The sequence below is a fragment of the Glandiceps talaboti genome, chromosome 6, assembly GCF_964340395.1.
Source record: "Glandiceps talaboti chromosome 6, keGlaTala1.1, whole genome shotgun sequence".
Taxonomy (NCBI): domain Eukaryota; kingdom Metazoa; phylum Hemichordata; class Enteropneusta; family Spengelidae; genus Glandiceps; species Glandiceps talaboti.
Genome location: NC_135554.1, coordinates 19660052 through 19804230, shown reverse-complemented (window position 1 = coordinate 19804230; position 144179 = coordinate 19660052). Strand labels below are relative to the sequence as shown.

At 34.0% G+C, this 144179-nt stretch overlaps 1 protein-coding gene across 1 annotated transcript; it reads left to right on the top strand.

The window, feature by feature from the left end:
- Nucleotides 1-61465: 61465 nt before the first annotated feature.
- LOC144436332 (protein SSUH2 homolog) lies at nt 61466-141777 on the top strand. Its single transcript, XM_078125102.1, has 12 exons — nt 61466-61594; nt 123319-123528; nt 128642-128812; nt 130399-130468; nt 131159-131288; nt 131953-132013; nt 132697-132884; nt 133806-133903; nt 134777-134869; nt 137636-137738; nt 140469-140573; nt 141630-141777. The coding sequence occupies exons 2-12, from the start codon at nt 123366-123368 to the stop codon at nt 141774-141776; spliced, it is 1329 nt and encodes a 442-aa protein (XP_077981228.1). The 5' UTR covers nt 61466-61594; nt 123319-123365; the 3' UTR covers nt 141777.
- The last annotated feature ends 2402 nt before the right edge of the window (nt 141778-144179 follow it).

The following is a 144179-nucleotide window of genomic DNA, read 5'->3' as shown; positions in this document are numbered from 1 at the left end:
CAGTAGTTGTAGAATTCATAAAATGTCACATAATGGTGACTTCTGTCTTCTAAATTTCCTTAACAACGTTTCCGACGGTAGTCAATCAAGTCTCATCGTCTTGATCATGACAGCTCCTCTCCATCGTGTCAGAAGAGGCAATAGGACATGTTATTCAGCGCTAGATTTTCCATATATATATATATATATATATATATATATATATATATATATATATATATATATATATATATATATATATATATATATATATATATATATATATATATATATATATATATATAACTCGGTGAGTATGTGCTCTATACCGCAGTGGCAGAGCGTAATAGTTTTGGTAGTACTGGAACTCTTTCTTGGTTGTAACTCGGAGTTTCACGCATTGTGCGATTATCAGATATATATATCAGAGATATATATATATATCAGAGATATATATATATATACGGCACAGAGCGGGCTATATATATATATATATATATATATATATATATATATATATATATATATATATATATTATAGATTATCAGATATATATATATATATATATATATATATCAGATATATATATATATATATATATATATATATATATATCTCTGATATATATATATATCTCTGATATATATATTATATATATATATATATATATATATATATATATATATATATATATAATATTTTTAACAATTTGAATTGACAATAATTGAGAAAAACAGGAATTTATTTTGGAATTTTTAATTATTAAATTTTTAATTTTTTTTTTCAAGTAGAGAAATATTAATTTTAATAGTACACCAATGTCTCAATGTCTCATTTATACCGTGCGATGCTAGTTGAATAGGTAAATCAAGCCCGCTCTGTGCCGTAAAATGTTACCCGCCTTCCTCAAGTCTGTTCCACTAAAAAGTGACCCTTACCTAAAGAGCCAAAGTAGAATGTAACGTATGTATAACCTATCTGATACCTACTTTTACAAGTTCAACAGAACACCCTAAATATTGTCAGATTTCCTTAATTTGAGATCGGAACAACACCTTTATTTTGACTGGCTACATAAAGGCATCCTTCTGTAGTATAATCTATGTTCAACAAGTGCAAAAGTAGGGGTAAACACTGCAATAGAAATGTCAAGATCAGTGATTATGAATTAAAATATTCAAATGTCAAAATCGACAATTACTCTTATTTCTAATCCCTTTATTGAAATTTACATTTATAAAAAAATACTTGGCCAGTGTATGTCATGGGTTGTAACCTCACCTAATTTTTATAATATGGCCCTCCCCAAAGTGACCCCCGATTCCTCAGCCCTCCCCCCCCTGCAATTTCCGATGGCGCCCTTATGTACTAAGTCAGTAAACCGATAGTACAGCTAACGAGTCTAATAATAAATATCACCTTCACTTTTCTCTGTTATCTTTTTAGCTGTAAATTTGTCACTCATAGTTGCCTGTAATTTTGTAAAATCTCGCTAATTGGAAATATGTTCTTTGAAGATATATGTATACCTCTTGACAATTAGGCGATCTGCACCTGTGCTAGGTACAAAGCCTGACATCTGTACACACAAAAGGAACGTATCCTTGATTTTAGCAATAGCAGTAGGCGATGGTCTATCATCGCATCTTTCATTTTTTTTCCATCACGCTGTTATGCTGCAACTTGATTCAGTCTTTATCTAGAGTGGCGTCACGAATATTCTCCACCTTCCGTGGTCTTGTGTAAGTCACGAAACAAACAACCCTCAGGCATGGATGTAGCTGTCGTGGTTCACCTAATGACGCAGAAGCATGATGAGGTGAAATATAAATACGATTGAAAAAGATTGAAAGGTATTCGATGATGAGTCTTGAACGACACAAAGGTTCGTTTCATGTGCATCCTTGACATGTCAATCTTCGTAGTTGGACGTAACTCGTGCAGTATCCGTTCTAGCTCTATTTCTCTATTCTGAACATTAAATTAGTACTTGATTTGTGTAAAACCGAGTGTTTCCGTGTGTCATAATCGCTTCGTTAGGTGTAAGAGGTAAAACTTGCTATGACGTAGGGAGGTAAGAGAACAAACAGATTTGATGGCTGCGGGTGTTGGGGACGGTTGAATCTTAGGAGAGATTATTTTGGTCAAAATAATTCGTGCAGGCTCCTCCACATTGCTCATTATAATTTTGACCTCCTCCCAAAATGAACTCAAGAAATTTCGTGCCCCCCCCCCCCCATGCTACATGGCAATGGTGAAAACTAGAACAATTCTACTCTCAGTACCAAGTACCTGGCACTATGCTGTCCTCATTTTAACCCTATACAAGTATAAGTATACAGTGTACACTATACTGCCCAGAAACTGCAAGAAACTTCACAAATGTATGTACTAGGACAACCACAGCTCATGAGGTTAAATTCGGTTCAAAGTGTAACAAACCAAGAGCAAAACCAGATTTAAACTGAATGTCTCCCGTAAAGGAAACTTATTAGGCAAATAACTCATTAAACTAAAAAAAAAACTATGGTAACAGGCTTTGTTTTTGGACAAGTGTGCTTTCTTAGGTTCTGGCTTATGTGCCAAATTATATGGAATTTGAAGAGTGCATGGTAAATTAATTAACGCTGTAAGGTATATCAACACATTTTATAGGACAACTGTTTGTTGTTATGTTTAATGAATATACTAAATTATATTGAAATTGAAATATGCAGTCTTAAGATATTGCTTAATTAGTTGATTTCATTGATATGCAAATTTCCCTAATCAAAATGAACAGATCTCGCTCAAAAACTTATCAGGTCTAGCCATTACCCCAAACATTATAGGTACCAAATTTCATTATAATTGAGCCAGCCGTTTGTAAGAAAATGGTGACACACACACACACACACACACACACACACACACACACACACACACACACACACACACACACACACACACATACAGACGGGTGCCTGACAGACACACAGACAGACATCCCTCTTTTAATACCTCCCGTACCCTTACGGGAGGTAATAATGGAAAAAAAGCCCTTCGTAACCCAAACTTTTTTCGCGTAGCCCCACTAAATTCTCTCCTCCCCTCCCCCGGTAATTTCTGCTCGTCTCCTATAAAAGGAAAAGCACAGTTCTATGTCAGTTACCGAGGATTCAAAATCAATGATCTGAAACTAACCATTTCATCCAACAGCGGTGTACAGCGTGTCACTTAGTACAAGTGTGGTTATGATTGTAACTTAGTCCTCTTTAAGATTTTAAAATGCCCCTATGTTTGATAAGACAGTCTATGTAACTTTCGCTATCCCTATCATCTTGGTAAAATATAAAACACCACGTGAATCATGTATAAAGCTTTCCCTGCGAAGACAACATGAATGCACCACAATACAATTAATTTAGAGGAACCAGGTCGATGAATTGAAGAAAATACAGTCTACCAGGATCTTCTATTATCGTATCATAATTTTTTAATTTTCGATCGGGACCAACTTTTGTTATAGCTCTACGCTTGCCAGACAATTGTGTCTCAGTCCTAGCCTTAAAAGCCATTTACCAACATCAATCCCTGTCGAGAGTTGATTTCAAGGAAGGAGTGCATGGTATTGAATAAATAAGAATCGAATATTTTCTCTATCATCATCAAAGAATACATTCAAACTGTTTTGTGGGTTTAAGGCTCGTTGCCCACCGACCTTTGCCCCCCCCCCCGTCCTCCCCCGGCCCATTGTCCCCTTGTTATTTTGCCGGCGTCCCCCCCCACATCCCCTACATAATATATCAACCAGGTCCAAATCGTCAATTTGGATTGATCATGAATGTACATGAGTTACTATTACTAAAAGCGTCCATGGATTGATCTCGTAAGCATAGTAACTGTCGCATCATCAGTTCATTAAAAAATCATCTGTGATTCTTTGTTGTTATTGAATTTAATACTGTGAGCTCATTACTGTCGAACTTCAAACATTATCTATGAGGTGGTTAATAAATCTAAAAAATTAGGTGAAAATTGTCGGCAAAAATGATGTCGCCATTTTTACTCCAAGAGTTAACGCCTACGCATTCTTTTACTGTTGCAGACGTATCACCTTTCATGCTAATAAAACACCCTATTCTAATGTTTAGTTTTGCCTACATATCACCTTTCATGCCAATCATAACACTCTCTTCTCATCAAAGAAAATCGATTAGATAGAACGATAGGAATTTATCAGTCAACGCGTTATAAGGCGCAAACTTGATTTTGTTATGCGTTTTGTTTGGGCAAACGTCACCTCCGTCATGTAATAACACACCCAATTTATTATTATAGTCTTTTACACAATTTACGGTAAAGTGTCCATAAAATTATGGTAACGTATACAAACTAATGTCAAAGTCATTCGTTTACGAATACATGATTATATAACATTGAGTACTTTCAGCCTGTTCACGAGAAAGAAAAACTAATATATGACAGGTTAATCTAGGTGGAACAGCGGAACAGCAGATGGAAATTATACTAAAGTACTTCGATTCAACTGAGGGGTGAGGGGCAAAAGGCAAGGGAGCAAAATGATCAGGTGGCAACGGGCTGGGGAGGAAGGCCAGGGGTAACGGGACGGGGGGCAAAGGGAGGGGGCAACGGGCCTGCTCCCTTTTTTTGCTATAATTATACAAACACAAAGATGTACTGTGACATGTGTAATCACTTTTAGATAAGTTAGTAAGCTCTTTGAAGTCTTCAACTTTCTACTCTAGCTTTTAATAGTGTTAGACAATTTATAATGTCAAGATGTTCTGCATTGCCGTATCCAATCAATTGGTTTATCTGTATATCTCTCTATGTCTCCTCAATTATTTCGATGTTGGGCTGGAACATTCATGATGTGTGATGGTACCTCAAGCTGCAAGCGAGTATAGAAAGTCTCTTCAGCTGCCCAGCTGTGATATCATTTTAGAAAATATATTGAAAAAAAATCAGATAATTTTCAGTATTTTGGGTTTTTTGTGGATTAGGATACTTAATTTGTAGTTTGGAATAGTGTTGTCATTACCCTGCGATTTCAAATACGACGAGAAATAATGAAATATCTGTGTTTGTATCTGATTCAATGATCTTCGATGTAAGCATACATAGGCGTGTGTTTGTTTTCAGGAATTACCAACAACTGAAAATGCCAACAACGTGTTTTCAAGATTACCACAACATACAAATGTCAAATAAGAGTTAATCACTACAATAAGACATGTAAAAGAAAACCAGAATAAAAGTACAACTAGTTACTCATGGAATATTCTTCCAAAAGCGGAAAAAACTAACGAACTTTATATCTTTTACTGTGGGGGGCTAGTTTTAATAATACGTCATTGAAGTGCATTTATGAAGGATTCGTCGTAAAAGACAAGAACATGCTCAAAGGGACGAGTCATGTCACGAATCCAAATTTATGGACGCTGAGTTAATCAAACCTGACATGATCAGGAAGCGAAGCATTAGCAATCCCGGATAATTGAGTCATACTACTTCATGCCAGGAAGAGAAGGCACGTTGGACGTTATAAACACGAAATAATGAACTACAAGTAACACTGCTATATTTCACAAACTCATCTTCTACCTTATTATGCTTCAATGGTTTAAACCTTCCCAGTCAAACATATCATTTGCATAAACTAGATTTGCTCCAGATTCTGACAACTACGAATTTAGATATCTTTACAAGATACCGTCCATCGCTCAAATGATAGCATTATTAACCCAATGACATCCTTAAACTTTCAAACCTATAGCTTACAAACTCACGCGCACGCACGCACGTACACACACACACACGCGCGCGCGCGCGCGCACGCACACACACACACACACACACACACACACACACACACAGATTATGAGAGATTATGGAGCGTGAGACAACAATGTCATCATTTTGTGCTTACCTTTAAAGATGATGAAACTGGCTGACACTAACATTAGTTTCTTGTCCGTGAGCTGGTTTTAACTAGTATAGAAAGCAGGAAGTTCCTCATACATAAGTATGCGCAAATTCCATTTCCAGCAATGCTGTCAAATTGTACTGATAGCTAATTTAAGCTATATCTAAGGTAATTTGTTACACATCTGAAATACCTGTGAAACAGTTAACGTTCCATCTCACACAGTGCTCGTCAGCGATCCATTGAAGTCGTATTTGCTCTGATTTCACGATTGCACTGGGTGTGTTCAGGTTACAAATAGATTGTCTCATTCAAACACTGCAATATTGATTGGATTTTCTTACAGAACATTGTAGCCCAGAGCATGCATATCACCGTGATGCGTACATACATTACAAGCAAAGCATGTATGCACGGAATTGAAGGGCCATAAGCTTACACATGACTTTATATGTCAGTATTTGTCGATATTTTTGCAATTTTTCCCGCACCTACGCAAACGAAAAACCAAGCAATTAATTTACAGTTATGTTGTTTCCGGACTTTGATATAAAAAATACGACATTTAATTGAAGAAAAATGAGAAAAACTTAACACGTATTTATAGTTACGTGTAGACCGCCATTTTGACATAGCATCGTCTGAAATGCTGTTTGACTCATTTTTTCAATACTGCAGAATGACGGAAGTGTGCTGTCGTGACCAGAATATATATACCGTAATTTAAGATTTTGCTTTAATGGGATAAGCTTGACATGCGTGTATGATTGTTAGTATGAGCCAAGGCATTGATTTCACTTTCTAAAAAATTGACAATCGCTGTTTCAGTTTGTTAAAAACAGAGTAATTACGCTTTTGATTGAATATTTATAGTGGACGTATAACAGGATAGTTAGAAAAGAGTGGATAACTGAAGATCTTAAACCTTGAAATGGTTAATTAAGTATTTTTATGTTTTCGGGCCAAAGGGAAAACGTTTCTCAATGCAACAAGAGGAACGGAACTTCAAAGATCATAGAGCCTATCCTACAATTTCATTTCCGTCTCATGAATTACTTGCCGACCCTGTAAATTATCAAGAGGTATAGAAGTGCATAAGGCCAACAAACCGTTTTACTTTTACAATAATTGTATACGATTACTAACCTGTGGCACTCATATAGCAGAACATCATGATATGAAAGTAATAATATTAGTTGTATCACGATCCCCAAAGTACTTTATGACGTAGCAATTTTCATAATTGTGAAAGTTTAATTCACCTCTTAGCTGTATTCTCAGGATACTCAGTCCCCTATTGTCATCCTCCTCGTTTTTAGAGCTGTGGGTCAATTAGTAATATCATGTGTAATCCTCAAACAAAGTTGTTTACAAATGTCATGACATTTTAATCATGGCCAGTGCCCAGCATATGTTTGTCATCATTTTATTTTAGATATTGGAACATCTTGCCTCTAGTTATTAACTGCTCACCAGTTTATGCTCAACCCTGCAATGAATTATTCTATACACATTTGACGTTAAATGGATATGGGTCTGATCTGAACATTTTTCTGCGATATCTTTGTTTCATGTGAAGACTTACACATGCTATAATTGTAGATACTGAAATGGGGTGAATCCTCACTAGTAACAGTGAGATATGTAACATAGTGGTTAGGCAAAGCAAATGAAGGATACAATGATGCAGTTTTTGGGTGCCCACAAATAGAATCTCTGACCTGAGGATCATCGAAAAAAGTACACATAACATGTGTAAACTTCGAATGCCATATATATATTTTATACCCTTTTCAGGGAAAAAAGCAACCTAAATTTGATACAAGTAAGTGTGAATTTGTGAAAGTTAGACGGATAGGTTTAGTCAAGATGAGCCATGCCCCATTAACCTCAAAGCAAAGACATACTAATATATGAAGATTTGGATCAAGTAATTATGCCGGCAAATTACATGGTATTCGATGTACAGGCCAAGATACATGTATATTGGATTTAAACACACGATTTCAGGCAGCTAGGTATAAAATACATCAGGCAATTGGCTTAACTTTCTCATATTGGTTTTAAATGGTAATGAGAATGTGAAATTGACATTCATTGTAATCACTAAAACAAGTTTACTATATTTTTGCTATTTGTAGAAAAAAATGTGAAACAACGTACACAATTAAAATGCACTTTTCAGTCTTTATTCAAAAAGGATGCATGTGTACGCCTTCATATGGCAACGTTTTAAGGGATTTGAATAACTTTGATTTTCATAGAGAAATTGGTCCCTGAAGCACAGTGTATATTGGCATCACAATGCAAATGTTTTCAATTCATTGTCATTTCTTACAATTTTAGGAACAAACTACATGTATTTGTTGCTAAATTGGTCGGCTAGAAATGTCTTTAGATTCCCAATAAACTTATTCAACGACAAACGCAAAGGATAACAACATTAGACTTAAGACAAAAAATGAAGGCAAAGGAATAATTCTTCCGTACGTGATCGAACAGATTGATAACTAACACTACTTTTAAAAACATACCCTTTAACATTTCTTCTTTCGTTTGACTTCATATTCAATAACGTTAACTGTAACATCAAAGTAGTCTTCGTTAACTGAGGGTCTTATAGGTGCATGCACTTCTATTCCCAGCCATGATACAATTATGTTAGAATATTATTGCATTTGATTAACCGATCTTATAAAATCTTAACCGGTAGACCAAAGGTCCTTTAGTTATGCCGTTATCATGTTATGTCTTGAAGGGGCGTGACCTAGTTAAAACTTTCAATAAACGGTATTTGAAAATAGCTCTATCTCAAATGGGCGTAATAAAAAAACTGTTTGGTTCCGATTACGCTCAATTTTAGAATAGGTGGGGTAGGTAGATTTTTTATTTTATTATATTATTTTTTAATGTGTCAGTGTCTAGTTCAGGTTTTCCATTGTTTTCAATAAAATGGTCTCTATGTTATTTATTTCTTCCTATCAGATGTACAAGCATTACAGATTAGAAGAACAGTTTTATATTACCTTTTTAAGTTGGTATCAGTTTACGCATCCAATATTTCTCGTGAGACTTAACAATTTGTGCAATTTTATTATATTTTCTCGAACATGTAAAAAAAAAATTACGGTCGGCAGTGAAAAAACTAGGTGTGGTCGGGTAACCGGAACCGAACAATCGAGAAATTCGACTTGTTTTTATTCTCAGGCTTCAGAAAGTGACGCTTACAGTATTCGGAAATGTAAATTTTTCCAAAATATTAGTGAAAGATATATTAAGTTTACGAAGTAGAAAAATATGTTTAGTTTGGTAGAATACACTTACTCGTAATATCGAACACCGTGAACAGAATGGCATCACATGTGGATAAGCACATATTTGAAACTGTGTACGCGACAAATTCAAATCAAATCAAGCTTTAGGTCTGCACCCAAAATTCAGCGCGCTCAATTGCAAACGCGATAACGATTTCAACAGGTTTCTGTACTACTTATGGATAATCTCGACCACTGGTTAACATGTACAATGTCTAATTATTGGTAGTTTAACAATTTTCAGTGAATACACTGTGGTTGGTAAGAGAAGGTTTTGATTCTCAGGCTTCAGAAAGTGAGGCTTACAGTATTCGCAAGTGTAAGTTTTCTTCAAATATTAGTGAAAGATAAGTTGAATTAACGAGGTTAAAAAAATAACAGTTGTCATACAACCAAAAAAGGTGTTTCTGGAATAATATTTCATATTTGTTCCAAACTCAAAGCATAAAGAATTGACCTATTTCGACTAAATCACTAAACATTTATTTTGTTACTTACATTTTGTTCAGTAGACGTTTAACCTATAGTTTTAAATAACGTAGGGAAACGGACAAAGAGAAATTATAGTATTTGCGAAACGTTGTGAGTGTTGAAGGTCTTGTAACATACCGATACAAACAATTTGAAGAAGGTAATGGGCTATCTATCTGTTGTAAATTTGCACGTCGGTATCAAGTTACTTGAGGATAAGTCTTCTAATTTTGGGGAAAAGCTACCGTTCAATGATAAAACATGTATAATAGCCTAGAAACATATTTTGAAATGATGAGTGTACATCGAAGGTATAAAGTAAATATATCGATACTCACAAATGTCAGAAATACAATACAAGAGTCGATTTGTTTAATGTTTATGTAACCTACAGCCGACCATTGTCAGAGTTCAAAAGTAGTGAATGTAAGTATATAGTGTTGACAAATTGTCATTAATGAGTTACAGTTTAAGGAATGTGACATCAGCTGAAATCAATTACCATAGACCTGATCAGAGTCTGCAAAACTTCCAACACCTGCACAAGAAAACACTGGTGTCAAACTGTCATGCATGTACCCCGTTGTAATACAAAGTCATACAGTGAGCGTTCTCAAGAGCAACGCCCTCTTATTGAACATCATACCATTTGAACTTCGTTGATCAACCACTGTCGATACATCAAGAAGGATAATCATCAAGACGCATCTGTTCGCAAGAGCTTTCGAACTTTTACAATGATCTATTGTAACAGTTCCTGTTCAGCGCCATAGAACATTACGTCGTATTGGATGTTATACAAATTCTTTTCATTGATTGATTGATTGATAGGTTGGTTGGTTGGTTGGTTGGTTGGTTGGTTGGTTGGTTGATTGATTGATTGATTGATTGATTGATTGATTGATTGATTGATTGATTAAAGGCTGAAAGACATTCAATGGACACAGTTTGGTTAATTTTAACAATGGTAGTAAACTCTTGTGCCACACACACACACACACACACACACAGATAAATATATATATATATATATATATATATATATATATATATATATATACCCTCTATAAAAAATCTAAATCGCTGTTCGTCTGTGTGAAAGGAAACATTCAAAATGTGTGTTCTACGTGACTTTATCAGGCTGGACATCTATACAATCTCTACCTGCAAGCAAAACACGTGATTAGTATACGCAACATGAGTTAGATAAAGCAACCTTGAAACCTTGATACTAATCGGCTGTGCCTCCTAATGGTTAAGTACTTCGATTTGAACACAACTCTGGAGTTATTTTTTACTTTGGCGTCTATTACCATAGTCGGGTAACATTAAACCTAATTGAATGAATGTGAAGATAGTGACGTTCAAATGTGCATGGCCAGTGAAGTTTGTGCAAATAGCTTCATAGATATTTCCTTTCTTGTATATAAAAGCACTTTCGACACATTTACTACATCTACATATGCTACTTGATTGTTTAACGCCATACGAACGTTTGAATGCCTCAAATAGAGCTGCAACGTATTTTTTTAATGTTTATTTTGGTAGAATAACCTACTCGTAATATCGTACACCGTGAACAGAATGACATCACATGTGGATAAGCACATATTTGAAACTGTGTATGCGACAAATTCAAATCAAATCAAGTTGTAGGTCCGCACCCAAAAATCAGCGCGCTCAAATCGATAACAATTCCAACCGGTTTCTGTACTGCTTATGGATAATATCGACCACTGGTTAACATGTACAATGTCTAATTATTGCTATTTTAACAATTTTCAGTGAAAACACTGTGGTTGATAAAAAAAGGTTTTTATTCTCAGGCTTCAGAAAGTGAGGCTTACAGTATTCGCAAGTGTAAGTTTTCTTCAAATATTAGTGAAAGATGTGTTGAATTAACAACGTTAAAAAAAATAATAGTTGTCATACAAATAAAAACAGTATTTCTGGAATAATATTTCATATTTGTTCCAAAAGCATAAAGAATTGACCTATTTCGACTAAATCACTAAACATTTATTTTGTTACTTACATTTTGTTCAGTAGACGTTTAACCTATAGTTTTAAATAACGTAGGGAAACGGACAAAGAGAAATTATAGTATTATTTGCGAAACGTTGTCAGTGTTGAAGGTCTTGTAACATACAGATACAAACAATTTGAAGAAGGTAATTGGCTATTTATTTGTTGTAAATGTGTACATCGATATCAAGTTACTTGAGGATAAGTCTTCTAATTTGGGGGAAAAGCTACCGTTCAATGATAAAACAGGTATAATAGTCTAGAAACATATTTTGAAATGATGAGTGTACATCGAAGGTATAAAGCGAACTTATCGATACTCACAATTGAGTCAGAAATACGATGCAAGAGTCGATTTGTTCTAATGTTTATTGTTGAAAAATTGTCCTTAATGAGTTACAGTAAACTAAATGTGAAATCAGCTGAAATCAATTACCATAGACCCTCTCAGAGTCTGCAAACCTCTAACACATGCACAAGAAAACACTGGTGTCAAACTGTCAGTCAAGGAATAAATAACTAGTATCATACTAGATTAGTTTAATCGAGGTATTACATATTGACGTCCACATTATAGCAACAAGTTGAACCTGTAGCACCTTAATATAATAAATAGAGGAACCGACGCTGTTTTTGTAATTCCCATCAGAAAGCTTGTTTTGTCGAAAACTAATATGATGTCTACTTCATGCATGTACCCCATTGTAATACAAATTCATACGTTGAGCGTTCTCACGACCAACGCCCCCTTATGGAACAGTTTACCATTTGAACTTCGTTCATCACCCACTGTCCATAAATTCAAGAAGTTATCGAAACGCAACTGTTCGCAAGAGCTTTCTAACTTTTACAATGATCTATTGTTTCTGTTCAGCACCATAGAACATTACGTCCTATTGGATTTTATATAAATTCTTTTGATTGATTGATTGATTGATTGATTGATTGATTGATTGATTGATAGCCTATCAAAGACAGTGAAAACTTACACTCGCAATATTAAAGGCTGACATAGACATTCAATGAACATAGTTTGGTTAACTTTATCAGTGGCAGTAAACTCCTACTCTATATTATATACCCTCTATAGAAATCGAAATCGCTGGTCGAAACATTCAAAATGTGTGTTCTACGTGACATTATCAGGCTAGACATCTATACAATCTCTACCTGCAAGCAAAACACGTGATTAGTATACCCAACAGGAGTTAGATAAAGCAACCTTGAAACTAATCGGCTGTGCCTCCTAATGGTTAATTTATACTTCGATTTGAACACAACTCTGGAGTTACTATTTACTTTGGCGTCTATTACCATAGTCGGGTAACATTAAACCTAATTGAATGATGTGAAGATAGTGATGTGCACATGTGCATGGCCAGTGAAGTTTGTACAAATAGCTTTAAGCGTACGCGTCATATGTATTGTCCCTTATACTAGTACTTTCAACACTTTTACTACATCTAGATAAGCTACTCAATTGTGTAACGCAATACGAACGTCTAGATGTCTCAAATAAAGCTACAACGTTTTTTTGTTTTGTTTTTTTTTGTTTTTTTAAAGAACGTGTAGTTGGGTAGAATAACTTACTCGTAGTCGTACACCGTGAACAGAATGGCAACACCTGTGGATAATCACATATTTGTATGTGTATACACGATAATTCAAATCAAATTAATTGTTATGTCCGCACCCAAAAATCAGCGCGCTCAACGATTTCAACCGGTTTCTGTACTGCTAATGGATAATATAGACCACTGGTTAACATGTACAATGTCTAATTATTATTATTATTTTAACAATTTTCAGTGAATACGTTGTGGTTGTCTGATCGACAAAACGATACTATATTTATTACACGAGTACATATTTAACATGGCGACAGATTCAAAATTAAGCTTCGCTCAAGACTTAACTTGCCACTACAGTACCAACGGATAATATTTACCAATAATTAACAGACACAATGTCTTTTATATATAAACAACTGACCAATGTTTAGTAAATATATCTTTGGATATTTGATGACAAAATATCCCAGTTATAGCTAGTACATGTTTATGTTGATCATCTTCATAACATATCAATCTTTCGAGCGTTAAAAAACCCATTTGAAATTATAAATTCTGCTTTACATCCTGCAGACAACTGACAAATGCAGTCTTTTTTGAAAGGTTGATTTGTATTCATGGCAGACATACTAGACAACTATTCAGTTACTCAGAGACATATGTTCATGTCAAACATTTACTTTTCTTAGACATTCATCAAGAATCATGTTGTACATCACAGACAGGAGGGAGAATGCAGACAATTATAATATACATATCCGTAACAAATATGCTATGCTAGTCCTGTCATACATATAGTCAGCTCATTTTTGCCCTTTGTGTGTCTAGTACATGTAAGTAATCTGAACTGTCTTTCAAGGCAAGAGTCTCCACCGTCTTTAGAGAGTAAAGAAGCTCAGTGTTTATAGATTTGGTCTAGTTTTACGTCGATAAAACTTGACTACATATCATTCATGATTGTTCCAACAAACACAGTTGACAGTGATATAATTTATTTTGATATTGTTGGCGAATCTTTCTCCCGTTGCAACCCTGCTTGTACGCTGTGAAGGTAACACAGATGTCTTGGCTAAAGTGGCTTTATGTCGTGATTCTAATAATTATCCGATAATTCTAGCAACTTGTTCCTTCATTGGGACAAATATATGAAATTATACATACATATGAATAACTAAACACTTTCTTCCTTTCTCTAGAAACAATGCTATTTCTCATCGAGGCCGTTAATTTGGTTTTATAAGAAAAGAATAAGGGACATATCAGTAAGTTTCAAAGCTTAGTCATCGTGATTAATACATGGGTTTAGACTTCACTATTAAGTGAAAACATTGTGTCTAGTTTTATGAATGAAATCTATCTATACAATCAACTAGTTAACAAAGGCGATCCATTCATTTGCCTGTCCAAAACTGTATCTATCTTATTTTGTTTTTCTTTTTGTAATTCGACTTCAACCAAGCTTGGTTTCTATTTCACTAGTCAGTCTTGCAAAACAGGGCATTCTTCCGTTACCTATGAATTATGGGTGATACTAGCAACTTTGGCGTTCGAAGGCAGCTGTCTACTTGAACGGAAACAAACTGACACTGGGAAATCTGTCTTGCCCGGTAGTTACTTTTCCCTGTCTATAAAGGAGTTTAATAGAAAGAAAGACATTCCATCTACACGATTATTTCAGTTTCCAATGACAATGTATAGATAAATTGCTCCATGCCGCGTTCCTAAGAGCGGATGATGGTGTATTTACTTGTTCGTACATGAAAGGTTTGAAGTTATCAGACTTTCTTTCGATTAGGAATTATAACATGTCACTGCATTACATCCAAAGAAATCTCAATGTATTTCCCAAAGCCCTCTCTTTATACTATTACCCGCAATTCGAATGTATATGTCAAAGGGTCGATACTTACGTTCGTAGGGAAACAATTATATACCTATTTCATATGTTGGTGTTTCCATCATTTGTATGGGCGATGACAATGGCGACATCAGGTGCCAAATGTCATCTTTCCTGCAAAAGTCAATGTGTCCTCAATCTGCTAAACATAACTTAATGTCAGGTTTCATCATATACTGTGCCAGCTAGAAAAAAATTGTGTGCGTGATACACGTGTACAGCATTTGATAGCATGTTTTTGCATTCTATTTGGCATCAAGTGTTACTTGAGTATCACTTCTGGGCAGGGTAGTTTGGAATGTGAAAGCTCGCTTTCTGTGTTGTGCTATCGTCTTAGCCCACGTCTTTGAATTTTATATTTTAATTAAATGGATGCAATGAGGGTCCAAACATCAACATTTAATACTCTATATTGTATAGACTTAGTTTGGGTTATAGGGTATAAATATGTCTAATGCAGAATTAGGAGAGCTATTGACGATACGCAGCCGGGAACCATTTGTGTGTGCTTCTTTGACGCTTTAGTTTCGGAATTCTTCTGAATCCCTTCAACAGTCGCCTGATTCTTCATTTTTCACTGGAAAGAATTGTTTTAAATTAGTGTATTTTTCTTTCCGAGTTCGAACCAGTGTTTTACCAATGCCTTTTTAAATCTTTTATCTTGATTTGTGGACTATACTTAGTTGTGAAAACTTCTTTGTTTTGTAGGTGTCATTTCCTTTGTGCTTGGTTGATTTTACTACTGTCTTGTATTAAATATCTTCATGGCATTTTACTAATACTTTTAAAATTGGAATACACATTTATGATAATTTACACAAAAATCTTAGTGTTCTTTTATAAAGACCCTTTTAATACCTCACTCTTGGCATTAGTGCTAGTAATATTATACATGCAGTTTTCAACAAGTGAAATGTAAAAGTTGACTAGGAAATGTACACCTACACATAAACATATCATTCACTAAACTCCACTGTACCTCTCTTCTCATCATCCCCAGCCTAGTCTAGTGTTATCGCATCTCAAGATCTCTCTTTATGTCCAGCTCAATGAGGTCCTAAGATGAAAGTTCACATATAATCGAAGCTACTCCTACAATCGTGTATTTGTTAATCAATCATAGAATTCTACCTATAAGTTAGTGTTTACAGTGGAGGGGGGGAAAGAGACACAGTTACTTAATATTCAAATGTGGTACAATTATGTATATATTTGTCATCTCAGCTACCTATACATTATTTACATCATTCTAACAGTTTGGGGTTTATTCATTTGCATGAACAACTTTTGGTTCATGATTTCTCATCAAGCTAGAAGGGGTGAAGATGTTGTTCGATACTGCAGGCAACATCTAGCTTTCTCCATCCCAATTCTTAGAATCCTTACAGAATGATAACATATTAAACAATGCTCAATTTATTTTAGGCCATTGAATATTTCAACATTTTGTAAAGTGGTGGGTCTAAGTTACATCTGTTGATGGAAAAGTTTGACTTTTTAACCCTATTTCATGTCTAAGAGTTCTGAACAGGTTACACATAACTTAATGTACACAAAGTAAACAAACAATGGACCAGCAATATGGTAGATTTATATATCCTATAATCAATCATCAGGTTCTTAGTAAAGAAAATCATTCAACATTAAAATAAATGTTAGTCTAAAAGCTTATCTTTCTTATACATGTAACTTTCTTTGGAACGTAAAAACAAAATGGCAGTAATTCAGCTATAGGTAGGATTTTTTATATTTTTTACAACTCTTTTTAGGTCTCGTTCAGGTTATGTTTCTGTTGTTTATCTAGAGCCCTTCCATATGGTCTTTACATTATGGGTCACACAAGGCAATGACATCTTCAAATCTCACTGTTTCTCGCGTGACTTTCCACATTTTTTCTGATTTTTTTGAGAAAAAAATTTCGGACTACCTAAAAAGATTTTTAAGGAGGATCTAAAAAGGTTGGGTCGGGTCACCGGCACCACACAATTTTTTTATTTGCCCTAAAATGTATAGCTAGTGTTTTTCAGTGAAAAGTAACACGGTGACCTTGAAAATATAATAGTTAAAATGTACATTTTGTGTAGATCAGAACAAGCACATCTGCTTGAAAAGCTGAGGTAATGTATGGAGATATTTTATGTGCTATTTCAGGACATGTGAATGCAGAATCATAAAGATATAAAATTCATATGGATGATACGATTCCCATTGGACTGTTACATACACAACGTAGTTGACAAATTATTACTTGTGAGATATATGAAGCCAACTACAGGGAAATCATGATCATGATAACATTTGAGAAAGATTAAAAATCTCTTATTGGAATTTGTATACCCTTGTGATTATTTCAAAAACTGACTATTATGAATTCATTCACTTAGGACTACATTCTTTGACAAGCAGATACAACCACCCTAAAAATAATATTATAGCAATGTAAGATTATAACAAAAAATTACATTTTGTAAATTCATTTTCCCTATATCTATTTTTTTTACAGAAATCATTCACTGAACTACATTCTATTACAAGCAGTTACAAATGGTCACCCCCCAAAAAAGTAGTAACGAGACAAAACAAAATAAAAAATTGCATTTTGTAAATTTGTTTTTCAGGCTTACCTTTCATAAATCCCAGAGGAAAACTATAAATTAAAATAACTGATCATACCCTGGGGGATACGTACCCCTGCCTCAGTGGTCTGTGGGAAGTCTGTTTCTTATCTATTTAAATTGTTCTTGGGAACATAAAATGTGTATGATATGCAGTCTTTCGGCGACCCTTCTATATTTCTGCTGTATTTAGCCTTACATAATTATTTACAGTGCTGTTTTTTCTGAAAAACAAGGAGAATCCTCAATTTTTCTGATTTTAGGTGACAATAAACTTTAAAATACTACAAGCGACCTATCAACTACTGTTACAGTAGTACTCCACACACATCATCTGTGGGGCTTTAAAATTAAACGATTAATTCAGTTGTGATAAAAATGAACATAAAATGAATATTACTTTTATTAGTTTTACAATCATCCAGTGTAATACATATCATTTCAGGATCAACATGCTGCAAGTAATCACAATAAATCCAATATGGCAGTACAACAATGTCGCCACGGTAACACTTCACCATTTAACATATAACATTTATTTATTTTCTATAGCGTCCTTTCTATTATTGAAAAAATTCAAAAGCGCTAAGTTCAATAGAAATATATGACTGTATAAATGTCAAAATCAAAAACATCTGAGAACATTGAACTAAAGACTACATGTCGTTCACACAAGGTAATTAATGATAAGTTTATCATTAACAATAGCACAAAAAACACAGTCACAATATGTTATGCAGATCGATAATGCTTTCAGTTATAACCCCACACAATGTCAATAAAATTCAGATGTCATGTGTTTTAATATCTACTTAGTAACATGATCACCTCTAATATTGATTACCAGATTTCAAACTAAAGAATAAAACTGACTATTAACCTAAATCTGTTTTGTATGAACAATCAACTTCCTGTATCTTTTTATTTATTTATATTATGGAAAGAAAAACATCGGTTTGTTTATCACGCAAATTAACTCATTCAAAAGAGAAAATGATACTTTACAGTAATATCTGGTATTTGACAATAAAGCAAAATGATATGGCAGGTATTGCATATTTAAACTATCACCATTGAAGTATGCGTAGGTCAATTGTATCACTTTGATATGCAAATTAAGAAATTAATATGCATACCTGACCATTTCAGAGAACTTTAGAAATAGTGATATTGATGATTTATTACTACTGAAAAAGAACAAATTATTGGTAAGTGAATATGAACATTTGGTAAATGATCAATAATACTCTCAGTTGTAACCTCACACAATGTCAATAACATTCAGATGTCACGTGTTTTAATATCTACTTAGTAACATGATCACCTCTAATATTGATTACCAGATTTCAAACTAAAGAATAAAACTGACTATTAACCTAAATCTGTTTTGTATGAAAACTCAAACAATCATTCAACTTCCCTGTATCTCTTTATTTATATTATGGAAAGATTAACAGACTGGTGCATTTATCATGCAAATTATCTCATTCAAAAGAGAAAATGATACTTTACAGTATTATCTGGTATTTAATACTATGGGGAATAAAGCAAAATGATATATAATAATAGTGAACTCTGCGTACAATTTTTACAATCACCATCATGGTTGCATTTCCTACATTTGAGTTTAATAACATGCTGAACTGAAATATAGAAGACATGTTCATGATTCAATTTATGCAAATTAGGTCATTAATATGAATTTACAATAAAGTGATTTCAGAGAACTTTCAATTTACAGTGACATTGATGATCAGTTATCTAATAATATCAGTTTAACATTAAGATTATGACTATTTATTGAAGTAGTTGGGCTAGTAACACATGATTGTTTGTTGTGTCACGTGAGATTTCAAATGTTTGAAGCCAAGTTGCAGGCCATTAACTTGTGACATTTCTCGTTTTGTACGTGAAACCTCGTTTCATGAGTTTATCAGTAAAGAATATCAATTCTACTTCGTAGCTAAGGTCGCTTGCGGTTACTGCATGTTCGGCCATATCCTAAGGTTTCCCCTTTGAGACGCGATTTCCTGTCTAGGAATTGAAATATTGTCCGTTGTTTTGATGTGAACACGTAGATCAAGTATACCTTCCTTTCCATGTATAGGACCTTTTAAACATCGCTAGATACAGGAATGTAAGTTCATGTTTGGAGTTTTCAATTGAGAACTTGAATGTTGGGTTTAAGTTTTTCATAGTTGCAAACACTTTTTTGGTTCTTGTTCTGATCAATATTAGATTGACAGGATATCATCCCTGAATCTGAGTCATAGACCAATGTTCATGCTGTGTTCTGTGATTATTTTCATTTCCAGTTCGTGAAATGATATGTCTGCTATTTCCGGTGGCCATGGGGATCCCATCGCGCAACATACCTTAAACCTGTTTAAATTTGAATTCATTGTTAAACTTGAACGTGTTTTTTTTTAGGAAATAATGTAAGGATCGGAGTGCTATCATATGTATTCAGTTGGTGGAGTTTTTAGTGTTAATTCATTTTGTACTGTTTTTGTATTTATCGCTTCGTCATGTGGAGTGTTTGTATACGTCATTGATACTACACCAAATGTAATAAGAATTGCGTTGTCTGGAACGTTTCTTGTTTCAAGGTTTTTGTATGAGTTCTGTTGAGTCTCTAATGTATGTCGGCTGTCGTCGTCGTCGTCGTTGTTATTGTTGTTGTTGTTGTTGTTATTGTTGTTGTTGTTGTTGTTGTTGTTGTTGTTGTTGTTGTTGTTGGACGATTGGTTTTGATAAGATATTTTAGGAATTCTGATATGTGGTTTACGTTTGGAGGCGTTAGCTACCTGTGTGAATTTGTTAACATGTCAAAGTTTTAACATAACTGTTTTACAAATAGGAATGAGCCAATATTGTAAATTATAGTATTCTCCAATCAATCAATCAATCAATCAATCAATCAATCAATCAATCAATCAATCAATCAATCAATCAATCAATCAATCAATCGATCGATCGATCGATAAACCAACCAACCAACTAACAAACCAACCTACCAACCAACCAACCAACCAATAAACCAATAAACCAAAGTTGACAAAGAATTTCTATAACGGAAAAAATCCAAGATGAACTAATATTCTACTAACTAATATAACTAATATTCAAAGCTTCTTTGTGCAAAACTTTCCAGTGGAGTTTTCACCACCACAGGCAGGCCTCAATATCATGTGTCTGCATCAGATTTAGGGGCTAGAGGTCTTTTTGTCCATCGGTTTGTCGCTGTGTTTGTAGTTCTGAAGTACAACAACGTTGTTTTTTCTTGTTTTTCTAGACTAAAAAAATGCCACAGGGGATAATCTCCATTACTCGACAAATTGCGTTTATGTATTATTTTGTGTTGAAAGGTTGTTTGCAATAGACTGTACAGCTGTTTCCAATAGTGAATGTTATCAACTTTATCTGGGGTTTTATCTATCATCTGTCATGAAATGTTTGCCTTCAAGGTCAGCCAAATTTTTTGTTAAACAATCTTGAATGATAAGTTTAAATGCGTTTTTGTCAAGACATATTCTATTTATATTATTCTATCATTTTTTAGATTTTAAATCAGAAAATATGCTACGTTCGGAATTCTAATCAACCGGCTTTTATATGTAAAATATATTAATTTCCTGGGTAGTAGTTTGCAATAAACCTAGACGTTATTACCTATCTGCTATAAATACCCGCGATCCGGTTATTATTTTAAAAACTCCGCTCGTTAGAAAAATTGGATATTGTTGAGTTTCCATTATTTTATCGTGATTGAGGAAAATAACCTGGAAACTGATAATTCAATTTCCTCTTATTTATACCGTTGCTTGTCTAGGTTTTTTGTCTTGGTGAGTGCATGGAGTCGATTTAATCATGGAACTTGGAGAGAGCTCGTACAACGTATATCACTCCTGTCAATAGGGTAAATATCACTTGCATAACATTTCTTCATAGCCGATATATCATCCTAAGATGTCATTTTCATCACGGTTGGTATGTTGTAAAAATGTTTTCCAAATGTATCTGTCTTGCCAGAAACATTTGAGAAATTTCTTTATTTCTTCATCATACGCATGAAACCATTCCAGTCTCTTTATGTCGCCAATTCTGTAAATGTGGAGCGGGTTGACCCTGTTGTTTTCACGGTGAACATAGCTGTCATTGTACCATTCAGCGCTGAAACCAGACTCTGCCATAATCATGGGAAACCATAAAAACAAATTTGAATTTTGAAACCCCAGGTATTCTCCTCGCCCTTGTGGTAAGCTGAATAAAAGGGGTTACGTGTTCAGGAAAAGTACATACATACGTGTTTTGTTGAATAAAATAGTTTCAAAAGTACGTATACCCATGTAAGCTTACCTTTCTTACTTTTCTTTTTTTTAAATCACGCAGCAGTCACCCGATTCACACATGCGCGGATTGGGGTCACACACTACAGAAACAAAACCATTAACTTGAGAATATCAAACTAAGACTCTTTTGTCTGAGCCTAAATTTGGACTTTTACTTCTAGAGAACTCATGAATTCAATTAACGTGGTGCTTAGAATATAGATAGGTAAAAGCTTACATAGTGATCGCGTGTTTCAATCAAGCGTACTAGACACTATACAAAACACATTGCAGTAAAGTTGTCGTGCCTTTTCCAGATGAGATGATACATGTGAGCCTAGGCAAAATAGAAATATGTCTGCTTCCGATAATCCGACCGATCCTAGTTTAAGCCGCCGACCCTAAACAATTCTTAAACATTTAGAACAAAATGATAAGAAATTCTTTGTCTTCTTTGACCTTCATACACCTCTGTCTTCTTTCCCCAGTCATGTCTGTACGTATTTCATCAAATTATTACAGAAGGGATATTCTGACTGACATTTCGTTTGTTTTTGGGTCGAACTTAGCAATTTTTGTCAAAAAAACAAATACACTATCATTTGAACAGAAAAAATAAGATAAGGTAAGATAAAATAAAATCACGACCTACCTACCCAAGTTGTCTTTTATTACAGTGTCCAGTCATTACAATAGATTCAAAGGAAATATTGTAATGAGACTCTGTCTGATATTAAGGACCTCTCCTTTTAGCCAAATAAATACAGATTTGGAATAAAAGAGAACTTCGTCTCAATTTGCAAGAGGGCACTTTCTTGTTTTTCGGTATCCTTTTAGTGGAACGAAGATATAATTTGTACCTAGATACTCTCATATGAAGTGCATGACGACCTGATCTACATTCATAAAGTGTATGTTACAAATATAATATAATATGAAATGACAGTACCTTGAATTTGAACTTTAAAGAGTCAAACAGATTCACCACTGGCGATATTGTGGATTGGTGTTAGAAAATCACAACAAAGAGCAATACATATTGAATTTCGAAAGCGAAAATGATGACGTGACTCTTGGTTTACGTACTTGACCGGAAAAATTTCAATTTACCAGTGGTCTGTGTATGTATAAGCACTTTCTATATGTTGGCAGATTATCCGTCAATGGCTCTAGCTTTTTTATCTGATTCGGGAAATCTCGGGATCAAATTCTGTCACAGAGATTCTCTCTTAACGATAGTTAATTAGTGACAACTCAGCGGTTTTACTTCCATTAGTGCGAAAATCTTCAATAGCGCCACCAAACACCAAAATGGTGCTAGGTTATGTCAATAATCGATACATGAAGTAAAATGTAACAATCTCCATAAGCAGTGGTAATTTCACCATTTTGAAACATCATTTCTATTTTCAAATATTACCGATGAGATGATATTATCACCCAAGCGGCTGCTTACACAAATGAGAAGAAACGTTGGAATATATGTTTAACTGAGAACTATGCTACTGAACATAAAATCAGACTTAGTCTCCAAATGTCTCCACGAAAATAAATATTTCCTCTCCAATTATAGGAAGTAAGCCTCCGTAAGGAATAGTTTAGTTCGACCATTTTGTTACGCAATGAATACACAAACATTTACGTGTACATATCGATCTTTAAAATTTCAATTCACCATTCGTCTGATGATCGCTGGGGAAGTGGTGTGAAACTATATATGAAGCCTAGAATAGGTATCCACAATTCATGTCAGTATTCCTAGAATGTTTAGCTTTAGTCTACTAACATTCGTTTTAAGCCTGTCATTTCATTTTAATGCCATTTTCTATGATCGATACCTATGATGATTCTCGTTCCTTTTATTGATGGTAATGAAGTGCCTCCTAACGTCAACTTTATTTGACTTCCTTGTTTATAAAACTTTCCAAACTTCCTAAAAGCTTGCCCTAACGAGATTTTTTTTGCTCGAAACAACAATTTCTCAAATAACTATTCTTTAAACTAATTTTGGTCTCCAATGACGATATATAAATGTCATAGTCGTTTACCAAGAAATAATTGGAATCGAATTTCCGTCTTAATGTCTGTTATTGAAGATTACTGATAGCATCAGAATAAGTTTGTCCATGTGACTGTACCGTGTTCTAATATGGGAGAATGCTGGCGGTGATAGGAATAATCTTTTTGCAATCACTCGATCGGGATGTCGATTATATATGATTCAATGCTCCACGGAAATCTATTTAGCAGGGCTGAGCCTACAATATGTCCATGTTATGGAAATTTGCCAACTTTATGTTTTCTTATAAAATATTACCAATGCGTGTGAATAAGTATTACTTTACATATACATTCAAACTACTCTCGAGTGTTTTGCGGTATATCTAAATGTGTATGTCGTCAGTGAAACTGACTGATAGACTAGGAAGAGTGTATGTGTGACATGGCGACACAAGGGAAGAAACGAATAATGGCTTAAAAACTTGTTATACAAATTGAATTTAAAATTATTCCACCAGAAAAGAAATATATATGCACCATCTTTGAAAGCAAAAAAACCAGAACATTTCTGGTGGGGGCCATGGAAATAGTTCCCCAGGAAAATCTGATTATCATAGCTTACTTCCTTTGCGAAAGTGCGAAAATGATAATTAACATCGATCTGCTCGTATATTTTGCATACATGATTTTTTGTCAATTAGACATGTTCAGTGTGCTAACACCACGCTGCCAATTAATATTCAAGTTCCTTTGTTATTAGAAATTATCAATATTAGATTTCTTTATTATTCCTAGAAATGAGTTGCTTATTTAAACATCAAACAGAGGTTTTCTCACTTCTAATGGTAGGCGTCATACAAAAATGCGACACACAGTGATTCTTCCAATGCAATTTGAACTATACCGTGTCAAGAGTGTTAGCAAGGGGAAGAGCAAAATATATATTAATTCGAGACTATAACAGAATTTTGGCTAACACCATAATTGGAAAACTATATACTAGAGGCCACGTCGTTTAAATACCTATCGCAATCAATAATGTACGTGTTGGTGGATTCGCAATCAGCTGATCATTGGCAACCGATTGAATCAAGAGAGACTACATCGAATTTACAACAGTTCACGAAAACAAGACCGTTATATGTGAAGCCATTCCTGACATATAGGCAATTGCACTTCAAAATTAACAAACGAGGTCAAATTAAGTGGTGCTATATCAGAGTTGAGACGTCAACGGGAACAAGTGTTCCTTGCAGTCTAGGTTTCGAGAAATATCGTGGTAGTTTACAAACAACATTGAACGCCACAAGCAATAGCATGCAATTTACGTCACGACTGCTGGAATAAAGAGTATTAACTACTTAAGGACGAAACATCTGCAAATGGAAAGGAATGAATATGACCAAAGAACTTCTATTACTGTGGATAAGAATCAACTTTGGTAAATTCAAATCTTACCATTCAATCAGGCAAAAAAAATAATTTGAATTGCGTGTTTTTGATAACATGGTCCTCAGAAAATTGGGTAGGTAGGTCGGGATTATATTTTATTTCATTTTATTTTATTTATCTTTACCTATTTCATTGTTTTTATTTTTTAAAAGCATTGCTTCGACCCAAAACGAAATGCCCCTTCTGTGATAGCTTGATGAAATTCGCCAGAGATCACTGGGAAAACAAACATACATACATGAGATGTTTAAAAGATGTTTAGGGTCAGCGGCTTAAACTAGGGTCGGTCGGGGTATCGCGCTCGGGAGCGCTTAAGCACACAATTTGTTTTATTTTGCCTGATGGACACTTTGCGTATATTCTATATTGTCCTTTTCCGCTGGACCTTCGATATTTTCCATCCAGATTTTCTTTCTACTTAGGATTTGGTTTCGAAACAAATAAATCATCTCGCGGTGTACATTAAACGTTTCAATAAGTAATGCCCAATAGTGGTTATAATCTTGCTGTTGCAATTTACTCATTGTCAGTAATAAAGTGCCCCATCAGTGCAGTAGTCTATCGATGCTACACTTTAATTGACCAATTTGCTAAGTTCATAAAATGAACCAAGTATTAATATTAATACTATTAATACCATCAACTCCTGCAGTAATTATTGTAATTTTGACCCTGAAGACGCATATAATATGACTTAAACATGAAGGCTAGTGATTAACTTGCATACATTTCGTCAACGTAACTGTTCATCCATAAATGAATTATTACCCCGATATTAAAATAAGATACGCTCTTTCTTTATTTAGTTTACAGTTGCAATTATTATTGGATATCAGAAATTGCAGTTTATCCATAATCATGCGTTGTGTCCTGATAAAAATTGTTGCTATGGATTTAGTCTTGGTTGTTATGGTTTTTGACCTGATATGGAATGATCAATCTCCTGAACAGACACTTTAAGACACGCCTGGGAACATGTCACCAAATATGGCAAAGTATTTATAGTATCACTAATAAATAAGTTTTATTTAACCAGAAAAATCAATCAATCAATCCCAATCAATCGATCGATTAATCAATTACATACATGCTGTCCACTGTGGTATTTTCCAGTGTTTCTGGGGTGCTGTTTTGATTTGGTTACCCCTGGAACGGTATACTGCATAATAACTATTGTTTTGTTTGTAGTTTTCGACTTCGTATTTTTCAAATAAAATTTGTCTGTTTGACGTGTTTAGTTTCTGACGAGTATTGATCGATTTCAGGTAGGTTGTACCCTTTCATTTTTCTACAAAATCGGATTTGTTGTTACAAGTTGTAATGTATCTGGTGGTTTCACCTTTTATGAATCCTTTGAAAACTGAAATTACGTGGCACCATTTCCGATCTAGGAATTGAAACGTACCCGTTTGCTTCGTATGAGGTCCAATATATTTGATTCTGTAAATCTAGCGCCTTCGAAGAGAATGAGATCGAAATATGTGATTTCAGTTGTCGAGAATGTGTACGTGAATTTGCATGTTTCTTTGTTTGTTTAAATCAAATCAATTAATCATACATAGATACATACATACATACATACATACATACATACATACATACATACATACATACATACAATCAATATGACAATCAATCACATGATAGCTGCGCACTGTGGAACGAGAGGTAAGCAATTGATGTAATATCAACCATCGAACAATCTAATCGAAGTATTCTATTCCTACTACTACTTACCAAGAAGTGCAATAGCTATTTATTCTGCACACAATTAATTGAATTGGGTTAACGTCACTGCTATCGAGGGAAATGAGGAAGAAAATCAGTGCTCTTTTATAGATATTGGTCTGATAGTAAGTACTGCCTCTTGCAATCTCTCATGCTATATATGACGATACATCTTAAGCTATTAAGCTAATCTAAAGTAAATGGCTTGAGGAGCAAAGAGCAAACCCAACTCTAAGAGATCATCGTTGTGGTGCAGTTGTATAAGGCCAAATTTATTAAACGTAAGAGTGTCATGAATTTTACATGAAACTGCGTAAACATCACAGAGAAAGTCACGTGATTTTAATTAAGTTGAACGGATTCTTGTGTAAGAATTAAGTCTCTATAACTTCTTCGGGCTAATTTACAAGATTAGTGAGTAACGGTTCCTTTGGGACTTTTACAAGACTGCTGTATGCTAATTTCCCGTCCTTACCCGCGGTATTGGCTTCAACTTCGGTGAGACACCCGAATGAACCTCGAAAAAATTAGTGATAGCAAGGGTCAATTACACCTGTCATTTAAGTCTCGACAAAATGATCACCTTGTGGATCAAGTCTTAACGATAGATGTAGAAACCTTTTCGTATAGTATGGTAGGTAGAGAGTAGACTATTCCACGTACATACTTACCCTTACAATTTTCTCAAGTAGTGTTTCTAAGAACGTCGTGTTCAAATAAGTGAATTGCCTGTTTCTTTATCGACATGGATGGATAGGTCTACGGATGGTTGAATGGATTGATTGATTAGTCACTGGAAAATTGAATTAATGGCCATATGGACTGATAGATGGATAACTGTAATAAAGTTGGACATACATATATATATAGGCGTGAATGCTTTACATGATTTAAGGAATAAATGGTTGGCTATATATATGCATTGATGAACCGATAGAGTGATATACTAATATATATGCATATAGATTGATGAATAGTAGGATGTGTTAAATGATGGCAGTTTTTGGTGTTTAATATAAGTGCGTATCCAACTGATTGGTCTATAGATAATTATAAGTTATATCTACACATTAAAACGTCATTGAGACAAAATGTATAAATGATCTACTGGGGGAATTCTGAGCAGAATGTCCTGATAATTAGCAATAAAATTTAACTCTCATTTCTGATATCCGAAGGTTTTTGTCAGTGAGTAATGATGATTAGGAATGGATTCATGTCTAGAATAGATAGTGAAATGTACACTTGTACGTACGTGGTCTTACATTAACAATGAAACCTATAAAAGTTGTCAAATCATATCACGTTCCGAGGCTAATAGCTCATGAGCCAAATGGCGACAAGTACTTCAATGAAAGGTCCTACGATGAACATTCACATTGTTTCCACGGCGCTGCAAATTCAAAGCAGAATTATCAGTTTACAGTTCAGTTCAATGGCTGTACTTCCCAAAAATAAAGCTTCCAGAAAGTGTCGACATTCCAAAATGTATGCAAATTTCACAAGTTCCATAGGTTTATTGTTCATTGACCTGTTTTTGAAAGTATCGGTAGTCTTTGCTATGAGATACGGATTGTGTTCGCTATTTCGAGGTATCTGGTTCATGACAAGTTTGATTTTTTTTTTACATACCATGGTAATTACAATTTTCTTTTCACTGAGGCATCAACAATCAAGATTTATATCGTTTGGCAAAAACAGGCCTTGCTTAATTTAGCTGTAATGTGTACACGATTCGATAGATGTCGTAAAGCAGCACGAGTGGCAATGGGAATTATTTACACATCAGTTGTTAAAGACATGACATGTAAGCTAGTATCAGTAACCAACATTGATGTAGCATAGCACAGCTAACGGAATAATGTAGTTAGCAATTCATACTCAGGAAAAATTGCCAGTCGAGCTTGAGACTGTTTCTTCGCTGTGACTAATAGGCGCCTCTAGCCGAGTGCATAGGCACTGTAGGAATCTATAATAATATAAATCTCATTTCAGAACATGTGGGCATTTATCGGACTAGTATTGATTGCATGATTAAAGAATGGGGTATGTGCAGTTCTACAAAAATCTGTATATGTATCAACTTATCAAAATGTTTCAAAGACTTTATAAGGTATATACTGACTAGCCAAATCATTGTAGTTATATGAAGTCATGTACTTCAGGTAAGCAAAAAATACGACACTCTGATTTACAGCGATCACAAAACCCTCGGGATATTCAATATTTTCCACAACTCCTCACATGTTCAACGGGTATGAAACACTGTTTACTACAAGAGCTGCTAAAGAGAACTCGAGAATTCTCCGTCTACTTAAGCACACCTAGCGAGGTATTCGAGAGATCTGGAACAATAAAAAGTAATTTGTAATTCTGGTGAGTCGATTTTATGCGATCCTGAAGTTTGAAGTGGTCTATAATGGCGTATTTGTATGTATTTGTAATGGTAAACCAGGTGATGTACACTGTCCAACAAAGAAAGGCCAATGGCAATTAGTCACCACTTACTGTAAATTGTAGAAGTCTTTTATGTGACATTGTCATGTAATTGGTGTTATGAGCTCAATCTGATGTGAAGCAGGTGCATGGTCAGGTGTAATTTCATGGACTTCGAACAGACCGTTGCCTGCCTCGAAAAAGATTGCTATATTTAATCGTCTGAATGGACAAAGTTCTTTCAAACATTGCTACTGTAACAGTGTATCGCCTGGATCGATACCATTCTGATAAGATGTTTGTCCCGCTAGACGATGAAATAATAGTATTGGTAAGGATTTTGTCAAGCCAGACGATTTTAGCAATATTAGTCATATGTAAATATACTTTTTTGAGCCAGACGATGAAGTGAAGCAGTGTTAGTAAGATTTGGTGGTCTGATGTTGTATTTAGTTAAATAGTTCATATATTGTATATAAATCCAGTAGGCAACTTTAAGGTTGCCTCAAAAGGGAAAAATAACAGAAGAATTTGTCTTCAACAAAAACTCATTTGTATTAATGGCATACACTACTGCTCGCTATTAACAGGTAAACATCATAGACAAAGACACTGCAGATATTACATATAACCTGCAAAGTATAAATCAAGTCTACTAGTCATAGCAATATCGGATGATTGCAATTGTGTTTTACTAGACGAAAAATTCAAGTTTTTAATCTTATCACTAAGGCTTGAACTAGTCTCGCATGTTTCGCATCAACTAAGGTTAAGAATTTAATCATTTCATGTTTATAATTGAATTTCCAGATGTTTTCCCCCTGTGTGACATTCCCAATCCCTTTCCCAATCCCATACCTAGCTTTAGATAATTCAAATTCCCTCATGCTACCTTCTAAGCTTCATTTGATATAGCACAAGCAGTAACTATCGTCATAAATTGCTGATGTACGTACTTTTGGAATTGTTTCGGGATGTTTGCTAATATTCTACCCACAAAGAACTTCAGACCAATCTCTAGAGCAATCCAGGTTTAAGGAGTAATCCAGACGTTGGCCTTAATATAATGTAACGAAATGTATTTCCTACATTTTTAATATCTACTTTGGTTAAACGTAGGTGATATTTTTGAGGGTCTCTCAAATGAAGTTCAACATTTTATGCTGAGAAAGAAGACGCCAATTTACATTTGTACGTTTGCAACTTGGCGTTTGTTTAAGTTCCTCAATTCTGTACGTTATGTGGCAAAGTTTCAACTAGAGTTGTTTGAATTTGGAAGTTTGGAAAGAATTTAGGACGATAATGTATCACCCCTCCCCAATTTAAGTACTTATGGGAATGTCATGGGGATAGAAAATTATAGATCGATTATTTTGTTCATTAAAATCTTTAAAATTCAGACCATTTAAATGGAAATAGAATGACTATTTCCCTAGGGGAATAGTTCCATCAACTATTACATGGTCACGTGACCACCGCGAGTTCACAGCAGATCAAAATTGCAGCTTCTGACGATGTTGTCTGCCACCGCGAGTTCACAGCATGAGGTATATTACAAAACACATATTGCCTGGCCTATATTCGGGCTATAGCACCCGTTCATTACCCCCTCGTGACTGAGTTACCAGAATCTCATGCTATTTCCGTCAGCCTTCGGCCTCGGGAAATAGCATGTGATTCTGGTAACTCACAGTCCCTCGGGTGTAATGAACGGGTACTATAGGATAGCCCTCATGGCCAGGCAATATGTGTTCATTATAACACACGCGTTCATATAGCATTCCGTGATTGGCTTACATCGTACCACATGTCATGATGGAGTATGGACCCATACTATTAGTGACCTCAAGTTGCATATAGGGGAGCTATTCGCGTACTGGCAATAATCACGTAGCATGGAAGTCTTGTCGGTGATTTGATTGACTATAGAAATGATATGCGCTTGAGAATGTGATTTGTTATGAAACACTCATTGCCTGGCCTTATTCGGGCACTAATATGTCATATTACCCCCCCCCCCCCATGCTGTTATGTAGCAACTGTACGTTTTCCTCATATCAGTTTGTTACATAAAAACAGCAACGTGGTTATTGAAGTCTACTAGCCAGGCAATAAGTGTATAGTATATCACTTATGTAATTGTAGGAATAGGTAATATGTTTTTATAAAATTCCACCGTTTGCTCTCCCTAATCGATAGCAAATCTACTATTCATTAGCATTGGTTTGCATGTCAGTTTAAAGTTAGTATATTCTTTTGACAAACCTTTAACATGGAGAACAAAACAAATGTAGTGGATTTCTGGATATCAATAGTGTTTCTTTTCCTATATCTATATCGTTGCCATCCTTTCATTTGTTGAAAGTGGGTTATACAAAATGTACCTAACATCATTATTTTTTAAAACTCATTGGGAGATTATATCGATGTGATTCAGGTAAATACATGTAACTGATTTGAAATATTTTTTGTTGTTGTCAATTCTGTATCTTTAATTTACATAAGATTACCTCGATAGACCACTCTTCGAATACATAGGAGGCCAGTAGAGCACTGGCGCCATGGCTTCACACAAAAACTCATTTCACACTTCTTTCAAGGAAACTTGCATTACGTTTGATACACGACATTAATCTGAACATTTGTCATTCAACACCTGTTGAATGCGTTTGGGGAAGGCAGTTGTATCATTTTACACGATAAACCTGATACAAAGGTGTAATAAACCTCATGTTTGGATTGAAACATATGTATTTCCATAGCCTAAGGCCAGCAATGACGATGATAGGGAGTTTCATTGCAGGCCCATGATATGTGATAACAGTTCTTTCAGTTTGAGACCCTTCCGGGTTCCTTGAGCTAGCTTTAAAGGGTCAAATTAGCTGCAGAAGAGATATTGCTTAGCTCACCGCTGTTTGAACCGTTTGAAGCGCCACCATGATTTTGACGGTGACATATCATAAGCTACGGGTTTCTGAAGAGTCATTTCATGATTTTACGTAACTTTCAATTACTTGTAATTTCAAAAAACGTAAGTTGATTCTGTGCCTTTATTGGGTATCTTTGATATGGGCTATTCCGTCATGGAAGTCAGAAGAAATAATCTATTCAATGGTTGAACACTGAATACCAGCTGTTTCACACTGCATTTGTTATAGCAGGCAAGTATTTTACAACTGAACCAGCGGTAATCATTTTCATATTTATACCTTGCTTCAAGGGAAGGTTATGTTTTAGTGGTGTGTGGGTGTGTGTGTGTGTGTGTGTGTGTGTGTGTGTGTGTGTGTGTGCGTGCGTGTGTGCGTGTGTGCGTGTATGCGTGTGTGTCCATCCATCCATCTGTGTGTGTGCGTCTATCTGCCTGTGTCTTTGTTCCCTCAAAAAGGGCCAGCTCAATTCACACAAAATTTGGCACACATACTAATAAATTAAAGGCCATAAATGATTGATGATAACAGAGCACACGTCTTTTGTAAAGCTTGTTGATGTAGCTTTAATTAACCCTAATGAGTAATTTGCACAAGGCAAATAATTCCGAGGAATGCCAGGGAACCGGAAATTTGTTTTTGAACATGAACTTCTGTGTAAAGTGGCCATAAAACTTTTCTTATCAAATGATGGAATACAATACAATTCTCTGTACTTTCAACATGCTGTGCCAAGTGTTCTTAATCCAATTCAGTTGTTTACTTTCCCTGTTTGGGACAGGTTCCTTTTGTCCATGGTCTGATGGTTGCAGTTGTATTGTGTTTTTTGACATACTAATAACTTAAACAATAGCAACGACTCAAAGTTCATCTAAATCAATTAAAGAAAGTTTTGTAGTAGTATTATATTTCTGAACTACTTAGATGAACACAAACATTGTCAAAATATTTTGAATATGAAGATATATTACTTATATAAGATTTACAAAAAGAAGTAATCTTCAGAATAATATGGAATACTAAAAAACTGCCTTTGGATATGTAGTGTAATACTCTTTATGTCCTACACCATGCATAATTCAACACGTTTTGATATTTAAATATTGTGCCAGTGGTGTTGTAGCACAACTGTGGAGTTTGGGAAATGTATGATGGTGTAATTTCAGAGGGTTTGATTGGTAGGACATTATTCTGTCTTGGCAAATTCAGTCATATTCACCCCTGTTGTTGCAAAATGTAATATGGGTTATTTCTAAAGGCATGTCCATGTTATGTTCATGATTGATATGCTCATATTGAATGTTTGACTCATCATTGATATCTTAGCAAAGACATAGGTATGTATATGTTGCTGTGGTTTAAGTTGCTAGGCATATATGTGTGTGTGAATACTTTCAATGTTTATCCACTTGCCTACCCATCATTATTCATATCTTCGCAATATACACCATCATTTCACTATTGATATTGACAAGGTATTGTTGGTAAGCATATATATGTTCATTTTTCCAATGTTTCTCCAGTTGCCCAACCATCCCTGTTATCTTTGCAATATACAATATCATATGTTTGTTACTATGGGCGTGGTCTTGTTGATAGCTAGCATATATGCATTCACGTTTTGGATTTTCATCTACTGGCATATCCACCCTGTCATTATATTTGCAATAGTCACCATCATTTCACTGTTGGTATGTACACTGTCTTGTTGCTTCCCATACATGTGTCCATATTTTGGACGTTTATTTGCCCACCCATCCTTGCGACATAGATTATCATTTCACTGTTACATTTGGCGTGGCTTTGTCCTTAGGCATATATGTGTTTATATTTTAGATGTCCATTCACTTGCCTACCCAGTTGTTATCTTTGCAATATACACCACCATTTGAATGTTGCCCTGAGCTTGATCATGTTGCAAGGCATGTGTGCATTACATTTTCTGAATGTTTCTGCACTGTCTTGCTTGCCGAATGATATTATCTTTGAAAAATATCCTGGCATTTGGCTGTTGCTTAGGATGTGGTCATTGGTCCCAGGGACAGTTTTGTCAATATTGCTTGAAAAACATGTGTAGATTGATATCTCTAGAAACATTCTCTCCAAATTCAGTCCCACCAATTAATTTTCGAGATATAACTTTTGAACCAAAATTCATGTTAAGACCCGATTGCCAAATCACTTGTGGGATCATCATCTCCCGAATAGATCTTTGTCTACATGACCGAAAGGTCACGTTTTTAGATGTATTGCTGATGTTATCATCATTCAATGAACAATGCTTCATTTACACATCCTAGAAACAACCCACCAAACTTCAGACCAATATGCCCAATGATTTTTGAGCTTCATTTTGCTTCCACCAAAAATAACATTTTTGACCAAATAACGCAATGCCTACATGATGATTGAACCTCAGTTCAGTTATGCTTAAAATGGCACAACACAAAAGTGTGTGGTTACTATTCTCAAAGTGGATGCCTTCTTAATCGATTGATGAAAAAAGCGACGTCCTCTAATATATATATATATATATATATATATATATATATATATATATATATATATATATATATATATATATATATATATATATATATATATATATATATATATTGTGTCTGTGTGTGTCTGTGTGTGTGTGTGTGTGTTTGTGTGTGTGTGTGTGTGTGTGTGTATACTAATTGTAAAATTGGCAAAAGCATAGTTGTACTGAGGACATTTTCATATATATAAATCCATCCAACTTTTCATCCAGCCATACCACAATCGGAAACCGCTTTGCCTCTTTATGACTCCTCTGATTTGTGAGAATGAGCTATATGTACACAGATACAGACATACAGAGACAGACAAACAGATAGACAGACAGACAGACAGACAGACAGACCTACATGCATGCATACATACATACCTACCTACCTACCTACCTACCTACCTACCTACCTACGTACGTACATACATACATACATACATACATACATACATACATACATACATACATACATACATACATACAGACATACATACATACACACACACACATACATACATACATACATACATACATACATACATACATACATACACACATACATACATAGTATACATACATACATACATACATACATACATACATACATACATACATACATACATACATACATACATACATACACTCTAAATCTGGTTGCCTTCGTTTTCCTTCACCATGGTAAAGTGGAAGAAATAAAATCATTTGATACGAATGTGGACTACAATTGCTGCTATATATCCTTTACTGTGTTGATGTGTAGATGTACTGAATCTGTAATGAACGCAACTTCAGCAAAGTCACTCTGAGTCGTAAATCAGGTATTCTGACCCAACTCTGTGTGACTGTTGTATGATATTTGTCTCGTCGCCATCATTTCACTTCGATTCATTCATCGAAGCTCTACACAACTCAAAGCAATCACGATTTGTTCTCAATCGACCACTCAATTACTATGCCAAATTTGGCTCTTTTAAATCAATGCATGATACCAATGGCTATTTGCAACGATGCGACTGACTCATATTTCAATCTCCTTGAGGGAATTACTCATCAATGCTCGTATATAATTCATTCGCCCACACTCTGATATTAAATTCACGTCATCAAGGAGTTACTTGATCAGAAGGGGGTTATAGGCTGTGGAAAGTGGGTTGATAAAGACTCAAGCCAGACACATACTTACTTATATACCTACTTCGAAATTTGGTCAAAATGGCCGAATAAGGCCAGGGAAAATGTTCAACAGATGTCAAAACTCAAGGATGGCTCCCATTTAAGATAATAGCTTTATTAGCTTTTTAAAAGACTCTACCAACGTCATAGAAAAGCCACATCATATATATAATGAATTGAACCTCTTCTGGCGGTTTTTTTGATGGCCATACTAGAAGAGGTTTGTGTTACAACAGTTGACGTCTTTGATGAGATGGCCTTTTTTCGATTTTTAAAAAGCATGACTGTCACACTACTATTGTCATCATCATCAACAACAAAATCATCAAATTATGACATGGAGATTATAATCAAATGGAATATAAATATAAAGATTTGACGTTGAACACACCTCGGAGATAAACTCTTTAAACGTCTGCTGCTACTTTGTTCAGGAAAAATCCAACCTATTGTAAAATCAGGAATGACGGTGCAAACCTTTGAAATAGAGGTCAAAATTAAGCCGTTGTAGAACGCTGACAACTGTGTTAACTATATGAGAAGATAAAAAAATGTCGATTTGCTTGAAAACGAGATAGTGAGCCTCGCTTGCTGTCCGAAACCACTTAAAATGAATAGACTGGAAGGTAGTGTGTACAATGAATGGGAACCTTTCCTGACATGTGGATGTATACTGACCAAAATAAGTTGAAATCTAACAAAACGAAGTTGGTGTTAACAAAGCTTTCTCTTTAGTGGGTTTATTTTACATATACACATATGATCGCATTCAGAATGGTATATATAACTGTTCCAACAATGAATTTGTGGGTTTTTTCAGCAGTAGTATGACATAAATATGGCATATGTGAAATACTCCTGAAAGGAGTCGGTTTTGTTTGATAGTGATGTGAGTTGGGGTAGGGGATAGAGGGTGTGTAACTAAACTTGTGCAATTTGGTTGAACTTATGATAAACTTATTGTTCGTGTTAAAGTAGTGCGCTAGAAAAGATTTGCCAACCAGTCAAATCAATCAAAAACGATAAGTTGCTCACGACTGTCATCTCAAGTTTTATAGTTAATGTATTAAGTGTTATAGCACACTATCGGCTTTACATTGAGCAGCTTAAACTGACATTCAGTAGATCACTTCATCACGATTAGCAATCGCTTGAATTTGCAAATGCGATTGAATGGTTTCTTCTTTTATAGATTAAAAAGTGGTGCTTTAATAAAAAATATGGGCCAACTTAACCCTTTACACTGCATGAACATTTTTGCCTGAAAACATGCATGTTATCCAATTCAGACTTTTATATTTATTTTACCATACCGACCACGTCGTAGCCAGGCGGAGCTATACATTCTACTAGTAGTACTGTCTACATAAGTAGCGCATGCTTAGTGTAACATAGCATAAAATGGTCCAATGCCGGTTACCCACCTCAGTCATGTTTGCGAAAGAATTGTCACAAGAGGGCGCCCCAGATGAGGAAAAATGACAGCTAAAATGACATGTACAGTGCATGCGCAGTACGGGAAGCAATCAATAAATTGTGGGGAAAACAACTCTTGTCTGTTCGAAAAATGGTGTGATCTGAAACAAAGTTTGTCAAAAGTTCCACTTTTGAACAACGCTTCTGGTGGCCAAACTACAGAATCTTCCAAAGTCTGTCTTTATGGAAACGCTGAATATGGCATATTTAGTTGCATCACCAATGGTTAATATTGCAGACGTGTACAACTCATGGTATGGTACTGTCTCTATAAAATATTGCAATATGTAGTGCGCCTCCAGTGTTACAAGTGATATGCTGACAGCGATGCACCTTTGTACAGTAACCACTAGAGGGCGATCGACCGCTTACCTCAGGCTATAGGAGCAGTTCCATTATATAATAGTATATTACGGTTGAAGGGCCAGACTGATGAGGTTTGTAATACACTACAAAGTTATAAACTTGGCACTGGCAATGGGTGTACGTGCCCATCCACTTGTGTTTAGGAATAAAAAAATCGCCACTTTAATTAAAAATGTAACTTAATCAAACTACGAGGAGGTGTTCCATCCACAGTGTGTGCTTAAAAGCATCGAATTAATTAAAGGCGTAAAATAATAATAAACCACTGTGTGTTCATATAGTTATAGTTTATTGCAATAGGTCTACTGACCAATGAGCATACATTGCAAAAACAATTCAAAAACACATACGTTACGTAATTAAATAAATACATAAATGGAGAAGGTAGCAATATTAAAGCAATATTACATAAACAATTCATTTCTGATTTTAAATGCTTTGTATATAAAGAGGCCAAGTTGCCTAACAACACGCTCGTTGTCACAGGAAATTAAATCAATGAATTTGAAAAACGTTGGTTGCCTCCAGTAATACTGTTGAATGTACTTATGTCTACTAGCCTCGTATTTAGGACATACTAAAACAAAATGAAATTCATCTTCGATAACAGAACAACTAGAACACTGCCTTAGTTCCAGTGCCTTTCTAGGCCTGGTCCATCTACCTGACTCAATTTCAAGGTTATGAGAAGACACTCTTAATCTAGTCAGGGCTTGTCTGAAGCGATGTACTGTAATAATGTTAAGATAGGGTTTAAAACAAAAACTATCAAAGTGCTTGTAAAGTCTTGCTCTTGTTGAGTTACCTAGTCTACTGTTCCAATTCTGTGCAAAGTTATCGGACAAACGCTGCTTGACGAGTGCAAGGAACCTACCCCCGTCACCCACACCCTGCTGAAACCAGGCATACATTACCCCTAGCTCAGCAAAAAGATTCTTAACGGACAATGCCCAGCTGTGACGTCTGGGGTATTGCTGCAAATCAGAAATTAAAACATTGTATACTCTCTTAATGTATTTCTTTGAATCACTTTGTATAATCTTTAACCAAAACTTTACAATTCTATACAAACGTACAATGCGACAAGGCAATCTACCAAGCTCTCCATAAACAAAATCATTCTGAGTGCTCTGTTTAATACCAAGTAGTTTTTTTACAAAATACAAGGTGAACTCTTTCAATAGCATCAGCATGAGCAAAACCCCACACCTCAGCACAATAATTCAAAATTGGTGAAACTAAAGTATCAAATAAATATAATACATGACTGGGAGTAAGATTTTCAAATTTTTGCAGGTAAGTATTTAATTGAAATATTGCTTTCTGTGCTTGACCAGCTAAGGTCAACTGAGCTTCAGCAAAGGATCCCACAGGCGTGAAAACAATCCCAAGATACGTAAATTTATTTACAATAGAAAGTATTTCTTGGCCATACTTAAAACACAAGTTTCTCTCCAAAGAGCCACCCTTTCTGAAAATCATAATCTTGGACTTTGGACTTTGAAATATTTACTTTCAGACGCCACTTTTGACAAAAATTATGCAAAATATCAAGCCCTTTCTGAAGACCCGCTTTTGTTTCAGAAAAAATGGCAATATCATCGGCATAAAGTAACATAGACATTTTGAAATAACCAACATCAAGGCCCTCTCCACCTTTAAGAACAAATTCATCTTCGATATCATTAACAAAAATGGAGAAAAGGAATGGTACGGTGACAGACATTCACCTTGCCTAACTCCAGTAAAGACTCCTCACTCACTTCATTATGAAATTTAACACGGGATTTAGCTTCCTTATACATAGACATGATGATATTTAAGATTCTTCCCCGCACTCCGGATTTAATGAGTTTGTACCACAAATTATCTCTAACCACATAGTCAAATGCCTTAGTAAAATCAATAAAACCACACCAAAGTCTTTTACCACAATTAAGAAGGTGTGTAATCAGCCCATGAAGAACAAAATTGTTGTCAATGGTACCCATCCCCTGACGAAACCCTGCTTGTGCTTCAATGTACACAGAGCATGTTTCTGCCCACTCAGTCAATTTATTGTTTAATATTCTAGTAAACAGTTTACCTAATGTACTTAACAAGGTGATTCCACGATAGTTACCAACATCGTGAACATTTCCTTTCTTGAGCAGTGGTACAATATCTCCAATAGCCCAGAGTGCCGGGAAATACCCAATATCGAAAATAACATTAAATAAAGTATACAATACATTTAATAAAGTTGGTGAGCTATTCATTAAAAATTCATTAAGTATCTTGTCTGGGCCAGCACTTTTTCCATTGTTCAATTGACTTATTGCCTGTGTGATTTCATCTTTGGACACCTCACCATCAAGCTCACTGAACATAACCTGGAATTCATCACTCACATATCTCTCAAGAGTAAACTTAACATCAACATCCGCAGTGTAAAATGGGTCCCTGGGGTTGTTCACCTCACGAAAAAAGCCGGCGAACTCTGAAGTGTCAATTCTCGGTTTCACACTTTGTGCAGCCCCTCGAAGCAATTGCCAGTACTTTTTGGCATTTTGTGTACGCAAGGAAACCAAAATAAATGGTTGATCCTAGCCCTGCGTAGTGTATTTCTGTAATTCGAACGCGACTTAATCATATTTCGTCTATTAAAATCATTCTTGTCACCCCTGGAAATATTCAATGCCTCATAGAACTCTTTCTTTTTGTCTTTGCATGGTTGATCTAACCACGGAATGTTATTGATCCTATTATGTATCAGAATGGGAATATGATTACTTTTGAAATTAATATCTTTACGCATTGGTGATGCACACGACTCTATATGCTTTACTAGGACATTTAACTGTGTATCAACCATACTACTATCAACTCCTGTAACTGATAAATTGCCTATAATACTTAGAAGGGTCTCTTCAGACTCGTTCTTCCGAAGGTTCTGAATATAACTGTCGGCCAACAATGGACTCCACCTGTAGATATAATCTACCTTACTTACATCATGGGTGTCTGCTTCAAAAATTTCGCGTTTGGTTGTACTATTCAACAGAGAAGTCGAAAAATAAAATAAGGCAGTGATCAGAGACAATGTTAGGGTCAGCAACGCAGAATGAGTTAAGAGACTGTCAAAATATTTTTACTCGCCAACACATAGTCAACTGTACTCTGACCATTGTGTGTATAACATGTAAATTTACCTATACCATTGTCCTCACCACATCTACCGTTCAATATTCTAAGTGAACTTTGTTTACAGAATTCCAGTAAAAGTGTACCATTTGCATTTATCACACGGCTACACTCCACCAATCAGGGTCCAGGATTGCCGTAGATTATAAGCCATAACCCACTCTTCACTAGTGCATTATGACCATAATCCACGGCACGAGTCTTGCCTCTGATTGGTTGACAGGATATAGCCACCTGATATATGGTATGCAACAATACATTCATCAACATGAACATCAACATCAACAAATACACTTCTAGTCAAGACAAACAATCAGTTTTATTCAAGAGGATGCGTGACTGCAATTTGAAAACGCATTTATTGCTAGAAAGCATTAGAAGTCAAACGTAATTGTCATTTTTTCCCCGGATCGTTCCGAACACACTGAGTCAACTCCGTCAGGAACAATGATGTGTAACACGTTACTCTGAGTACTAGACGTACGTTCTGCTGTCTTTGGACAATATATAGCGGCCGGTTCTCTCGTGGGAGAGATCTTTAACTCCTTAGGTTTAGGAAGCTGGAGGGTGTTTGTAATATTTTGCAATACATCTTCCGATGGGCGTTTGTAGCTTCTCACGGCTGTCGAACGATGACCACTTCTTCCGGTTATTGACTGTTCATCGAACCCTTTTTCCTTCAGAATTGCGTTTAGTACCAGGTTTCCTAAGCGTCCTATTTAAAACAATATATTCAAAACCCTCTACAACTAATTCAGTCTGTTCCGATGTCCAAGTTTCAGTGAATAAAACTATATCGTGTGACTCGAAAATTTCTACAACCTCAGGTAACTTTAATTTGCTAAAACGTTTACTAACAAGGCCCTGTGCATTTAATAAGGCAATTCTAAGCGGTACCTCCTCCAGATCTTCCTATGGAACCAAAGTGTTGTTGCTTGACAACTGCGCTGAAACTTGGCTTGCAATGTCAACATACGACGACTCAGCCTCGGATAAACCAATTTCAGATGTACACGACTCCTCGCAGAAAATTCACTGGATTCGCGATCTTTCATAGGATCTTGTTGGGAGTACGATTTAAATGAATCTTCATCCGAACTATGTGAACTGTATGACCCATCGGAAGAATTGTCACCGCGGCGATCTTCGTGAATCGTAGTAAACTCGTGTGATGGGCCTGCAACACTAACGTGACTTGCGCTATCCGATGACACCTGTTGATCCATACCTCTGGCATTAACACTACGATCGTTGTTTGATACTGCTTGAGCACGCCGCCCACTAAGTACTTTATTCCAATCTGGAAAGCAATCTTGGGTAATTTTACCATTTACCAATAACTTGGCTGGATACGTAATTGAGACTCGGTTGACCTTGTTGTTCCTCGCTTCCTTGTAGATTGGCCACAGTGATTTCCGAGCCGCTACAATCTCAGCTGGGTAGTCACGATTAATGCCCAAATCTGAACCCTTCAATCGATATGCGTTTTTCATTATAATCTCGGTATCGTAGAAGTCTCTAAATGCGACAATAATTGGTCTCGGGAAGCGCTTATTACTATAACTTAGTCGATGGGCTCTCTCAATGTACATAGTATCACTTATACCAAGTTTCTCATTAATAAATGTACGAATCAATGAAGAACAGTCTTCTTCACGCGGATTCAGCAATACCCCTAAAAATCAGGTTATATTAGGGTCTGTCTGTCTGTCTGTCTGTCTGTCTGTCTGTCTGTTTGTCTGTCTGTTTGTCTGTCTGTCTGTCTCACCAATTTCTAAACAACGACTAACTCAATAGAACTGATTAGATTTTGGTAAACATCCCGCGAATATTAATTAGCAATTTACGTAATTAATGATTTTCGGTAATTAGGCTATGTCTCAAGAATGCGCGCTTCAAATTCAATATAATTTATTACACACATTTGCGATACCAAAGCGCATCTGTCCTGAAAATATTATTGCTGTTGGTCTTAGTTTTAATAAGTTATTGGCATATTTTCGTTATTTAGATGTGTGGGCCACAAAAAAGAAAAACATTGTTTCTGATCGGTATCATGCTTACCATAAAATATGTAAACTTTCTGATGCGTACTAGCGATGTTACCAGGGTTTGAATTTTGTTTATTATTTGCCATGGAAACGAGTGTACATATCCCGGGTATGTAGGAGATCGCGAAGGCCGGAAGTCCTATACTGAGAATAAGTAGTGGGCACTGATTTGAACAACTTTTTCGACAACTTAGTTTCACTGGGACTTAAAAAATCACAGATGTAGAGCTAAATAAAAATTCATGATGTTCAAATGATACCAATAAGCAATTCTAACATTTGTTCTTTGTGATATCATTTGGATTGATATCACAAAGTCCTTTCAGATTTCTTATAGTTTGGCACACCTTTTTGCCAATTGAGGGGTATATCATATACTAATACCTACTAAAGCCAAGGTTTTTGCATTCCAGCAATTATATATGTGTAGGAACAAAAAACTCAAAATTACCCTTACGGAAGGCATTCAGTTTAAAACTAGTTTTTCATAACTTGCTAGCAAACGAACGAACGAACGAACAAACAACCCGGGTTTAAAATTATTACATATTTCTGTCCGTTTAAAATAAGCAGTGCGCCACCAGCGTTGCATTATAAATTGTATGTGTTGTAGTTCTAGTATTAATTTGGTGACTGAATGTTTTATTTGGAATGCATCGCAAACAGAGTAAATCACTTAGTCGAGAAGATAAAACAAGTACGGTCTAGTAACGAATCATGTAACTACATGCATGATTTACGTCCCCAACTACAAATATTCCAGCGTGCATGCCAGATGGGAATGTGCCGTCGGCAATAAATCGTTCACTATAGAGATGTCTGTTCTCGTTTGACCTATGCAGTTTACAGAGTATTAAGCAATATGTTATGCCTACCACGTAAAAATGCATTACCATTTAAGTTAAGCACTATATCAACCTCCTTCAGTCAATGTATACGTTTCCATGATACTTTGTACTTGCCATTAGAATATGTATACCTAATCGTAGGTTGTCTGTGACGCTTGATTTATTTTACTTTCAAGAAAAACGGGGACGACCGTTTAGGTCACGTATATGTACACGACCTTCTTGCAAGAATGTGAAACTCTACCAAAAGGGATCGATTCTGTATCTATTGCTAAAAGTAGAACTGTTCTATCATGGTGTGGTGTTCAACATTACAGGGGGAGGGATTGTATTATAGTAACCCTGTTACTCTCGATAAAGGTTGACATAACTTTTATGATGAAGAATGTTAACGTATGTCTGGGGGTTATCGACCATAGTTTTGTTTACTATGCCAAATTATTGTGCCATTGGGAATGACAGGATTTGAACACAGAGCAAAAACACGGTTATCAAGATGAGTATAATGGTTCTGTTTTTTATTCTTCATTGAAGCCATACTTTTTTTTCTTTTCTTTTTTCTTTTTCTTTTTACATCTGTTCACAGTATTTCTGTTCTGCTCAGTGCTTTCCTAGCTTTCACATCTATCGCGCGCGCAGTTTGATCCACACTGATCGACAAGGTAGTCTAAGAATAGCCAACGTTATCGCAGAATGTTTGAAGTTCCACAATTTACACATATTTTCACGTGTTTCGTTCACTTACATTTGTTTGTTCCATTCAATTTTCCGGACACTAGTTATGCTTCAGTGATTGAATTTAACTACACAAACGTCGCTATTCTCTCAAAGGACAAACGAACGTAAAATATACAGAAAGTTACAGATTTTAGAAGTATTTCTCACAGCCCATACAATGTCTTTTTGTGTTCAAGAACTAGTCTCGCAAATTGCGACCCAAAACATATACAAAACTGAGCTGACAATAGGGAACTGGCAAACCCGCCATGTTGAATGTTTCATCATGGGAAATGTGATAATAAATACTAATCAAATAGTATTGTAAACAATAATGTTACATTGTTTTTAACCACAAATGATCAATTCATAGTTGCCCTGACCATTGTGGGAGGTTTATTTTATCGGTAGCTCCTGATTAGGTATTACAATAACCACAGATAATCCCATAGTCCTTTGCGGCTGAGCATGCTTAGTCTGGATAGCAAGTTCCCTATTCGATGGGAATATTTTAGCCAGGGTAGTTGGGTTAATGATGCCTTCACACAGACACACACACAGACACATTTCAACCGTAATACAAAGTGCAAAATTTCGGACACGCGGCATTTCGGCTCATAACCGTTAATGGGTACAGTTTTAAACTTTGAGAAGCCTCTGGCGTATGCAATATTAACGATACTCAAGAGGTAGTGATGTATCTTTAATATATCATAACTTATTGATGGCCCCTGTTATCCGTTATCTTGGGGATAATGCTAAACATCTTATAATCATGTGTAATAACTAACAAGCTTAAGGTTGTGGCATAATCCGAGCAACGGGAAATGTCAAGGAAGGAGTCGTGTAGTAGTCCTTTATACGGTTAAATATCTTTGAAGTTGGTGTTTTTTCTACTGAAGGCGTGTAAAACTGTATTTGGCCACTGTTTTTTATTGGCCAATGCTTGGTAGTTCGATCTGTGGTGATTTTTGTAATGTAGTGTGACTCGATAGAGTACTAAATAAACTTCTAGTGATCAGAAGTTTATTACTGAAAAAATAATGGCGATTTGGAACGTTTTGACTCGTAAGCTTATTTCGAACAGTGACGTAAGCACACGCAGTCGTGACTTAGAACGACTTCGCTTTATAATCCATATTTTCTGTTCATACACAACAACTTGGCTTGTCCATTGTATAATATAAGAAAATATTGAATAAACCACGTCTCATTTAGTGTAGTACTTATACTGTAGCTTATCCATGTTATAAAGAAAATTACTCTTACTCGAGTTACAAACTCTAACCCTTTAATTAGATAAACGAGACAGAATTCTGCTATGATTGATAACACTTCAACGTTGCCTCAACATACAGCTATTGTATTGTCAACATTTTGTTCACACAGCCCAGTTCGTCTCGGCTCAGCGCACCGTACTTGCATTCAAGCGCTGAATTGCAATCTTAATAGACTTTGAGCAACTGAACACTTCGTGTGTGTTTAGCCAAGTATAAAGTGAATTGGTGATAGAGTAAATGAAAACATTCCGTGACTGGTTGCAATTACGTTTCATTTATGGTCTGATGATGATTGAGATGTGCCTTGTAAGTGCCATAAATCTTCTCATTTAATCTTGTAATATTAGTAAATGAAAAGTCACAGAAGTAATATTCAAAGACAAATACGACTGAAGTTGGATAAAGAAAAATCGATAGCAAATAACTGAATTGTTCATAGTTTATATTCGTCACACAGCTGTCATACAACTTACATGTATACTGATAGTTTTTTGAGAACCTCATAATTGTACTGTAATAGTATGTGGTATCACTGGCGTGTCATACATGTATACTTAGTTATATACTTTATAGAACATTATAAACTAAACATCTACATCCAGCCCCGGAGACTTGTGTGAAACATGGAATGTAAATACAAAACTGGATATCGTCCAGTCAGTTGCAGACAACGCTCAAAAATTTGAATTGTCAAAGTCAAGATCAAGAAAACCAGAAATAATTATACAGGAAAAACAAAACTAAAGTGGATCGATAATGACTTGGAAGTAGGAGAAATCTATCTAAAAGAGATTTCAAAAGGAGAAACCAAGTTCCCATTTCATCCAGTTTTGAAAACACACAGAATGCGCCTTCACAGAAAATGAAGAAACCTTGTAAGAAAAATCAGTTTAAGAACAATTTACTTCAAAGATTAATTCATATGAAGACTAATAATCCTACAGGGTTTTGGGCGCCTAATCTCTGTAAGCAGAGCTCGAGGCACATAAGTAAATGGAAAAAAAATTACTGTATAGTAAGAGGAAAAGTGGATTCACAGACACTGGATACTAGGCAATTTGAGTAGGCTGAGATTAATGTTGAAAGAGATATGTCATGAGAGAACGGTGGAAGGATGTAAGAGACTTGGAGTGACGGAGATCGAAAGGAAGATCGTTCCATAATGTAGGGCCAAGTCTATTAAACAATTAAAGAAATTCAAATTTAAGTAGTCTTTATCAACCATCGTCAATTTCTTCTGTTGATTTAATTAAACATCTTCCATCATTATATAATATTGTGGACTGCAGTTCAGAGACTGGTGACGAAGTAAACAAATTACCTTAAAATGATCAGTTTCAATTGTACTCTTGATCTTGACAAGGGAAATCCGTTCTCAAGAAATTATTGGTGCCATCAAGGAAATTAACCTTGGAAAATCGCCAGGCCCTGACATGATAATTAATGAAATCATTAAGTGATACACGTCTACATCATTATTAATGTATTGTGAAAGTTTTCAATCAAATGTTATCAAGTTGTAATTTTCCAATACTTTGGAATACTAGTTACTTGTGCCACTTTTTTAAGTCAGGAGATATTGCTGATACAAATAATAACAGAGGAATATCCCTGTCAAGTTGCCTCTCGAAAATATTAATATCTATTCTCCATGACTGCAAAACCACCTTGATGATATCAATATTTCAGTAATCTCAGTTTGGATTTAGACCCACAACTGGTGATACATTCATTCTTAAATCATAATTGAAAAATAAGTATATTAATTATAGCTGGAACATTATCCTATCTTTAACTTTATGCCTGCTTTGTTAATCTCCGTAAAGCATTTGATAGTTTGCAGAAAAGACTTATTGTAAATTGTTGAAGGCAGAGATTACTGGAAAATCCCACCACGTAAAATAAAATCTATGCATATGACTAAATATGGTAAACACAAACCAAGTCTGCACTGAATCTTTCTTATCAACTGGTGGAATTGTTAAACATGAGTGTAACTTAAGCCAAAAAAAGGACTGTTTCTGGTCAGGACAGTTTCTCTAAAATGATGCGACGACGCTATTTGTTTTAAAATACTCAACAAACCTGTCACTCAGTCTACTATTTATGGCAGTTACTGTTCTTTTTATTTAGTACTTTAGAGCAAGTGTGTACATGTATGTGGGCAGACATCATTTGCTTGTTCATGATTGGATCTGTAATTGTCTAGTAGGAGGGTTATTTTTGTGTTTCCCCACGGATCTGCAGACTGCATGGGCTGGCTGGACAAACACACACACACACACACACACACACACACATACACACACACAAAGACCAACGCGGGGGTATTTAAGTGGTTAGCGCGCTGACAGAAACAATTCCCTTTCTTGGCATTATGTTCTCATCTTTTTTATATTTTATCAATCTGATCTATCAGATAATTTCTGTCACTCAGATCCAGTCAGTTTGGCCAATGTAAATATAAATTGTTTAGTTATTTGCAGATGACAATGTTATTATTTCAAATTTCATATTTTGGACTTCAAAATAGTCTTAACAGACCTAACTGTTACTGGGAGTAACGGAAACTTAATGTACATACAAGCAAAACCAAGATAATAATTTTTAACAAGCGGGGAAGAATGATTGATGAGAAGTTTTACCTTGATATATTTACAGCATACATTAAATATTGGGAATAATTTTTCATTCTAGTGGAAATTTGACATTAACAATTAACAATTAACAATCTTGTGACAAAAGCAATGCGTACACTAACGATCCTAAAACAAACTTTAAATTTAATTGGTTTTACAGTGTCTCCTTAAAATGCAATACAATGAAATAAAAGTTGTGTTTAACCCATAGGTATGTACGGTTCTGAGATATGGAGTGCCTTCAATTTCAAAATATATAAATAAAAAATGAATGAAATCACAGCTATGCATATATTGTTAAATGATTAATCCAAGTTTGGACAACTACATATCAAATTTTGCAAGCAAATACTTGGTGTGAAGAAACGTGTCACGAATTAAAATATTGCAGAAAGAGCAGAACTTGGTAGTTATCCAGTTATTTTAAATATCTTGGTACAAATGTTAAAAGTTTGGAATAGAATTAAAGGCAAAGAGTCAACCAGAGTACACCATGCTTTCATCACAGACGGAAATATGAAAGTTAATACATGGTCATCTTTCATTGAGAAATGATTAAATGTAACTGAAGTTGATGATGACAATCATTATATTTAAGTATTTCAAAACTAAAACTAAAATAAATCTACTTGAATAAACTTTGGCTACACATGCTTCAAAAGTTGGGTAATAAGAAATTACGTACATACAACAGATTTAAGCTGGCCTATGATTTTATCTAGAAATTAGTACATAATATTAATCAAAGGATTAGTATCACCAACTTCAGATTAAGATATAATGGCACACCCCCGGAGTAACGATTTTGCTATATCATGTACACAAACCAGTCTGTTGGCAGTGAAATCCGTGCTTTGATTGAATGTAAAAATAAATCAATAAATAAATAATGTACTTCAATATTTTGATGAGCGATATCATATGCAATGAAACCATGACTAGATTAATAAATATTGAGCTATTCAATACATTGTTTGGTACTAAGGATAGATATATTGCCAACAGACTGGGGACGTTTCTTATCAAAATACTTCAGTATAGTTGTCAGTATTTTTGTACTTAGATTCGACTTTCAAAACCAAACATACTTACAATAATAGGTCTGACTATAAAGATAAAAAATAGAGAAAATGTTGGACGACTTTGACCGTTTCGACTCGTGTTCCGAGCCCTACAGAACCAATCGTTGGACGCAAGTAAGTTGTTATGACGTAGAAGTGACGTAGACGAACTGAAAATAAATCCCGTATTTTCTGTTCGAACGCATACAATTTGGCTTGCGCATGGTGTACCCACAACAGAAACGTTTGAAATTCATTTTACTTTCTGTGTTTTAAAAGCAAGAGTGTTCCCTCAAATATTTACGAACATATTAGTAACAACAATACTTACCGATAACTCACTTAGTCAAGTGAGATATATGGCAACTGTAAACTCTTCCAGAGCAGCACAAATTAAAGTGCTTTGTGAGTATAAACTTCAAGATATAGAGTAAATACAAGCTTTGTTTTCGAGTTTGGTATTTCATGAAAACCTCGTATAGTAGTCGAGTTCAGACTTTTAGGAATCGTCTGAATGCTGAGATATATATAGAAGGGTAGATTAATTTACGAAGAACCAATTTTGCATCTTTCTGATTGCTCATTGAAGATAGCTAACACTTTTGTTGTAATAATAATAAAGAAGGTTTATAGAACACCTTATCTCAGCAAACCCGAGGCGCAAATAGCAGTAATTGGGTATAAATTTAATGCATTCCGTCAATCACTACTTCACATGAAAGAATTTGGAATTTATCCAATATGCATTTCGAGTGTGTGGTGCGGTTGCTTTGCATCTTCTGTTGCTTTAAATCAATGAGCGTTGTTGCTTCGGTTCAAACGTTTTCCATTTCAAATAATCACGTCAAAAATTTTATAACAGGATAAAGACAATCTGTTTGAGATAAGCAACAAAACTTGTTTGGATAAGTATAATGGAACTAAAGCTGAAATATTTTTACTTTCTAAATGATCTCAGACGCCACTTTGTCGCAATGTATTCTGGGCGCAACCATTCATACAAGGGGCGACATGTATTAAACATATAAAGTTCGACTGACGATCCTTCATGATTTTGGTCACTCTTATCACCAGGTAAGCAAATGTACGTGAAACCAGCAGTAAGATATGCCACAGTCAAGGAAGAAAGGAATATAGGATGTCAAAAGCTCTACCTCAAAATAAAGGTGTGAAAAAGAGATGAAAGTTAGTCTGCTGGTAGACGTGGCTTTGAATCGGGAGATCTACCTCTCGACTAGGTGGAAGTGTAAACCGGGAAAGCAACGGCTATAGAGCGTTAGTCAGCTAAAGTATTCTTGCTTTATGTGTTTAAAGTTCGTAATCTTGTGATGCAAACGTCTCTCTGGTATCTAAATTCTCATGGTCCTTATTGTCTTGTCTTGTCTTGTCTTGTCTTGTCTTGTCTTGTCGTGTCGTGTCGTGTCGTGTCGTGTCGTGTCGTGTTGTGTTGTGTTGTGTTGTGTTGTGTGGTGTGAGTGCGAGGTGGTATGTGTGCGTGCGTGCGTGCGTGCGTGTGTGTGTGTGTGTGTGTGTGTGAATGTCAGTTTATGTGTGATCTGCTAAGATAATGGTAGCTCACGTAAATGAAATGTAGCAGTGTCAGTCAAACTTGGGGGGCGACAGAATGTAGCAATGTTTCTAGTGATATTTTCATTTAGCAGCGCTAGAGGATTATTAATTTCAAGTCAGCTGACTTCTATTGTATACTGATGTATATCAGTTTCTCCTCTATCATAAGCTACCGTGGGATCATATACCAAATATTTAATCGTTCAACTCAGTCATTAGATTTCGGTAAAATCATACCCCATTGCGCCCCCCCCCCTATATATATATATATATATATATATATATATATATATATATATATATATATATATATATATATATATATATATATATATATATATATATATATATATATATATATATATATAACTCGGTGAGTATCAATCTGCTAAGACAGTGCTCTATACCGCAGTGGCAGAGCGCAATAGTTTTACGTAGTATGGTATGGTTTCCAAAAAAAAAAAATATATATATATATATATATATATATATATATATATATATATATATATATATATATATTCAAACATATACACTCTCAACAGAAGCAGTTCAATGGCAAAGACATGCAACAAAATAACGGTGTGAAAAGAGACATAAGTGTGAGCAGGGAAAGGAACAGTTAGCGTGTTAGACAAACATGGATCGGAATTAAATTGGATAATTTCATCATCAGGGTTTCCAAAAGTTCTGAATAGCCTTCGTAACGAGTGTTATCTGGAGGGTTATCACGTCTGTAAATGTTAGAACAACAGTAAGATATACAAAGTAAAGCTAGAGTTGCTGTACTTGAAAAGAGGTGTAAGTGGGGGACTCAACAGTGAGAGTGTTACAGAAACATGAAAACTCAGTGGACGGTCTAGATCTGAACAAAACATGACTCAAAAGGGTGTTCAAAAGTTTCGACTACCTTTTCAATAACAGCGCATTATCAAATGCGCAACTGTGAGAACATCAATAATAATAAATACATATGAAATCCAAGGTTTGAAAAGGTGTTGAAAACAGACATACATGAAAGGTCAAGAACATAAAGAAATTCTTGTCTTTTTGTTATAAATGTTTTATAAATGTTTAGGGTCGGATGTTTGGTCGGTCGTTATCGGTAACACACGGATGTTTAGTAGCCTTATTGCCGCAATAGGGAGTCAGGGGACACATGCATCGAAAGTGACTCCGGTAATAAAGTTATAGTGTGTATAATTAGTCAGACGGTGTTTTAAGATAAGTTTAAACAGTATGTTGCAATCGAGTTCCATTACATGAATTTCAAGTTGTATCTAAATTTGTGATAACACCTTTGCAAACAGAAATTGTGTGGTTCCGATTACGCTCAATTTTAGATAGGTTGGGTAGGTAGATTTGTTAATTTGTTGTTATTATTTTTTTGTTTCATATTTGAGTGTCTAACTCAGGTAGTTATGTTTTCCGTTGTTTTCCATAAGCTTATGGTCTATGTGTTTTTGGTCTCTTCCCATCAGAAGTACTATACATCCATTACAGATTGGAAGAACAGTTTTATATTGTCTTTTTAAGTTGATGTCAATTTCCACATCCACTATTTCTCACAAGACTTCATAATTTTCTCGATTTTATTATTTTTATTATTTTTTCTTGAATACGTAAGAAAAAGCTGGGGTCGGCAGTGAAAAACTAGGTAGCCGGAACCAAACAATTTTTTTAGGCCTCGGGAGATGCCATGAAGTTGAAGATAACTTTGATACATTACGTAGTAAGGTATTTTGAGTTCAAGTGGCCATATGGATGAGGATTGAGTATTTATTTTGGATTTTTAATTTATACCTATAAAACAATATTAAAAAATCAATGTGAAACAACATTGACCAAGCCTATGCTTGTAAGTCATTAGATTGCAAAAAGATTAAAAAAAATGTACACAATGTTTATTATTGTACTTACAGTAACAACTATCTTTACGCATTTATTCATCTTTTGCAATGTGTTCAGTTACAAACAAGGACTTGGCATATGTTGTTTCACATTGATTTTTTCAAGTAGGAACCCATGATAAAATTGTTAAAAATCCAAAATAAATTCCCAGTCCGCATCGATATGGCCACTTTAATATTCCAAACTTTCCCATGCACAACATTTAATAATTTTCACTATAGAAATAGACACACGACAGTCGTATTCTGCCGAAGGTATAAAGTTAAAAGGACGAACATATGCGTATGTGTAAAGATTCGTCCAGTTATGTCAGGTAGGTCCTTCTGGAGTTCAGGAATTGGTAATCCCTGCAGACGGAGTAAGTCTCAATTTGATTCTAACATATGAGGCTAGGGTAATTGCAGAATCAAGCTTAAGCCGACTTCCTCCTCTCGACTTTCTCCGACTGCAAGAGCAGGGCAACCCATTAATTGCCAATTGAAAAAAATGTGAATGGTCGATGTATCTTATAAATGTTGCACATAAATATATAATGAATAGCAAGTCCAGTCGTTCTCCTGTTTTGTTTTGTTTTAAAATATTAATTCACAATATTTTCAAAAGCACTGTCCGTCGAGCGACCTTCCACAGGAAATGCCCTCAGAATATCTCAAGAAACATTCGATGCTCCTGAAGGAACATGGCATGATCCCAGACACCACGACCTGATTATAGACTAAATAAAATCGATTCAATATGAGCAGCTTCCGATAGGCAACATTAACAGTAACGAATCCTGCAAATGCAACACACACATAAAACCGTCACACACGAATATAACTGTTCATATATTTGTTTTAAACCATCACGTTTATTCAGAGAAAACCTGGCATACAACCCCTTCATACCTTTTAGACCTGAAAGAAATTGTGAGCGCACCATGATTTTCTGTACACCATAACTTTCTATTTCGCGAGTTTCGCTAGAAAGGGAATTACTTTGATCTCTAGCGTAGTATTTTTCTTTTCCACTTTTATGCACCTTATCAATTACAATACAGGAAAACATGTCCATGCAGACATGAGACCATTTGTTTTTCAATGTACCAACGCGTGGTGTTCACACAAAAATAAATTGAAAACTGATGAAGAAAGATTAAAATATAATGACCGCGAGAAGATAATTTCCTAAGACATACCCTAAGGAAATCACGACACACGTACGCATGGGAAGTATTACATTACAAGAGGTGGCTCGGAACTCAGGATTAAGAAAAAGGGAAGAAACAAATATTGTATTTGCCCCTGCTATGTCTTCCTTGAGACTGGTTTCGTACATTGCCATTTAAACTGCCCGATATTCGTTGAAGATACTTCTGCTGTCATGGATTCAGACTCAATGTCTCTGGCGATATACAATAAACACAGACAAAAGACAAAATTCCTAATAACTTCGTTGCATGTATAGATGAATGGATGACAGATAATCTGTTTGATAGTACTCAAATCCCCGGATACTGACGAACAGATTTGAACGAATTAAGAATTTATAAGCTACACGTTATGTAAATTAGTTAGTTTACGTTACTAATTTGATCAGACAATCATCTTTATCAGAAAAGTATAATAATGACGTCACAATATTCAAATTAGATTAGGCAACCAGCTTTGTCAGCAAACCATGCTATTGACGGCACGATATTTTCGAATTACATTAGACAACCATTTTTATCAGCAAACTATGACAATGATGTCATAATGTTCAAATTAGATTAGATATTTAGAAGCAAATTTTAATCTACACAATATTAAATTAGACAACCATTATTTATTAGCAAACTGATAATGATATCACATTGACAATTGATTTGACATTAATCTTTATCAACAAACTATGATAATGACGTCACAATATTCAAATTAGATTTAGACAACCATTGCTATCAAAATAAAATATATGAATTGTGAACGCCTTATCTACTCATTAAATTCCTGTTTAGTTCAATTCCCGGTTTGAAAGACTTATCTTGACAGTAAGAAAAAAAATCGCATTTTTATTTTATCTTGTCTCCAACCATTTGATTGATACTTGGGTGACTGGGATACTATAAAAAGTGTAGATCAGATTACCATGGCAGCCTGAAGCTGATTTCATTTGGGAATATATATGAATATGTTAATGAAGGATCAAAGGCAACTATACATGTGTATTTGCATATAAGCAGTGTCTCTGAAAAACGAGGAAACAGATCCAAAACCCTTTTGACAATCGGTAAATTACTGCGGCTGCCACTGTAACCACAACCTGGCCTTTCCCCGCTATGGCCGTCTCGTGATCGCTCAGCAATACTATACTACTTGAGCACCAGTTAAGTGTTCAGTACTTTTTTCGCGCAAATTCCAATTTCAAGTACGGCAAGTTTTTTTTTTACAACAGTTACTGCAAAAAAATACACTACTTGTGCCATGCATGCAACACAATCTGTAAGCGAATGTCAGATCTCTTCTATGTGTTTCAATGTCGGCTGTAGATTCTATTAAGGCACTATACACGGACTGGTTTGTAATCTACTTCAGGCGGACGCCGTCTCGACCTGAAAGTACTGACAAACGTTTCGCTTCCTATAAATTCTGGTGATTTTGCGCAGAAAAATGGCATTCCTAAGCTTCTGAAACTCGTGTTAGAAAAAGAAACGACATATTACGTCTTTCATCCATAAAATTGCTCCAATTTTAATGAAATCATGTTGTCTTACCTGCGCAGTCCTGCCCACCCTCTGGGAAGTCTTGCTAGAGAGCTCTGAAACCGGCAGATAAAGTACACACGTCAACCACTTCGGACGTCCAACAACTCCCGAATAATTAATTTGAATGTTACGCGCTATTAAGCTTTACGCCCTCTAGTGGTGTGAACGTGTAAGATTTATAATCCGATTAACTTAAAACACGTCATATAGAAATTTCCGTTTTAGTGGCTGCTGGTGGTGTTAATCGTGTTAAGACTCTCAGAAGGTTGAGTAGGCTTGCATGTCATGAAACTTGATGTAAACCTTCCTGTTATAATAATATTACTGTCAACTACGTAAACATGCAAGAGTAGTATGGGACCACATTTGTACCCTGTTTTCTACTTTAAAATATATTGGAAAAAATAGTTTGATAGCGATATTAGTATTCACATGCATATTGTGTAGATGAACACGTGTTCTTATAAGTTGTATAAGAAATATAAGCTCCTGTCTAAAGGACAGGTAGACGCAGCTGTAAGTACGATAAAATATATACCTGTAAAAGACAGGTAGACTCCTTGATATTTATTGGGGAGTCCGTGCTACTGGTTAGTTTATGTAGTTTATAGGCGCCTATATTTCTCAGTGATTATTACCGACTTGACAATGTTCATCTACACTGTCACTGTCATAGTACGGTCTTGTATACCAAGCATGAGCCAGTTTCAACCCCCCCCCCCCCCCAAAAAAAAAAAAAAAAAAACAAAAAAAAAAAAAAAAAAAACATGGAACATATACTCTGGTCGTTCTTCCTCATTACAGCGCGCGTCTACGTCACTGGTTTTGCTTATCTTCGAAATGTGAATCAAAACGTTAAAAATTGCCATTGTTTTCCCCGATTTTCACTGATATTACTGACGCTGGTATAATTATGTTATTTTCCAATATTTTTTCTTCATTCAGCCGGAAAATACTGGTGACCTCACATGATATGGCGTAGTAGTCTGCAAGTCCTGGGTTCGATATTGATAATTTTAAAAGGCCAGCGAGTTTGTGTTTGTATTAAATCAATGCCTGTAACTTAGTATTTGGATCTAATTGGCTGACCAGAAGGCCACAGAATAGATGAGTGCACAACTGACAAACCTCAGGACCTAATAAGTCAACATCTCCAATCCACCACATTATCCCCAATATCTTGCCACGCTGTTCCCCTTTTACAATTGTAAGACCCGCTCGTCTCGTCACACCACAAGTAACAGTTAATTCGCTACGTCGTCTAGCGGCTATGATTTCACTGATATGTTATTATATTACTTTACAATGGTGTCAGTGGTGGGACGTGTTAGCAGTAGGATTTCGAACCGGTGGCAGCGGTGGGACCATACCAAAACCATAATGCGAAGTTAGATTTAAAAAATGAATCAAAGTAAAATGTAACCCTCACCTAATTTTAAATTGCTAAAATATGGCCCTCCTTTAGAATCGATTTGTAAAAAGTGACCCCCACCTAATTCCCCCCTCCCCCCCGCTTTCCCCTTTGTAATTCCTGAAGGCTCCACAATATTGAGAATCATTGTACATTTTTTTAGTTCACCAACATATCAACAAATTGAAAACTCTCACTTAATTGATACATACATACATACATACATACATACATACATACATAGATACATACATATTTGGTGTTATTTGCTTTTATGTCTTTAAAAAAGCGAACGTAATGTAAGAGAGCAGAATTCGAACAAATTGTGTTCAATGGCATAAAAGTTAATCATAGCTTAATCAATCACAGCACGTCTAAGATAATGATGGCGCCACCAACGGACATACGACAAGTATACAGCTTTAATACTGTCGTATAAAATGTCGGTGTTCCTTCTATTTCAGCTCATAGTAGTAATAAGTTCAATTTTGCGGGTGAAACTCGTCTATTGAAATGACAGACAGACAGACAGACAGACAGACAGACAGACAGACAGACAGACAGACAGACAGACAGACAGACAGACAGACAGACAGACAGACAGACAGACACATACGCACAAACACACTAGCTCATACTTTTAAATGAATTATTCTTACAGAACGTTCTCACCAGGTACTGTACAAATAGGAGCTCAGGTGAGAAAATGCTAGCGACGTGTGTGTGTGTGTGTGTGTGTGTGTGTGTGTGTGTGTGTGTGTGTGTGAAACTTATTGGCTACGTGATGAAGACTATAAATGATACAATATATGACTGAACAATTCTCTAGATTCGCGTGGACTTTTGCGAGGTATAGTATTCTGGGAATTTTGATGCATTTACTACGCACTATATCATTATGAGTATATCGACCCAGTATTGTTTATCAGCACATTACACTGACTGATAAGAAGTACCTAAAGCCAAGTTTTTTTATGACGTACAGGATGGCAGGGGACCACAAGGAATGGAGAAACAGGAAATGGCAAATACACAAGACGTCACAGGTGTAACTTGAGCTGTAAAAGTAAAAATAAAAAATGCAACACATCTATAATTCAACCTAAGATATTTTTAGAATATATACAAATTGAAATTACGGATGGCTGGTTGTGGCTAACAAATAAACTAGTCAGTGTTCAGATGTAAAATTTAAGTATTTTTGTCTTGTGTCGAAGCGCAGACTTGCTACTGCACATAGATACGTAAAGACAACACAGAAATCACATTTATTAAACTTTTGCCATTTTTTGAGTTAGAAACACGGACTTCGTCTATGTTGTTTCATGTTGATTTTTCAAGAAGAGAGCCGTGATAAAATAAATTAAAAATCCAAAATAAATACCCAATTCTCAATCCATATAGCCACTTCAGCATATGTTGCACTTGCAATCCAAGATCTAGAGTTCAGAATTTCTCCATACAAGACTCCAACAGTATATTTGCATATTTAATATTACATGTAAATTGGAGATCTCTCTCAGACAATGATCTTGCAGTGCAGTGTTCTCAAATTGCTTACATTCACATTGTCCTTTATATAACGACTTTATTTTCTGCAAAAATCGATCTAATATGCTAATTCTCTGCTAATTAATTTACATTTTAACGTAGACTACTCAGTCACCTGGTAGTATAACATGATAATTCACTACCAACTAGTGTACATACAAATTAAACACTTGCTGATTTACAGAAGGTACGTAAACATGTTTTGACCAGGGGTCAATCCTAAGTCAGTGTCCAGGTCAACATACTTTTACTAAAAAAGTCACCACTTATGAAATGCGACAAAAAGAGGGGAACATAGGGAGCCCTGTCCACAATTTAGATAAAGCATGATCAGAAACGAGTCGTGTAGACAGACGTATCACTTGGGCCATATATAGAATACCATTTTGCTATCAGACGCCATACGGATGATGTATTTTTGTGTTTGCGTATAATCAACTCTAACGTGTTTTGCCTACATATTTCTCCAGGATGATCGCAACAATGCCAGCAACATTACACACATATAGTTCTTGAGTTGTTTTTCTGCCAATAATGTGTGTTTATGTTCTCTATTCACCCACTCCGATCATAATGCAGGAAGACCGCACTGAGATTACGACTCTCTCCGTCTAAACTATAGAAAAATAATGACATATATTGTGATTAGTGTAGTGTAGTAAATTGAAATTTATAATGACACGCTTGTAATATTCAAACTGTAATTACAAAGGACTGCACATGCATATTATTACACAAACATTGAAGGATAGAGTGGTGGGGGGGGGGGGGCTGCTTTTTACTACCTTCGGATTTGAGAAAGGGTATCATTATTTTTCTCTCCCTCCCTCGAGCTCTCTCCTACGGTGGCTGACTATGACACAAAGGCGTGCTCTCTCAAAATGAGGGATTCCCGGCCCATCAATTAATACTCTCCCCTGCCGATGGCATCGCCTATTATACATTAGATGCACTGACTCGGAATGGTTCATACAGTCATGATACTTTTTAAAAATTGTTGAACTTTTGAACCCTATTCTGTACACACATTATTCGCTATTGTATGGTGGTTTTGTCTTGTATAGGCCAAATTTAGAGTCTCAAGGCTACTCCTTGAGTCGGGGTGTCTATCTTTCGAGATAAAGTATTGCATTCTGAAGCATATCACGAATCACAATGCAAGTGCCTGTTGCCTAGAGCTAAATTGCGCGCCAATCTCTGCAATATATCACCCGGGGAGTATCTTCCTGTATGTTCCATATACAATACACTCCGCCCTCACAGTTCTGCTTCGTATTAAAAAGTTCAAGACATTTTGAAAAAAAAACAATTCTTTTAAAATGTAACTGTCGTTGAGTGCAAGACTCATAATGGTGTGTATTTTTTAAAACAAAAACTACTGACATTTATATATTCAACTCTTGATTGTAAAGATGCCCAGTTACACTTGACATGTGTTCAGCCATTTTGAGGATTTTCTGCAAGGGTTTATGGGACATTTAACATCTAATAATGACGCTATTTTTACCCTAATCTCGCTGTCTTCTTAACTCTTTATACATGTATTTGTCAAGCCAAAGAAATGAGGGTATTCGCGTTAGGTCATTACGAGATATTTTCCCATAAACCCTTGCAGGAAATCCCTAAAATGATAGAACACATGTCAAGTGCAGTATGACTTCTTTACAAGATTTCAAAGATAAGTAAATTGCTAATAAGGTACTATTTTATCGTCCATAATCCAAAATCATATGTAAGTTGCAGTAGTATAAGTGTACTCAAAAAGGATAAACGTCTGCCTGGTCTTTTACTATGACCTTAGATTCAATTTATGATGAAGTGAGAAAATGTGACTTTTGTCGACTTGCTTGAGAATGAACTGTACTTCGTGGTTAATGGACCAAGGGAAAAAACCTCTTATTTGCAAAGAGATAAAACGTACTTCATACATTTATACGTTGTTTGTTATATAAAGCCCTTAGTACTAGCAGTTGATATAAATCATATTTGTTAAATTTTACGTGGTACACTGGTTAAACAGGACAATATAGTTTCTATCGTCTTTTCTGGAAAATGTGTTCGTATTAACAACTATATTAGGAAATGTTCATTTTTGTTCATAAGGACGAGAACAAGAAATAATGCCATCCTATTATTCATAGAAAAACGTTTTTCTCCCTATTGCTTGCATACACCATTCCCGTCGTTGGTGGCGCTGTTATTGTTCACGAAAAGACTGTATAAAGTGATGGGAACCTAGGGAGCAATTTATCTGATTCTATTCTGCTAGGCAGTCAAAAGGCTTATCCTCATGCATGCCTGATGTCAATGTTGATGAATACGTTGCCTCGATACAGAATCAGTGAAGCCAGAAGATGTAACACGCCTGTACATTTGCTGTGACACGGAACTTTGGTCATTTCTCTGTACTACCGTAAAAAGTAAGTGATTTCATTTAGTCATTTAAAATATTGATTGCAAGGTGTACGCGGCGTGGGTGAACATGGGAATGATATTGAATCAATCATTGAAATTAAATTAATCAATCGTTGACTCGATCAATCAAATCAATCAATGTTTGGATGATAATTGATCTGCCGTTTTGTGTATCATCGGTTCTCACTCCGAAGTTCGTATTTCACAGCTAATCCACGTGCCGATGTTGATGATCAGTTTCTAGAAAAACTACGTCGTGATCGTTCTCGGCCTACACATGGTATTTGATTGTTGCGTACGTTGTCGCGTATGGCTGTTTTGATGCAACGGGACAGTCGTGTCCCGGAGTCATGTTTGTTCCTAGATCTAACTCTCTTCCGTATATTAAAAGCTGAGTACTTCGCAGCTGAAGTGAAAGGGCGTCGTTCGTTCTTTTCTACAGTCAGCTAACAGTACTGGACACCACGAGGAATGGATGAAATACAATACATGAATTAGTCGCATATATGAACTTTTTTTTTCATTTATACAATAATGTTTTCATGTATTGAAGTCATTATTATTTTAAAATTGCAGTTGATGTCCTCTCTCCTCACATAACATAAGTTATGTCCCTTTTTAATTCTTTGAAAAAATGGAGATATAAGTTGAAAAGAAAGCACAACAAAGGCAAACCAAGATAGTAATAACAGTATTATCCTCAATACCATTTTAGCGTACAATGGCACAAGACAGTCTGTAACCGAGACAAAATTTCCAATGGGAGTCAGTTTACAAGACATGTAAACACAAAGTGAACAATATTGATTGCCCACAACAAATCAGGCACAACTCAAATGTACTTGAACTTTTTTGATGAGACAACCAAAAATATTATATATTAACTAAAAATTGTTAAAATACCAATAATTAGAAATTGCCCATGTCAATTATAGGCATATTTTATCTGTAAGGAATATTATTAAACAAAATTAAAATAGTGATTGAGTTGGGGTGTCCGACACTGATTTTAGGATATAGACCCAAAAATCAATTTGACTGATATTTTGTACCCTACTATGTCCCCGTACTACACAACTGCTCCACACTGTTTATTCATTGGTGATTCAATATTGTTCAGGGTGACTTACATAAGTAACTCGTTATTCTTAACAAAACAGTTTCACAAAACATTCCTGTCACAGCTAGTGCAGCTTTAACACTAGAGTGTGTCTGTTTTGTTGCGGGCTTATTTTAGGAAGTCAGTGGGGTTTTTTTCCAGTCAGTATGTCATAAACCTCAGGACACAGTTTACTGTACATCAATTATCATTATAAAGGCTTGTATTGATAACCACCTCAGAACAGTTACTGAGTATTAAGGGTCTTTAAAGCCCCATTTACTGCCTTAGTACCCCATGTAAAATTCATGTTGAATTCATGGTAAATTCACTATCATGTAAGAATAAACACAGTGCTGTAGGAGTTTGAGTCTAGCATTTATTTATTTATAATTAAATGGTTTATATACAAAAAAGTATATCAGAAATTTACAACATGAAGAAACTGAAATACTAAGTTTTCGATTGGAATTTATCTTTCCCTGTTTTCGGTGGTGTGGTTTTTTTCGCTAAAATGAAATCCATTTAAAATACTTGTTATTCATAGACAGGGATACCATCTATTCTTAAATCAGTGACAATTAGGTCCAGGTAATGCAGCCAATTTCTCTTTTCAGTGAAAATAAAATCCCTTGAAAATAAAATATTTGACAGTATGAGAACTAACTCTTACCTTGTGCTACATGATTCAACACTTTTCATAGTTTGAATAACTTGGGTAATTTAATACTTCAACTTATGAAATAAATATGACCATAAAAGATCAAAAAGTAAAAAATAAGTACATGTAAACACTTGCTATGATAGCATTGGGGTGTTGAAAAAAACACTGCAGCAACATTTTAGATCGTAAAAAATTAGCAATCACTTTAATAAAGTATTGCAGTATTGAAAAAAATAGACACTGAAGTAACATTTTACTGTTTAGATAGTAAAAATTGAGTAAACACTTTCTGTTAAGTGTAATGCAGTATTGAAAAAACACATTGAAACAGCATTTTACTTTTTAGATAGTAAAAAATTGGTAAATGCTTCCTGTTAGAGTATTAATTGCTACTATCGAAAAAAACACACTTAAGCAACATTTTACTGTTTAGATAGTAAAAATTTAGTAAACACTTTCTGTTAGTGTAATGCAGTATTGAAAAAACACACTGAAACAACATTTTACTGTTTAGATAGTAAAAATTTAGTAAACACTTTCTGTTAGAGTATTGCTACTATTGAAAAAAAAAACAGACACTGAGTCAACATTTGAGATCGTAAATATTTAGTGAATGCTTCCTGTTAATGTACATGTAATGCAGTATTGAAAACACAGACACTGAGAGTGAAACAAGTTAAATAGTGACGATGAGTATAGACTAGTGAGTTGTTGTTTGTTGATCGCTTCAGTCTGTCATGTTCTTCTATAACTCATTGCTTGTCTACAGGACACACTACACCTACACCATTCAGATGGCATACATGTGTTCAGTGTATGTTTAATTTATTAGAAGTCATGTGTGTATGAATACATTGTAGCATTTGACCTAGCACTGACTGTTTACTTACCTAAATGTGTTTTTAACGCATTAGCTCAATACGGGAGGAAAATAGTGTGAATATTGATGTCAATCTCCAGTTTAGAGAGGAAATTACATAGTAAGGCAAGCTATTCAAGTCAATAATAACCCCAGGTGTCATGCTTTTGTGTGGATGAATAGGCACAGTGTATGAGTGACAACGGTATCGCTGTGTCTGATAACAAGTCATACTGATAACGCATTTTACAACAAGTCACGCACAAAAAAATTTCATTTTGTTTCCGATATTTGTGTCGTAATTTCATATGTCTTACATGGTACTGTGTTTGAGTGACAAGTGTATCTGTACAAAATAAGTCATACTGATAACACATTCTATAAGTCACACAAATTTTTTTTTCTATTTTGTTAATATTTGCGTCGTAATTTTGTGGTGTCAAATCATACTGTGTTTGGGTGACAAGAATATCTCTGTCAGAAAATAAGTCATACTGATAACATGTTTTACAACAACTAACACAAAATAAACCTGATTTTATTGCCAACCATAAACATCAATAATAGCATGTTGTAGTTTTGTATCTTTCGCAAGGCGTTACAAATGTTTGCGTGAATGTCAGAAAATCAAGTCGTATTGGTAACACATTTTACAACAAGTCACACACAAAACCAATCTGATTTTGTTGCCAACGTTAACTTCATAATAGCTTTTTGTAGTTTTATACATCTCAAAAGGTGTTCTGTTGAAGAACAAGTGTATGTCAGTGTCAAAAAATCGCTTGTACTGATAACACATTTTGTCGCATACAAAACAAATTTGACTTTGTTGCCAGCGTTCACATCATGATAACTTTTTATAGTTGTATATACATCTCAAAAGGTGTTGTGTTTGAGTGACAAGTGTGCATGTGTTTGAAAATCAGTTGTCATGATCACTTTTTCCAACAAATGTCTGAGAAAACGAATCTTCGTTTGTACCAAGTTTGCCACTTAGAGTGATTGGCTCAGAGTGCATTGTAGGAACTGATAACATAACAAACATACTTTGTTTTGCACCCAAAAAAGTCGCTTTGCATTTGTGAAAAAACATTTATAGGCTTTACATTATTATCACCCTATGTTTTCCTTCATTCAGCCAGGAAAATACGAGTAACCTAAGGGGCCTTGTTGCTTCATGTCAAAGACAAGGAATATTGTAAAATGATTGAAGAATAAAGAAAATTTTACCTATGCTAGGTTGATTTAAGTAAAAGGATGATTGCACAATGTCACTCAAGCTGAATAAACGAACTGTGTTCATATTGGGGGAGGGGGGATGGCGTCAATACGATTGCTGAACTTCATTTTTGTACTTCTAACCAAATTTCAAAAACTTTCACACCTTCAATTGATAACAGGTTCTGTATTTACTACTAAGATATTGATAAGATGATTAAAATTTACTGATAATGTGATATATGTAGTGCTGGGTTTTGTATTTTAATGTGTTTACCTTCATGTTGCATCAATCTTTAGTGGTGATGGCTACAATTTTCATCATAGTTACATTGTTTTTTTCAGAGCTTTTTGTTCATTGTTCACTTCAGATATTTGTTTAGAATAGACAAATAAGTTGCATAATTATAAAAATGTTTTTTTAGAGCTTTTTGTTCATTGTTCACTTCAGATGTTTAATAGTTTAGAATAGACAAAATAATTTGCATAATTGTAAAAAAAAATGTTTTTTTCAGAGCTTTTTGTTCATTGTTCACTTCAGATGCTAGTTTAGAATAGACAAATAATTTGCATGATTGTAAAAAAATGTTTTTCAGAGCTTTTTGTTCATTGTTCACTTCAGATGCTAATTTAGAATAGACAAATAATTTGCATGATTGTATTGTTAAGTAAAGATGACTGACTTTTTAAAAAATAATATAAGGGAACCTTGTAAGTTTCTAAACCACTCTAGGCAATCCAGACTTGGGCCCCAAAAATGATAATTCACGACTGTTCAAAAATACTACAATCACTACAAAAACTACAAATTTCACATTGTTGATAAAAAGTGAAACCGTGTTCCACCCTCTAACTATTAGTGAATGTTATGTGCCACTGTTTATGAAACAAAAAAGTGTTCTTCAATTTCAATTCCATTGTATATTTTCCAAAATTATTATTTCAACAATAATTGTTTTTAGAGTTTTGACACATTTTTGATCCATTTGAACTCTACTTAGAACTCTCTTTGATCCATTTGAACTCTACAAATCATGAGGAATGGATAAGTGCAGAATTAATTCTGGTGTAGAGCTGCAGACTACACTAAACATGTGAATCATGTCTCTGTTCTCTGATATATTCCTGATAGTTAAAGGAATTTTGAAGAGAGAGAGTTTTCAAGTTGTCAAGTGGGGAAACATGCAGACTGTAAATTTGTCTGTGTGTGTTTGTTTTTATAAAATAGTCAAAATGTGTTAAATAATTACATGTACAGTGTGCTAGATCTTGAATGGCTTGGTCATATGCCTCATATGATCAATTTGCCAGTTGTCACACTCACAGTGTGTCACTTTAAAGCCCAATTGATCAAAAGTAAAGATCAGTAGAGCTATAGCTATGATAAGTGTCTGTCCATCTGTGTGTGTGTGTGTGTGTGTGTGTGTGTGTGACATACATTCACAAAACACTAACCCAGTAATGATTAAGTGTCTGTCTGATGTGTATGTGTGTATATGTTGTGATGATGTATGTGAATGGTAGTAAGTCTCAAAACCAGTGTATTTCTTAAGTAACAGAAGGGGGAAAGGGGTAAAAGTGGCAGTGTTTCCGATAGAATCTATTAACATTTGTTTGATAACTCAAATAAAATGACACGGGAACCCCAGTAGATGTTACCTACTTTTAATACTGCCCTTAGCAAATATCCTTAATGTGCAGCAGGCAAACAAACAGACAGACAGATAGACAGACAAACAAGCAGACACACAGACAGACACACAGACAGACAATGATACACAGTGATACCATCACTGTCTGTCTGTCTGTCTGTCTTTCTTTCTAGACTGTCTGTGAGACTGTATGAATAACATATACAGATGTCTGAATCTCAAAAACTGCTTTGTTTTGTTGAAAATGTTGGTACATCTATGTGAAATTGGTCAATGTTGTGACTGAACTTTTCTGCTAAAAGATTACATCATTTACCTGATTATGTTAATTAAAAATGTAAAGTTAAAAGTTCCTCATCTACTTGACATAGTATTACAATTAGTTATAAGTAGCTTTTCCACATTTTAAATCAAATATTCAAGAAATGCATTAAATGGGCTATCTCTGTAAAGTAACCCATAGACTTGGCTATCTGGCTTGGATCAGCGTACCAACTCGATATTGGTAAACAACATTGTCTACTACTAGTACTAGTTAATACCCATGTAGTCATGTGTCAGTGTTCTCAAAAACGACTTTTTCAAGACGGATAGCCAAGTGTCTGAGCTACTGATCATAAAATTTGAAACAGCACTTTTTATGAGATGATATTTGTCAGTATTAATACAGATATAAATCATATTGGCAGGATGTTATTGCGAATGTTATCCTCTGTGGTATTTATATGCATTAGGTCAAAACCCAAAACTGAAAATCGGTTGATCGAAAATAAGAGTGATGTGTAGAATTATATCCTCAGGGTCTTACAGTTCAGCAAAAGAATCCTGTGAATATGTAAAGATCTGTGATTTTGTGGACAGCAGTGTATGTAGGTGAATTCTCCAGAGTCACCAGGGTTTTCGACTTTAAGCATGTGTACAAAAGCAGTTGGGAATTTCCGAACAAGCTCTGTCATCAATGTACTTTTGCAGGAAATATAAAAAAATGGTTGTTTGCCAGGATTCTCAATGAAAACATGGTGTAGGGCAACGTGGACATTTACACAGCTTCTGCTAAGGCCCCCCAAAAAATTGTTTGGTTCCGATAACCTGACCCAACCTAGCTTTTTACTGTCAACCTAAACTTGTTTCAGATAATTCAAAAAAATTATCAAGAAATTGAAAGAATTTCTGAAGTCGCGTGAGAAATTATGAGATTTAAGTCTCTGTTGACCTCTGTAAATATAAAGAGAACATCTGAACAGATCCTCAAACAAGATAAATAATAAATAAATAAATAAATATTAAATAAATCCTACCTACCCATCCTATTTTGAAATTGGGAGTTATCAGAACCATGTAATTTTTGTGTGTGTTAATGCAACGAAAAAAAAATATTGTGTGCTTAAACCTGCACTAACTGCAACTGAACATTTTTTTTTCAAACTCAAATTTGTTGGATATGATGACTTTAATAATGATAATAATGATAATAATCTTTATTCGTCCAAATAAATTCAGAAATTTGTTGAATGGTCGCTACAAGAGCAGCGCCCAATATCATACACCCTGAACAGTTATGAATAAGTAGCTGTTGCACATAATATGGTAGAATAAATCTAATCATATTGATTTTTCGGTCCACGCTCAAAAATCAATGATCCAAATGCAGTCCTGATTTCAACCTGTTACTGTACTTCTTCTGGATACAATCAACCCCTAATTAACATGTACAATGTCTAATTATTGGTATTTTAACAATTTTCAGCATATATATTATATTGTTGGCTGTCTGATTGAAAAAGTAATATTCCAGTTATAGCAAGTGCAGGTTTATTCAAGAGGCCCGCGATTTGTAACAATGGTTAATTTTGCCGAAATTCCCATTCTTCCTATAGGAAACTGTGAAATGTTAGTGGCCAAAAATGCTGACGATTTGTCTTAATATCTCGTTGGATTTCACTGCGAACATGATGTATGACCTGCTAAGCTACCTTTCCAAAATAAACCTTGACCAAGAGTATACACCATCAGCATATACAATCTCTCACATTGAGTAGTAAAATTTATTGATGTATTTAAGTAACGTAGGATCTAGGAATTAGCAAAGTACCATTGAGCTTTTGAAATGCGTCTTTCTGCTCAGTCAAGTGATTAGAAGGATTAACATTCAGAAAGATGATATCTGCCCAACAAATTAAATATTGCGAGTAGGGATTACCAATTGATGTGGGTCAACATTTCCTAAATTATCCACTCTATGTAAGAATGAAATGGATGGCTTCATCAGCTTGTATGTAACTCATACGTCACTAAAAGAAGATTTGGGTCAGATTCATTTCAAATTTATGTGAAATATCTGGTAAAAACAAGTTTGTTTGTGAGATATTGCTGTAATGCCATCGAAAAAAAATGATGCAATAGTTTTGATTCAATTGAAGTATAAGACTGACAAACAGCTTAAGTGTCAGACAGACCATGTTTCGACCCTCATCAAACTTGGTGTTTACCAGACGTTATCAAGAAGCCATACGTAATCTGGAGCTCGAAGCTACAATAAATCAGCAAGTTGTTGATTAATTTGTGGCATGTTTTCTAATTTCTTCTTGTTTTGATTCTCAAAACTAGCCGACCGCTAACCGACAGTGTTTGCATTAGTTTGATTATTATTAGAACCTTTCTGTCGGATTCTTCAAAACACTCCATTCATCAACAAGACGGCATCCCCCTGGGTCAGTATTCACAAGCAATAACATGTACGGCCTATCACAGAAAATCCTGCACGTTTAAAAACTGGTTTAGAAGTAATTTCTGTGGCATCTGGCACAATTACAAACACTAAAAACACACGATTTGGTGTATTTTGCCTTATTATTGACCACTGCAAAAACCAATGGTGTACTAGATGCATCCTGTTGTGATGTCGAACAATCTAAAAATAATATTTTTGGTTTAAACAGGTTCAACATTTTTTGTCTGAGGTATAATATCTTCTTCCATATCGATTGTAGAGTTTGATGATTCTGTATCTCAATATGCTTTAGGGATGATTGCACAATGTCACACAAGCTCAACAAGCAAACTTTGTTCATGGGGGGGGGGGGGTCAATGCGATTGCAGAACTACATTTTAGCACTTCTAACCAAATTTCGACAGAAAACTTTCACTCCTTCAATGATAACAACTTTTGTATTTAATACTGAGATGTTGATAAGTTGATTAAAATGTACTTCTAATGTTAGATACGTGTACATGGTGCTGGGTTTCTGGTAGTATTTTAATGTGTTTGCAATCATGTTTGTACATTACATCAATCGTAGTGGTGTGACTGCTACAATTTTCATCATAATTTACATCATATATAAATGTTTGATGTCGCACTTGTGAACGGAGGGGGTTTTGACCTAAACGAATGATGTTGTTTGTTTGTTGAGCTTGTGCGACATTGTGCGACCGTCCCTTAGAAAAAACAAGGAAAGACAGTTTAGTTTACATATATGCAGTTCTCTGAAAATAACCAAACATTTCAAGTAGTGTGGCTTGAAAATGTCTTTCGGCAGACATGCATACATGTAGATAGACAAGCATGTATTTCAAGTTAAGTTAATATTTCATACTTTATTGTAAGTACATCTGATTGTCTCAATATTTTCATCCCCTGAAGCATCAATAGGATGATCTATTATACAGGTAGTTAAAACAGATGTCCTCACCTGTTATAACAACCCAAGTCATTTTGAGTACTACAAATCATACTTAAATCAACACGTTATGAATTCAAGATTTAGTTGAACAATCTGAATACTTAATACTAAAATAAATATGACTCTGTTCAAAATAGTCCATACACCAGAATTTTTATAGAATTTTTAACATGTGAAAATTAAAAATGGGAATTTGCCGTCTAGTCTGCTGTTTTTTAATCAATTAATTTTTGCCCAGACCAAACCTTTATTGGAGAAAGCTAATCCTTGTCATCAGTACCTGTCTACAAATTGTTGATGATGATACCATATGTGGCTTGATGTTGTATGAACAGTTGAGACCATAATTTTAATCATTTTTGAGAAATTACATGGTTTAGACATGGTTTGATTGCTAGATGATCATACATGCATGTATGCTTTGAACTACATTGTATAAAGTAGTCAAAAAGGATCATGAAAAAATAAATTCTGGTTTCACGGTTAAAACCGGTGACATCCAACCCCACATGAAGTATTTGCCAAGGAACGCTTGGACAAGCCAGACTACTGCCATCAACTAATCAAAAATGAAAGCAGATTGAAGTGAAAAATGTTAATTGAAATGAAAATATTCTGAACGATAGTAATTTTCATATTTGAAGATAGAAAAACTCAATGTGTATTTGGAGTGTGTTTACAGGTTAGCATGGGAAAATAAACAATATGTTATATGACATTTCAGTAATTACTTCAGTCAAATACTACTCTTGGTATACCATCTATGTTTTCCCCAAAGTTAAAGAAGAATTAAAAAATAAGTGCAACAGTCAGATTTTATTTAATTAAATAGAATTATATCACCAAGGTGTGTCATAAAAATAACTATCATCCGATTTCTCAGTCACCACCATAACTTCTGCTGCGTGCACTACACATAACTAAATGAGAGTATTAAGTCAACCTTCTTGTTCTATTTTGACCCTCTAGCATAATATGTTATTACAGGTACTGAGAATTAACAAATGATTTATTAGTAGTAACTTACGAAAGATGAGTTTCAAAAAAATGAATTATGACATACTGACGTCATCATTGAAAAAATGAATCTAACATCAGTAGGTTGTCGACAAAAGCAAATTTATGTGTTGTGTCGTGTCGATTGATTGATTTGAAATTTTGAACAAGCTGTTACCAAACTACATACAGTTCCATTTCCTTTATGATCTGGTAATGATATCATTATTGATTGTGTGTTATTTGAGCTATGAAATTGGATTGTGACTCACAGTACCCAATTTATTAATACAGCTGCAGTTACTAGAGATCATTGACTCATGATGGCACTGGTAAGCCATATTTGAGGTTGGAACAATTACTGTGAACATATTTAACTTGGCACATGAAAACTTTAGCTTGATGTCATTTTATGCTGTTATTTACGGCAAACTATATATTTGTTTCTCATCATAACCTCTTAAAACTGATGGATTGGTTTTTGCCATATTTCTCGGAAATTTCAATAGATTGGTGCAGTAGTCTTTGAGATATCATGTCCACAGACACAGACACCGACACACAGACACATACACACACACACACACACACACACACACACACATACATACATACATACATACATGGACAGATAGATACAGCCAGAGAGCCATTTCATTACCCTTCCTTTAATAAAGGCCCACTTTGAAAAAGGATGAAACATTAGGTGTGATAAACAGTTGTCTGACAAACCTATAAAAAACATTGGTCCAGAACGAAAGAATAATCATATGTCATCCTCATGGCTTCACTGATAAGATAACACTAATGCAAGAACGCGAGATTGAAACCTTGGCCTTTAGTAAAAGAGGGACACCCTTGGGCTAGTGTAAATATGATGTAGCATACTGCAGCAAGGCTCTGATAATAAATCGTAATATTCAAACATCAAATTTTAAAAAAAATATATAATAATCGCTGTAATAAAAAATATAAGAGTAGACAGTCCTGGGTAGGAAAAAGTGAAAAGGAACTTCAACTCGTAACTGTTCAATATACTTAAAAGAATGCCGGAAATCCACTAAAATGCCTACAGCGATGAAAGTAATAAATCAGTTAATGTCGCAAGTAGAATTGATTTATTTGAAAAGTTTTAAGAAAAGTTCAAACAACAGTAAATCTTCTGAAGTCAAGTAACTAATTTAACTGTATTCAAAGTTATTTACTTGGTGGGAAAATTCTCTAGTTCATTCAAGCAGACAACAAAAAGTATATTCTAAACTGAAAATTGTTAAAATATCAATAATTGGACATTGTAGATTATAGGTTTGATTTCATTCATGTGTGTAAGTAAGTACAGGAAGCGATTGAAATCGTGATCACACAGAGGGCACTGATTTTAGCATTAGAAAAATCAATTTGTTTTGATTTATTGTCCCCTAATGTGTACAGCACAACTATGTTTACCCAAAAGGATGCCTTAAGTCTGTCTTTTCAAAAACATGATTCCAAAGTTAAGTGTATCTAATACATGTAGGTAGATCACTTCATAGACGTGTGCTACGTGTGTCCAGTGCTTGTAATTGACAACACAAGTACGTCAGAAAGCCATGAGATATCATATACGTGTACTTCCATTAGTGTAATGTTTTTTGTGTCAAATTCACTTTCACCTAGCTATGACCGTCATCGTAATACTCTGACCTTTTAGTTGATGTAGTAGCTTTTGATATTAATCTTCATATTTTCAATTTCCATCAGAGGTTGATGTAAATTTGAACTTCATCATTACATTGATTTAGTCAATGCAAACCCAAATTTCTATGATGAAAGTACAATCTACATATGAAGTCTTACAGAATTGTCATGATTTAATAAAGAACATTCATTTTGCAAATGAAATTTTTTTTGGAAAATCACGATTTAATATCACTGAAACCTAACAACTCTAACTTTCAGGGGAAACATTAAGGCCTCCCATTTTACTTAATAATATGTTGATGTTGCATTCCCAAAGTGAAATTCCTAGTGGAATAATGTATGTGTGTGTAGGTGCATTTGTGTGCATGTATATGTGTGCATTTGTATGTGCATGTATGCATGCATATGTGTGTGTGTGTGTGTGTGTGTGTGTGTGTGTGTGTGTGGAGACATATTAAACTCAAAAACCACTGGGCCGGTTAGAGTGAAATTTGTTTGGGCTGTAACTACTTTTGGTTTCTCGTGGAGAAAATGTTAAAATCAAAATAATATCATACCACAAGTGTCTGATTTGGGTAAAAAAAATGTGACTTTTGGTAATAAAAATAGCCCATTGTCAGACCTGGTCTAGAATGGTATTATTATATTGATGCAATGAAACAATTATGATTAAAAACTTAATTGGGTAATTTACACCTATTTGTTTACGAGACAATATATTATATTAACGTATTGTCAGGTTTGTTTGATAACACATTTTTCAGCACAACTAAAAAAAGAACTATTATATCATGTTTGGTCGTACTATAAGAATGGTATAATTTGTCTGTCCATTTGTACTCGCAATAAGTTGGATGTAATAACAAACAATATGTTAAATTTGTTTCAATGCATTTTGTGAAATTGTATAATTTGAAAACAAAATGAAATATTTAGGTGTTGTATGTTAGCTGTACATTTAAAGTCCTTTTTGTTCTTGTTACGTTTTTTGGTTTTTTTGGGTGTGTTTTTTTGCATGTGTTGACAAGGGTTAGAGTACACCCATGCCATATCATAGCTTTAAAACACTGTTGTGAATTTGTGGAGTCCCCTCAAATCAATGCTGACAATTAGCACCAGTCTAGGATACATAGACAATATTATACATCATATCTAGCATGCCAAATTTATAATGTGGTGATAGTTTGTTTGACCAATGGAAATCAATTGAAAATTGTATCTGAAACAATTCACTTGGTTCAATCTAACTACCAACTTACCAAGCATAGAAATTAAATTCTAACCCAGTTTGAAATGTAATCGATCCGAAGTAAAGTATTAGGTGAAGGTCTACATGTCTACATTAAGTGAATTGTAGCATGTCAAGTTAGTTTATTGGCAATTGATAAAGTAATGACACTAATTACTTCTTCTCCTTTATCTGAGCCACTTATGTACCGGAATTTCCCCATAAGCATTACGGAATTCGTCCAAGGGATGTTAATATAATGGTACTTCGCAACAAGGCTACAGTCACATCATTAATCATGACTTGCATCTAGACAAGTTCATGGATAATAGAAAACTCTATCATGTCTATCATTCAGTGGGTTTATAGTAGGTGAAACTTTCTCGATAACCAAAGTTCTACTGTTCTCTCCAAAGCTTGCCATATGACAGTTTGCTTCAAGTCCTTTTTAAATATTTAAAGACATTTTGGGTTTCATGATCTTGTTTTCCAAGAAAATTGTCAGTCTTTTATTTCCCCATAGAATTTTAAAACACAATATTCATAGGGAACACCAACCTCTATTTCAGAAATCTGTACTGTGACTCCAGATTTATTTTGTTGCCATGGTTTTAATGGAGAATTGGTTGGAGTTTTCTTACATAAAATAACAGCAAAAGTTGAAATAGTTTATTTCTGCGGCACATTTTACATGAAGTCCTCAGTATCCAACTAATATTCTAGGACTAAGATGTCTACATGTGGAATGTTCAGATGGCCGAACATTCATTTGAAGTATAGAATTTCAGTTTTGTTTGCTTTTTCCTGCTTTTGGTTTTGAAATTTAAAAGAAATAAAAATTAAAAAGTAACACGTTATATAATAGTAGGTCAGTCATATACTATCAAAATGAGTTTACAATAATTCTTCACAGTCTCCTATAGAAATTGATAGATTAACACAGTTTGTAGAACGTATACACCCATTTTAGGTGATGTGCGAGACAAAACAGTTCTATGAAAATAGTAAGAGAGACTAAATAACATCATGCCCTCGTGACCATAAAGGTGATTCATCAAAAGTAGAATACTTTTATTCAGTATTTGTTGTATACAATACTTTAAAGGTTTTCCTGTATGTAATATTGAGATTCAATTTTATCATGACAGAACATTAGATCCGGAATGATATAAACATACATCATTTCATTCCCACTGTGCTTGTACATCTATTGTCCGTGAAAGTCTTTCTAATATATCCCTGTATTAAATAGTTATGATACATTCTTTGAAATATGATTTCTTTACCCTTCTCAAACTAAATGATGATGCACATAAATACACCCTAATCCTGCCATAGTCATTATCTTTTTCATGAACATGACCAGAAGAAGGAACATTGCTCCAGAAATAAACATATTTTCATAAACTTGGGGTTCTGGAGAGTAATTTATGAACTCACATGACATAAATTTAGCGTGACTATACCAAAAAATAACAAATTGAGTCTTTATTTCACTTTCATTGTGCTGAGAGTGTAATATCGTTACCTCATTGGACTTAGCAGACATACCGGTACATATGTATTAGATGAACACTGAATATTCAAGTTTGTTACCACAGCTTCAGATAAATAGAACAATGTAGGCGTATAATGAATGTGAAAAAAAAATCATAAAATGACTAGATCTTGAGAACCCAAAGTTTATTGAAATACATTTATTTCCTGGAATAGTATTCCTCTAAACTGTCAACTTAGATTTGAATATTAATGTATAACTATGGGCTGTGACACTCTGATCTATTCACACATATTTATTGAGTATTTTATATAATCTTTTGTAGTCTGTTTGATACACACTTGTACACTGATATTGTTTTGATGTGGTTATTCTCAAGTACCATACCAAAAGTAAAGAAATATTCCATTGACAACTGAAAAAAGCAATAATTAAAAACATATTTTTTCCATTTACAAGGACTGTCAGAAGAATTTAATTGATAATGTCTTCAGTGTACTGTATTGACCAAGCAGTTATTCACAGCTGTTACTTTTAGCAAGCTGATCAATTCTAAATGATACTATTGAAAAACTCAGAACACTGATATCAAATTGGCAAGTATAGAATATTGAAAGTTACATTTATTATAAGGTGTACATCCTCGCTGACAATCAGTAGTGTGTATATGAAAATGAAAAATGAAAAAATATGAAAAGTTTCAAGGGAGGACTCTATAATATAACTTTTTTGTATATAAAAATAACAGTGATAGACTTTCGAAAAACTCAGGAATATCGATAACAAAATACGTGAAGCAATTGTGGTGGGGATATTGCAATATAACTTTTGTGTGAAATAACACCACGATACTTTTGAAAAAATCTCCAGGAATATAGGTATCAAAATTATGTGAAGTGATTCTGGATACTGCAGTGTAACTCCTGAGTGAAATAACACCATGATGCTATAAAAAATCTCAGGGATATTGATATCGAAATTGCCAAGAATAGTCTGGGAAGTAACCTTTGTTGATAAATTATGTTGCTTGATTAAATCACAAATAAGGAGTCAGTCGAAAATGGCAAAATGGCTTCCATGACGTCCTTCTGGGCAGGATGTAGTAATGACATCTTAGTAAAAGAATACCGTCAAGTGTTAATCAAAAATCAGTTTCCTGCACCTGTACAATCAAGCAGACACAATCTGAAAGACAGTTTATTATCATATTAGCTCAGTAGCCAAGTAACGATATGATGAATACTAATCGATAATGAATGCATACTGATGAGGTCGTAGGTCAGGTGGCAATGGAGGTTACTTTACACTGAGATAGGTACATGCTTGTCAATCAATCTTGTTTGCTTCTTTGCAATTGACAGGCTAAATAATCCACTACTACAACAACAACAGACACAGAGTGTTAGCCTCAGTTCTATTTGTACAGCTGATTATGACAGTTTAGTTGATTTTTCATGTATGGGATTGAAATTCTGTCAGTTCACCAGACTGCTGTAATCTGTTTGCTTCGAGGGCATTCATTTATATTGTTCAGTATAAATCCAAGGTTGTATACAGTACACAGAATTCATTATTCTCAGTCATGAAATATAAAGTAAAGTTTATGATTGTCTTGAAGGAAAAAGAAAACAAAATAAAAAAAAGTGATTCATTTTTATTGAGAAGGCATTCAATATACAATTATTGTTCTCAACACTTGTTGGATGGGGGGGGGGGTGTTAAATCTGGATGGTACATTATATAATCTTATACATTTTCTGATATTTATATGTATTTTGTAAATTGTAATATGGGCTGCACTGTCAACAGCTGCTGGAATTTTAATTTCCTTGTTAATTAAAACAATATCTGATCATTCGAAACATTTAAGTATTCTTCAATGAAAGTACCTTGAAATCATATCAGTAAATTAGCTCTTTTCTCTTTTACTGACTGTGTAGTCACTGTATTTTTTTTAAAATTCAAATTTGCCTTTCATTCCAATTTATAATTTTTTTTATAAATGATGAAATTTTCACAACCTGAAAGGCAGTCGCTGACTTTTAAATGCAAGGTGAGGAAAAAAACATTAACTTTTCAAAATCTGGATTAGGGTTTCCATCTAAAAGAAATTGTTAATTTCCAGCTTTACTTCAAAACATCAAATCACCGTAGGGCTTAGTTCACTGTCTTGATATCTTTCACTAGCACTGTAATAAAACAATTTTTCAACTGTAGCATATTCTCTGATAGTAATTTATGTATTGAAGCTGTTACAAAGACAAACCAGATGGTGATGCAGTGAGGATATTACGTACCCTTTGGCTTTCTAATAACTTGTGTCCATATTAGACTAAATTGACAGCCATATTGGAATATGTTCAACGAGTATACAGCCAATGGCAATATTTTTCCAGATGAGTTAGTGTGAGTGGTCCATCGCGTTTTACAAATACAGAACTTTCATCCTTTGTGCTCTAGGCGCTGATTTGGTAATATAGAAGTGTTGTCAGCTTTACTATCAAAAATGAATTTGTTTGAATAAAGTCATGAAAGGTTTTCTCATAGCGCTAATGAAAGAACATGTATATTTATAAGAGTGATGAATGACATGTCATGTCTGCATTTTTAAAATTCACATCATGAGTAGTTTGTTCAAGGATGTCAGCTACTGTGTTAAAAGAATAATAGTTTTGAAATTAGATAAATTCAGACTGTTTTCTATGCATCCAGCTGTTCATTTTACCATTACAGTTCTGTAACACATTTTTGCTAAGTTTCCCACCAAAATACATGTAGTGGTTGATTGAATGCAATGAAAAATTATGTAATTGTTGTCACATTCCGTCATCTGTGGAGATTATCAAGAGCACTTTGTTAACAGATCAACTATAGCACTTGGTAAAATGTCATGAGTAGTTCTGAAATTCCAAATTCAAACCATTGTGCTATACATTGAATTGTACAGTAATTTTATAGCTCTGTAACACATATTTGCTAGGTTCTCCACCAAAATAGCCGTTGAATGTACCAAAACAGGATGCAAGTTTACCCATATTATAATGTGACGCTAGCAAATCAAATTTACCCATGTTATAATGTGACGCAAGCAAATAAAATTTACCCATGTTATAATGTGACAAAAGCAAATCAAATTTACCCATATTATAATGTGATGCAAGCAAATCAAATTTACCCATGTTATAATGTGACGCAAGCAAATCAAATTTACCCATATTATAATGTGATGCAAGCAAATCAAATTTACCATACTATAATGTGATGCAAGCAAATCAAATTTACCCATATTATAATGTGACGCAAGCAAATCAAATTTACCCATATTATAATGTGACGCAAGCAAATCAAATTTACACATATTATAATGTGACGCAAGCAAATCAAATTTACCCATGTTATAATGTGATGCAAGCAAATCAAATTTACCCATATTATAATGTGATGCAAGCAAATCAAATTTACCCATGTTATAATGTGACGCAAGCAAATCAAATTTACCCATATTATAATGTGATGCAAGCAAATCAAATTTACCCATATTATAATGTGACGCAAGCAAATCAAATTTACCCATGTTATAATGTGACGCAAGCAAATCAAATTTACCCATGTTATAATGTGATGCAAGCAAATCAAATTTACCCATATTATAATGTGACGCAAGCGATGCAAGTTTAACCATATTATAATGTGACGCAAGCAAATCAAATTTACCCATATTATAATGTGATGCAAGCAAATCAAATTTACCCATATTATAATGTGATGCAAGCAAATCAAATTTACCCATGTTATATGTGACACAAGCAAATCAAATTTACCCATGTTATAATGTGACGCAAGCAAATCAAATTTACCCATATTATAATGTGACGCAAGCAAATCAAATTTACCCATATTATAATGTGATGCAAGCAAATCAAATTTACCCATGTTATAATGTGATGCAAAAAAATCAAATTTAAAACATACAATCATGTAAATCCCAACATGTAGGCACATTCATTTCACCTGTATATATTGAAACAACTTTTATGTCATATATATTTAATAACATCCTTTAACATAAAGTCAGTGTGAAATAACATATGTGCAAAGTCCTTGTCTATATTTAAACAATAATGTACGCCCTCCCAGCCCATAATGGACGAAAGCAAACTTTGAACGACATAATGGGCGAGGCGACAGCCGAGCCCATTATGGAGTGCAAAGTTTGCTTGAGTCCATTATGGACTGGGAGGGCATACATTATTGTTATTATTTTATAGTTTTGCCAATTCCAGTGAATTTGTGGACCGAGAAACGCAAAACAACGTATAATATACACAGCGCTGAACATCGTCTGCCATGTTCGGCCCGGAAGCTGAATACTAATCATAGCGACACACGTACGTACACACACATATACACTTCAATGAACTGCTGTGAAGACAAACTTGTTTCATGAATGCGTTGTATTTTTAAACAGTGGAAATGACAATCATAAGTAACAACATACATTTCGAAAAAAATACCTATATAGTCGTATGAAGAAACAACAAATAAGCTTGTATTGTTATGCTCGTTCATGGGCCGCGATGCCCAATAACGGAGTACATTATCAGTAATAATGTACAGCGATGACGTCACAAAATTCACTGGAATTGGTAATGCTATAATATAATACTCAATAACATGTAAAAGATTAATAACTACGTAAAATCTTTGTTATTTTACGGACAATCACAAACTTTTAATACATTGTCAAGCTTTTTTGCAATGTATTGAGTTTCAAACACAGACTTTGTCATGACAAAATTGTTTTATAAATTAAAAATACAAAATAGATACCCAATCCTCGTCCATATGGCCTCTTTAATATTTTTCTACTTCGGCAAAATATTAAAGAAAGTTGACACTCTCCATGACTGGATTATTACAAGAAACTCACAATGTCATTGATGATGGCAAGATGGCAAATCCACCGGTGTGTATCTCTGTCTAGGTAATCATTGTTATTTGTCACTGAAATGCAAGACCTTTAATTAAATAAATACCCAATTCTCATCCATATGGCCACTTGAAGGGTTAATCAGGTCATGAAAAACATTTCAAAAAAAGCTGCCCTTATAACCTGCACAGAATAAATATGGTGTGAACATGTTGACTGATGAAGTTGATCCTACATCAAGGCAATCATATGCTGCAAATGTTTTGACGAAATTGTGACATTGAGCAAAAATGAATGAGCATTGGCGGCAGATAATCCATAAACCTTATATATAGGAGTTATAAAATCAAGGTCAAAATGCTGAAGAGCTTTCCACCAAGGGAAGGAAACTCAGATTAAATGATCTGTAAATCCTTTAGGGTGGGATCAATAACTAAATTCTTTTTGTTAGACCCCAGACCCCTTCTAACTTAATTGACCAAATTGATAATTGTTGGAGATGGCACAACACTCAAATCAGACCTAAAAAGAAATTGTTTGGTTCTGGTTACCCAAACCCACTTAGTATTTGCGGCCAATCCTAAACTTTTTTTTTACGTATTTGAGGAAAAAAAATCACGAAAATTGTGAAGTCTCAAAAGGAATAGTGGATGTGGAAAGTGATATCAACTTAAAAAGACAATTTAAAACTGTTTTTCCAATCTGTAATGTCTGTACATCTGATGAGAAGAAACCAATAACACAGAGACCATATGGAAAACAATGGAAAATATAACTACCTGAAATAGACACTCACATATGAAGAAAAAAAAATATGAAAAAAATAAAATGAAAAATCTATCTACTCAACCTATTCTAAAATTGAGCGTAATCGGAACCAGACAATTTTTTTTGTCATGCCTCAGTATGTAGTACTATGAATACAAAGCCAGTATGTACTAATGTAGAGAGGGAAATACTCTTGTATTGCCATGCATTTACTATGCTTTCCTCCATTTCTTGATTTGATGACATTTTTTTAGAAATATTTGCATTTAGGGTTACAAAACAGAGTCCATTAAAAATAAAATTGTTTTTTGTCAGATGAGAGCTACAATGATTCACCCCCCCCCCCCCAACTAAAAGAATTATTCTTATTATCCTGCATTGAACTATATTGATCTTGCCCATTGTTATAGGGTTTAAATGCCTCTTTTCCCAACTTGCAGTTTGTTTGTATACAGACAAATAGACCCCCCCCCCCTTCGCCAGGTAGAAACAATTAAAACTCCAATCGTTTTTATTGTTTAAAATATGTCCAATTTTATAAGGGGGCGGGGGGGGGTGGGGGGGGGTGGGGGGGGAGGTGGTCTACTGCATCGCATTAGTCCAGTTCTTATATTTGTCATTGAAATAAAAAAATTGACTGAATCAATCAAATTATGTTTTTAGCAAGAATCCATGCATTTGCCCAAAATGGATGAACTGAACTGTACAGTAACTGCTGCATCAAATTTGTCCAAAATGAATGATGGTTCTGAATAAGCATGCACCATTCAGGAATTTTGCATGGCTGTTAAATTAGTGCATGTACAATCATTGCTTCAGTTAGAACTTACTCTCAGTAGTAATCTATCTATATCATACATGATAGCTATATAAAACACATACTTCAGAAACATAACCCATGGCATATCCGTTGCCAGGGGGGATCCTTCCCAGATAGTCATCGTAACATCAAATCATCATTTAAGTGTGAATGCAGTACATCGTAACTTGTATATCACTCAATTCTTGTGTCTGAAACTCATTGAAATGTGCATTTTTTGTGTGTGACTTTGATGAAGTATTTTAAGTAAACCGTGAATTTTTATCTAGCTTCTTAATTACCTGATAAACTGTTGCTTAGCAACGAATACACTGATCTATATTAAAATCGTGATGTTTTTTGCTTGGTTTGATATTTCCAGTCGACAAAAATTTGAGCGGCCGTGATTTTGCGCATTTTAGTAAAAGGCAATTCAACCTTAATTTTTGTGACATTTCAGATGTTTACAAGTTTCTAGGACGCTAGGAGTGATCAAAAACATGTTTTGATCCGTATTTTAAGAAGAATCTGTAACATGAAACTAAAAAATTAATGTGAAAAAAATTTAATTTGAGTATGCCTTATTCAGTAAGTTAGTGAGTGGGAATTTAAAGGTATCATTTTCAGGGACAAGCAGCTTATTAGTGTTAGGTGTAGGTGTATGAAATGGTTGTAAACAAGTTGTTCAGTTACTCTCATGTAGGTGTTGTTACATGAAGGGTGATAAATGGATCATTTAATTCATTCACCAAGCTATCACATTACAATACAGGTAATTGCTGACGGAGAGAGAGAATGTACTGCACATTTACCGTGCTACACTATTTGAAAACATTTGCTGTGCATGTATTACCCGCACTGAGTTAATGTGCCATGTTAAGGTTACAAATACAATCAGATAAGTTCCTTAATTTTCAGTTTGGTGTTTTGCATTCAAAATTGTAACTATTGTTCCGTCAGAATTCTATTACAGTAAGTATAGACTACATGTAGTGTAGTATAGATGGGGACATTATATATATAATATACATACAAGTAGTTGTATCACAAATATTACTGCTTCTTACTTTAGGCTGCCATTACATGAAATTTTAAAATAAAAATGGTCATTTTTGCCTTAATTCCTTTCCATGTGTTTGACACATTTGGCGTTTTTAAACGTTTTAATATGCTGAACCATCAAAGACAATATTGTGAAATGATGCTCCGGCACATGAACATGAACAAACATAACTACAGCATTGAAGCGTGTGTGTAAGTTCGTCATTGATGGGGTCATTCCTTAGGTCAAATATGTGTGTTTTTGAATTGTTGCATTTTCGGTCATTTATATGTAACAACACAGTTTTTGAATCTTTCCATTTTTGCCCTTTTATATGCACTCAATTTTCCAAAAAAAATTATGGATTACTGTTTCCTACATAGTTGAGTCACAAAAATCACAATTTCCTATCTTTGCCATCCAGTTATGGCATAAAAGTCTGATTTCTCATTTTACCACCTAAGTGAGTCATAGAAATAAAAGATTCTCATTTGCCCGTAGCTGTCACAGAAATCAAAATTTCTCATTTGCCATCTAGTTGTGTCACAGAAATCAAAATTTCTCATTTGCCACCTAGTTGTGTCACAGAAATCAAAATTTCTCATTTGCCACCTAGTTGTGTCACAGAAATCAAAATTTCTCATTTGCCACCTAGTTGTGCCACAGAAATCAAAATTTCTCTTTTGCCACCTAGTTGTGCCACAGAAATCAACATTTCCCATTTGCCACCTAGTTGTGTCACAGAAATCAAAATTTCTCATTTGCCACCTAGTTGTGTCACAGAAATCAACATTTCTCATTTGCCACCTAGTTGTGCCACAGAAATCAACATTTCTCATTTGCCACCTAGTTGTGTCACAGAAATCAAATTTCTCATTTGCCACCTAGTTCTGTCACAGAAATCAAAATTTCTCATTTGCTACCTAGTTGTGCCACAGAAATCAAAATTTCTCTTTTGCCACCTAGTTGTGTCGCAAAAATCACAATTTCTCATTTTCTACCTACATGTAGTCATGTGACATAAATACCAATTTCTCACTTGTGATTGACAAGAAATTTATGTTCTTGGAGGTTAAGAAATGAGAATGAAGCAGACAAAAAATGACAAAATTCCTGTTTAAATACATGTACGTACATTTTCTTATGCAGAGCAAAAAGAGAAAAGAGAAAATTGATGAAAAATGTGAAGTTTGTATATAATGTTAGCTATGCACTACATAACAAAATGTCACTCACGTGATAGAACAGCAAGCAAAAAAAAAAAGTTGTTGACATTTAACCCAGACATTCATGTTCTTCTTAGAGATTTGACCCATAGCACCAGGTAAGTGATACTCAGTGTATATGTGGTGAGAATGCAAACAAGGTAACTGCATGTGGCTGATATATCTTGTATAATATCTAACTGGTTGTACAATACCACTGCATATAGGTATATACATAAATCAGCAGGTTCTGAAAACAATCAGAATCCCATTTACAATGATTTTTCAAACAATTTGCTCATTGTAAAATATATCAAGGTTGTATAGAAACAGGGTAATCCTTCTGTATTTACCGAATTACCTGTCTACTAGTACTACGCATTGACTACACTGGCTTGATATAATAATATATCAATGTTCTACATACACTTAGAAATCCAGATTCTTTGTTAATATTTGCTGAATTACATGTTGATGGTACTCAGTATACAGTGACTAGTCCAGTCTGTAAGTAAGCAGTTTCGATCAATTAATCATTTTTCACCCTACTGTAAATTTGTTGGACAGCGTTTTATCACAAGAGTTTCTTTCTACTGTAAATTTGCTGGACAGCGTTTGATCGCAAGACATTCATAGTTCGTACAAATGCTTTAAGTAAATCCAACTGTTTTGGAATGGAAATAAGTTCAAATTAATAAATTTGATATGAAAACAGTTATGTAGTTATGGCTATTCATTGGAATTTTATAATTAATCAATTCGTTGGAATTAATTAATTAATTAAAGGAAAATGTACAATGTATGTCGGTCCAGAAGATTATGGCATATTGGTAAACTTTGGGCTCTGGAAAGACATTTCTTGGTTTTACATGATACATTATGTGCGATTGCTTCAAAACACCAACTGAAGGTGAAACTTGTTCCCCATTCATTGTTCAGTGGAAGTCCTGGTCATAGAAATGCATTTCCGTATAGGAATCAGCAGACATGCATATATCACCTCCAGATATAATGTCACTTTTATATACCATATAACATTCTGAATTTCTGCATCATAAACTACATGTACTGAACTCTTAATGGCAACACAAGTACCTCACGTGAGGTATATTCCTATTTTTTGATGCGTCAGCAGAGAAATGTGACAATGAATTTCTGGTGACAAATCTATTACTTGTTTGACTTACGATAACTTATGTATTAGTAACTGTAATAATCTTAAATGTAGTCTAGTAAGGAAGTTATCCACCATAAATCATACAGACTGCGCCCATTAACATGCCAGTATTTTACAAGCACTTGAAATGGAAAATGAGGAATCAAAGAGTCTTAATCTCTAGACTTCCCTTTTCTATTTACTATAAGATTTGTCAAATATTTGGGTACCAATATTTGTAGAATTCTACATTTTCTTCAAGTGTAATATTCTAAAGGCTTGTGTATATTGAGTTACTCTAATGGTACTGACTTAGTCAATTGGGTAAATATGCACATGCTTAGAAATATTCAACTGAGGATATGTTTGTAAGTTGTAAATGTTCTGATCATTGTTAAAGCTGCACAAGCTGTAACTGAAGCACTATTTTTTGGGTCAGACAACCAAGAATATATACATTGCAAATTGTTAAAATACAAATTATCAGATGTTGTACATATTGCTTGGAGGTTACTTTTATCCACAAGTATTACTGTAACGCATTGAAATCATGATTGTGTTTGGGCTGCTGATTTTAGGGTGTGGACCTAAAAATCAATTTTGATGGGATTTATTGCTCCTTACTACCGGTATATGTGTACAGCTACATAACTATTATATGTTTATCCACTGATGATTCAATACTGTTCGGGGTATAAAATATGTCAGTTATATTTCACAAAATAGTTTTTAAAAAGCATTCCAGTTTCAGCTGAAATAGTTTAAGACTGTACACCATTAAATATAATCTGCCAAGAGAAGCAAAAGTCCACATTTAAAGTTTATACATTTTTGGGGGATACTTTGTGTGTGATATTTAAAGTGTATACCATTAACTATAATCTGCCAAGAGAAGCAAAAGTCCACCTTTAAAAGTTTATACATTTTTGGGGGATACTTTGTGTGTGATATTAAAAGTGTATACCATTAACTATAATCTGCCAAGAGAAGCAAAAGTCCACCTTTAAAAGTTTATACATTTTTGGGGGATACTTTGTGTGTGATATTTAAAGTGTATACCATTAACTATAATCTGCCAAGAGAAGCAAAAGTCCACCTTTAAAAGTTTATACATTTTTGGGGGATACTTTGTGTGTGATATTAAAAGTGTATACCATTAACTATAATCTGCCAAGAGAAGCAAAAGTCCACCTTTAAAAGTTTATACATTTTTGGGGGATACTTTGTGTGTGATATTAAAAGTGTATACCATTAACTATAATCTGCCAAGAGAAGCAAAAGTCCACCTTTAAAAGTTTATACATTTTTGGGGGATACTTTGTGTGTGATATTTAAAGTGTACACCATTAATTATAATCTGCCAAGAGAAGCAAAAGTCCACCTTTAATAACTAATACTTCAAAATTACTTCCTGCATGAAAATTTCCTATCAGAAAATTGGATATTGATGAAAACATGAACAGTTGTCTCGAACATTTCCTAGCTATTAAAGGTAAAAAAAATAATATTTTCCAGCGAAGCTTTAGCTTGTAATATTGTGGTTTCATTACTTACTGACTTTGATATGTATCATCCAAATTGATTTCCGGTTATCTGCAGACATTCTTTTATGCTCACAATATCAACGACATGAAAATTTGATTGAAAATTTCATTTGACAGAGAAAGGAGTCTCGATGTGAATCAGAAATACGTCTATACACTAGTTGTAATGTATCTATATATGATATACATGCTTAAAGATAACATATGCACCTGCATCTGTATGATTCAAAGAGAAAAAGAAAGAGAAAAAAAGTACATGTACGTCAGATACATCAATTCTAGCTATAAACATTATATTTTCAGTTTGGTTCATATTATAGGTATTTTTACATTCTCTCTACAAATATTTCCCTATTAAAGTCTTAAAAATTAAACCTGTTATTTGATACAAATAAAAAAACAGGGCTGGATAGATTGAATTATTTGTAAGTGGTGTTGTTCTGGGAGAGGATTTGCTGGGTGCAACAGATTGGGAGGTGTTATTGTAATTTCAATGTTGACCTGAAATGAAAGGCTAGAGATGGAAAAAACATCTGTCTCCTCTCAAGAGAGGATTAATGATTAACCATGGTAACTATACAAAGCTGTACAGGTTGATGGATTGCCACCATTGAGTCTGTTATGTGTGATTCACATTAAAGGACTTTTTTCATTGTGTTTTACTATACAAAATGTATGTGATGCAGTACCTGCTTTAACTACAATATATTTCTTAGGGTGGGCATAATATACATCAGTTCTGAAATTTCCTATGGTTTTGTCATTATTTTTTATTAGGCCAAATAAACAAACTAGTGTGTTTTCAATAACCCAACCTACCCTTTATGCAGCCGACCCTAAACATATTTTGCCTGCAAAAAGATACAACTATGACAATAGACTTTTATTGACCTGTAGAAATTCTTGCCAAAGTGTCTTTGGTTAACTTTTTTAGTTTAAAAAAAAAATCATATTCCAGAAAGAAACGATGTCATGTCAGCCTACGTGAAACAACATATACTAGATCCTTGTTTTTACAATATTTGTTGTTGTACGTAAATTAACAAAATTTTTACACACTTTTTAGCTTCTATGAATTTATTGAGTTACAAACATGGACTTGGTATGTGTTGTTTCACAGTTTTTTTCAATTTAATAGGAAAACATAGCAAAGTTGCTTTAAGAATTACAAATCCAAAATAAATACCCCATTTTTCATCCACATGGCCACTTTAAGTTTTTGTAGTGGTTTGCCATTATTTTGTCACATTTCTTCCTGTATGCACAATAATAACCTTTTTCCACATGTTTGAATTGTTTGTAATTTATTACGTTACAGATTTGTTGTGCCACATTGTTTTTTTCAAGAAAAACATTGTGAAGTTGTTTTTCTGAAATCTAAAGTGAATTATGCTCATACCACATCTATCAGGCCACTTTAAGCTCAAAATACAGGCCTTAATTCTTTAATAGTGTATAGTAATATGTTGCGCTAAATCCCAATGGACAGGCTTTGATATCGCTGTGTGGCGAAGGTGTGCAGAGCATATTGGAATCCACTTATTTCAGGTAAGAAGTATATACATAATGTATGTAGTTCTCATTCGGTATGATCGGATCAAGAGCAACATCTTTCACCCCAAGTCCGGTTGTCATTTGAAAGATAAGGATAGAATGATATCATATGGTTTAAATAATACTAAGAACAAGATGGCGTTTGACTATGTGGTTGCACCATTTTACATTGCTCAGCTGTACTACTATTTGTTCTATTTAATCACAAAGTAATAGGGTTTTACCCAAATTCACAGGGTTGCGTCTTTCGTGATGTAAAATTATCTGTTTTCTCCCAGTTATTTTTCTCCATTCAGCTTAACAATATGAGTGATATGCAAAGCCTTGTCAGAACTCATAGTGACAAAGATACCCATGTGAAAAGATTTAGGTAAAAGTCACTAACTGCTGGAGGTGTCGTTTATTTTTTTAAAAAGAAGGCATTCTGTATGTGTTCCAATAGATCAACTGTTTTTAAATAGTCAGCGTGTATGTGTCAATGCAACGGTCTTCATGTAACAGGGATGTGCACTGAATATTATTTGTCGAGGCAATCAGCAAGTTCATCGTTGCTTTCATATTTGATTGGCTTAGTGCTCAAGGATACAGTATACTTTAATGATCTCCGGTGAACTACAGAGGAGATCTTGTATTAAAAAAAAGATCAATGCCAAGTGGAGTGACCTTGTAGTTAATGAATAATACACAAAATGTATCTAGACCAAATGAATGTAATTGTGCGATTCTTATCATTCTCAACCCTACAGTGTTTTGAAACTTGTGTTGTGAGGCTTGAAGATAATGAAGTGACATGAATATGGCATGAACATTGGAAATTTTGAGAAAAAATATTACTCAAAAGAAAGATGTTATCAATCATATGTAGACCAAATGTAAAAATAATTGGGATTCTTTATAATTTTTAATCCTACAATGTGTTTAAGCTTGTATTGTGTAGCTTTAGAAAAATATTGAAATGACGTGGCATCAGAAATTTGAAAAAAAAAATTACACAAAAGAAAGATTTATCAATCATATCTAAATCCAGTGAATGTATTTGTGTGATTCTTATTATTCTCAACACTTACAACCTTTTTAAACTTGTGTTGCATAGCTTTAGCAAAAATAATGTAATGACGTGAATATGGCATGAACATTGGAAATTTGAAAAAAAAATACAAAAAAAGAGAGCTGTTATCACAAGAAATCATATCTCATCAAATATAAAAAAAATAATTGTGATTCTGGTAATTCTCAGTCCTACAAAGCTTTTTCTGTCAAAAACCTAATAAATGTGTAAAATTTTTGTTATTGTACATGTACGTACAATAATAAAATTTTTAACACATTTAGCTTTTTGCAATGTCTTGATTTAAATACAAACACAGACTTGGCATATGTAGTTTTACGTTGACTTTTCAAGTAGGATGCATGATAACAATTGTTTTACAAATCTAAAATCCAAAATAAATACCCAATCCTCATCCATATGGCCACTTTAATGTGTAAAATTTTCATTTTTTCAGAACCTCAATTTATTGACCCATATATAATGATGCTAGTATAATATATTTTTGGAAAAAAATTAAGCTCAAGATAATGTTACAACAAATGAGGTATATATGATTATGATAAATAGATAATTGATGGCGTATGAATGGATGCTAATGGCAAAATAAGTAAATAATCTTCACTTTGCGATAATATTCGAGGTGAAAAGATGTTTCAAAGTATATAATTATTATTAATCAAAATTGTCTGAAAGGGTAGAATTTCATTATTTTGCTATTTTTTAGTTTGGTATGACAAAAAGAGAGCACAGGTTTCTGTAAATTCTTTTTGTTTTTAATATTTCACTGATATTTCAGCTCCATACAAGATACCTTCTTTAGGGATCTAAGAATAAAAAAACACTAATGATGAAAAATATTATTATTAAAACTAGTACATAACGATGTAAAACTCAGGAAAAGGTCTTGGTAAAAACTTTGTAAAAAGAATTTACTAAATTTAAACAAGTAAAATATATGACAAAAAATATTTTGATATTTTTCTTTGGTAGTCCTAGTGGGCTACCAATTTCAGAAAATGGTAGCCCAAGGATGGCAGCAAATAGTCCCATATTCCTGAACAGAAAATAGAGTTCCTCTATTAGAAATATGTGTGTTATTAAAATACTTTTATGTCCATAAATCTTCTATCCTTGCATAATGAGTGGTATGGTAGCCTGAATGGGCTACCAGCTGTAAATAATGGCAGCCCCATGACAAGAATTAAGGTAGTTAATAGGCAGGTAATTTCACACCTTGTCAGTGATTAAACAGTTGTTTTGATCAAAAATGAATTTAAAATATCAAAGTTGATATAATTGTAATCAATAATATAGAAGAATATTTAGGTGAAAAATTTTCATAAAAAATTATTCAAAGTGTTTCCAGCAAAGATACTCAAAAGTTTTCGGAAAGTATATAACGTGTGTTTAGTGTGATCAGTTATGTCAGCTGAGTTGAAAATTGTTGCCATCACAAATGAAACCAAAATAGTAAAATCTGTCAGTATTGTATATACATGTAGAGAATTCTATTGCAGTATGATCTGTGATATATTTATAAAGGTCAAAGGTGACTTCATCAAAAATAGATTTAGAAAGTTAATCAATGTTATCAAATAACATAGAATTTTGTTATTTACTAGTGTGATCGGTCGTATGAATATGAAATGTAATGTGCATCAAAAATTGATTCAAAATATTCATCGAATTTGTTTAAACAGATTTGTTAGTTGATCGATGATATCAACATGAGAAACTGTTTTGCATCAAAAACAGATTGGAAATATTGAATTTATCAGTATAATGTATACCGACAGAATTTTGTTATAGTGTGATCAAATATATCATCAGACACTGAGATGAGAAGTTATTTTCATCAAAAATTGATTCAAAATATTTATCATGAGAAAACATACTAGATGTTATTTGTTAGTGTGATTGGTATTATCAAGAGAGGTGAACAGTTGTTTGCATCAAAAATTGATTAAAAAAATGCTTATCAACATTGTCAGTAGAGACAAAATTTGTTATTCACTAGTTTGATCGATGATATAAAGGTCAAAGGTTGTCATCAAAAATGAATTTGAATATTCATCAAATTTGTGAGAAAAGACAGAAGTTTGTTATTAATTAATGTGAGCAGTTAGCTACTATTGCACAATGTCGCGCAAGCTCAATAAACGAGCATTGTTTGTTTAGGACAAAAAAAACCCACCCCTAAAGCAACGTTCACAAGTACGACATCAACACATTTATATATGATGTAAACCATTATGAAAATTGTGGCGGTCACATCACTACGATTGATGTAATATAAAAACATGATGGTAACACATTAAAATACTACCAGAAACCCAGCACCATATCTCATATTAGAAGTAAATTTTAATCAACTTTATCTATCAATATCTCAGTAGTAAATACAGAACCTGTTATCATTGAAGGCGTGACAGTTTTCAAAATGTGGTTAGAAGTGTAATATGAAGTTCAGCAATTGCATTGATGCCAGATCCCCCCCCCCCCCCCAAACGAACGAAGTTTGTTTATTGAGCTTTTGTGACATTGTGCAATTGTCCCCTAATATCATCAGAAGAGAAAGTTACAGCCAAGAACGTTGGAACAGTTATTTTGACTCGAAAGTATTAAAGTTGTCGGAAAAGAAAAACATTTTCTTACTTTGTGTGATCAGCGATATCACTAAATGAGTTTTTCATCAAAATGTACTCACCAAAGTTTGTCAGAAAAGACGCAATTTTGTATAATAAAAAAAAGTCATTCCAAATATCAAGTTTGGACGACGGATTCTGTGTGATAGATTTTGTTACAGTATGATCGTGATATCATCAGAGGTGAAAAATTGTTTTCATTAAAAACAAATTTAAAATATTCATTGAAGTTGTAAGGAGTGACAGAATTTTTATTTACCAGTTTGATATATGATGTAAAGGTTAAAAGTAATTTTCATCAAAAATAGATTCAGAATATTAATCTAATTTGTGAGAAAAGACAGAAGTTTGTAAATTATTTGTATGGACGGTGATATTACCAGAGGTAGAAAGTTCACTTTCATTAAAAACAGATTCAAGATATCAAATATGTAAGTATTATATGTACTGGTAAAATATTGTTATAGTGTGGTCATGCAGAGATATTTATACCAGAAGTGAAGAGTAGTTTACATCAAAAATTGATTCAAAATATTCAACAAGATTGTCAGACAAGATGGTATATTTTAATACTAGACTTTGTCATATACAGGTGAAAAGTTATCATGAAAGATCGATTCCAAGAATTTACCAAAATTATTAGAAAATATCAAATTTGTTACTTTTAACAGTAATCAGGGATATCGTAATGTTGTCAGAGGATAGAATTTTTTACTTAGCTCTAACATGGTCAGTAAAATCATAAACCGTGGAAAAGTTGGAAAATGGAAAACGGGACTTAAAATACTGATCAAAGTTTTGAGAAAAGATGGAATTGTTTTCTATCTACTAGTATGATCAGTACACTACAGTCATAAAATGTGAAAGTTGTTTACTTGAAAAATTAGATTTAAAATATTAATCAAAATTTTTGAGAATGATAGAATTTTTTGTATGCACAGTGAGTAGTACTATGATCGGAAAAATCCTAAAACATGAAAAGTTGTTTATATGAAAAATGGGGCTTAAAATATTAATCAAAGTTTTGAGAAAAGACAGAATTTTTTTATATGCACAGCGAGTAGTAAATCATCCAAAGTGGAAAGTTGTGTACATTAAAAATGGGGTTTAAAATATTAATGAAAGTTTCAAGAATTTCTAGAATTGTGTTATTCACTTTGGTGACTTCATCCATTTGAAAATCATTTACATGGTAATGTATTACAATCTGATTATTTGATACCCAGAGCTATGTTGTATTTATGCAGGAAAGGATTGCATCCATACTTTGGCCATGACCTTGATCTACATACTAGGCATCAATTGCTGTAATTTGTCAGATTCATTTTATAGTGATGAAAGCTTCTAGTTGTAATTTTGTCGATGCTGCTGGCAAGCAACAAATCACAGGTTTTACTCCATTTCATAAGATTTATATTTTGGATGTACAGGGACAAGAACATATTGTTCTACGTGTGTGTGAGTTGTACATGAGTTTGCTATAAAGAACAAGATCTTTAAGTTCCCACCGTGATTGATTTAAATTTTATTCAATGTTTCTGACCTTCACGGAGGACCTTAATCAGAAAGCTAAAAATGAATAAAAAGGGTTATAAACACAGCTTGTAAACATAAACACCATCGCAAGCCAAAGTATCTTTTTTTACACTCTTGCATACCCGAGGCCAATGTTACTTTTGAGCTTCAAAGAGGTGTAGTACAGTTTACAGTGATGAAAATCTGCTATAAGGCCTAAAAAAAATTGTTTGATTCTGGTTACCTGACCCCATCTAGATTTTCTCACGGCCAAACCTACTTATTGTACTTATTCCAGAAAAGGATAATCACAAAAATTGTGAAGTCTCGTGAGAAATAGTGAATGCGGAAACTGACATCAATTTCAAAACACAACATAAAAGTGTTCTTCCAATCTGTAATGACTGTACATCTGATGAGAAGAAAACAATAACACAGACACCATATGGAAAACAACTGAAAACATAACTCTCTGAACTATAGACATTCACACATGAAAAAGAAATCTACCTGCCCCAATACCTACCCCACCTATTCTAAAATTGGGCGTCGGAACCACACAATTTTTATTATAGGCCAAATGCAGTCAATTATCTTGGCCCATTTATCTTTATGTCAAAAGTGAATGTTTTAATGACATTCACACACATAAATAATTACATCTTAGAGGTTAAAGGTTAATTAATGTCACTGCAAATTTAAAGATCATATTCAGAAAGTATTTTTGATAAACCTGTATTTTATTTTAACATGCAAAATAAAGTAAGCAAGTAAAGATTTTTAGGGCAACATGCATTTGCTGTTTCATGGAAAGACACCCTAACTTTATAATTTTCCTACAGTTTTTCAAGTTTTGATTGTACGCTTAATGCAAGGAAAATATCAGGGTTACTTTCTGTGTGTGATTCTGAAATATACCGTAGAGCGAGGTCTATGGACCATACAGTCTCTAGCTGAATTTTATTAAAAATTTAGATACTAAAATTCTGTTATATTTCAACTTGAATCAAGCGTACATATTTTGTAGTATAATATTTCAGGGAATATATAACCATGCCATTTAGAGTGTAGTTGAAAGATACCTTAGGAGTAAAAAATTTGAATATTTTGTCTCCGTATTTTCTCCTAGGACTATAGGCACCCATAGGTTGTGTAATGAATTTTGTAACAAATTTGAATTTTAAAAAAGTCGTTGTGTTTCAAATTTCAAGTCGAATGTCCTTAAGAGGTAAAATAAGTATTCAGCGGTGATAGATAACATCATTCAGTAGAAAGTGTGAGTGAAAGGTAGGCGAGGTGTCTGGGCTCCTAATGTCATTAATCTGTATTAGATAGCATTTCTTTGCTGCTTGCAATATGTCTGTCTTCATCTGTCCCTTGGTTCTAATGTATCATTGCTGTCTCTTCTAGGAGTCAGATTTGCATTGAAGTCTATGGGAGGATTGCTCTTTAGCTTTAATACAAAACTGAGAATTCAAAATACGAAATTGAGAAAATTTACGGTACTGTAATGATGAATTGCAGTGTCTTAGATAGCATTTCATGGCTGTTTGTAATATGTCTGTCTGCATCTGCCCCTTGGTTCTAATTAATCATTCCTGTGTCAGATTTGCATTCAAGTCTGTGAGAATAACTGTACTGCATACAACAATGAAAATTCAAAAAAGGTGAAATTCAGAAAAGAGCTGTGCTACAATGAATTTGTTGTGTATATATAAACACTATAACGTTTATGTTTGTTTTAAGTGATTGGAAAGCCTGGGTGTTGAAAAGGAAGAAATGTACATATAATAGAAACAGAATTTTAAAGTTTCAGGTATGAGATGTATTTTAAAGTTTCAGGTATGAGATGTGGCTTTGAGAATTCAAAATGTGAAATTTAGACAGATTGTCTGTATTTCAATAATAATATTCACTGCATATTAAAATGTGTATTTGGTGTAGAGTTGTACAACTTCAGTGTTAAAAAGACAGAAATATGATAAACACATTAAAGCGTTTCTTATATCAGCTTAATGATTGCCAGTGTATACAAGTGGACAGTCTAGGAACATCTGGGGAATTTTATTTTAATTATTTAAAATATTTGAAAAAAATTAGTACATCTTCAGCAGATGAAGTTTTTCTGTACATCAATTATTTCAACTGTAAGTTATTTTTAACTTGTATGTATGTATGCATTGTATTTGCAAATTAAATTGTTTAGTATTCTGATTTTGTGTTAATTTGGTAATATGCGATACTTAGTCTAGAAACTACATGTGTGATCTCTCTCTCTCCATCATATAGTCAAATGGTTTTCTCGAGCAGAACATTTCGTTCTTACCATCGACAGTGGTAGTTTGTGCTGTTGGAGCATTGATACAAACGTGATGATGTTATCATGTTCTCACGTGACTTACTATAAGACTTGAGCTTGAGCTTGTAGTAAACTGAACAAAGTAACCAATTAAAACCTCCTGTCAGTGTGTGATGGATTACTACTGACATGTGCTGTTTACCCTTTCCCCAGAAGGATCGAGATTTAAGCTAGATTTTGGGTAGAATTTTTTCCATTTTACTATATGTGGAGAGAGAGATCATAGAAAATGAGCCCACATGTATAGTTTAGATTAATTAATAGTGTGATTTATGTATTGATAGAATGATTTGTATAAATATTATGTTTGTAAAAGTGCAAATGTACATGATGAGGGTTTCTGTTTGGTGATTGGTAGGCCGATAATCTGCATTATGTAATGTGATCACTTGCACCACATGAGTTGTCTTTGTATCATAGTGTAATAGTGAACCCATGCAAATGAATACACCATCGTTCCTTGCACATGATTGCACAAAATGATTTTCCCAGAATTTGCTATTTCAGTTATATGTAAGAATGACAGAAATCCATGGTGTGTGAGTGAAAGTGTAGGTACTCAGGTATATTAACGGTGTTCTCTGTTTCACTTATAGTATGCTCATGAAAATATGGAGTAGCAGAGAACACTGCAAGTACTCATGCAAATGTCAGTCGAGTGCCATGCTTGCACTCGCGCATCTTAGGGTTCTGTCATATTTCATTAAAAATCATGATTGTTTTCAATTCTGTTGTGACGATAATACATGTAAACCATGTGTACTGGTATTTATATTACATTACCAGCCGATTAATCTAAATATTAAGCTAATACATTTGATTTTGAACTCAGACAGCATAATAATTCATCAAGGTTTGATTGTATCTACTCCGTTCCACCGAATAATAATTGTGTAAATTGAAAAATCCATTGAGGTAGGAAATTTGTCATATATTACATTGTTTCCTACCCAGAAATGTAATTTTAAAAGTTAATACTTTTTGACAGTGACCAAGAGATTAAGTGATGCAATTACAAAATCCTATTCAGAATAGTTTTAGCTGAATATGTGCCTCCATGGAAGGCTGTGAACTATTAAAATAAGTCTAAAACTATACAGAAAAAATTTCGGTTATAATAATAATAATTTACTGGAAAGAATTATAAATATCTAAGATAACACAAACATTGATTTCTTGCGATTTATAAGTCAATAAAATGTGTACATAATGGCTCTGATATGTGGTAAAGATAATTGCATAATCCATAACCAAAATTTATATGGCAACCAACTTGTAAATTTATGAATTTAAAAAATGAAAAAGGTGTTTGCATATCTTATGATGAATTAATTTGATGGATATTTCTGAAGATATCTATAGACAGATAAGTTGATTAAGCAATTTTGAATATTCAAAACATGTTTTGCTTTTTCTTATTGCTCAGTATTACTCAATTTGACTTATGCAAATGAGGTACTTAATCTTTGATATATTAACAAAAGACATGAGTTATGCAAATGAGGTACTTAATCTTTGATATATTAACAAAAGACATGAGTTATGCAAATTAAGGAATTAACTTTAAATGTTCAAAACATGTGTGTTAGTTTTATAGATAATTAAGTGCATTCGTAAGCCCATGTGAGTCATGCAAATTAATTGTGATTAATTTTTGGAATATGTGTAATATTTGTCATTTGGTTTTGTTGATAATTTAAAATATTCTATAAGCCCCTATAAGTTATGCAAATTAGCTGAATGTGCTTTCATATAATCGAATCATTTGTCTATGGGTATTTATGAAACATATGATAGCTTGAAGTATATATTCAGTATATTTTTAAACAGTTGTTGTTCATTGACTTTTGTATTTTTGTGATTTTAATGGTAATGAGTGTTTAACATTACATTTAAAAAAAAGACTTATTCATCATTCTTAGAAAATGTATAAATTCACTACAAGAGTGGTTTCTATTGTCAGTGCAGTTTAATAAACTGCAATATGAATAAGGAAAATGTGAGTAAATTCACCTGGTTTCATTTCCATGAAGTAATTTACCAGTGCCATACCAGGTTTCATTTCAACAAAGCGAGTCTTTTGACTAACTGTATCAACAGGAAGGCATTGTTGGTTTAAGTATGCCATTTAGAGTTGGTTTATAGCGAAAAAGAGCTGGGAACTTCTTATAAAGAATGATACAACTCATTTCAAAGTGAAATTTATTGACTCGGCTGAGAGGAATTTACAGTGTAATAATCCCAGAGCCGTTTTTATTACATCGAGTACACCATGCAACCATGGAGAACGTACTGTTTGAAATTGTGAACAGTTGGAGAAAATAATGAAGTAGGCAGTGGACAGAGAAGTAATACAGGCTAATCATTGTCATGATAGAGAGCTGAATAAAAACGACCCGGCTGCGAGGCAATGACGCGAGTCTTCACTTTAATGTACAAAATGAAGCATGATTACGACAACCACCATGATGAAAAATGCGATGATTTACAGCCAGAAACTCTACTTGTGGCGATAATATGCTGCTCTCAACATCTTAAATGATGTTATTTTCTGTTAGTTTTCTACTAATAATGTACTCCATAGAATGACAGCGTTATTAAAGGGTTGTGAAACAGTGCCGGTTTCTTGGACAGCGTTATTGCTTTAAGTAGGAAATACAGTTTGCACTGAAAGTGCAGTCTCAATTACACTTCAGATTTTACAGATCTCATGTTCTGCATTGTATTCAGTGTTTTATTATCTTAATTTAGAAGAAAGTAATAAAGAGTTTCTTATTAGTACAATTGTGATTTTAAAGATTAGCTTAAAGATTTAATATGTATCACTTGCGATGCAAAATGTTAAAAACTAATACTAAAGTTTTGATCATGATCAGTGTAAATTTTGACTTTGCGACATCAATATCTTTTATTTGTTGATGTTGGGATGATTTGCAGTGTGAGATAACAACTAATAAAGAGTTTCTGATCGGTGCAAAATTTGACTTTTCTCAAAGACAACAGTTTATTTGGTGAAGACTGGGTATGGTCAAATATGCAAAATATTAAAAGCTAAAAAAACAAGAGTCTCTTATTGATGGAATGTCTGTGACATCATTAAGTATTCATTCTTATGAAGTAGATATCATTTGTGATGCATTTAGATATGAAAAATTAGTGAATATATTGTGATCAGTGCAAATTTTGACTTTGTCTGTGACGTCAATTTATTTCATTGATGTTATGGAGTAGGTAGTAGGTATTGCTTGCGATGAGAGATATTGAATATACTTTAGCTACATGTATTAGGACACGAGTATCTATCCCTTGGTTGACTTGGTGACATGCTTATGAGGTCTCATCTATCTTATCTGATAACCTTTAAGGATTGATGTTTGTTGAAGGTTGAGTAAACCCATCAGAGTACGTTAACAAAATCAGGTTATTTCAACATTTTGCGGTCATGTAATGGAGGGAATGAACTTTGCTTGTGTGACGTCTTGATGTTATATGTACATGCAGAGAAAATACTGGCAGAAGATGTGGACATGAAGCTTTTGAAAGAAGTGTAGAATTTTTACCTTTCCTAAGGCAAGGTTATATAGATGTGTATGTATATATATGTGTGTGTATGTGCATGTGTGCATGCACATGTCTGTCAGTCTGTCTGTGTCAATGTATGTATGTATGTATGTATGTATGTATGTATGTATGTATGTATGTATGTATGTATGGTATGTATAATATGTATGTATGTATGTGTGTATGTATGTATGTATGTATGTATGTTATGTATGTATGTATGTATGTATGTATGTGTCTGTCTGTCTGTCTGTCTGTCTGTGTCTAACATGACTCAATTCAAACGAAATTTGGCATACACCTTTAAGGTAGCTAGAACTGAGGTTTTGGTAAACATTTGATGAATATTAATGAGTTATTTGCATAAATAATGAATTTTGGTGATCAGGCAATATCATAATAGTGCAGGCTTCAAATATAAATTTGTACATGCATTGAAGGTAACAGAGCACATGCGTTGTATATAGTTTGTTTATGCAGATTTTAACCATAATGAATAATTTGCATTTTCTGTAATTAGGCAATTTCTTTTGAATGCAAACTTCAAATTTCATATAATTTCAGTGCGTACATTGATGGTAACAAAGATACACTGTCCTGCAAAGCTTGTTGATATATTATAGCATTTCAATCGTGTAACAAAGTGTGAATTCTTACATTAAGCAAATTAAACAGCACTATGTGGTTATTTTAAAGAAAAGACTATTTATTTGTGTTAAACAAATACATTACATGAAAATTAATGGTTAGAAATACAAGTACTATAGATTTAATTCTATCTTATTTGTTCAAACTAGAATTTCTTAAATCTCTTATTGTCTGATGTTAACAATAGTGTACAGTGATAGGTTTATGAATTAGTCAATTTTTTTCAAGTTATCATTCATAGTGAAAGGGTGAATGACAGCATGAAGAATAACTGATTTACTAAGATGGAAATAAAATCTGTTTATTCAAGTGAACAGGAAGGGCAGTAAGCAGAACTGAAAAAAAAATAGCACGTACATTTATTGAAATATGAACAGCAGCAAATTACTAGGTAAAAGTAACAGCTTCAAGTGGGTTTTTTTCTGGGCACTCTGGTAAAATGACTATGGAACTCAGGTAAATTGTACCTCCTTTACTGCCTAAAATTAACAAAGATATGTTTTATCTTAATAGTGATGACATTTCTAGTCGCATAGTCAGAATATTTCTTGGAAGTGAAGCCCCAAATTATACTATTAATGTGGTTTTTAAAAAAAAAATATCTTATATATATTTTATGGAGTCATGATGGGCGAATGGTTAGAGTGGCTGGCTTGGAATCTGCAAGTTGTAGATTCGAGCCCCATCACTGCCATTTGTTTCTGAATGGCTAAAATCCTTGGGCAAGATTTGAACCATGACTATGCCTCAGTCAACCCAGCTGTATAATTGGGGACCTGGTAGGATAGAGGTTGCAATGTGAATGCTTTAATCCTATGCGCTTATAAAAGGCTGCAATGGATTGTATGCTCCCCAGGGAGTTGAAGAAGTACAAAGGGCTGTTGTGCCACTATAGATCCGAGCCAGGGGTAATAATTGTAAAGCACTTTGAGCACCCAGTCTTTAATGGGAAAGCGCTATATATAAACCAACATTATTATTACCATTACTTACTATATAAAGTATTAATCCAGAGTCCATAAACATTCATTCTTGGATATGTTTAATCCTTTCTCTGTTCCAAATGTGACTTTAGGCTTCAACCTACATTGTAAGTCCGTCATTAGAAATCAAAATTTCTATTCAATGCAATTGGCAAATATCGGTAGACTAGAAATATCTAATAATGGAGACTTTAACTTCTGATAATATAAATTTCTATTAAATACAGTTTGCAAATATTGGTGGACTCAAAGTATGCAATAACTTATGCCTTACTTCTGACATTACAAATACAAATTTGTATTCAATATATAGTTTGCAAATATCAGTGTGCTGAGTACATGCATATTTTTTTACATTATGACTATTTCTGACTTATGAATCCAAATTTATATTCATTACAGTGCACATAAATTGGTGGACTTCTAAGTTACTTCTGACAATGCAAATCTCAATTTCTAATTAATTTATTCATTTCTTAATTTTATATATGATAAAAAACTACATGGGGGGGGGGGACAGGATTAATTATTCGATACTTTGTGGTATGAAAATATCGTAGTTATGGCTGGAGTCCTATTTTTTTTTTAAGATCAGACAACCAACAAAATATTCCTTGAAAATTGTTATAATACTAATAATTAGACATGGGTAAATTTAATCCACAATTGTACTAGTCTAGTTTCTATACAGTATCGTTACCATTGTCTTAGTACCACAGTTGACATCCAGCCTAGTAGTACACTAACAGATTTAAATTGTGATCATGTGGAGGCACTGATTTTAGGGTGTGGAGCCAAAATCAATTTGATTGGATTTAATGTGTGATTTAAGATGTACAGGTACACAAATCCATTTATTAGAGAGGTTTAGATGCACGTATTTATGTGTGTTCTATACGTGTAGCGTCATAGTCACGTGATTTGAAGCAACTCAGACGTTCTTTATCAAACGACGCTACGTCAAAATGGCGGTCTACACGTAACTGTAAATACGTGTTGAGTTTTTGTCATTTTCTTCTATTAAATGTCGTATTTTTTATATCAAAGTTCGGAAGCATAACTTTAAACTAATTGTTTGGTTTTTGGTTTGGGTAGTTGCAGGAAAAATGGCAAAAGTATTGGTCAAATTTAGAAATCAAAGGCATGTGTCTGGCCTTCTGGACAGAAGATGTCAAAGCACGCGTTCACATTCCAATGTTTTTCACGTTTGTGTTTAGATTGCATAACTAAACACAATTTTGTACACGTCATTACTTGTATGCCTGCACGATAATGCTCCCGTAAGGTGTATGTGTTCTAACATGTATCTAAACCTCTCTAGGTGATTCAATACTGTTCTAAATAATGTGTGATATTAGGAGTAGGTCATTTTATCAAACAAAACATTTCCATAAAATGATCCAGTTGCAGCTACCATACTGCAGGCTGTGCAGTTTTAAGTTTACAATAAATTTCTATCCAATACAGTTTGTATTATATAGCAGATACATTTAACATTATGGTCACAAAGTGTAGTAATAAGATATGCCTGTAATGTCAGTTACAAATCTAGTTTCTAATGTTGCATATATCAGTTGACAAACTATTACTTGTAAGTTGTAATGTTAATGGACAATTAACTATTCCTACTTGACATTAACCAAGTAAAAAAATTCATATAGATTTATATGAGTTGCATATATCGATGGTACAGTGTATTACATTATTGTCAAAACAGTGTGTTTCCTTGTGATGCAACAATGTTAATATAAATGTCTATGTACAAATGTAGTATATATACATGTAATTTGTATATCAGTGGACAGAGTACTATTATTAACCTTTAAGTGCAGTCTCTGTACCTTAATTAGTTTGTGACTTTACAAAGTTATTACAGATGATTTGATACAGTTAGCATACATCAGTGTAGATATATAGTATAATAGAAATGATTGATAAGGCCAAAAAAAGAAAGAAGTCTTTCTGGTCAGCACATGCATCACTTATAAAATACCCTCGCGCCTGTCTTTTTTTGTGTGTGTTTGTTCAGCCCATGCAGTTTGCAAAATAACCCTCCCTACTTCAGATAAGACAACTGCAGAGCCAATCACGAACAAGCAAATGACATCTGCCCGACATACACACTTGCTCTAAAGTAACTGTCAAAAATAGTAGATTTAGTGACAGGACTTTGTTGAGAATAAAAAATAAAAAAATTGCCTCATCGCACCACTTTAGACAAAATGTCCTAACTGGAAATGATTCTCTTTTTTTTATGGCCTAATGGACAAAGTGATGTCTGAGGTCAAAGTATAGCTATTACGTCAGTGATTGATATGTGTATTAACAGTTTATGGCTGTGCATAAAGCATTACATAAGATCAAATTAGTATGTACAAAATGATTCATGGTGGGTTTTAAATGACAATTTACATCCCATTAATGGATGTTCTATACAGGATATTACTTTGCTGATGTCATACTTGGTTTCCTGTTAGTTCTATCTGCATCATTTTCATTGTCTTGTCAACAGTTATAGTAGCATCAAAATTGTCAAACAACAAAATTGCAATATGTTTCTCACCGGGTAGTCTGCAATCTGTTGACCGATGAGTTTGTGTGCATGATGGATTTCAGTAAATTTAATGTTTGCTTTAGGCCAAAAAAGACAATATGTGATGATATTACTGAATCTGATAGATTCTAATAAACATGTCTGTCAAAGCTAGGGTGTAGGATTTGTAAAGGTAGGTAAGAATTTCTGTATTGTTGTGTTATCTTAACATGAATTTTTTATGATACATTTTAGCCCCCCACTAGGCAGTACTAGTATTAAAGAGGGAGTTATAGGAATGGGGCTGTCACGTGTGTGTGTGTGTGTACATGTGTTTCTCATGCACATACTTTTTCCTAATTAACACATCCAAGAACTAGCTGCAGAATGAAAGTCTTGAAATTCGAATAATTTGAACTAAGTCTTGTTTTCAGACAATTTTCTTTACCAAAATGGCTCACCCCAGTGTACAGCAGGTCTGTTTTAAGCCTGATTTGCCAATTTATATTAAACTAGACTATCTCACAAGGAATACACAATGCAGCCAGGATCGTTTACAATTACTTTTTAGGTCTCCTGAGCCATAGACCATTGTAGCAAAGATGAAATCAGCCTCGCCTTTGTTCCTGGCCTTTTAATTTTGTTTTGACAAGAACTGGAGATGTGATGTCATTTTGAAGCACTAAATTGATCTCTGCAGAGAAGTAACTATCCTTAACCCATGTGTCAAGTACCATCATCAGTGAGGTTGATCCTAACTCAAATATCATGTCACTATTCACAATTAGGTATTATTCCCAATGCTTTTACTTGTTCAGCAGGAAATGTGAGTAATGCAGGGTACTCAGTTGTCACTGCAAATTGAAGACGAAAAATTGACCGAACTGTTAGGTCACAAATATTTTCTGACTATTAACAAAAAAAATAATCATTGGCAAATAATATAAATACACCTGAGCAAGCATAATTTTTTGCTTATCAGATAAATAATGGCAACTTTGAATTTTTTTCACTCATATCTCGAGCCCTGTTGAAGAAATGACATAAATACGCATTGTTGTGATGTAGAATGACCAGGGTATATATTATATCACATATTTTTTTCTTTAAATGTGTACACAGTTTAGTATATATTACATGTATTTACACATATAATTGAAATTAAACGATATTCTATCTAGTCAAGAGTAATAAGCGTGCCTGTGTAACCTGACTCATACATAATGTTATTTGATTTTTAACAGTACAGTAGAAAAGTCAGGAATTACTTATAATCACATCACAAGCAGTATTCAATTTCCCCACATTTTTTTTTATAGACATGAAACCCAAGATTTGCAGAGATGAGAGGGTATGACTTTAGTGAAAGAATGTATGACTTTAGACTATAACTATATTTTAATAGCAAACTCTATACTGTACATGAATAGTGAAGTGATACAGTTACAAGAATATCACTTGCCTGCCTGCATGCACAGAACAAAATGTATCATATAACTTGCAAATTGCAAAACACTGCAAATCTGATTTCGTTTATAGTATGTGTTACTAAGAACATGTCAGTTCCCTGTGATTTTCAATGAATGTATTCAATCAACGTTAGCAGTGTATATGTTAGATGTCTCCATTCACTGTTTGTCATGAATATATTAAAGTGAATTCATGTACTACAGAAAGAAGGCCATGACCAAGGTAATGTACCATTTAAATTCATGAATGGGAATAGGATGTTAGCACCATGAATATATTGAGATATGTACATACTAGCTATAGGGAGAACTTATTACTGAATGAAAATTGTAAAAGTGTGTATTTTGTTGCGAACCAAAAATTTAGAGAAGCCAAATAGCATACAATTTAAATACTTTTCCCCACGATTTCTGGTCAAAACAACAAACGGTCAAACACAGGACACTACACGGCATTACACTTAATAATTATCGTATTTAATTCAGTTGTAAACTTTAACTGTATACACTTTTATTTTTTCGCAGATTTAATCTCAACATATGAAACTATTGTATTATGCAGTAATATTCTATAATTATAGCACAATTGCATTGTATGGTATCACATCACATCACATCACACCACACCACACCAAATTGCACATCATCATTCATTATATTTTATCATATACATAGACCCTCATATTCCCAGGGTGTGATATCAAAGTACAGTAATACGAAATCCATACATTTTAGAAACTTGAAAACACCATCACACATTTAGCTTGCATCAAGTAGACTTGCTGTGGCTACTGCCATAAATAATAAAACACATTGTAAAAATATGGTTTCCCATTCAGTTCATGGATTACCATAACATCGATCATCGTCATCAGTGTAAACAGTGAAAAAGTTATGCAGCTCGTTTGGACACATTGCCTTTTGTAACGTAAACATGTCGTTAAACATTACAACATCATAAAAACACACATTTGTGGTAGTTGCACTGCAGTGAACTATTGATAACATTGATAACTTCTAACAGTGTGATTTGGAACATTTCACCATAGTTTTGACATTTTAACTTGCCAGTGTTAATGTATGAGCCAAGTTGTATGCATAATCAGCATCCGTTCATATCACATCATATCATATCGTATCATATCATATCATATCATATCATATCATATCATATCATATCATATCATATTATATATCACATATCATATCACATCATATCATATATCATATCATATCATATTATATCATATATCATATATCATATCATATATCATACCATAACATACCATATCATATCACATACATCATATCATTTATCAATCATATATCATATCATCATATATTATATCATATCATATCATATCATATCATTTCATATCATATCATATTTTGTCTCTGTATATCTCATTCTATATTAAATTAGTGTTTACTACCGATGCACAAACAACATATATATGACAGAATTATGCGCTACACCCTAGTCAATTGAGTTTAATGAAAGTGCCCTCGTTTTAACCGGTGAGTGCATGTGACAACTAGATTGACACCCAAAGTAAACAACTCTTTTCAGAGCCACTCTGTCCTTGATAGATGTATAACCTTTGAGCCCCAATTACTGTTGAACTGTGGAGTACAATGATGTATGCATAGTACTTTGCTTCTATACTGACCCTAGTATTTGTTGTATGTAGGATGACCCAGTCAGTAAAGAAGTATGTGTGTGTGTGCATTACTGGGACAAGCCATTAGCCAAGCAAGTTGACTTGTTATCAAAGAGTACCAATATTTACACATGTGATGATGGGCTCTTACATAACACAAGTAAACAGCTGTAAAACCTCTATTCGGCCATCTGCATGGACTGCAATTGAGGCAAACCTTATCTCCGTCTTATATCAGTTGTTATCAATTTATTAGGCTATTATAAGTAACGCTACAAACAGCTTTAGAGATGCAAACAACTTTTATGACACCCGTTTTCGCCAGGCAAGCCCGCGGGTTTGTTGCACTTGGACCGCTAATGGCTTGTGAATGTCATGGTGTGTGTGTGTGTGTGTGTGTGTGTGTGTGTATGTGGAACACAGCACATCCTATCACTATGATAACTAGATATCTTTAGCCGAAAGAATTGCCAATCTAACTCAATTAGTGATGACATGTTCATGCAATCCAGATCGCCAAGGCTGTGGGCTAGGATACCTTAGAAATTCCAATTATAGTCAGGAGGGTTCTGTAAATTAATTGACTTCTTTAAAAGTCCAGATTTCTATCGGGGATGTATATTCAATTTCTTCAATTCTTTACAAAAAGGAAAAGTTACAATGGAATATGATAATCTAGATTTATGTAATATTTATATACTGAGACACACTACTACATGTTGCATCTTCCAGTAGCTCTGTACTGAAATTATTAAATTTGGTTATGGATATATATTTATATTTGTATATATCTGTGAAAAACTCTTAAATGGTTTGCCTTGTACTATTTGCATATAATATTGTATTTCATCTGTACATGCCACATTGACAGTAGAGTCACCGTCGACAAATAAAGGTTTGATTTATAGGATGAATTGTTGATTCTGAAGAAAATCATTTTCTTAATGAATCCCACTGATAAGATACATGTAGTAGTAATCTTAGGACCATCAGATTCAAACAGTACGGTGTATTATAATTAATAATGTTGATTATGTTGGTGGATTGTGTGCTCCCCAGGGAGTTGAGGAATTATAAAGGGCCATTGTGCCACTATAGATCCATGTCAGGAGTAGTAAATGTAAAGTGCTTTGAGCACAGTGTGGGAAAGCGCTATTTAGAAACTAACATTATTGTAATTATTATTATTATATGCTTTGTCAAATACTGAACAGAACCAAAAATATCATCTACAGTAATTCCAGTAAAACTAAGAGAGCAGTAAATTTTCACAGTATACACAGTATGATTTTTTTAGAGACTTTATTATATTCTCGATTTTTAGCAGTTCTGAATTTAATACTTCAAGGCAAGTACATTATACTCTCTAAAAGATGCCTGCACATCATTGACAAGAACAGTGACTGACTTGATTACCTTCGGGGTAAGATACTGCCGTCTTTAGTATAAGCAACTCTCAGGATGCAGCATTGGCATCGCTTCCTTGCAGACACTTACCAGACATTAATGGTTTATATACCAGACCTATTAACATGCCACCCTTATCAAAGGGAGTATATGCCACACTCAATCCAATCAATTGTCAAGTAAGTGTAAATAATACAACCTGATATCACCCCCTGATTGCCATTTAGTTATTAACTGTACATTTACACTCGCATCAGTTACCTTGGTTACACAGGAATATCACTATGTGCTCTATCTGTAGCCATAGAGACAAGCTTAATTAACTATTGTCATGACAACACTGAAGGTCACTACTGCAAAAAAGCAGTTATGCTAAGTTATATTTTTGTAAACAAAGATGCCTGATTGTAAATATATTACACAGCTCATATATTGTATATTTTTGTAAATGAAAATTCAATTAAATACATTTGAACATTTGAACGTTACTGGAAAGTTTCAATTGTATAATTAATTCAGGATATAATTAACTTTTATACCAAATTATTGTCTTTTAACAGAAAGCATGGATTATCTTAGTAGTCCTGCTATGACATGACAATTCATGTCTATATTCACTGGTTCTGAGGTGCTCAAAGTATGAGTCAATGTACATTCCAAACTGCCATAATTTTCCCCAGATTTTTGATAAATAATGATTGAGGAGGTATACTTCTATCATTTTTGTTAATGTGTCTATTGGTTACATAAATGAATGTAGGTGATACATTTTTTTTATAGGTTTAAGACTTGGGAAAATTTTTCTCTGGAGTCATAGAAATGTTCCTGTTGCCAGAAGTTTAGTCCTGTCCGAAAGGATAGCACAATGTATGTCTTCATACAAGTCCTGTCTGAAAGGAGCCCTGAGGGTGTTACAGTTTAGCTCTTTGTGATAGCCCTGTCCAAAATGGTAGTACACTGTAGATCCATGTGGTAGTCCTGTCCAAAGGGTAGATACAATGATAGTTCTGTCCAAAATGGTAGTGCGGTATAGATCCATGTGATAGACCTGTCCAAAGGAACCCTGTGGTAGTTCTATCCAAAAGGTTAGTATAGTATAGATCGATGTGATATTCCTGTCCAAAATGGTAGAAAGTACAGTTTAGAAGTTTAGTCCTGTCCGAAAGGATAGCACAATGTATATCTTCATACAAGTCCTGTCTGAAAGGAGCCCTGAGGGTGTTACAGTTTAGCTCTTTGTGATAGCCCTGTCCAAAATGGTAGTACACTGTAGATCCATGTGGTAGTCCTGTCCAAAGTGTAGATACAATGATAGTTCTGTCCAAAATGGTAGTACGGTATAGATCCATGTGATAGACCTGTCCAAAGGAACCCTGTGGTAGTTCTATCCAAAAGGTTAGTATAGTATAGATCGATGTGATATTCCTGTCCAAAATGGTAGAAAGTACAGTTTAGATCTTTGTGGTACTCCTGTCCAAAAGGGTAGTACAATATATATCCTGTGATAGTCCTGTCCAAAAGGGTAGTACAGTGTAGTTTATAAAGTTTTTCATTTTGTTCAATAAACAGACATCATGTCTTCTTCATATTTTTTTACACTGTTGAGATTTTGTTATAAAAATCTGAACTACATATCTGTAACAATCAAATTCTATGAAAAGCAAAAGCGAAATCAGGACAATTTTTTTTATACAATTCAGTATAAATATAGACTCATACAATGTGTGAATTCTTTGAGCAACAGGCTGGCATTAGATTTTCTCAAAAATCATTTGAATGCTACATGTACTTTTTAGTGTGGCGGTATTGAAAAGAATAAGCTTAACCTTCAGGGTTGCCCATACATGTATGCGTATTACAAGCAATGGAGTGGAGTATTTTTGCGCTAAAACACTCACGACACAGACAAATATTCAGGCAAATGGAAACAATTTCCATTCTCTGCGAAGAAGTTCATTTGAATTTAGTACATAAAGTAGTTATAGAGCTCAATAATGGCTGCTATTTTTTTTTCACTGAAGCGTGTGTATGTCTTCTGTTGCTAGAAACCAGCTGTATATATTAAACTTGAATGAAATTGTATAGCCAATTTTCACCTAACCTTGCTGAAACAGTATGCATCACAATTGTAGTTTTATTTTTGTTCATATAATATTGGTAGATAATTTAAGGACATTTCAGACACTGATTCTCTACAAATAAATACAAAATACTAGTAATTCCAGCCTATTGCAGTAGACTATAGAAAGTTTAAATGTTTACATTTTCCTAGACTTTAAGATTTCAGTAGTAACAATATGTTACAATTACAAATATACTTGTTTTGTGTTTTCATTTGTAATTAGTAAGCCCAGGCCTCCCTCAAAATGTATTAAACAAAAAGTAACAAAAATGAATCAAAAAGAATAATGCCCCTTAACTTACCAGTGAAACGTCATTTGTATTTTGATTTTCAATTCTAGTTTCAAAAAAGCAAATGTTTGAAATTCGATATGTACATCTCAAAACCAAATTCCAAAATCGCATGTCATTCTAAATATTGGTTGCTTTAATCATAAATACGAGTTCATAGTTTGAAATTACATTTTTTTTAAAATCATTTCATTTCTAGAGAGATTAGGATTTCACTTCAATGGCCAATTGTTAGACAATGCAACCATATATGTACATAAAAAAAATGAAAATATTTCTTTCAGAAATAAGACATTTGTATGCATATTAACTGAATGTATATGTTATGTTAGATCATTCTCATTTCTGAGTGTTTAACAAAACAGGAAAATATCTAATGTAAAAAAATGAAAATATTAAGTTTCAGAAATAAGACACTTGTGTGCATAACTGAATGTGTATGATAGACAGTTCTCTATATTCCTCATTGTTGAAGAAAGAACACATGCATACATTGTACACGTATGTACAAATAAAAATATAGATTTCTGAAATCGGACACTTGTATGCAAAACCTTATTCATACGACTTTTACATTGCTCTCTATTCTAGTCGTTTGATTACATTTTGACATTTGATCCATGTAGTTAAGGTGAATTGAGAGTACAGAATTGTATACGGTAAGGGCTTTTCTATGATACATGATATGTCATATGAAAAGTCAACCTGCAGTTTTTCATGATCAACATGCATGTACATACACAAGATACACTACACAATGTAGAATTTATTATTCTCCTGAAGGGGGACTATTACAATGTGCTCCATCCATATGCTGTCCATCTTTATCCCCATCTGTGTCTTTAAATCCATCTGTCCATAAACATCATTTCTGTGACATATGCAATATCTAATTTCATTCAAATCTGGCACAAAGGTGATATATTATATGAAGCATAGGCATATTACTTTTTTATGACGTATGCATATTTTATCCAATGGTGACCATATTTTTAGTGACAAATCAGTATTTAGCATTGTAACTCAAAAACTGTTATACAAAATATGGCGAAACCATTCAAGTATCTACCCCATATTATTGCATGTTCTTTTTTAAGTATCCTGTCATCTCTGCAGTAGAAAGTATTATAGTTTGGGTAACATGTAAAAAGCATATTTTGTGGATTAAAACTTGAAGAGGATTCTCTGAGCCTAAGTATTAAAGCCCACACATGAAATATGTCACTTGTGATCAGGATGCCATTTGAAGAGACAGATATATATATTGCATACCATGTGTATGTCCTCCAGCATCCTGCCTGCTATGGATTACTCTTTTACAACCCACTCACTATGTCACCAATATGATTACAAGTGATATAATCTTGTCAACATCATATAAGTCACTCGTTTCATTTACATGCCGACCTGCTTAATCTGTACTTTCTGAGAAGGTCAATATAATACCATCCAGTTCAAAAGTTGAACTCATCAGTTTAAAAGTTCAACAGAATTTATATATTCTTATTAATGCTAACCTTTCAATCCCACGTTCTTACATCAGTGGAACCATAAGGATTACATTGGATCATTCTTCTTTTTTTAATACTAGTAAACAGTTTTTTACACCTAAATTTTGTTCCTAATCCAAAATGGGACTTTCAATTTACATAATTATTAATGAATGAAGAACAAATTTGTTTCTGTTTCAGTTACATGATGATCTGTCAGCTGTGGTTTCTGAAAATATGGCAGTATAAGTTAGCATCCTTTCTGAAAGTTGTATTAGTTGTACATTTACTTTTAACGTCACTCTTTCTGTTTCATTTAGAAGGTGATCTCTTCTGTAGTTAAATCTGAAAATAGGGCAATAAAAAGCATCCTTTCTGAAAGTTGAGTGAGAGTGGTTCATTAGTTTGAAAGTCTTTCTCTGTCCAAAAAGCTATTTAGATACCTGTGTAGTTATTCTGAAAATATATGAATGGTCTTTCCATTTACAATAGTGTGAATGTATCCTTGTGCAGAAATTTTGAACAAAAACAAAATGAGTGGGTTTTTTTTAAAATCTGCCAACAAACTTAACCGAACACGGATGGCAAACAAAGAATTTAATTGACATGCCTTAAGCTAAGCAATTATTACAGAATGGAGATCAATCCTGTATCTGTTTTATTGACATAACGTTCTCTCTAATCTGTAGTTGCTGAAAACAGCAGTGTAACGTGTCTTTTCTGATAGTTTAGTTCTTGAATCATCGATTTGAAAGTTTACTGCAACCTAAACAACTAGTGTGCCTTCTAATGATTGCCAAATTTTGTTGTTGTGAGTTGAACTGATAAAAATTGTCATTTCATTTGAGTCACAAGATATATAAGAGATATGTGAACACCAAATTTTAGTGAGTCACTAGAAATTTGATGCATCAGTAGTGTCAAATTGGCTTATTAGAGGGCACACTGCTACACATGTATGTACATCTTCGTACTTGCTTAAAATTAAGCAATTATTAATGAATGGAGCACTGTTGATACTTCTGTTTCCCCTGACAGATTTCCCAGTGGGAGATATGCTGACCTATTCTTAACTCTTCTTAGACTTTAATTTGCCAGGCTGGCTCTTCTGTGGTTTTCTAAAGATATGAATTGGTTTTGTTAGATCCATGTTATCATCATAACAATCAATAATGAGCCGTCATTGGTTGACTGCTAGTTCCCAATTATCAACAACATTTACGTCTCCTTCTCAGATGATAGTCAAATTAGTCATAGAATGCAACCAAATCATCTAAAGCCCAGTTGATTCCAGCTGACATGAAGGTGAAGGAGTATAGTATGACATTGGAAAAATCTATACCTCACCTCAGGTGCCAGCCCTGATTTGAGACATAGTTACCATTACAACTGTAGTATAGAATTTGATAAATAGCATTATTGTGTAATTGAACATGTACACTGTACAGTGTATGTACATGGATATTGAGATCTTTATCACATTAATTATTTCACATACATGTACTCCCTTGCTGAACTGAAAGTAAATGCTTGTATAGAATGTATTGTTCAGAGATTAATTGAATTTTCATACCTAATGGAAGTGTCATGTTGGGTTTTTGTATATTGTGCTGAAAAAAACTAGTAAATTTAGTAATTTTATAACTTGCGTCTGTACATACATACATACATACATACATACATACATACATACATACATACATACATACATACATACATACATACATACATACACACACACATACATACATACATGCATGCATACATACATACATACATACATACATACATACACACACATACATACATACATACATACATACATACATACTTACATACATACATACATACATACATACATACATACACACACACACATACATACATACATACATACATACATACATACATACATACACACATACATACATACATACATACAATCAAACCAAATCTAAATCTGAATATGACATTCCTCCAGTAATCATGCCACAACTTTGACTTAAAACCGGTTAAAAGAAAATAATCATTATCATTCTAAATATTGATTTTTTTGCCAACTTTGTAATCGTCCTACATCAATCGATATTCACTATGCACTCAATTTGATAACGTAGTTTCCTTTCAGAAAGTCATGTACATTGTGTACTTAATTTACTGTACAATGTTTGCTGCTTACTTCGTTAAGTTGTGGCACATTGAAATTACTATACAAAATCATATGACCCATATGTATATTTTGCTCAAAGCTATTCTCCAAATTTGTTTCAAGCATTACGCCATTTTGTTATTACTGTGTGTATCTTATAAACATGTGCCTGTAGTTGAAAGAGACATTGTCTCAGTGTTTGTGTATTTTTTGTCACTCGTGTTTTGAAATAAAAAGGAGTTTTAAGTATTTACTGCATACTGAAACATGAATCAGAAATCACTGGTAGAACCCCAATCTGATTAAAATCTGATGTCGTAAAAGTGGCTAGATGCCTTTATTTACCTCTATTTCCATCGTTTTGTGTAGTTTAATTGTTTTGTTCCGAGTAATCGCCACCTGAATTCCCACATCTGAACCTGTGTAATAGAAAATCCCATTGAATGTGTTGACAATATTGTAAGGTTTTCACAACCAATCAGCATGCTTCAATTTCTCCAGTGTGTGTAGCTGCCAACGTAGCGCTCATCCTGATTGGCCAATCGAAAGCGCGAGATTCAAACGCGATTGTCTGTTACACAGGTTCAGATGTGGAAAAGCGTCAATTACTCGGAACAAAACAAACAACACAAAATGATGGAAATCAGATTGGTAACCCTTACATTATAGGCTAGTATAATATGAAATCTTATTGTTAATTTGTACATCTTTGTATTTTTAAGCTTTGACCCCAACTCAAATTATACAAGGAACTGCACAAGCATTTGTCACCTTCTCTTTCAACAAATCTAGATGACACAAGATCTTTCTTTTTCTTGTCTCTTTTTGTCACACTTTAAATTTGAAGTCAGACATGAATTATGAATTTCAAAATGAACAAGATTTGTACCAATGTTTGACAGAAATGGTTTTATCAAACATTATTAAAACACTTTTTAAAATAGTTGGTATAATTTATGTTTTTTGCTATATCTGAAAAAGAAATTTTTTTTTCTCAAAAATTCCAAAGTTCAAACTTAAACTTGAAGCCAGACATAAGTCTATTTAGTGGCAATAGTCTTTAAAAAAAAGTTAAATTTGAGATTTGGTAAACTTTATGTTTAACATTTTCTCATTATGTAAATTTAAAACTTCATATGAAATGCATTACAGTACAAATACATGCCATTTTTCCTTGACTTTCAGTCAATGTAAGGTCTCTTCCAAACTTAATATTTAATTATCAATGATATTAACTTCTCCTTCTCTGTTGCCGATATCATGGTGCCATATGGAAAAATCTTGAATACTGATATTTGATGGACTAGATGACTCCATATAAAAGGCAACTCATGTGTTAGATGGACCAGATGAATCCAAGGTTGAATGACATTAGATGTGTGAATATTGACCAACATGATGTATTACAAATGTGTTGGCATGACAAAGTATTATTTATAATCCCATATAGAAGATAACATATGCTAACATCTGTTTTGGTTTAAACATCAAAATTGACACAAAAATAACCAAGTCATGATGACAATTCGGTCAATGGCTGACTACATTATTGCAAAATAAGTACTGGTATTGATTCAGAAGTAATTTTTATGAGCACTCTTTTATTTACAAGATATTTTGATCATTCTAGATGTTGTTGATAATCGTCTGATCTATAGAATCAATTTGAATGATATCATTGGTATGGAGATCATTTAATTTACATTTTTTCAGCATCGTGAAATAGAAGTGTGAATTAACTTGTCATAAATGCAGAAATGTTTCTGAAGAAAATACCTTTATCCATTAGTGTAAATCTGGCTGAGTATTACCTATGACATGAATTTAACACAGATAGGTTTCACGGGGAATTGTTTAGTGCGACATATTATTTTGCAGTCATCTTTGTTCAAAATTTATTAATAGTACTTTCTCATTAATGTGTATACCTGTTCGTGAGCAGCTGGAATTTATAGGCCAGTATTTGCTCATCTGTATGTCTGCATTCCAGTAGTATTCAAAATTGTAATTTATGTACACAAATCGTTACCACTCATAAAGGCAGACTATAGTATAAACATGTCCATTGGATCAAATACTGTCAACAGAATGGGTTGTGTGACTTGTATCATGTACATCTGGTCTGTAAACAAGTTCACCTTTGCAAAATGTACTTGGGATGATAATTAACATAAGCATATAGAATATTTAAGTTGTTTGTCGGGCATGGTAATTGCTCCGATTTAATTTCCTGTGTTGTTTAGATTCCAAGAAAACACAAAAGATAAATATTGATATTGTGCCAACTTTGCTATCTTTTATCAATCAGCAAGAATGCAGAGCGGTGGTAGCTGATCATACCACTAAGATTTTTATATTTGTGACCTAGTTAGGGAGTCAGAAAAGGGAAGGATTCAACCTGCTATTGCAATTCCGATCATGTCATTTTCCAAAGTTTACTCTTCAATTTATTTAGTACTTCTTAAATAACAGTGGTATTTTGGATGTATAAATGTTTATCTTCAATTAGTATCATGGTTTTTTTAATATATACTTGGTGGATTAATGAGTACAAATCACTTGTATTTTCTTTCCTTACTCAAATTCTATCCATTCAGATCTTTAGTTTTATTTGTGTTTACAGCTTTTTTGTTTGATTTGTGCATTTTTATTTTCTTTAAATCTTGAAGGTTTTGTTCCATTTGAATCTATATTTGCTGTGAAATGTGCACTTTAGTGCTAAACTAGTTCATTCCATTTTTTACTCTATACTGAGTAAATTAGTGTTTTTTGCTATAAAGGATGGTAAGTAGGTAAAATGTACTTGAGATTCTTCTCTAGTCATGTGTTACGACAGTTCCACACAAAATTATGATAAACTGAATTAGTAACAATGTATGTTTTGCCTGATTTTCCCTTGTTGTTACTACGGTTAGTACTAAACCCTATAGTTACATTTAGTAAAACCATTATACTAATACCCCAATTCCATGGTTTTTCCCAAAAGCAAACAACACTGACTGGTTTTGCCATTATGATGTAGTCTCCATTTAAAGGGCAATACAAATTGTTTCAATCCTGGATCAATGCACATGTGTTATCTTAAGTGTCGCCACAAGCCATTACATGGGATCTGTTTCTTTTAACTTTTTCTCTAGCTCCAACAAACAACCCTTTTTCACACCAGTGTGCCCTCTAAGCCAATTTGATGTGCCACTATTAATGCATACAATTTGTAGTGATGCACTAAAATGTGGTGTTCCCCTATCTCTTACTATGTGGTGACTCACATAAAATCCCAGTTTTTCGCATTTTGACTCACAACAACAAAACTTGGCTATCATTAGAAGGTACACTGGCTGTTTCACACCTCAATTTCAAATCAGAAGTAGGCCTTTAAAATGTAAAATCTAGAGAGTTATTTGTTATAAAATGACACACAGTACAACTGTATGTAGCACGTACATACCAGCTAAAGTTAAATATGTCATTTGAAATAGAGCACACACATACACACACACACACACACTTTCTGGTACTTATAACCCAGCATAAGTAAAACATGAGGTTTGCAATATAAATGCATACTATATAGTTTCTGTATTTACCAGCTAAAGTCAAATGTGTCATTTGAAATAAAACATTTACATCATACATACAGACATAATTAATCACTCCAATACTGATACTGATCAATCACCTGAATGTCACCTTTGATCTGTATGGTATTTTTGAATGCTTTCTGAATCCTTTCACCACATGACAAATTGGTTGTAGTCAGAGCTAAACGTAGAAAATAACTCAAAGTTGTATGCTTCGTCATACCTGGCAATACATTTCAAATATTTTGTTATGCAGTGTGTGTGACACTTCGAAATGATGGGGTTGTATGTTGTACCCCTAGCAAAGGAACAAAATCACCCCCACCCCCACCCCAACCCCTGCTGAACATAATTGTCAGTTGACTCCTCATTGACTCATACAGTCTTCTAATAGTCATACAATAGAAGTCATTTACTTAATTATGTACAATGAATTTTTTATATTGTCATAAGGCCAAAAAAATATATATATCTGGTTCTGGTCAGCGCGCGCATGCCCTGAATACCCCCGCGTCGATCCTTTTTTTTCGATAATTTTTGCTTTCCCGTTCCTTATTTATTCCTGATATCAGGAGAACAAGCAGCTGAAATCTACCCTACATGCCAAGACTGCTTAAATACAAAGCCTAAACTGCTTCAAAGAAAAAGGAAGTTTTTCAAGAGATAAATATGATAGAACAGAGTATTTTAAGTGTAAAAAAATGTGTATTTACTAATTTGCAAAAAAAAAAAAATTAGAAAAAAAAAAATTCGCGTCGTCACACCACTTTAGAAAGTTTACCCTGACCAGAACCAGATATATATTTTTTTTGGCCTAAAAGTCTTTTCCTTATTATTTAAGAAAAAAACAATGTTATTCAAGCCATAAGGAAGAGTGAAAAAAATATTACATGCAAAAACAACATAGAGATATATTTATTGTTAAAGTTATTGTTGTATTAAACCTGTTTTATTTGGTGAAGAGGCTTTTGGGAGTTATAGGCTTGCATTCTGTATAACTAGTTTGACAAAGTTGTCACCCAGAACAGCCAAAATATAAATATGTTTTATAATGTACATACAGTTTATGCAGATCACGCAGTGTTTTTTAAAGCCAGTTGAAGTAGTTAAAATCTACTGTAATTTCATGAATATTTTACCACGACGCCACTCCCTCGCCAACAAAATTGTGAAAAGATACAAATCAATGACAGTTCTGCATGTTTTACTATATTTGCCAATGTTTGATATTATAGCTCCAAATCCTTTAATAGCACAGAGAGCCAGACAATTAAAAAAACTGCACTGTTTATGGTAGTGCCTATAGCGTAGCTAAACCAGTAATTCAGTTTAATTTGTTTTATTTCTAGTGATTCTCGTGTTAATGTAAAATCCATCGTAAAATATATTTTTTAGACAATTTATGTTTTCTAGTGCTATTGGAAATAAAATACAAATGAGGACTTCAAACTTTAAGGTAAATTCCTTGAAAACAGAATCCGCAGCAATATGCTATTATTTTTGTATTTATTTAATTTTGACAAAAGTCAAACAGTCCACACAGGTGACAAACACCTACAATTTAACGTGGACCCCAAAAAGTAATTATAACCTCAATGTTTCAAAAGTAATCTAGCAAATGTTTTCTAGGATGGATTACATTACTTGCTGATAATTTAACAAATTACACAATATCATAAACATTGAGTCAAGGTTTGTATTCAATTCTGCTATAGACGTTGTGACATTTCGATTCAGAAAAATTCCAGTCCGATAGAAATACAGTAATGTTGTAATTGAATACAGTAAATTTGATTAAAAGACATTTTATTGATTTTTAAAGAGAATGTAATGGGAAATTAATTAGGCTTGTGATAAGAGGAGTGGTATTATTAATTGATAAAATGTAATTAAAGGTTGTCGACATAGAGGGCATTGTTCACATCTGATTTCTTTTGTAGATGAGACTGTCGACAGTCGTATTGTGCCTCTTTTTTTCTTTTTTTCAAAAATAGTATTGTTTTTTTTGTATCATAACTTTAACTCTGAAAACACATTTTTAATGAATATGATGTAATGTAAGGGAAGCACTGAAAAGCCCATAAAAATATCATTTTAATTCTGAAGACATGGTTTTAATAACAAAATGCGAAGGAGCACGCACTCCGAATCCACAAAAAGATTGTCATTTGAACTTTGAAAACACCATTTTAATGACATAATGCAAAGGGAAGCTCATAAAAATCCCACAAAAATGTCATGTATTGGACACTGAAGGCAGAATTCTAGTTATGCAATGCGAAAGGATTAGCACTCACATAAATCTCATAGAAATATATATTAAATATAACCCAGTATTTATAGTAATTTTAATACGAGTGTACCACAGACTGTCAGCCGTCTATTTATAGCCTTGTGGAAGCTTCAAAGCAGAATTAGTGACATATGCAAATATGAAACATTTTGCCACTGTACAGAGATTATGATATATTTAGTCAATACAACGTCCAGTTATATTCAGTTTTCTGATGATCAGAATATTGAAATGATGAAAGTTCAGTGAAATAAGAATTTTGGCACAAAAATGTAAAAAAAACTACAATATGTTAAAAACTGAATGTTGTCGTGAAATTTTTAGATGTAAAAAAATATTGTTTTCAAAATGTACTATACAGATGACAGATGGTTCTGTTCAAATATTATTCATCCTTGTTCAATGAAATGAATGGTTTGACTGAAATAAAAAAAAAATATATAGATCATACACCAAAAAGTCTTGTCCTAAAAACAGGATGTACAGCAATGTTGTATCCATTGTTAGTACAAATATATGGAGTGTACCAGCTATTATTTGCACCCTTGCGCATGCACAGTACAGGTTGTAGTGGTATTTGCACTGCACTGCAATTATATTATACCAAAAACATTATTGCATGCCTGCATGCATGCAAATGATATGCAAATGAAGGCATGATTGTTCATTTTACACAAAAGTGCACGATTGCACAGTATCATTTATGGATTTTTGCTGTTTTGGAAAGACATATTATGTAATAATAACAGAACCCCATGCCATGTGAGTGCCAGTGTGGGTACTGAGGGATATTTCAATATTTGAACTCTTGCTTGCTGCAGTGTTTTCTGCCGCACTTGTTATGCTTACAAAAGTATGGCTGGCGAGAACACTGCAAGCACTCTTGCCAATTTACCCCAAGTATGCCACACTTGCACATCATGGGTTTCTGTAATATAACTTTTGCAAGTTTTTACCGCATTTGATTTCTACTTGTTCATCAGTTACAATATCTCAATATCTCTGAAAAAGAAATGTGATGTACGGCACAGTGGCCGGCTTAGAATTAGAAGTGCAAATACCGATACATTATAATTTGGTGTATGTGACATAATCAAGGTAGCCTTATACAGTGGAAATTGAAAGTTAAGTGCTCTGTGGGAATGCATACATGTAGTTGTCACACTCCATTGATTTGGTAATTCATTGTGCTGCTACTGGAAACACAAATGTAGGAAAGTCACTGACCTAAAGTAAATTGTGTGAAATATGTCGGTCGTCTAAAAGCACTTCAACATTTCCGTCAAAATTTCTCTGAATTTTAATTTTTTATGATTGTATACTTTAATATGGACCAGTGATTACTTGACTAAAATGCAAACATTTATTATCGGCATTTGCGCTGTGGTGCAATATATTTACCACAAACATTATTTGCATACCTGTTTACAAATGAGTTTGTGAAATCACATGAATGCAAAGTTTACAGTATTACGAAATTTGTTATAATTGTGGAGGTATGTATTAACAACGAGACCCAATGTTGCGTGAGAGCTAGGACGATACTTGAGTCTGTGCTTGCAGTGTTTTCTGCGGCACACCAGTTTATGAGAACACTCCAAGCAAATGCCCCAAGTACATCACATTTGCACTCCTTTGTCATTACTATTTGAAAATAAAGGTATTAATTAACGGGTATTTTCCAAGCCTATTTATACAGAACATGTACATGTAGTAGATTCCACTAAAAACATTATTATTAACGTGACAATATGCAAATGTCTCACAAAGCTATCTGGCTTTATTTTATCAGACTTGGCTAGTTCTCTTAATTATTTTGCAATCATGGAGCTAAGATATGGAAATTAAGTTACAATATTCTTTAAGATCTATCAATAATAAAAATAAAGTCAAAAACACTTGGAGCAGGTAATATAATATGTTACTAATTCTCAGTACCTGAAACAGAATATTATTGTGTAGGCGCATCATAAAAATAATGAACATCCAATTTCTTAGTTGACGCCATAACTTCCGCTCCACCCCCTTCACATGCTACATTACTACACAGGCACGCATGAGAATAAGTTGACCTTCTTGTTCTGTTTTGACCCTCTAGCATAAGGTAAAAAGCTATTGCACGCACTGAGAATTCACCATAGACAGTTGGTGTTTCATCTTGTTCTCATCACCACTAGTAGTAGACACAAATCCTTCCGAGTGTTTAGTCTATAATATTAACTTCTCTGAATGGGGACTGTCCACTGATTATCTTTGTCTTTGTTATCGTATATTTCACCCACTTGCCATTGAAAAAAACACAGTTTAAATGTTTCTGTCATAGCAAAGTATACTCTTTTCACATTAATCATGATAAAGAGCATGTCATTTACTAAATTTCATCTTCATTATTTCCAGTTGTTTGAAACTAATCAAGGATATTCCAGAATATTTGCTACTTTGACATGGAGCTGCAAGTGAAGGTACCGACATTTCAAGACCGGGAAATCCAGCGCCGTGCATCTGATAGTCCAGTTTCCAGGATACGACATAGTGATGGTAATCTCCAAGTGCCTGACTCTCTTGGAAATATGCCTAGGAAAACACCACTTAGCCACCATCTATCATGTAAGTTTACAGCTGATCAGCATGCTCATTAAAATTTTGAAAAGAAACGCCTGTAGTGGTATCTTTTATTTACTGATATTGGAAGTGATGATTTGTGAAAAATAGTCTCTTTAAATGCAGAGATGAAAATAGACGTTTTGTCCAAAACACTCTTTTATCGATGTTTATAATGCATATCTGACAAACTAAATATTAATGCAGCTTGGAAGAGATTGAAAATATCATAGGCAACCACCAAGCACTCTTGTAAATGTGCGTAATGAATGGGAGTGGGTTAGGGGGAGGGGGTTATATGTACAAATGTATACAATGTATGTAAGTTGTGTAGAAGTTAATCAAAGGGTAATGCCCCTCCATTAACTTTCCCTTCCCTATTAAAACCTCAATTAAAATCATGAAAAAAATCAGGTCAAAAGGTCAAAGCTGCTGTTTAGATCAATCCAATATGGCCACCGAATACTGCGGCTACATCATTGACGCAATTTTGTCTGCAATTACGTGTAATGTTAGTAATCTAAAATCAGTCAATGGCTTTCTAGAGGACCATGGCTTACAAAATTCCTTTATTTCCTCAGTGGAGTAGTGTTCCCCTTTAACAGGAAAAACAACGTATCCTCTTGCAATTCAGATGGCACGACAGTGGTGTTTTGTGTCTCCCTAGAGAGACCAAAAAATCTAATCCATAATCCTTCCCTTAATAAATTATTCACCATTACTTCACATGTAATTCCCTATCACAAAGTCTCAAGCCACCAGGATTAAAAATCTCAAACAAAGCCATCTGGATTGACTTGTGGAAACATAAAGTAATTCATTTTGTATGTTCAAAAAAGAAAAGGAGGCAGTCATTTCCCATCAATAAACATGGATTAGGTCTTAAATTAATCAGATGTCCACAGTAAATACAATATAAAGAGTGAAATTAATTTATCGTGTGTGATTCATTTACACTAAGGTTTTAAGGGTTAATACCGGTACATATATACACATTGTTAGAGCCTGCATGAATATGGAATTAGTGTGTATCTGTATTTGTATTGTTGATGTACACACACCATTACTGGTTGTCGTGTGTAGTCACATGGAAGATGCTAGAGTTAAATCAAGTCACATTAACGTTTCATTGGGACTATTCATAGAGCCATATTTAGGAAATTGCCCCTAGAATTATAAGCCTGATGAAAACATTTATTCGTATGAATAAGGAAATTGACTGGCAGTTCATGGATTTATCAGGTAGCCTCACAGTGTTTTCGTGGCAACAGACAAAAAGGTACACATATGTAACATGTTATTAGCTGTATGTCAGTTCTCAATGGTTGCTATTCAACATAGGTTTTGATTCCGAAATGTAATGGATTGGCCTCAACATATGTCATTTATTTTATGGGTCATGATTTATACTAGAAATGATATAATAGGTTTTGGGATAATTATCAAAATACCGAATAAGTCTTTTCTTTTTCATCCTATAAATCTCTACAAAATTAAGTATTTCATTAAATGACATCGCAGAAGTTGACAGTTCAATGTCCTGTTTCCATAGAAACAAATGTGCCTCATTTTTAGTGTCAGGAGATGGAACTGATACTTTACCAATGTATGTCTGTTTGTGTGCCTGTGCATGTCTGTCTGTGTGCCTGTGCTGTAGCATAAGGCGATTCTAGTTATTTTCATGTTTTTTCATAACACCTTGGAAATGATGTGTTGGTCAGTCTGTTAAAAAAGCAGAACAAAGTTTTCCATTCATAATTATATTTTAACTGTCTTAATATTTTTTGAAATGGCAGTTAATGTAAAAAAAAAAGTATGAATGATTTGTTTTATTAAATATCAAATTCCATTGATAAATGAAAATTTTGCCATGATCCACACATACACATATATATATTTGTCATGATCTTATCATCAGTGACGTTATAATATTTTTTCCTCTCTGGCCATAGAGTGTGTTAATTTTTAAATTTAGTTTGTTGAATTGAGAAAATATAGCCTTGGTCCGGTCATCATGAGAGAGACACGACAGTAAAACGGCAATGCTATTAAATGCTGAAAAATAAGTAGATATTATTCCCCTGGTCAATACTTTATTCAGCCAAGGAAAATACAAGTGGCCTAAGGAGACTTGTCACTATGAGTCATTAGATGACTAATGAGTCACAAGTATTTTCCAGCAGATGAAAAAAAATAGAACAAAAAGGCTACATATTTTCTGTTCAAAGACAATAACTTGGTTTGTGCAAAGTATAATACATTATATACAACACCTTATAAGCATTGCAGTGATTTATCAAACTGACAGTTGTGTAGGACATCTTGTATTAAAGTTAGTTAGCAGCTAATCAGTTTGTTACTAGGTGTAGTGACATGTAGTGTCATCAGCCATTTTAAAATTGAATTTACCATATGAAATTATGGTTAAAAATATGAAAAACTTTAAAATATTAAGTCACCAGAAATCCCCATTTTCTATTATCAGAATTCTCAAAAAATCTTTGCAAAAAATCACAGCTAATTAGGAAATTTATACAGCTAATTAGAATTAATCTGCATTCAGTAGGGGATTAGTTCATTTTTAACTCACCAATTAAAAAGGGTTACTTATTGTAACTATACTTCCATGCTAGAATATCAACATCCAGTTTTTACGTTGAATCTATCATCTATATGTAGAAACATTAATTGTATATGTAGTCGTGATGAGAGCGTACTTGAGATGTCAGTTCCAAGTAAATAAGGGATCTGTTCGATATCTATACTAATCGCAGGCTTGTATAGGAGGATATTTTTCTCCCCTTGGTATACAAAAAAACCCTGAGGAGAAAATGAAACGCTCCTTATTTCTCATCAGTATCATCTAGTTAGGGTACTTTGTTAATGTACATGTACGTATGTGATTCAGACTTGGAGCAGCTTACATCTATTATCTGCACCTGAAGCTACAATTTTAAAAAGTACATGCTTGTATTAACCAAACTGTACTGCAGAGATTTTCTCTTGTCAGTTTTCATCTTTTTTCGAAATACAAATGCAATGTTGTATATATGTATAAGACACATAATATAAACTGTTGTAACGTATAGGATGCAATGTACATTTTATAAGCACTTTCTCTTGACAGCTATCAATGTACTGGCAGGTATTGCAAGAGATGTGGCGTCACTTATTAAAGGGACACAGGCTGTATTTATACATTTTGGGGTGTAATATTAACTGCCTATTTAAAACATAGCTCATAATATTCTACTAACTGAGACAGTTGTGATTGCTTGAACTCAAACATTGTGTTATGAAAGATAAACTTATACATGATCTGATGACGTAATTTATTACACGTATAAAAAGTTATTAACTGCTATGAAATCAATTTTTCTAACAATGTCAATGAATAATTATAATGCCATAGACATGCTAAATAACAGTTACTAAGTATAGTTTAAATGAGGTATGTAAATAAGTATTTTCACGAGAATAAAATCTTATTTTACGTTTTAAGCTTTTGAACTCATATTGAGCCACTTTCAATCATACCAGTAGACGGGCTGCTAAAGTGACATGAATTAAGAACATTTGTTTGACAGCATAGATCAATATCTCAAAGTATGTATTAAAACTCAATTATTTTATTAAGCAGGGCTCGAAATAAGGGCTTTTTACTTGTACCAGACGAGTGATTTGAAGAACGCAGGTGATTTTTAGAAAGTACCTGTCCCAATGGACAAGCAGAATTTCTCTTATTTGTGATTTTTAATTTTTAAAACCTCTGCTTGCTCATTCTAATGCAAGTTAATCCTTCCTGTACATGTGGAAACTTTCAAAGTGATACTTTAACTTATGAACAGCATACAAACAATTAGTCTGCTTAAATTTCCTCGGCTTACCCAAACTGGAAGTAACGTTATGGCAACTTGCATGGTAACAAAAACTGATCAGAAGGGATATAACATCTCAATGAAGTAAATATTCACTCTGTGGACGAGTACATGTACTTCTTGATTTGGACAAGTGTTTTTTTAATTTCTACTTGTCCAGTGGGCAAGAAAATATTGTTCATTATTTCGAGCCCTGTTATACAGCTTAACATATTACCAATGAATGTATTATGCCTGTCATCATGCTTGATATTATGTCAATGTGGTTGTCAATCCATCCAGTTTATAATATGACAGAACCCCATGACATGTGTGAGTGCAAGTGTGGCATACTTGGGGTATTTGCACGAGTGCTTGCAATGCTCTCTGTGTTCTTACTTTCAAGAGCATACATAGCGAAGTTCTGGGAATTTGATTGTACCAACACTCTTAGTACCATGAGAAACTCTCAAAAAATTGACTAAACAATCTCAATTCCATTCCTACCCCCTGAAACAATCACTGTTTAACATGTAAGGGTAAAATCACTTTGAAATTGCAAAATATGAAATGCTAATCCTAGGTCCTTTTACATATATGAATGAAAATATTCAATGTAAAAATAACAGCGAAAAAAACTTCATCATTTATATTGATATTTTACAAAAAAAATGTTAGTTATTTGCTCATCACATGATAAAAGGGAAAACACATTTCTTTTAAGTGTGCATTGAAAGTGGCATGACTATCTACAAAAAGAAAAAAATGAGTGAAAAGGTTAATGACACAATTACATCAATTTACGGTTTTAGACCATCATTATTTTGATGTTTTGATGTTTTGAAAGCTACACTGGCTGTAACTGGAGTGTTATTATTTTGATGAAACAACCAATAATATATTCACTGAAAACTTTTTAAAATATGACTTATTAGTCATTTTACACGTTAATGGTGGTCGATTGTATCCGCAATTAGTATATAGTGATATGTTGAAAGCTTGGACACAAAAATCAATTTGTCATGATTAGATTTATTGCACAACCTGTATATGTGTACAGTTTCACGAATATATTTACCCATGGGTGATTCAGGGTGTATAATGTTATGTGTAAGTCATTATATGTGACAAAACAGTTTTATAAAAATATTCCCTTTGCAGCTATTAAAGTTCAGCTTTAACCTAAAAAAATGAGGTAGAAATTACAACAATACCTCTTGTGACCATAATGGTGATAATAATATTCTTTCTACCTTCCTCAGTGAAATGGGCCCCACCAAAACGAGCTGTAGATACCCCAGGATGGGATGGAGATATACCATCTGAGGATGTCGAAGAAACAACGCTGGAAACAGATCCTCTAATGTTACAGGTCGCCCCGGATACAAGTGATCTGCATATTCCTACTGGATATGAAAATACGACACATGGAAGTAAGTCACTGACGGATACTAATATTTTCAATTTCCTGTTTAAGACAGAATAAAGCCCCTGTAAATGTAATGAGAACCATTTTCTCCATAATCTCTTTTTTATTTTCAACGTATCTAAAATGTTAAATTTTGTACTTGCTATTCAAAGTGCATGCACATTATGATCATATTAAACATTCCCAAAGTTACAATTTGTACATTGAAACAGAGCATTTATACTATTTACATAAGTTCACAACTTGTCAAGAATCAATCAGATTAATTAAATGAGGAATCAATAAGAGAGAATTAAAACTAGATTAAATTAATTATTAAATCAATAAATTAATGAACATGTAAACTGAATTAATTTATTTAATTTCTTGAATATCATATTACAGCAGTACACTGTAGGTTGCAAATTAATGATCGTGCTATAGGAGTTTTCATTAAAGAATCTTTGCTGAATATGTCACAAGCCTTAGGGCATTGTAACCTTAAAAATGATGGGTCGGCCGGTTTAAATAAAGGATATACAACGATGCACATTAGCTTCTTTTGTGGTGATGACTTGATGATTTTCAGTGTACAACTGCATCCCCATCTCTGATTTACACAGATACACCCATATTCACGTTCACGTTCAAACCCAGTCACATTGATTTGCTGTATGGGGCAACATGTTATTAAAGTGGCCATATGGATGAGAATTTGGTATTTTTTTTGGATTTTTATTTGATAAAACAGCTTCACTATGTTTTTCTACTTGAAAAAATAATGTGAAATAACATATACCAAGTCCATGTTCACATCTCAATAAACAGAAAAATATACATTGTGTAAAATGTTTGTTATTGTACGTACATTAACAATCTATTGTTTAAAGACCACTACACAAACATGTCACAGTGGTCTGAACATTACAAAATGAGAAAGACTAGCAAAAGAGCAGCAACAACAAAAATATAGAGCTAGGCAAATTACAAAAATGTAAGTGTGTGTATATGCTGGTGATGCTTTCACTTCAAAACAATAGTTTTCACTTCTAAAATTACACTTTAAGTCAGAAGGAAACTATAAACCATTCATCTAATTAATTGTTCCAAAGTTTAGCAATAAATTTCAACCAGATACAAATTTGTTGTATCACCATCTTACCATCGGTGATATATTTTTTTTTCTAATCTGGCTATAGGGGACATCAATTTTCATGATTACTTTGCAGAATGTAAGAAATATAGGGTTAGTCAAATCATGAAAAATGTAAGAATAAAACAAGATGGAAAAGCTTTGTGGTTTTGCGTATTTTATAAATGACACACTAATGGATACTTTGCTTTCAATGAATGTTTGTCATCCCAGTGTTTGACTGATTATGTAATTATATGTTTGTGTATGATACATGCAATTTCCTTGGATAACAAACTATGTTTTCTATTACATACTAGTAACATGCCGAAGCTTTATAAGCCATGTTTCACTCTTTTTAAAGGGAATTTTCTTAACATTTTAAAAAATAGATGCCACCACTTGGTTTTGTTTTTGCAGCATACATAGATACCTGTAAATCTCACCTGCATGTATGTCTCTATCTTTAATCTTGACAGGACCATCTATTGTGCCTCCACCCAGTGGGGACCATGATGCTGACCATCACGAAGATCATGAGTATGAGGAGTAAGTATGGTTTAAAATTATGTCAGATGTTCTCATGTATGACTGTGTATACTGCTGATGGTGAGGATGGGGTGGGGTGTGTGTGGTGATGGGGTGGTGATCCTACTGTAACTGTAGCCAATAAGATCATGAATATGAGGATTAAATATGGTGTAAGGTCATGATCACGAGTATGGGGAGTACATATGATTCTGACATGTGTATGTATGTTTGTGTGTGTGGTGGGGGGGAAGGGGTTAGGGGGATATGTGTGGGACAACATGATGCTCAGACCACCATGAATATCATCAATACCATGAATAAGTATGGAAGTATGGTGTAAGGTCCTACGCCAATCTTTCGTAGATGTGTATGTGGCGGTGGTGGTGGTGGTGGTGGGGGGGTGGGGGGGGGGGTGGGGGTTAGTTAGAGTTAGTATAGACTGCCGTTATAATGTGTACTATTTTGTTATGAGATTTTACCTCAAATTCATATTTGTTCTAAGTTAATATACTGAATTTAGAAAATTACATTTGTGCACAAACTTTCAGATATTCATTCATTACCACAAGAAAACAGTAATACAGTGAATGATTTGGTTAATTTTTTAAATATACATTATTATAAAAACTGATTGAATCGTTCAGTCTTAATTGTGTCTTACCAGTCATGATTTTTATGACATTGCCATTTCTCTGTTTGCATTACCAGGGTACCAGGTATCAGTGAGAACGAAGCCAGGAATCTGCTATTAGATTATGTATCGGAGCATTTTTGTTATGGTACAAGAGCTGCATCAGATATGCATATTACAACAATACAGGAGACACATTCATTATATGTAAGTTGTGTATTTATCTAACTCATCTAAAACAATACAGGAGACACACTCATTGTATTTATCTAACTCATCTATAACAATACAGGAGACGCATTCACTATATGTAAGTCATGTATTTGTCTAACTCATCTAACTCATCTAAAACAATACAGGAGATGCATTCACTATATGTAAGTTATGTATTTATCTAACTCATCTAACTCATCTAAAACAATACAGGAGACACATTCATTATATGTAAGTTATGTATTTATCTAACTCATCTAACTCATCTAAAACAATACAGGAGATGCATTCATTATATGTAAGTTATGTATTTATCGAACTCATCTAACTCATCTAAAACAATACAGGAGACACATTCATTATATGTCTAACTCAACTAAAACAATACAGGAGACATATTCATTATAATTATATAAGTTATGTATTTATCAAACTCATCTAAGAGCCAACAGAAGATGTCATGTTTGTTTGTTTTGAAATCATGTACGCATGCGCATGTGACATCATCAGTCTACAGTGCAAAAACTCTACATACCACGTGACCACCTATTGAAGAATTACAACACAGAAGATGTAGTAGGTGTGTTCCAATATTAAGATTGCAATATCATGATGACTGTTGTTTGATTTTATTGTATGGATTATTTTGATTTTATAGTATAAACTAGAAACTTTTGCTGAGGGACGCACCACCTCATGGACACACGAGGTTTACAATGGTAAGTACAGAATGTAAAATAAGTGAACCCCATGACGTGTGAGTTCCATTGTGTCATATTCTGGGTATATTATTAGTTTGTAAATATAGAGATATCAGTGAAGATCTCAAACCAGATACCAGGCAACAGCCAAGTAGATTATTGCATATTACAGTAAAATGTAATCATTTTATTAATTTCCTGTTTCCGACTTATACATCCAAGAGATTTTATGACCTATTTAATAAAGGTCATGACCTTTGGGTAATATATAATATATAACTGTTTTACATCACCTTTTGTGTAATATCAAATTTCTGAAAACTCAATTTTTGTAAAATTCTTCATCCCCTACATAACATAGACTATAGTAACAATTTCAATATTTCTGTTATTTTGAAGTTTAAAAACAAAAGTGATAGTTGTACTGGCTATTCAAGGTGTGCCAAAGGAAGACTTGTGGTCAACCTTCTTCAATTCCAGTTTAGATAAAAAGTGATAATTTGGAGAACTGATTCATCATTCTGAGAGAGGAGTGACCAATAGAGGGCACTTTCCTGTAAAAAGTTTAATTCAAAAATATTGCCTGATTCGTAGAAGTCGTGGGGATCAATTCTTTCACCCGTTTTAAAACATTTTGTAATTTTTTTTACCTCTCATTCTATTTTGTTTGACCTCTTGAATTCTATGTTGTTGTGACCTAGGTCAATCTGTAGAGGGACCAAAGCAAGGAAGTACACCACCACCATGGGAGGTTCATGTTAGTCCTGATGAAATGTTCTGTGGTCAAGTCAAACGTGTAGAGGTGCCATACACAGCTCACATTAAGTCCTGCTATGCATGCAAATCTCTTGGCTACAACAGATGTTATAAATGCTATGGGAGAGGAAAGGTACATGAAGCGAAATTCTATAATTATGGCAAAAAAAAGAATAATTATTGTTTCTGGTCAGTGTGTACATCACTTTAATACCCTCTAGCATGATGTAAAATGTTGTTGAAGATACTAAGAATTGTACCTTGTGTTTCCTTCTAGCAAAACTTAACACCGCCTCACCAACAATAGTTCAATACATAACCTTTTGCAAATATGTTACTAAGTTTAAAATTGTATTTAAGGTAACGAAAAATCTGTTAGTAACTATACATGAAATTTAAAAGCCATCATAGCCTGTAAACATCTGTGCGCATTCCATACTACATATACAAAGTTATAACTTTACACTCTTTATTTCTGAAATTCAATGTAAGATAAAAGTGTTTTATCACGTTTTTGGCTATATTTTATGACACATCATAAATATATATATGTCAAATATTACACGATGTGATGTGTGTAGTAAGTCGATAATAAATATTGATAACATTCACAGGAACCATTCGATGTGATGAAATATGATAGGAAGTCAATTTATTTTATGCCTCTAGTGTTTGCAGTGTGATGAAAGATATGAGAGAGAGAGAGAGAGAGAGAGAGAGAGAGAGAGAGAGAGAGAGAGAGAGAGAGAGAGAGAGAGAGAGAGAGAGTTCACAAACTGCATTGATTGTCTTTGCACATTTACATTTGAAATCAGTCACATGTACCATCACTTGTAGGTAAAGGCAACATTCTCAACTGTCATAAAAAACTAATGAATTATGCTATGATAAATCTTTTATGGAAATACTGAAAACCTAGATATTTTCACTACTACAACATTTTGCGATTTTACGGTCTTCAGCAAGATCTCAAAGACCAATTTTCTGTAATTACCAGACTGTTACAGGTTTACAGTACTTGCTGGCTGAGTGTTTTTCTCGTTATTATTTCCAGGTTCGATGTAAATTCTGTGGCGGTAGTGTACATGTACAACACAAGGACATATTTACTAGACAGTTTTGTTCAGGGTGCTCTGGAACCGGCAGAGTTAGGTATGTACTTAATGATTCACAATGCAATGCAATACAATACAATACAACAGGACACAATACAGAACAGTACAATGCAATATAATACATACAATACAATGCAGTAATTCAATACATTGCAATACAATACCATACAATACTGTAACAATACAATACAGTGTATGACTCACAAGGTATATTGAGCTGCAGGGAAAATCGTTGAAAAACACAGTTGAAGGCAATAACATAAGTGAAACAAGTCATTGACAATTACAAATTGAGCATTTGAAATGATACACACACAAAATTAATATGACCAGAAAGCAAGTACAAAATAACAAAAGCCACTTTATGAAAATTAATCATGTCAAATGAAGAAAATAGCTTAAAGTACCTTATGATGTTATGATTCATGGTTTTTGCACTAACATATGGCCATAGTTGTAGGGAAAAGGGAGGGGGGGGGGGGGGGGGGGTAATGAAAGCTTCACTTGTAGAAGGTGATGATTAATAGCTATGTTGAAACATATATGGTAATTTAAAGGGCTGTATAACCTCATTTACATATGGTGTTGTATGCTAAGTACTCTAGACTTTTAATGGGTTAGATGAGTTATTGCATTACATTTACATAAAGGGACATAAATACACACACATACGCAGGCATGCATACACATGCACATGCACTATTAAAAACAGACACAGAGCATAGATAATGTGTCAGTGAGAATATAGCTCTTAAGTAAAAAGACCCATTTAAATAAAAAAAAAACAATTTCACCGTTTTGTTCTATATGTAATTATAGTTATAGAGTAATTTACAGTTATTGAAGGCTAGAATCAGTGAAAGGGAGAGATTGATTAAACATTTATAAATGTCTGTCTTGTATATTTCAGATGTAAAGTTTGCCATGGCGATGGTAGAATCGTGTGCCGGGTCTGTGATGGCTACAGACAACTAAAATGGTATATTGAACTGAAAGTGCAGTTGTAAGTCATCCCAGTCAAATTAAAGGACTCACAAAGTCCAGTCAGACTTATATTTATGCCTTTAGTACCCTACTTGTATTGATTACTTCTATCATAAACGTGCATATGACTTTGAATGATAAAATAGCACTTAGGTAACTTACCACAACTTTGAATTCTTATAAAGAAGCGCTACTGCACTTGACATGTGTTTGGCAATTGTGATGAGTTCCTGCAAGGGTTTATGGGAAAACTTCTAGTGATGGTAACACTAATACACTAATGACTATGCCATGACATTCTTTGTATTTATCATAACAAAATGAGTAATGTTTATGATGTCATCACAAGGTTTCCCATAAACCCCTGCAGGAAATCACCAAAATGGCTGAACAAATGTTAAGTACAGTAGGGCCTCTTTGCAAGATTTCAAAATTGAGTAAGTTACCAAGGTGATATTTTTTCACGCACAATCCAATGCCAGTTGATAGGAGTAATCAATACAAATGTGCTAAAGGCAGGAATAAGACTGACTGGACTTTCTTTTCAAAGTATTCTTCAAAAATAATGGCAGTGTGTAATTTGAGAAATTTAAAGAATCATTAGAATGGACGATATACCAAGTCTATAATGGGTACAGGTAACGTAACTGGTATATCAAACTCAAAGGGCAGTAAACTGTTGTGTTAACTACTCCTCAAAATAATGTATATGTACAAATAAGCCAGATATATGCTAATGAATGTGATGTAAAACGCATATTGAGACATAATACCCAGTAATTATGTAAATGAAGCACCAACTGACAGGTCTCATAGAACTTTATCATCCAAAAATCTCCAAATTCACATCTCTTCTTCTGTGTGAGTCTGTAACAAACAAACAAAATCATACCTCTCCTAGATTTAAAATATCCATAGTTGCTATGGAAACATAAAAAAAAATAGGGTCACTCTAATTTGTTTCAGTAGAATCCACTCTACCGTTATAGATTTACCGCAAGCACTATCAAAATTATGAAGACCTTGCTAGCATAGAGGACATTCAACTATACCTATGTGTGTATGTAAAGTAGAAGATAAATCACACAAATTTAAAATGGTTTTTTTAGTCTCAGTATGACAGCTAGGTTGAAAGCAATGCCATCACCATAAATCTACAGGTTTACAATGTCTAACACTGACTGCATACAAAGTAGTTTTACACAGAGTTGATTTGTAATAGATTACATATCACTCTAAAGCCACAGTAAGTTTAACTTTAATTTGTGATTTTTTTCAAGGCGTTCCATTCAGTATCCAATTTGCCAATCACTCTGAAGTCAGAATTTATTGTAGTCGTTCAATTATCTTTTCAGGGTTTTTACTCTGTATGAAAAATTCAATTTGGTTAGGATTACAATGTAGGTGTATTAATTGTTTAGCAGAGCTGTAGAAAGAGATGATCCCGAACAAAATAATGATCCTATATGATCTATATGGCTCCAATGATAAGGCCAAAAAAAGAAGAAGAATTGTTTCTGGTCAGCATGCTCATCACTTTAATAAATAACCCCACATCTATCTTGTTTTGTGTGTATGTCCAGCCCATGCAGTTTGCAGATCCATGGGGAAACACAAAAACAACCCTCCCTCCTTCAGTGACGACAACTGCAGAGTCAGTCGTGAACAAGCAAACGACATCTGCCCCGCATACACATTTGCTCTAAAGTACTAAATAAAAAGAACAGTAACTGCCATAAATAGTAGATTGAGTGATAGGTTTGTTGAGAATAAACAAAAAAACCCCAAAAAATCGCATCATCACACCACTTTAGACGGAATATTTTTGGCCTAAGGTAACACTTTGAAAGCCTAAATCAGAATAGGGATTAAGATTTGAGTGAGAAAAACTATTATCGATCAGAGCTTTTAGAAAAAGTTGGTCATAGCTAAAACGTTATCCTATCTAATCCTTAAAGCTCCACTGGTAAGATTAACACTAATGTGATAACCTGGGATTGAATCATGTGCCTTTAAATGATGGATGGTAATTCATGTTCACAAGAATGATTTCTATGTCATTCACCTGGAATGCATTTCAAGATGACAAATGAGGGATCTAACATGGAGAATTTTACCAGGATAGATAATTGATGGAGTCACTCTCATGTTTTGTTTATAATAAATCATATAATACAAAAAACTAAATAGGTACACTTTGGAAACAGAATGATGTAAATAACTTTTCAATACATTTAACATATGTCCTTCGATATACCAAGCATTTAAGTCATAAAAGGTTTTATAACACTAGATCATAATTTACCATTCTTCCAAGTCAGAGCACATATTTCTACTAACGCAACAAAATATCAAATTATCTTAGACGGTACAGTAAAAGAGGCTGTGGTTTACAACAATGATAATTTACTGGTTACCAGGTAGCTTATAGGCTATTGGCATGCACCAGTGTATTTATAACAAAATAATTTGTCCACAAAGAGTCGTTTTTCCTTTCTGTTGTCAGGAATATTCCAGGCATTGTACACAAGGGTGACAGCGCCCTCTATGTTTCGATTGAAGTTCTTTGTGCAAGATTGAAAGTAATTCAGTCATTGTATCTAACAAAGCATTTTTTTTTTTAAAGTCCAGGAGAAGTTATAAGTCTGAGAGCATGCAGGTTTCATTAAAAATATGTCGGAAATGTGACTTATTATGACCATCACATTCCTACAGCTTATACTTGGCATATGAATGATATGCGTGCAGATGGAGTTCTTATTTCGTTTGATTCACTTTATTTCAGTACCAATCATGTCGGTGAACATTTTGTTGGCTGCTCTGCCATTCCCCATGATATCATGAGAGTTGCAAGGGGTCACACAGCTCTTGAGCAATGCGGAAAGAAGGTATAATATTAATAGTTTTTATATTTATCATCCCAAATTTCCCCTTTGATTAATCTTTGCAGACATAACTGAACCTTTGGTGATTCATGCAAGGTTGTCTTGTCTGCAGAGGGCGCCATGACAACTCTACGTCCATCATGTCTTTTCAAATCCATGTGCAATGCACAATCCGTATTAGATATTCTGTATGGTTGAGATGTGCGGACCTTTAAAAAACACAGAATTAGTGGTACGTGCTTTTGTGAGCCCATCTCTACATGAGGACACATGTAACAGCAATGTCACTCCAGGAAATAAATGCATTTTTGTAAACTTAGCCACAAGGGTTCTTGAGTGTCATTTCATGACTTGCATAGTTTGCATTGCATGTATACGTGTATGCAGTTGCCATCCTTTCAAAACTTGTTCCTCATTCATCTGTCACTGTACATAGGTCCTTGCCATTGATACACAATTACCTCAAGGACATCAGCAGACATACATATATAGCAAAACATTAATATTCATGACTCCTAAGTGCTTATTACCTTCAAATATGGATATTATGTTAATTACATGTCTGCTGACTCCCATGATGCAATGCGAGCCCATGGTGATTTCCAACTCAGTTTTCCTCATGAGTAATGAAAGTGATGTAAAATCATAAAATGACAAAATGATTAATCCAGAACCAAAAAGTTTATAAATATACCCTTTCCCTTATTTCCTTAAGTAGCATTCCCCCTTGAATGTGGTATGGGTAGTATCTGGAATCCTCAATAAAAGCCAGGAAGTAGAAAACTTCAAATGAAATCAAAGCCATTTGTTTCTATTTAATGTAATCAGAGAAGTCGTTCTGAAAGGTGCTGACACATCATGAATTATTTAAACAATTACCTAAGAGTAGTGAGCTAATCTACATCGTATGTATATATAAATAAAGAGAGTTCAGTATAGTTCAGCATTTGACACCTAAAGAAGGTCTGAAAAAGCCAGATCCGAGAAAGAAAACACTCCATCAAACAACGCACAGTTATAAACAAGTCTACTTCAATCACAGTGTGTGTCTAACTAGGTTTACTGTTAGCAACAGAGAAGTGATATCATGGAATTGAAGGAGACAGTCGACACATGTTTCTGTTGCTGTAGTGTTTTTACTGGTGCCATTAAAAGGCGTCTGTCTATTAGCTTGAATTTCTAATCAGTGTTATAGTTGTAATACATCATCACACTTGTTGTTCCCTGCACTGCAAGGCTTTGACACAGACTGCATATTAAGTTTTGGGCAATTTGGCATAAACGTTTATTTTGATAAATCCTAGTTAGCTGTATATTGCCGAAAAAATACTATAAAGATGACACAATTGCAGCATTTCTTTCAAATGAATTTTGCATGTTGTGTCTTGTGTGTCGTATAAGTCTGTTTATAGGGCTGAATGGGGCTGTCTATTTGCATCATATATTTGGTATTATTTACTACTATTTTGTCCACATATAGGACACGATAAATAAACAAACAAACCATAAAACAAAACAACCTAGCCAGCTCCCATCAGCCATTTTTAGCAATGAATAGAAAAAATACTATGTACTGCAGCTATAGTAAGTGTTTTTTAGTATAGGGAGGTTGAGAATCTAGAAAATTAGGATAATTAAGGTTGATAGCATCATGTTGAAATTTTTTTAAATCTAGTCAGACTTAATCCTGCCTTTTAGTACACTAATGTCTTGTATTGATTACCTGCTCTCAATTCACTGCAAGGGTTTATGGGATCATCTTTTGTGGTGACATCACACATAGCCTAGACCCTAATTTGTCTTGACAAATATACTGTGTGTCACGATAGCAGATTAATTATTCGTGATGTCATCATCTGAGGTTTCTCAGTTAAACTCTATTTTTATACCTCCATTGATGCAGAAAATTTTTGAAAGATTTCAAAGTTTAGTAAATTAGCAATTTTGGAAGATCTTAAACTTTAATATGCAGCGGTAAACTTTGAAATGCCATTAGCATATGTTTGAATAGAGTTACAAATTGCACTAAACTTGGCGACGTGAAAAATACACGACCATAAACCTCATGATTGAATCCTGTGAATACAAGATTTTCTGACATGACCATTTCATGCAGCTCTTACCCTTTATAACCTATATTTAACTGTCCTCACACCCCGGCCCCACTGGCACCATCCATTTGTACATAGTTGTCTGATGTAGACTTAACACTTTCTTTATATTTACAGCTTTACTTCTGCTCTCTTTAAACTTATCTGGCTGGCACCCTTCATATGTTGATGACACCTAATTAGTGCTTTCCTTTTATTCTGTGTTCCTTCCCTGGATCCGTGAATTAATTGCTGTCCTTGATGAATTCCTGACTTTAATAAAGGCATATAAATCGAGGTCACCAGTGATTATGATGACACTCATATGCGAGATGACTTTGACCAATCCATGTAATTTAACATTGCTCATAGAGTGGCTACGAAACTGCCATTTTAGAGAGTATTACAGATTTTTTATCTCCTAATGTTGGACTACGGTATTATGAATATTTGAAAATTGTTGCTTTTTTTGAGGGAGTGTATTTGTGAATACACGTTGGGAAGTGTCAAGCCACTGACCAAGGATTGAAAATGAACCCTTTAAACTCAGATTTCCTCTGGTGTACATATAAATAGTCTTTATCCAGCAATTGTACTTGATAAGATTTGTAACAAATGTCGTTTTGTTTATCTGTATATCTAGGTATGGCCTATAAAAGCATATCCAAATGAAGACATTTGTAAAAACTCCAAGAGACTGTATCACCTACAGAGAGCTGTTACGATGAATGAAAGAACTTTACAACAAGTAAGACTTAATGATATGCATATCAAATCAAACCCTTGCCAAGTTGCAGATGATAAAGTCGTATGTAAACTCTGTGACTCATCAAGGGGTGATAGAACACATCACATCCATCGCATCTGACATTGTGCTCTAGTTAGCCTATTTATGGCACTGTTGATATACATCGCTAGCCCTTATAGTTTTCGCATATCTTGACCACGTTTTCAAACAGTTAGTGTAGCCACACCCCAAAAGTTGTTATCAAAAACAGGTATATTGAATAGTACATGAATTTATATGTAAATAACATGTAAATTATCACATGTCCACTACATGTGCATAATGATGTATTGCCTACACTTAGCAACGCATGTATATATTTGCATAATTTTTGCATGAATAATAATAGTTGAAGGGGACTGCACACTGACATCAATTAGGCTATTGGGTGAATGTTTTCAAATCGTTATAATCGATGTTGACAATGTGATCAAGACAAGTGGAGAAGACAAGGGCTAGGAGGTATGACCAGCTACTAATGTATCCCAACAGTGCAGTAAACAGGGTATAAGGCTAGGAGGTATGACCAGCTACTAATGTATCCCAACAGTGCAGTAAACAGGGTATAAGGCTAGGAGGTATGACCAGCTACTAATGTATCCCAACAGTGCAGTAAACAGGGTATAAGGCTAGGAGGTATGACCAGCTAATTATGTACCTTGACAGTGTCATAAACAGTATTCCTCAGTCTCGAATCAACTGTATAATTGCTAGGGGAATTGGAAGGATAGTGGTTGAAATGTGCATTATGTTAATGTTATGCACCTTCACAAGCAGCAGCAATTAAATTGGAGTGTGCTTCCTAAGGAGTTCAACCATTATAAAGGGCTGGTGTGCCATTATAGGTCCATGCCAGGGTAATAATTGTAAAATGCTTCAAGCACAGAGTGGGAAAGCACAGTAATTGTTGTTGATGTTATGAATCAATCATATTTCTATGTAATTATACATTATTGGCACACCATATTAGTGTTTTTGATGTAAAAGTGTTCAAATTTCCATTGTGTTCTTTTACAGCGACACAAATTAGAAGTTGTGCCAGTTGCTGAGATACTGTATGCCTGGAATGGAAAGATTCATAAGTTCTTCATCTACGGAAATGATCATAAAATCTACGTACAGGAATATCCACAGAAGTATTGCTGGGGTTGTCAAATACTTTAGGAAGAGAAACAAACAACTTATTATTATTATTATTATTATTATTATTATCAGTTTGCAAATTTCATTCACTCTTTTTCTCTTTTTTTGAAAATAATTTTGAGAGCAGCTGCAAATTTATCAAATTTATTTTATTTGCAATACATGATTTAACAAGTAGAATGTAGAATAAGATAAGTTGCAGTAGTTAACAAAATACACAAAAAAAAGGTTTTTGATGAAAAAAGACAACTTGCAGGCTTTAAATGTATCACAGAATGTTGGTTTAGCTGCTCTAACATTGAACTGTAGGGGTCAATCACTGGTTTTACACTGTTTGCTGATTGACATTTGTATGTCTCTACCTGGTTTTTATAGTATTTCTGCCAAGATCTGAGATAGGGGTAGGGCTGGTTGTTGAGAGAATATTAGTGGAAGGGAGAGGGAGAGTGATCAAAAGAAGTCATTGACAAGTAAAAAAAGGCAATTCATTTTTTGATTGTGATACGCAAATACCTTCCATCTACACAGTTATCCATTTTCAATATCAGGTTAATAATATTATCCTAAGTTGTCTTCAATTCATTTATATATTGAGTTAGGTGTCATATGATAGTCATCACTACACCCATATAATTATGCTTATTGTCTGTGAGCTCTTCTTGCAGATGAAGTAGAATGACAAAAAAAAAATAATTCCTGATATTTAATCTTTACTTTAGATGGTAGTTACAATATATACTCAAGAATCAACCTTTGACCCTCATTGTTTGTTTGTTTGTTTGTGTAAAACCTCCAGTGTTATTGCAACATTTGACCTTGACATTCAAGTGCCTAGGTCATTCAAAGTAAAGAAATTAACACATGGATGTATCCGTAACACCATTCATTTTACAATTTGCGCAAAATGACGTTGACCTCCAGTCATACTGTGATTTGACCTTGACATTCAGTGTCAAGGTCATTTCAAGTAGAATAACACAGACACATCTAAAACGCCATTCATTTTACAATTTGTCTATTGCTTTTAATACACAACTTTCACTTTGAAAGGGTTACATGATAAAATGACAGTATTATAAGTATGTTTCAAAAAGTTTTCAACATTTTTAAAGTATTTTAAGTACAGTGATTACTTGTCCAGGTTTAGTTTGTATAAAGGTGAAAGTGAATTGTTAAATTTGTTACATTAATTCATTTAATTTAGTGTTCTTTGTAGTTGGTGTCAGAAGTGTTGTGAGGATTGAAAGGAATTAAATTTTCATAGCTAAGGTCCATGGAATGCTAACAAAATCAAAATCTGCCTTTTAATGACATTGTGGATAATTTTCTGTAGACTGAATCTAAGGTCCCGAGAGTATATTGGTATGTTAACATGACAATTTAAAACAATTTCATTGTGTGTATAACTATGTCCTGAATTGGGACAAAAAAAATGGCATAAAAACTCAAAACGTAATTTGTCTTGTAGTTGATGCCTATCTCTCCAGATGTATAATGCCTGCATGTTAAGGTGGAATGTGCCCTTTAGCATGTACATGTAAGTAGCCCGGAAATCAACATTATTCAAGTCGCTACAAAGGAAAGGCTGGTTCTGGGTTCTTTTCAATATAATAACACAAATTTGGGGTTGTCATGGAAATCAACAATCTTTGTATTTTTCAATAGATTTATTAATACTATTCGGCAGCCATTTTTGGTTCAAAAATATGTTAATTTTAAGATCATTTTTGACCTATCGCTTAAAAATTCGTGTGGTGACCCCTCTATATTTTTCTTGATTTCAACTGAAGATGGGATTAAATTCACTTGAACAAAATAACAACAAACGTTTGAGAACTTTTTTCTGAGGTACATACTATGTTAAACTAAATATTTTTATCTTGCCATCTTTAAGATATTTAGTGAGAATGGAATATGTTTAGTAACTTATGGAGAAGTGCCTGTAGGCTGAAAGTGTGACAAGTATTTTTCATCATTAGATTTTACATTATTTCTATATAGAATGGAGATTTTAGTGTATTCTGTAACAGTATTTGTTGATGTCTATTTAAAAACACAAATATTTTTGTCAATGAAAAAAAAGAGTAAATATTTCATTACCACTTCAAATGTGTATGTCATGTGGTGACTTGTCTAGTAAATATTTCTATGTGACGAGTGTAAGACAATAGTTTCAAAAATAGTCACTTTTTTACATAAGCTGGGGAATGTGGTATATTGTAGAAGCACTGATCTGTGGTGTTACTGATACCGGTATAACAAACTGGAAAAATATAAAAAATATTGTATTTGAAAGAATGTATATTGTTTTGAAATAGTAAAAGTAGAAGTTGTAGATTGATATATTTACATATGTTAGAGAACTGGATATTATATTTATGCATCACACATGGCTGGTCCATAATTATCAGTATTTTTTTGTGT

Excerpts from the sequence above, each read along its gene's own strand:
- LOC144436332 (XM_078125102.1), top strand. The coding sequence starts at position 123,366 with ATGGAGCTGCAAGTGAAGGTACCGACATTTCAAGACCGGGAAATCCAG. Across the intron at positions 130,469-131,158 it reads GAAGATCATGAGTATGAGGA|GGTACCAGGTATCAGTGAGA; the intron begins GTAAGTATGGTT and ends TTGCATTACCAG. Across the intron at positions 134,870-137,635 it reads ATTGAACTGAAAGTGCAGTT|TACCAATCATGTCGGTGAAC; the intron begins GTAAGTCATCCC and ends ACTTTATTTCAG.